The 110,552-nt window shown below is 46.7% G+C and overlaps 2 protein-coding genes across 2 annotated transcripts; one reads left to right on the top strand and one right to left on the bottom strand.

Annotated features, from left to right (window-relative positions):
- Positions 1-5,390: 5,390 nt before the first annotated feature.
- LOC135881099 (WASH complex subunit 2A-like) lies at positions 5,391-73,426 on the bottom strand. Its single transcript, XM_065407609.1, has 30 exons — positions 73,329-73,426; positions 71,634-71,798; positions 62,869-62,934; positions 61,905-62,078; positions 60,792-60,885; positions 60,330-60,376; positions 59,312-59,365; positions 58,453-58,554; positions 57,530-57,617; positions 56,355-56,423; positions 55,602-55,717; positions 52,621-52,693; positions 51,669-51,725; positions 49,977-50,141; positions 49,260-49,384; positions 47,447-47,539; positions 46,332-46,442; positions 36,393-36,509; positions 33,267-33,433; positions 29,556-29,667; positions 28,569-28,742; positions 26,014-26,202; positions 22,796-22,924; positions 22,497-22,592; positions 19,509-19,634; positions 16,134-16,196; positions 15,308-15,520; positions 10,887-11,492; positions 10,092-10,266; positions 5,391-5,882 (listed from the first exon to the last, which is right to left on the bottom strand). Exons 1-30 carry the CDS (start codon positions 73,419-73,421, stop codon positions 5,743-5,745), a joined length of 3,999 nt encoding a protein of 1,332 aa, XP_065263681.1. The 5' UTR covers positions 73,422-73,426; the 3' UTR covers positions 5,391-5,742.
- Positions 73,427-106,319: 32,893 nt separating this feature from the next.
- On the top strand, positions 106,320-110,402 carry MSMB (microseminoprotein beta). Its single transcript, XM_065408764.1, has 4 exons — positions 106,320-106,382; positions 107,550-107,649; positions 108,392-108,491; positions 110,273-110,402. Exons 1-4 carry the CDS (start codon positions 106,320-106,322, stop codon positions 110,400-110,402), a joined length of 393 nt encoding a protein of 130 aa, XP_065264836.1.
- The last annotated feature ends 150 nt before the right edge of the window (positions 110,403-110,552 follow it).

Here is a 110,552-nt window from a genome sequence, read left to right as displayed (position 1 = left end):
ATAAGCTAACTGCTTCACTTTTTAAAAGGTGATTAGTTTAGCATTTAAATTATGCACAAGTCAGAATCACTGTAGCTCTCTGGCTTCACACCCAGTTAATATGCATGCCTGATTTACACATTATTTCTGACCAGCATAGAATGAGAAATATCCTCTTATACCCTATTTGGAAGGCTGTAAACTGAGGATTTAAATATGCCATGGACCCTGGACACTCTCCTTCCCAGGATCGTTTGTGGATCTGTTTTAGCAGGCGCTAACTGACTACCAGTTAATGGTATTACAAATGCAAGGTTAACATTGCGGGGGTTAACCTAGGCTGAGCCCAAGGCAAACCAGAGCTGGGACAAAAGTCTGTAAATGCTACTCTAGCGACTCCACAATCATAGTAACTAAAGTTAAAACAGCACCACACATGCTAGTCAAGACAAACCCTTAGATGGGGGATGTCCAGGGGCAAGGCAGATTGGCAAAGGAGTGGGGTGGAAACTGCCCCTACCCCATGGAGAAAGTGAGGCCTTTCATCTCTAGGGCTACCAATCCTTCACTTGCAATTGAATAAGCTCTTTGGGGCAGGGATGTTTTATTCGGTGCTTGTACAACACCTAGCACAATGGGGCCCTGGCCCATCACTTGTGCTACTGCGATACATAAACACTTTCTCAGCAATACCAAAAGATTATGATATGAATAACTGAGAGGAGGAGGAAAAAAACCATTGTATTTCCTGAAACCCCTTTAAAGCCTTTATAATGCAAGGGAAGGGAATAAAGGTAGATCTCCAACCATTGTCACATCTCTCTTTCGGCAGGTCAGATGTGGGCATTCCCATGAACCCTATGAGGACACGTTCCACCGAGACATTCACACTGTATTATGGCACAGAGATCAGGGAGACAGCGCTAGCTCAGTTTTAAAACCTGTTCAATGAGGACGCCCACGTTCTCCTCTCTACACATTTCAAACTGTCACTATTATTCCTGTTAATGGAGCTGTTGTCAAGGTAACAAGCACAACTCTTCAACGTTTGCACTGTAGCTTCCCCCTCAGCCATACCCCTGCTGTTGCTGGCTCCTGACCTCTAGCCACATTCTGAATGTTAGTACCAGTCATGCAAATTCAAGGGCTGGGCGGGATAGAAAGCAGCTATCCCAAAATTAGTGACAGCCACTGTCCAAGTTACAAGCTACAGGAAAGCTGAGCATCCGTCACAAGAATCACTCTCGCAGGAGTGTTTACTGAGTGACTGCTCAGAGCATTTCTTCCTACGCTGACAGCTAAGGCAGAACAAGAAGTATTTTGATTCTGAAATGGATGCAGATCCGAAAGCACATTTCACTGTTTCAAAATAAGAGAACAAACGCAGGTTTTTACTAATGGGCTGTAGGCAACATTTGACACTCACCCAGCTCACAAATGAAACCTTCCACATTATATAGATATATACACACACACACACACACATACATACACACCCCTACCTTGCTCTTCTAGCACACACTAGTGCTTAGGTTCCATTGTCAAAGCGGAATACACTATATTGCACTGCATCATTGGACATACATAGATCTATTGGCTTCCGTTCTAGGGGCACTATCAACTAGTTTAGGTCCAAAAGCATTGGTTCAGAGAGGAAGGGAATTATTTTACAAACCTAAGGTGATTACAGCTTTTTAACTGTTCAGCCGCAGGCTTGGAAGCCCAGATACACCAGTATTATGTTGGGGCTGGAGAACTGGAAAGTGAAAATGACTCGGCATTTCACTATCTGTCTTAGGTAGTTCTGCGGCACTCACTCCTGTAGTGGGGGAGTGCCCATTAACGGATTCGTGGTCAACACCTCCGTGAGTGGGAACTGAGATGGAGAGAGTAAGGGCCTCACCCACAGTTCACTGACATCAATGGGATCTTTTCATTGAGTTCCAGCTTTTGGATCATAAGTCAAATAAGAAATCCAGGGCAGAGCAAGAATCTGAATGATCCTTCGAAAGCAAAAAATTCACCTATTTCAAGTCACGCCAGTGACCATGGAAAACTTTAGTTACATGTGGATGCACATCCTTGGTGCCTCAGAGATAATGGGATCATTTCACACTTGCTCAGCGTTACAGATTATGAATGTTCCCAGACTAGCCTAGGAAAGCTAGAGCACTGATTTACTATTTTATTCTGGGGACTGTTTTTATGCCAACAGCTCTAGCACAATTCTACTTTCTAGTCAGCTGTAGTGCTCCCTAGGTTCTATTATCCTGCGTGTTGGTAGAAACATGACAGCATTGTGATGCTGTGCCAACTCAGCACGAAGGGCTGCACAGCAATGAAGCATGAACAGCATGCAGCAGAATGCCATTCCATCACTTCCCAATGAACCAAGATAGGCTGAGCCTGTAGCTGCATTCTGCCACAAGGGCTCAGATGCAAAATGACCCAAGGATTATTATTTAGAGTGCCCTGCATAACTATGGACCTGTATATAAGGAACAACAGGTGTCTGCATTCAGAAGCTCTGAAATTTTAAATGGATGTTAGATTGTCATTAAACATCCAAGTTTACCATGAATACTGCTATTTCATTGCTGATCATTTAAGCATAAAACTCCAGCTGGACTGGAATCATGGGCACAGCTGGACCAAAACACCTTTCCCTCCCCCTGCTACCCTGATCTTTAGTGATACTGGAAAGGATAAGTCAGAGAAGTTATCATACCCCTGCTCAAGGGAGTCAGCTGAACTCTGGCACAAGCAAGTTGTGACCATTCAAAGTTTTGAGGTGGCATCTATTTCAGATTTAGAGTGTTCTTCGAGTCCACATGCTGAAACAGGCTGTGCTCTAGACTAGATCATTTACAAATTGACAAAAATTTCAGAAGGCGCTTTAGAACGTCAAGCTTGGTGAGGAGTGCAAAATTCACACAAGTTCAGTATCAATTCTCACAGGATAACAAGAGAGCTAACTAGTGGTTTACCCTTTCCAGATTCAGATCTAAACGAAGCCTTGATCACACTGGATCGGTTTCTCTTAACATCCAGCATGAGGTCATCTCAGATTCAGCAGCATCTTGCTGGCAGAAGTGGATTTTTACACCCCTGTGGCATGCAGCCTGTAGGAGTGTGATGGAGACCAAGTTACTGACTCATTGACATTGCCATGGGTCTGCCTAGCAGATAAGCATTGAGTCACTCAGGATTAGATGGTTACATGCCTGAGCCCTTCTTAAAGCACAGCAGATCCAGAGACATTTAGGGGAGGAATGCTCAGAAAGCAGAGACATCACTTGTTTTCCTCTTTCCTCCCTACTTTTGAAATAAGCCACCCCCATCTCCACCCCCTGATTGCACCAGGTTCTGCTTTCCAATGGCATTACCTCTACTGGAAGGTTTTCAACTGTTGTATAGCTATTGCATCAAAAAGCACTACATTAAAAGAATACTAAGCAAAGTCAAGCACTTGAAATTTAGGAGATAGAGAATGGAATTAACACCTCCTTCTTCTCCACACTGCCCAGGTGCCAGCAGAGGGCGCAAGGAGACGCTCTTCCTGGTCTCAGTTTTGGTGCCCAGCAGCCTGGCAACCCCACCAGCCAGGAGGAACAATTGCAGGGAAAGTCCTACTCATTCTCTGCAGCCTGAAGATGGAGCATGCTCAGTTACTGTGGCGATGGCACAGCCCGTCCAGTCACATATAGAAGATGAGAAGGGGACAGAGCATACTGAATGCAGATGGAATCTAGTTAGCACATGCTCAGCAGATACTTGTTAGAGGCTTATAACTGGGCCAAATTTGGGGAGACTTGCCACAGGGACAGTAAAAAGGACATCCGACACCAGGGCAGCTCCCCTGCCAAAATTTGAGCCCCTGCTCCCAAGCCCAGAGATTAGGGTTGCCAACTTTCTAATGGCACAAAATTGAACATCCTAGCGCCACCTCTTCCCCAAGGCCCCGCCCCCGCTCACTACATTCTACCTCTCTCAGTGGCTTGCTCTCCCCCACCCTCACTCACTTTCACTGGGCTGGGGCAGGGGCTTGGGGTGCAGGAGGGGGTGAGGGCTCTGGCTGGGGATGCAGGCTTTGGGGTTGGGGGTGCAGGAGGGGGCTCCAGGTTTGGGGGTGCTCAGGGCTGGGGGTTGAGGTGCAGGGGGTGAGGGCTCTGGGATGGGGGTGCAGGCTCTAGGCAGGGGCCAGGGATGAGGGCTATGGGGTGCAGGAGGGAGCTCCAGGTGGGTCTCAGGGCTGGGGCAGGGGATTGGGCTTACCTCCGGCGGCTCCTGGTCAGTGCTGCAGCAGGGGAGCTAAGGCAGGCTGCCTGCCTGTCCTGACACCACGTTGCACGCGCCCCGGAAGCGGCCAGCAGGTCTGACGGTAGTAGGCATGGGAGGCAGGATGCTCCCTGCACTGCTCTCGCCCGCCGCAGGCACCACGTCCCAGCTCCCATTGGCTGGGAACCGGCCAATGGGAGTGCGGAGCTTGTGTTCGGGGCGGGGGCAGCGCGTGGAGCCCCATGGCCCCCCCGCGTAGGAGCTGGACCTTCCGGTGTGCAGCGCGGTGCCAGGACAGATAGGGACTAACCTGCCTTAGCACCGCAGCACCACCGACCGGACCTTTAACGGCCCAGTCAGCAGTGCTGACTGGAGCTGTCAGTGTCCCTTTTCAACCTGGTCTTCTGGTCGAAAACCAGACACCAGGTCCCCCCCACCAGAGGTTCTAGAGATTCTCAGTGATTCCAAACATTATGCCCGGCAGGTTGGGACAGTTTATACCATTGATTAGGTGTGCCCAGTGACGTACAATAAAACACAGTTGTTACCAGGTAACACATTTAGGGCCTGACCCCTGAGAGGTGCTCAGAATCCTGACTTCAGTGGGAACAGCAAGTGCTCAACATCTCTCAGGTTCCTGAATAATTTCTGGGCTCTCCAATTACTTTCATTCTTTGCTAACTGTAAATGGGCTTTAACAGAGGGGGGTGGGAGAACAGTCCTGCAAGGTAAGGATACTCTGCACAGTGCCAGAGCACTAAAGGACCTTGTTCCTCCTCCCACCAATACCAATGGAAACTTTGCCTCAATCCAATATTTTTCAGCAACTTGCATAAAGTCATGGGCAAAAATCTGTCCTCCATTCCTCTAGTTCTCACTTGGCACCCTCTCCTCCGGGAGGATTTATCTATTAAGCGCTGACAACACGCTCCAATCTGTAAGAGACAAGAGGTAAAGCTGCTCCCTGATGGGAGGAACTGACATGAACTTACAGAATGCACCCAGCAGACAGACTGCTGACCCAATGAGAGATGTGGCGTTGGTTTTCCCCATTTTGGGATCTGGAGGCAGAGGCTGCTAGCAAACAGCAGAGCAGAAAGCAAGACAAGCACAGCTGGAGCTGGTTTAGCAGACACCATTTACTATTTCACAATATCAGTGATTTTTTCTATAGATCTGTTCAATAAAAGAAATTATACTTTGTATAATAGATTACATTATCGCAGGTATTGCACAAGCTATGTCATCTGGGCAGCACTGAAACAGGACTGCAGAAAGTTACGATTGGAGAGTCTTTTTACAGTGTTAGGCATGATTAGACCCAGTGCAGGGAAGAGATACTAACCATGTAAAGTGGGGAGCCAGTCATTTGACTGTCCATGGTCATCAGATTCTCTACTCAAAGAGAGCTGACATAAGAGTACTAGTACTGGTCAGGATAACCTGGCAGAGAGAGGGCCCTCTCTCTGCAACGCCCACCATGGTCTATTGGCCTCCAAAGGCATTCAGTGGGTCATCAAACGTACTCGATGCCTTGCTTTCAGATTTTGATTCAGAGGCTGTCTGAGAGGATCGGCCTTTGGGGGTGGACGCCTTGGTTTGACTGCTAGAGGAGAAGATATCATCTAGAGAAAGAGAAAAACAGTGATTAAAAAGGAGAGAAGCTGCTGCCAAACGTAAGACGTTACACAGAAATATCCCCAGCATGTAGCAGTTACTGCCAAGGACACTTTGCTGATAAACACTTTCCTGCTGCTTGTGACATGAAAATGTATTTGTGAGGACATATGGGGGAGCTTTTAGCTGTGGGTTTTTACCAGGTATAGTCAATGAGAGGGAACAAAAGAAATCCTGACACTTGGCATTTATGCCAGCCAGAGATCTCAAAGCACTGAACAAGCACTAAGTGAAGCCTCACAATGCTGAGTTAGGCATTATATCCATTTCACAGATAAATAAGTCACTTAACTTCTCTGCAGCTCACCCAGCACCATATAGGAAGCCAGTGGCAGAACTGGGAGCGGACTTAGAGACTCATCCGGCCCTGTGCTTTAGAACCATTAAGTCATACTACAGATGATGTCTACAGATTTGCCCTTTGGAGAATGTATTATTCATGCATGCACACATGAGTTCTACTAATTAACACGTTTCATCTCCTAAGTGCTGTACAAACATTCACATTCCCCTGGCCCACTAAGGCATTCCTGTGGCTGGCAGTCTGGGAATACCCAGGTTCATAGAATTATGAGATTTTTTGCTAAAACAAACTGCAACAGTTGCCAGCATTGTTACCCAAGTGAGCTGGGAAAGACGTACATGTGGGGGGAACTTTTACTACTGTCGCTGGCACCTCTGGCTCTGCAAATCAGGTACCTTAAAGCAGTAGTGTAAAGCGGAGAGCATGGCTCACCTGGGATCAGAACAAGGATGGATTTAGAAATGCATTTAGTGGCATATACAGATCACAGGCACAATGGGAAAGCGTTGGGAAACATTCTCAGAGTTAGAGGAGATGGAGGTTTAACAAGCCCAGATTCTTTCACAGATGCTGTTGTGCTCATTCACATGCGAGGCAGTGAAACTCATGGGGCCATTAATACTTTGGTATGGAATTTATTAGTTTCTTCTGTTGCAGTGACCTTAAACAATAGGCCAGAGCCAGCCCTCTCTCCTCCCCGGAGGATGGGGCGTCCCATCTGGGCAGCGGCAGCAATAGTTAACTTCAAAGCTCAGTAGGGTTCACCACAAGTGGTTGCTGATTGTGGGGCTGTACTGAAGGGGTGGGATGGACTTGGCCCAAATGTGTTTGGGGGGAGGGAAGAGGAGAAGAAATGCTGAGAAGCAGCTGGAAAAAAGAGACCGCTGAATGATGGTGGGCCAGAAAGGTCAATTACGGGTTAATAAAACGTTATACACAGCTAGGGCTTGGGAGGTTTCTATTGTTTGATGGACGTTTGCTGCATCCTCTCCCATGCGTTGGTGTGGTAAGCTAGCATCTGTTTACAAGTCTGGCACTGACTCAGTGAGTACACATTAATCCAGTTGCACACAGAGCACCTGTGGAACCACATTACCAAGCCCCTCATCTGGGATCTGAATGCTGAAGGTTAGGGATACGTGGGCCAGAGATCAGAGGTGGATTCCCACTACGTGCCATTCTGCCTGTGTGAGGAGTCTATTCTCACTGCCCTCCCCCTCCGCTGCACATGGCCACTGCGGTGATCATAGGGATACGCAGCTTTAATCCAGGATAGAATTTCAGCACAAGAGAGCAGTCTAGAAAGGCAGCAGTACGGAGTAAATCTCAATTGGAAGCCCTCCAAAACAAGCCATGCAAGAGATTAGCTTCACAGCCATTTGGGTGCTGAGGGGAATGAAGTTACAGCCCTAGCTTACAACACGGGGACTAAAGGAAGGGGAGAAGGGAGCCTGTTCTCTGTGGCAGGGAAAGCAGTACTACTTGTCGAGGAATGCTCAGTTCCCCAGGAGGCAGCATCCTAAGCACAGGCGGAGACAATGCCCAGAAGTTTTTCAGCAGCGGAATACCAATCAATCAATCAGTGTTGGAAGAGAGGCACTATAAGGATCAGAAGGATGGCTCTGAAACAGTCAGGTTCCAGACACTCACAGGGGAAGACAGGGGTCTGCACCCCAAAGAATAAGCAACTGAATCAACTGGTTGTATATAATTCTATTGTATGTAAATATAGGTCAAGTAAAATGCTGAACTTGGTGGTCATTGGGAAGGGTGTATACAGGTTATGGTTCTGAATGTAAGCGGGTGTATGTGTGTAGAACATGGTCATTGTAACAAAGGTTTAACTCCCCCCTCACCTCGCAGCTGTTGGGAAGCAGGCAGGCAGGGAGGGGCACCTCCCAGGCTAGTGGCTTACACGAAACTAACTCCCAGCATTGTACAACCCAGGGAGAGAAGAGCAGACCATGAAAGTAACGGAAAGCCATTGGAATGGAAAAGACAACCTCAGTCTTGGAAAACTAAGGAAGGAGGGCGTTTCCCTTGCCCTATGTAACCATGAATTGCCAGGCGGAAAGAAAAAGCCCCCTGCAAACCCTGTCAGAAGGGAAGGGGTTTGACGTGAAGGCTCTCCATGTAATGCAGAAGGTAAAGCATGAGGTGGCATCATTATGTTCATTGTCCATGTAACTTGTCTGCATTGCCTTATCTGACTAGTCCACCTTTGAATCTGTATTTTTTCTATTAAATGAGCTTTTTTGTTTATTTTGAACCCCAGGCAGTTCTCTGTTGTGCAAACTGTGCGGCCTCAAGTGGACTGATAACTGGGGGCTAGTTTCACTCCTGTGGGGGGGGAGGGGGTGATAAACAAGAAAGGAAAAGTCTGAGTGACTGGTAGTTAAGAACTTGGGGGGCAGATATGGGGAGCCTTGGGACCAGACAGGCTATTGTGGTCACCCTGCCAAGGAGTATAGGCTGTTGGAAGGCAGGGTGAGACGATTATGCCTGTAGGCTGGCGACTGGTGGCAGGGCTCTGAGCCATAGCAGCCTAGCATGAAAGCAGCCAAAGTTATAAGGCTGGTGGTGACAGAAGCCCTTACTGGTCTGGGTAATCCCTAAAACATCACAGGGTTTATGAGGAGAGATTAAAGGAACTAAATATGTACATCTAGGCTAAGCAATGAATGAAAGTGGTGGTGGGGCGGGATCATAATTAGTTTGCAAATACAATAAACTAGGAATGATTGGGTGCAGTTCAAAAGACAGCATTCCCAGCAGGAAAGGCTCAACAGGCAGTGACAGCCTCTGGTAAAATTCCAAGGTGGGCACTGCTACCAGCCCTTAGCTAAACAGCTAGGGAAGATGCTATGCCAGTCCTGTTCTGGGGCTGCCAGGCTGATCAAAGAAATTCAAGTGTCTTCCCTGGAGTCCTGCTGGTGCATTGAAGGCAGCACTACCTAGTTTGGAGCACTGAGCAGCCGCCCCTGCATGAATCCTTCATCTGGAGGTGCTGTGCCCTTAAACCAACTGAGATTAGGGTGAAGGTACATTCATTTACATGGACATTTCTGACTTGTGCTCCAGGTGCCTCAGTGCCAGAAATGACACTGCAAACAGTGAGGGCTAGTGCTGGAGACTGTAGGATAACTAGAGTTGGGTGCAAATTTTTAGACAAAATGGTTTTTGGTCAGAAATTGTGAATTCATCTGAACTGAGACTGTTCGCTGGAAAACGCTCGGTTCTGACAAAATTTTCTGTTTGGAAACAGTTTTGAAATTGCAAATTGTCCCATAGTTTGGAATGAAAGTAGTTTTCTTTATCACGTGCTTTCAGATTCATTCTGTCCAAATTTCTATTGATACATTTCATGAAAAGCTCTTGGGAAACCATGCTCAATAGCTAAAAATTAAGGCTGGATTTTCAGAAGCACTCAGCACTGAGCTATCTCCACTCTCATTGGAGGCAATGGGAGTTTTACCATTGACATCAATGGGAAGAGATGGACATCAGGGGTGATTGGTTTGAAAGTCCCACTCCAAGTACTTGCAGCCAGTTTATGCTATCCTCGCTCACTGAATAGTACCGTACACAGCAGAACTATTACCCATTAAAATCAATGGGAACTATTTGTCAAGTGAAGTACTCCTCTGTAAGAGTAAGGCCAACACAAACTGGCCTCTAGTGTAAAATATTTAAGACTGCCAAGCAGACACTTATGAAGACAGATATCTCTACTGTGTAAATCCGAGAGAGAGAGAGAGCGCGAGCGTTTTTCTACAATCCATCCTTTGTCACTGGGGTATTTAACACACGGTCGAATCAAGATAAAGACAATCAATACCAAGAAGGCCCTTACCCATATCATCATCAAATATGGATTTGGATTCCACCTTTTTCTTGGTCTTCTTTTCTTTTGGTTTTATGGTGAGATCCGCAAAAATGTCAGTGTTCTCATCAAACAGGTTAGAATCCGTCACTCTCTCTTTTGTTCTGTTCAGAGGTTTAATGGCTTCTGTTGCGAATATATCATCCTTGGAGCAAAGAATAAATTGAACAGCATCAGTACAGGACATAACTGAGCGTTTGGGTTCAGCTACATGCAGCAGTAGATAGAGTTGGAAGTCCTGTAACTACCCTGGGCATTGCAACTCTATCAGGTTAGGATCAGGTCTCCAATTTGGCATGGGCAGAGATCTAGTCATTGCTTATACTGCACAGGCCAGGTGCAGGACATGTGAGAGCAAGGTTGAGGGGGAACAGACAGGCCCAGGCAGGATGGGGGCCTAATTCCTGCATTACCATCAGCGTTGTTGTGTAGCTCAGTTACTCCTGTTGCGTAGCAACAGTCAGGTCAGAGAGGGAGCTAAGCATTCCCTTAGCAGGGAGAGAGCCAGGTCCTCAAACACACCCGCTGTCCGCCCACACGCCATCCCTTTTACCCTCTGCTCTGGTAAGTAAGAGTGAGATTCAGAAGTCAGCATTTTGTACAGCTCAGCAGAGGACCAGGCCTCATGTTTAGCCTTACTTGGCCCACACAGGCCCCATTCCTTCTGTGCTGAAGGCAGAATGATTTTGCCCAAGGCCCTAGTGATACATTTCCTCCCTTTCTATTTAGGAAAACAAACAAACAAAACAATAAATCAGCCATTACCTCAAAGGTATCTTGGGCTTTCGGGTCAAAGTCTTGCTGGGTGGTGGGTTTCAACTCCTTCTTCCTCACAGTTTTCTGACTAGTGAAGAGATCTTCATCCTCCAGGAAAGAGATGGGGCTGCTTTTCTTGGATGCTTTCTGCATTATGGGCTGGAAGAGATCATTGCTGCCCTGATCATCCTGCACTGACAGAGCAGGCTTCTTCTCACCACCTTTAAGGGGCTTGCTGGCCAAGATCTCCGGGGTTTTAGCTTTGGCTGCTGGCTTTGACACTGAATTTTTCACAAAGAGATAGTCGGACCCAAACAAGTCATCCTCTTGGCCTGTGCCTTTCCCAGAAGGGCTTCCGGCCATTCCAGGTGACAGGCTACCGCCATCTGTTGGTGATGGCAGCTTAGCCACCGAAATGTTTTCTGTGCTGCCCTTAGCGTTTGGCTCAGCAGTGCAGAGCTCCTTTGCATCCACTAATGCAGAGCTCTGTTTGGGGAGCGGCAGCTGCGGCTCCTCTGTGCTGTTCAGCTCCTCGTTCTCGCCGGACTCTTGAGCAGCTAGCCGCCGGGCTGTCCTGGAGGGAGGCCTTCGTTTGTTCATCACCTTGATCCTGCTCTGTGAGAAGAGGGAGATCAGGTTGAGTTAAGGGCTTGAAGGGAGGCATGCACTTGACAGGGACCCTGCTCTCATGTTCTATCTTTCCACGTTTTATTCTAGCACATGATGGGGACCCAATGACCTCCCAAAATCTAATCCCAGCTCTGAGAAGGCTTTTATAATTTTTTGTTACATGAACATTTAATTAACACTAAGGAAAATTTAATATTCGAGCCACCACACTCTGCAAACTTTCATATTGCCTCAGCCCCCACTGTGAGGTAGATCGGCAGCACAAGAAACCCGAGGCAGGCAGACAAAGCAGGGTGATCAGGTCACAGAGCGAGTCAATGGCAGAATACAGAATAAAACTCAGGGCTCCTGACCCTCAACCTTGTGCCATAACAGTATTAACAATCGCCAGAAAACACCCTGCATCGAGGTCAATGACCAACTTGAGTCCACTGGCTGCTGTTCAAACTATCAACCCTTTGCGCCAGGTTATTTAGTTCAGTGCAGAGAGCTTTCCTTGACAGTTATTGCTTAATTAGCATTAGTCACATTACACAAGCAAAATTAACACAAGTGAAGTGTTGGTATGAAGGTTCTTTATTGGCTTGGGTCACAATCCTGCAGCAGTCTCGCAGTCGGATTTTGACAGAATACTGTTTTTTTTAAAAGAACATAATGGCCTTACTGGGTCAGACAAAATGCCCATCTAGACCAGTGTCCTGTCTTCCGACAGTGGCCAATGCCAGGTGCCCAGAGGGAATGAACAGATCAGGTAATCATCAAGTGATCCATCCTCTGTCACCCTTTCCCAGCTTCTGGTAAACAGAGGCTAGGGACACCATCCCTGCCCATCCTGGCTAATAACCATTGATGGACCTATCCTCCATGAATTTATCTAGTTCTTTTTGAACTCTGCTATAGTCTTGGCCTTCACAACATCCTCTGACAAGGAGTTCCATAGGTTGACTGTGCGTTGTGTGAAGAAATACTTCCTTTTGTTTTAAACCTGCTGCCTATTAATTTCATTTGGTGACCCCTAGTTCTTGTGTTATGAGAAGGAGTAAATAACATTTCCTTATTTACTTTCTCTACGTCAGTCATGCTTTTGTAGACCTCTATCATATCTCCCCTTAGTTGTCTCTTTTCCAAGCCGAAAAGTCCCAGTGTTATTAAATTTCTCCTTATACGGAAGCTGTTCCAGACTCCTAATAATTTTTGTTGCCCTTTTCTGAACCTTTTCCAATTCCAATACATCTTTTTTGAGATGGGGTGACCACATCTGCATGCAGTATTCAAGATTTATATAGAGGCAATATGATATTTTCTGTCTTTTTATCTATCCTTTTCCTAATGATTCCCAACGTTCTGTTAGCTTTTTTGACTGCTGCCACACACTGAACAGATGTTTTCAGAGAACTAATATATGGAGATATACCTATCTCATAGAACTGGAAAGGACCCTGAAAGGTCATCGAGTCCAGCCCCCTGCCTTCACTAGCAGGACCAAGTACTGATTTTTGCCCCAGATCCCTAAGTGGGCCCCCTTAAGGATTGAACTCACAACCCTGGGTTTAGCAGGCCAATGCTCAAACCACTGAGCTATCCCTCCCCCCATCTATCCACAATGACTCCAAGATCTCTTTCTTGAGTAGTAATAGCTAATTTAGACCCTATCCTTTTCTATGTATAGTTGGAATTATGTTTTCCAATGTGCATTACTTTGCATTTATCAGCACTGAATTTAATCTGCCATTTTGTTGTCCAGTCCCTCCTGCTTATTTCAGATTTTATTAGTCATATGATCTAACACCTGAACACAGATTTTTCTATTTTGATTTTTTGAATTTCATTTATTTGAAGTACAGCCTCCTGTAGTTCACCCTGCTGCTGCAAAAACCTGAAGGCTTTATTCTAGTCCCTGTAGTACCGAGTACAGGCAGGGAGATTTTGCAGAGCCAGCGGGGAGGTAAGGGCGGGCACCGACATTCTCCATGTTACTGAGTGCTACCCTGGAGCGGAAAGCCGAGCCGGACAGGTTTGCTGTGCCTCAGGGTGGGGGGTTCTGTATTTGTGAGAGGAACACAGTAGTTATATGTCTATCATGGGACATGGGTCTATGTATTAACAAGGGCTTGTTTGGAGAGTAGCGATCCCATGTGGATGGGAGACGCACTTTAAGAGAAACAGCAGAACTAAAATTCATTTGCAAATTTAACACCATTAATTTGGGCTTGAATAGGGACTGGGAGTGGCTGGCTCATTACAGAAGCAGCTTTGCCTCTCCTGGAATTGACACCTCCTCTATTATTGGGAGTGGACTACATCCACCCTGATTGAATTGGCCCTGTCAACACTGGTTCTCCACTTGTGAGGTACTCCCTTCTCTTCATGTGTCATTATATAATGCCGGAATCTGTAACTTTCACCCCATGCATCTGAAGAAGTGATGTTTTTTACACACGGAAGCTTATGCCCAAATAAATCTGTTAGTCTTTAAGGTGCCACCGGACTCCTTGTTGACTTTAAGACTGATCCCTGTGGAGGGGGCTAGTTTGAAAGGGGAGGGAGAATGCTGGGACAGTTGGTTTGATTCAGCCTTTGGGGGCAAAGAACGGGGGTGTATTACTTTAGGACTGTTTTGTATCTCAGGGAGTTTAAGATTAACCTAGAATTAAAGGCGCCAAGAAGCAACAATACTAGGTAAAACAGCACAAAGGGATCAATGAAGAACATTTCACAGTGTGCTCTCTCGTACATCTATCTCAGATCGGTGTGGGAAGAAATGAGTGTGGAGGTTCCCCATCCTAAAGAGAAGTCTGAGGTTGTGCAGCCCATCCTCTGTGGCTAGACTCAGGTGCTACAACCTTCCCCCTTTACAGATCATGCTGCTTATAGCATTAGAGAAGGGTTTTCACAGCACAGTGCATGTGGCACTGGAAATAAGGATTCCTGCAAGGCAATGGATTAGTGCTAATGTGTAAGCTCTGCAACCCCGCCAGTACTAAGGGGTTATATCATCCATTATTATTATTATTATTATTATAGCAACATCTGCTGCATCCTTCTAAGTCCTTGTGGCTTCCTCCTGCTTCTTGTCTAGTAATGATCAGTCTAGTTATGATAGAAAAATCAATGTTAAGACCCTCAATTATCTTGTTCAAGTCACTTCTGTTGAAAACAAGAGATTTATGGATCCATAAACCCCCACATTGAAATTCTAGTTGCTCGGTTCAATTCCATTTAAAGATCCATTAAACCCTTAAGTACAATATGGCATTTACAGTCAATAAAATAACGGCATGAATGGAAAACCAACTACTCAGGAGGGAAAGAGCGGTCACTTCAGAGCAGCAACTTCCCCCTCCTACCCCAGAGTGGATTTATTGCTCAAGCAGGAATCAAGAGTGAATGCCCTGGAAAACTATGTTCTTTATCCACAGAACAGGGACAGCACTGAAAGCAGCATCACTGGCTTCTTCTGTAGCCCTTAAGGTGTTTCATGGAGGAATGCCTCTATAAGGATTAGAATGGAGTTGTCTCCCAACTAGATTTGGCAGAGCGTTATGCTAAAGTACAGCTGCTATCCTTCCGTGGCCTAAACAGTGTTGTGTAATTACAGGAGGAAAATCCTCTACTTCTGTAGACCTCGACTGAGCAAACCACCCCTACATGCAGCAAAGTACTTAAGACACGGGCCATAAAACCCACTAACTTTTAAGCTCACATAACCACTGCTCAAACACACAGTTCTCTACTGAACTTTGATATCAATTTGACTCATTCGCTCTGTAAGCACCTTAGTACCTAGGCACAGAGATTACCTTATTAGCACTGCGCAAGGTATCCACTTGGATGGGATGATCAAAGCTCACACCAGCCTCCTCACTGTTTCCTGCAGCAGAAAAGATTTCAGCACTTCTTACACCATCCGGCTCGTGAAAGGGAGTCTCCAAATTTGGCAATGCAGGCTTCACACTGGAGATCTTAGGAACTGCACTGGGTAGTAAGGCTGCTGGGTTAATAGCTAAATTAGCCTAAAAAACCATGAACAAAATTGCATTAGTGTTTCCGTAGAGACAGATAAGCACCGAGGAGACAGCATGGTCTAGTGGGTAGGGCACTGGGCTAAGACTCAGGAGTTCTGGGTTCTACTCTAGCTCCGCCACTGACCTTGTCCAAGTCACTTCACCTTTCTGTGCCTCCCTTTCCCCGCCCTTCATTTATCCTTTACCTGTCTCACTCAGTTTTTACAGAGCTTAACGCAATGGGGCTCTGAGGAGAGGCTACTGTAATACCGAATTACAAGCAATCCGTGGCCGACTGTCCAACAAGTTTCTGTACATGCTTGAGAAAAGCAGTGCTGAAGAAAGTTACAGTAAGTTAGGGAACAGTCTCCCTCAATTCAGATAAAGAAGAATTACAGATACCGCTGCCCAGAATCAGCCTCCATATTGAACACAAGAAAAAAGCATTAAACATGCAGTATATAGAAAGCAACAACTGAAAATCAACTGCGTCTGGAAAGAAGCCTGAGAAGATGAAATAAAAAGGAATTTTTAAAAAATAAAGCGCCATTAGTGATGTAGGGAAGATTTTTTTTTTCTTTGAGAGAGACAGAGAGAGTCAAAATGCCAATAAAATAATTACTTGTAGTTTTCCAATCCGAGACGAGGGCTCTTTGGTTTTAATGAGAGCAGGACCTGTGGATTTCTGCACAAAATTACACTGGATTAAAAATCAGCTGGATAAATGAGATCTAAATCTTCACACTGATTGGAGCCTGCATTTTAACATATCTAGAGGGAAGAAGCTAGTTCTGGTCCCTCCGACTACTCAGCAAGAGCTGGAGAGGTGACCTTGCAACAAACACTTGGTTCTCACCATAACGCTTTTCATTCCCAAAGCCCACACAGTTAACCCTTAACTTCATCTCCCTACAGACCCCGTAGGCAAGCAGCTATTGCCACGTTTTGTCCTGGTCCCCGAGGCCCAACAGCATATAGCTCCTGCCTACATACCTGATCTGATCTCCTTTCACTTCCTCCCACACGGCATCTTGTCACGCCAATGCTGCCAACCATGTTACTGCCTTCATCTTCTCTTTGAGCCAAGGGGACATCTCTTTCCCTGCTGCCCAGTATGCATGGAACACTCTCAAGTCTGACAGTCTAGGCTTCTCTCTCCTCATTCAATTCCCTCCCCAAAACTCACTGCTGCCAAGCAGTGAAGGGAAGGATGGGTACCCAATTAAAAGGAGCCAAGCCATCAGGGTAAGTACATTACCTACACATAACTGCACCAACTTTTTGTCACTACCCTTTCCCTCCTCCCTCCCCACGTCTGTTGATGACCCACTCGTGTACTGTCAAGTCAAGAGGATTGCTCTCTAGGGCAGGGGCTATGTGTTTGATTACAAGGAACCTAGCACCATTCGAGGTGCCTGAAAGACCTCACTGGCTTTCTTCACTGCAATTCCATCGTCACATTGCTGCTGTCAAAGCCTCAAGTCCCTCTTCATCCTCACAACACTCCAGTTTTGCCCAGCAATGCAAAGGCTGCTTTATAATTTTTAGATCCCACTTTACGCTAGCTCATGCTCAAATCCATCCGCCATTTCCTACGCCATCCCCCTTGCAGGCAGTTAGAGCTTTAAACAAGTAAAGTCACAATATATCACAATATATCAGTGTACCCAATTTTGGCATCGCCAGCAAGCTGGGTCACCAGGAGGCACAAGGAAACTCTAGAGCTAAAGGGACACACAAAACACTTCAGTTCAAGCCATTTTCTTGCTCCTTGTTCCACTTACTTCAACTCTAAAAAGTGAGTTGACAGCTTGAGGATATCTTTGGACCAACATGGCTAGAACAACACTGCATACAGCTTGGGGATAGGTCTGTCCATGTCAAATTGTGAATTCCAATCATACACGCCGTTCGTGACTGTAACCTCCATTGCGAATGCGGGGCAGTGGGCTTTGATGCTCCTTGGACAGACTGTGTTGGAGAAGCTGTGACAGAGCAATTAAGGGCCATCAACACAGAATGGCTCTTGCTCACTAGAACAATGGGTTTTCTCCAGTAGGGACAATGACTCAACAACACTCTCCAAAGAAAGCTGACGAGGGACTAGGGCCTGGACCTACACCCAGCTTGCAGCACATTGAGAAACAGGGGACAGATTTTAATAAAGGGATGCTTTCTCTATGTAAGGGAGGCCAGACAGCAGCAGAAGCAAGACCACCGAGAAGAGCTGTCTGGCCCAAGAACTCGGCCGAAACTCACAGCTCACAAGAGGGGTGACATCAGACTGAAGGCAATTCCCCTCAGGAGTGTTGCTTTCTATAGATCCCTAACATTTGTTTGCTTTTGTAAGAGCAAAGAAATCCCTTTGTTAAGCCCACGAGCCTTGCTTTACTGCCACCTGGTCCCTGAAGGGGTAACCCTTGGGAAGGGAGAAGGGGACATGTCTAAGTCACTGGTGGTTCAGGAGGGCCAGGGCACTGGTTTTGGGGTCTAAAGGGAGCCAGACTATGAGGTGCTGCTGCCCAAGAAGGGTGTCAGACACGGGATGTGCCCCTGGAGTGCTCCCAAGAGACCCAGAGCTAGAAAACAGCAACCGGTCCAGCGGGGCTTAGAAGCATCTGGGATCCAGCAGTTCGGTCTCCTCAGGCTGGCATCTGTCCAGAGAGTGGGACTGGGCCAGTTTACAAGGCCAGAAAAATGTGCGTTTCTCAGGGCTTGTCTACGCTACAAAATTAAATCGACTTATGTTAACATACAATCGCCACAGTAATTAAAGTGGTGATTCACATCCACACTTATGCCTTCTGTTGGGAGTGAGCATTCTTACTAGGAGCGCTTCCAGCGATTGAAGTGGGGCACTGACAGCTGCCGCCCAGCTGCCCCAGTGCTGACAGGTTGGGCTGTCAGCGCTGGGGTCGAGGGGGGCCCCGCTGTGAGCCCAGTGCCCGGCTGACAGCTCGGGCAGTCAGCACCGGGGCAGCTGGGATGGGGCTCCAGCTGTCAGCCTCACTCAGGGCTGACAGCCAACAGGCGATGAAAGTAACCCAGTGTCTACATGGACACTGCATCACCCTCACTACACCGACAAAAGCGGTACACCTCTCATGGGAGGTGAAGTTATGATATCGGCATAGCAGGGGACTTACTTCGGCGGAAGCAGCATTGTAATCTAGACACTGACATGATTAGGTTGACATAAGGTGCATTGCATCAGCCTAACCCTGTAGTCTCGACCAGGCCTCAGCATCTCCACATCAGGGGTGCTCAAGTTACAAGTAAAAAGATGGGCTAACTGCCAGCTCTGCAAACTCACCCGAGGCTCCTCCCTCTAGTTATAAGATGCTACGGCTGGAATCTAATTGATAATTCGGTTGAGACACAAGCCAGAACACAAGCCAGCTGCCTCTCCCAGAGCTGCGTTGGCTCTTCAGGGCCAACAGGAGTAGGAGTCTTATTAGCGGACAATAAAATTCAAGACAGGGTGCTGAACACAGGAGGAGGTGTGGGGGAGGGGGAAGGATGCAGGTGTCATTAGGCAAGAAAGTCTCTTCTGATGCTAACCACACTTTAAAGCTCAACTCCATGAGAGAAATTGAGATTTATTTATTTTATATTTTTTAAGAAGATGCAAGCGGGAGGGGAAGGGTCAATAAAACTTCATTTTTCACTAAATCGTTAAGTCAACGGGCCCAATTCTCCATTGCCCTGCACCTGGTGTATTCATACAGCCCAGGGCTAAGTGGGTGTAATACACTACTGTTCTGATTCAACAGCATTTTAAACCCAGTGACAGAGAATGCCTCAACCTTTTAGGAAAGGGAACTGCTGTTCTAGTTTTTCCAAGTACAATATTAAATGTAATCTTATGAGTTACAGCAGGTCATGCTGCTATGCCACGGATGAGGCAAAGAGTCAGTCTCCATGATCAGTTTTCACAACAAAACCAACAAACTCTCTTCTGCTTGCTTTGTTTAAAACATTGAACTTAGATGCTTACCTCAGTGGTTTCTGGTTTAGGTACCTCATCTTGTTTGGCACTCGGTATATTCTCTGGACCCTTACTGCTCTCCGCAGAAGGGCCAGAGCTGTCCTTTTTCACTATTGTTTTCTTTTCTGCTACTTTCTGAAATTAGAAGATTTTTTTAAAACGAGTCTGCAAAAATATTTTACATCATAATTTTCTTTTATGGGCAGGTAAAAAAACTATAGTTTTCTGCACGCTGTCTATCCCTTCCTGCACCTTCTGAATTCCAATCAAGCTTTTCTAGCTTGACGAAAAGCTAACTCCTAACATAACATAAATCCCTCACATAAGGCAGCAGGAGGAAGGGCTGAGGTTTGGGGCTTTAAATACGCACACCCTCGCTGAGGACTGGCTCTTTGCTTGGTTTCAAAAAGAGTTCATTAAGTGCCAAATGCTCATAATTTTGGTAAACACGACCCTAGGTGTGATTATTAGTACAGTGCACCCTTTTCCAAATTAGTTTGCCAACGTTATATCACTTGAAAGTTGGGAATGTTCTTACTGATTTTACAGCTTTGCTTGTTTCATGGACTGAGACGTAAAGTAAGATTAAAGTTAAAGAAAAATGGGTTCAGTATATTTTAAAGCCTAAGAATTCGTAAAGTTAGCAAATGCCTTCGGAACTGCTAAGAGTTTAACAGTGACCATCCAGAACCCTGCTTGTCTGCTGTTGCTCATGCTGTAGACCATACTGTAGTAAGATGAGGCCCGGAAACATAAACCCTTATATCAGAGGCCCAGTATGAGGCCTAAGGCCTGAACTAAAGTAATGGTCAAGACTTTGCTAACATAAAGCAAAGTTAAGCTGTGAGCCAGAGGCAGGCCCTGCTCACAGAAGCTGGCAAGGAAAGGGCTGATGCTGCAAAAAGAGACATACCTAAAAGGTACTGGACACCAGATATCAGAACATTCGCATACTTGTACATTCCACACAGATAACAAAGGAACAGGCTGACCCATCCCAATGACAGGGCCAAAAGGGTAATATGATGGATAGAGTTGTTTTGTTTGAACCAACACGTACAAGGTGAGAGGCGGCACCTTGCTACGTAGAGGGGTTGCACCTCACTACGTCAGGAGTGATGTGTAACTTGTTTGTACCTGTGTATAAGAATGCATCCCTGGGGCGGTGTCTTTGTCTGGCCTAGGGGGCAGTGGGAAGTCCCGCCACTGACTGAGCCAGTCCATTGCCAGGGAGCACATATGTACTAGTTAGCAGCACCTTGGATATCTAATCCAGGGGAGCTAGAGACTGTGTTTCTCTTCAACAATAAACCTGGTCCGGGTGCCTTCGTACCTTACTAGAGTCTGTGGTCATTGGGGGTTCTCTCGGGGTCTGCTGTGTCAGCGATCTGCGCAGAGCCGGGGCAGCACACAGAGGGAACACACGCACACAGCCGACTGATATCAACATTGAATAGAGCAGAGCACCACACCGGGAGCGTCTGATGACACATACCATCCCTGATTGGTCCCTAAATGACATGCCTGGAGTTTGTAATTAAAACTAACCTAAGGCCTTACATTAAGCCAATCTGCAAAAGGTTTCCAAGGACATTATTTGTGGGTGAGGAGGGTTCTTCTGAGTCATGCACAAAGGTAACTACTGGCAAGTTATACTAGCAAGTGAATCTTTAAGGTCCAAGCAGGTAACAAGGATTGGATCTCTGAACTGAGGGAACTAAGGTCTGGGACGGAGAAGTCCGACAGGGAAAAGCCGAGGCACAGTCATGCTTGCGGAGGAAGCTTGAGGAAGATTTATGACTGATGGTTGTTAATGGAGTTGTCGATAAACCAACCAGGTAAATAAGAGCTCTATATAGTGTGAATTCTTCAGAGCAAGGGGGGGAAATGGGAACTCACCCGCTAACACACAACTAATTTGCCAGTTGAATATACAGAAGTCAGAGAGTGCGAAGGGTGATCAGAGAACTGTAGGGCTGGAAGAGCTCATATAGCTCATTCCCTTCCTCCCCCCCAAAATCAACTTAACGTTAAGATTGTTAGCTCAACCGTAACATCTCCTTATGCATGTTTTATATAACTACAGATTCTCTGTGTACACACACACAGACATAATGCTGTAGAAAAATAGTGTTAGTATTTTTAAATACACCATAATTAATTGTGAAGAAGATGGGAAGGGAGGGATTGTTAGACTCCTTGTTCTGCTGAATTTCTAGACCAGTCAAAGAAGTCTAGTCAGTTCCAGATTTTGATTTGTATTAGTTTCCCCAACAAAAGTCAGTTGCTTTAGGGAAAAAAAAATAACCATAGCACAGAAATTGAAAATAGTTCATAGGCTGTTTTATGGCAAGTGCAGTTCTAGGATGAAGAGTGACTAAGTGGCAGCATTGTGGGCGTCCATGTTTATTAACTCTACTTTCCATATCAAGTGGGCTCAGCTTATTAAACCACCTTGTGAACAGTGACCTGTGCAAACTTGCCTGGGAATCAGGGAGCAAGGCTGGAGTTCTTGCCATCTCACACAGCATCACCTTTGTAAAGGTTCTATAGAACAAGTCAGGACCTCAGTGACTCAAGGGCAACCCTACTGCCTCAGTGATTTTGCACAACTCTGACCAGTTGAAACAGCCAGTTTAATTGATGATGCACAAGGAGAAACAGAGTCCAACTCATTCTCCTGTAGCTTTGGTGACTCAGAAATAAAAACCAAAAACAAACAAAACACACACACACACACACACACACACACACACACACAAAAAAACCCCAAGCAATAAAAACATACATTTGTCACTAAAATCAGCTGATGTAAACCTGAATACACACAGGGAACAGGTCTGTTGAGCAAGGTTCCACTAACTGAAGAGAGTCACTTTAACAAGTTTCTACTCTAAACACAACTGATTTCACTTGGAAATCTATGTTACACACACACACACACACACTTTTTTCTACATCTTTTAAAGAAGTCATTTACAATAAAAAGGCAAGTACCGGAGGCTTTGCTTTAGCAATATTGAAGAGATCATCCTCATCATCATCTCCAAAGAGCCCCCCTGCAGATGACAGCTTCACACGAAGTTTTGCAGACTGAAATAAAGACAAAAGGCCACCTAGGTCAAAGCCACATTTCTAGCTGCTGATTACTGCATCCACATTTACTCTGTCCTCTCTGGTGGTCAGCGACATTATCCAGAACACTCGAGTAAGGGACATCAGAGCAATGTTACAATCTGTACATTTCAAAGAATCCATTTTTAAATAGCAGATTCAGAACAGGGCTTTGAACTCACCCCTGATTTCTTGGACCTGGCAAAGAGATCAACATCAGGATCATTGTCTTTCTGCAGCTTGTGACTGAAGAGAAGTTCCTCATCCTGAAACACTCCAGTGCTTTTGGAATGAGAGCTCTTCTCAGCGGGCTGAGGGAAGGGGAGAAAAACCCACACACACACACAGTTACAAAACCCACTAACAGTTTGTTCCCAGTATCACACTCATACACTAATGAAGTGGGTTTGCAATGCAAGCCAGGCTGGTCTTTATACACACAGGCACAGTTGTACAGCTTTAACTAATCAAATCAAATTAACTAAACACTAAGCCCCCTGCAGCACACAATGAAATAAAAAGATTTAACCCTGGCTTATATCTAAGTGTTCACACAGAGGTTTGTATTAGTTTAATTAAACTGATTTAAACACCAGTTTAACAGTACAACTCACCTATTAAGACAAGCCCTCAGCAACGGGAAGTCTAACAGATGTCAATTTCAGCATTCACTTATTGATGTAAAACGGACCTGGAGACTAGGTTCCAGAAGGCAGATTCAGACACCAACATGAACACACCCACTGCAAATTACTGCATCGACACTGAGCACAAACCATGGAGCAATTCATAGTCAGAAAAACTAACTCTAGAGGAAGTTAAGCTCTGGAACAGGCTTCCAAGGAGGCTGTGGAATCCCCATCGCTGGAGGTTGTTAAGAACAGGCTGGACAAACACCTGTCAGGGATGCTCTAGGTTTACTTGGTTCTGGCTCAGCGCAAGGGGCTGGACTTGACTCCACAAGGTTCCTCCAGCCCTACAATTCTACAGTCATTGGGCCAGAGAAACCCAATATAAATTCCTCTGTAGCCCAGTGGTTAGGGCACTCACCTATGATATGGGAGACCCAAGGTTAAGTCCCCGCTCCAGTGACTATTCAGTAATTTATAGTTAGGGTCCTTTGTTTTCTGTTTTTATTTTAATTTATTTTTCCCCAGGAAAATATCGGTGTTTATTGCTACAGCAATAAAAGCAGGTGAAAAAGCAGTGAAAAATTAATTTTTCTAGATAAATATTGGTTTTATTTTAGTAGACGGAAGGATATGGGAAAAAATAGATTAATGCTTTGACTAATGGAATTCAATGTGGTTTGTTGCAGAATTAAAACAGAACTCAAAAGACAATGCCACCTCTGAGTTTAAGAAAACAATATATCCCTAATCCTCAAATAAAACTTTTCATTTGAATAAACAATTTACTGTTGTAGACTTAAAACTATTAGCCTATAAATAGTTACATTTAATAATTGGGCCACACCATGTGCAGCGCGTACATTCAACTTCATTCTTTTCTCCTGTTTTTGTTTTGTTTTTTTTAAACTTTTGAATACCGTGTGTTCTAAAATGTATATAGATTTTCATTTTCTTCCCATTTTAGTGTGTCAGATCTTTAAACCATCATCTGCTAACAGCTTGAAATGTGTATGCGAGATTCATTGGTACATTCAGATGCGCGTGCACTTCAGAGCTTGCATGCATGCCTGTTCGTTTCTTGTGTGTATCTTCTAGATTAATACATAGCCTTACTTCAACAGGCAGCTTCGCGCGCACACACACACACACTAATGTATTATCGTAATACATCTCTCTCATGCAATGTACTGTATTTTCCTAATAAAACAAGTTATTTTTTACATATTTGAATGATACAGAAGTAGGGTGAACATTGGGGAAAAAAACAAATACTTTTTGTAAAACCAGGGATTTTTCAGTAAAAATCAGTTTAAACTGAAAATGAAGGGGCTTATTTACAGTTGAGTTTATTTATTTATACAAGCTTTTCTACAGGAGAGATGTGGAATCCCCACATCAGAATATCCCATAGTTTACAGCATTCTCCTGCCAGGGGAGAGACCCAAACTCAAAATCCCTTCTCCACATCAGACAGAGGAGAATTGAACCTGGGCCTCCCACATGCTAGCTCACTACCCTAACCACTGGGCTATAGCTCATAACCAAGACCCGCCACCACACCTTGTTTCTTGAATCCTTTGCTTGCTTTTCTCAAGCTGCCTGAAAGCCTAAACAACATTTTTAGGATTGAAACAAAAACAGATTTCCATCCAACTTTTCAAAACTGCCAGTGAACTGAAAAAAATCTATTATGTGCCCCGGTCTGCTGGAGAGCACATCAAGTACCTCGCAATATATCCGGTGTACTTGGGATGCTCCATAGCCGGAATCAGCAGAGATGCTCAGGCCACCAGCCACCTGGTTTCAAACAGGTGGGGGCTGGAGGCAGAGTTTTTTCCATTAGGAGCCATCAGCTCCAGAAATTGCTGCCCATCCCATCTGACAGGACTCAGACTTATTAGCATGTAGGGGCCCGCTGCATTCAAATGAATGAAGTTGTTCACAAGTTCTCCTAATTGTAGTTCTGTATTAAAAATCATCATGCACACACACAGTGCACTGGGTCCAGCCTTGCAGACCCTGGCGATGTAACGTGAGGAATGCTGCAGCACCTGCTTGAAAGGGGCAGCGGTGAGATGGGCTGATTCAGGGTGTCAGCAGGCCAGCCTCACCTTGGCAGAAAGGAACTCTGTGCTCTCCTGTCCCTTGGTGCAACACCCGTCAGAGGATAGTGGTGGAGATACCAGGTCAGGCTCACTGGCACAGAGGTGTGAGTTACAGTACTTTGTCCTGGGGAGGCATAACGGGCTCTCAGGATTCACATACCACTTATATACGGGTGGCTCGGAGCTAAGCTCCCCTTTCATAATGGGAAATGGCTCCTGTTAGATCCACCTGCTCAGATGTGAGGAGGGGAGGGAGTGGTGAAGGGAAGTATCAGAAGCACCTCTGCATTCCCAGACCCTCCCGCCTCAGCAATCTCAGAGCTAGCTCAGGATCTGAGGTCTGGTCCTATGACCAACCCCAGGCAGCTTTGTTTAATGCAACAGTTTACATTTCAGGTTATCTATCTATCTCACACACACCACACACACTGCAGAGTTAGAGCTAGTTACAGCGAGCTTGATCAGAGAAGAGAGATCCAGAGGAACAGGCAGCCAAGTAAAGCTGGTTTCAGACAGGATCAGGAAGAGCTGATGAAGCAGAAACACAGAACGGCTGTTCTAGACAGCAGGTGAGACAAAGGAGCAGGAACATTGCAAGGAGAGGGGGTTAGAGGGAGACTAGGTCTGCAGGCAAGCCAGGGAGCCAGTTTGCTCTTTGCTCACCTTTCTTATTTCTTTCTGCTCAATCTTACTGACGTCTTGATCTTCCATTTTCTCCACTTCCTCCTCTTCAAACAAGCTCAGCACATTCTTAGCCCTGGTTTTGGCTTCCCTCTCCAGCGGTGGTGGAGAGGCCATGAACAGATCCAAATTACTGATCGGCCCCAAAGACGATGCCATGAAAGGCTCCAACTGTAAAAACAAAAAACAGGGACTGGAATTTGGTGCTGGTTTGCTGGATTATCTTGGTTTGGATGTTTGATGTGTCCAGAACTCTGGGATCCAGTAACATGGCAAACAGCTAAATGCACCCATCCTTCCCAGGCAGATAAAAAGGAGTGCCATATGCATTACTTGAGGGCCTCACAGATCTGATGGCCCTCCTGCAGAAGAGCACAGGTTTGCGTCAGTACCCTGCACCCTAGTCCTGTTGTTCAGCATGTTGTGCATCAGGGTTTGTTTGCGGTTTTTTTGGCTGCCTGCTTCTGCTCCCCTCCAGAGATGGCTGCTTGTCAATAGTTGTGCTGCTAGTTTGTTAAACCATTTGGGATCCTCTGAAGCGGAAAGCACTATATGATTGTTAGGTGTGCTCAGAGTAGTTTTCTACGAGCACATAACGTTGCTAACAAACTAAGTACCTAGAAAGTCATTTCCCAATAATTCCCACAACATTCATTGAGCAATTTAGTAGCTGGGAGTTGGCCTACATTTGGCTGACCCTTTCCAACATTACACTTGAGACAATCTCAGTTAGCAAATATTGCTGCCAAAAGCAGAAACTCATGGTTTTAGCAGGTCTATAGTCCCATGGCCACACTAGTGTGATGCATGTAAATAGGATGTTTCAATAGCATCACAACAGTTCCTGGGTTTATTGCAAAGTGTGTGTGTGTGTGCGCGCGCGCACATACACGCTAAGGTAGCTCATCCAGTTCACATTTGGAAAGGAATACTGCACCTGTGTGACTGATGTTTTGGATACTGAGGCATCTCTGTTTGACCTAATTGGAAACATTTTTACAAACAGCAATTATTCAGTTTGCCGTTTTGGTCCAAGCATGATTTTGGTGGCCAACAAATTTTGAAAGAGGGCGACTACTGCTAAGCATAGAACATCTATAGGCTGTTTAACATAAGAATGGCCGTACTGGGTCAGACCAAAGGTCCATCCAGGCCAGTATCCTGTCTACCGACAGTGGCCAATGCCAGGTGCCTCAGAGGGAGTGAACCTAACAGATAATGATCAAGTGATCTTTCTCCTGCTATCCATCACCACCCTCTGACAAACAGAGGCTAGGGACACCATTCCTTACCCATCCTGGCTAATAGCCTTAATGGAATTAACCTCCATGAATTTATCCAGTTCTCTTTTCAACCCTGTTATAGTCCTAGCCTTCACAACCTCCTCAGGCAAGGAGTTCCACAAGTTGACTGTGCGCTGTGTGAAGAACTTCTTCCTTTTGTTTTAAACCTGCTGCCCATTAATTTCATTTGGTGGCCCCTAGTTCTTATATTATGGGAACAAGTAAATAACTTTTCCTTATTCACTTTCTCCACACCACTCATGATTTTATATAGCTCTATCATATCCCCCCTTAGTCTCCTCTTTTCCAAGCTGAAAAATCCTAGCCTCTTTAATCTCTCCTCATTTGGGACCCATTCCAAAACCCTAATCATTTTAGTGGATTTATATAAGGACAATAAGATATTCTCCGCCTTATTCTCTATCCCTTTTTTAATGATTCCTAACATCCTGTTTGCTTTTTTGACTGCCGCTGCACACTGCATGGACGTCTTCAGAGAACTATCCACAATACTCCAAGATCTTTTTCCTGATTAGTTGTAGCTAAATTAGCCCCCATTATATTGTATGTATAGTTGGGGTTATTTTTCCCAATGTGCATTACTTTACATTTATCCACATTAAATTGCATTTGCCATTTTGTTGCCCAATCACTTAGTTTTGTGAGATCTTTTTGAAGTTCTTCACAGTCTGCTTTGGTCTTAACTAACTTGAGCAGTTTAGTATCATCTGCAAACTTTGCCACCTCACTGTTTACCCCTTTCTCCAGATCATTTATGAATAAGTTGAATAGGACTGGTCCTAGGACTGACCCTTGGGGAACACCACTAGTTACCCCTCTCCATTCTGAAAATTTACCATTTATTCCTACCCTTTGTTCCCTGTCTTTTAACCAGTTCTCAACCCATGAAAGGATCTTCCCTCTTATCCCATGACAGCTTAATTTACGTAAGGGCCTTTGGTGAGGGACCTTGTCAAAGGCTTTCTGGAAATCTAAGTACACTATATCCACTGGATCCCCCTTGTCCACATGTTTGTTGACCCCTTCAAAGAACTCTAATAGATTAGTAAGACATGATTTCCCTTTACAGAAACCATGTTGACTTTTGCCCAACAATTTACGTTCTTCTATGTGTCTGACAATTTTATTCTTTACAATTGTTTCAACCAACTGGTCAAATAATTCTACGAAATGCACTGTTAAAGAGATTAAAGGAACATTTGCCAAATCTCTAACTAAAAGAGTATCCCTTACCTTTTCCTGCTGCCCTGCAACCTCTGTTCCTCCAGTCACAGGAACTGCTCTATGCTCCTCTAAATGTCCTGACTTATCTTCTACCAGTTTAGTCTTTGATGTGTCCAGCAGACCCTCCTTTTCCTTCTCTTCATCAAATAACGAAGGTGGTGCCTGAGGCGTTTTTGGTTTTTCCTGGGAAATGAAAGGATGTTACTACTCACACACGGAGATCTGGCACATAAGCGCACAGATGGATACATATAAGAGGTCTGTATCTATGAAAGAGTGGGGTCTCTGGCCCACATGGAACAGCAGATAGGTAAACAGGACTTCCCCTGTTCCCAGTGGCTCAACAGATGGGAGAAGCCTGTGGTCCACACATGGCAAGTGGGTTTGTGAAAAGGAGAGGTTTAGGGGCTATTATGTGGCAGGCAACAATAGATTCTATGGTGGCTATTCGGCGCAGTGTTTTGGGGTTGGCACTTCAGATATGAAGGCATTGGGTGGCAGAGTGTTTATTACTACAATCAGCATACCGGGCTGGGATGATAGGAACCTGGGTGATATCAGAAACCCCTATTGAGGGCGGGAGGGGCTGGGGAGAATTATAGCCACAAGTGTAGAATCAGAGTTTGGTGGGTCTGACACAGGGGAAAATCCTGCGCCTACCGAAGTCAATGGAAACTTTGCCATTGATTTCAATAGGACCAGGACTTCATCCCTAGGACCATACTCAAAACCCTTCAGTAATACTCACAGCACAGTCTGAGCAGGCCCAGCCCCAGCAAAGGCAGCATTCAGACTCCATTTCAGAGTATAATTTTAACCTAATGAAGCCAAGTAGTTTTAAGCCCAAAATTCCAATCACCTTAATCCTATTATAAATTTGCTGGAAGTCATCTAACCTAAAGGCCCTACTTAATGTGTTATGGAGAAGCCTGCCTTGCTACAACAGTGCCATTCAGTAAATCATCTGCTTTGGGGTTAAGCAGGAAAAGGAGGTACCGCTGTGGTTTTAGCTGCTGAAGGAACACGTGTCGGCTGGGAGCTGATTAGCGGTCCTCCGTTAACAGCATCTTCTTCAAACAGAAGAGAAGCCTTCTGGTGCTTCCTCTGACTGTAAAGAGAAATCCATGCACAGCAGACATGTTTAACTGGTCAAATGGCATCGTTTAGACTGTCCTCTTTAGGGACATGGTATAGAAGAACACAAAGTCTGAACAAAGTATGATCAGGGCCAGGTTCTCTCTAAGCTACAGAGGCCCAGGACTGCTGCTCCAGTCTGGCAGGAGACCTTGCCTTCAGCCTCAGTCCATACTAGGATATGAGAGTGACAGAGCAGGTTGCTTCCATTGCTTACCTCACTAGCACTGGAGTCTCATCTCTCACCTCTTTACATGAAGGTGACACATACTCCCTTTCCCACTTCCTGAATCCATCTTGCCTATTTAGCCTGTAAGCATTTAGGGGCAGAGGCTGTCTACTATTCAGTGTACAGCGCCAAGCACAACAGGGCCCCAGTCTTGGTTGGCCCTTAGGCACTACTGTAATAAACGCGATTAACAGAACGAGCAAAGCAGCATCACTACCGGAGTGGAACACAGGTAGGATTTTGTGGCCTCCAACATGACATCCTCCCCTCACTTGAGTCGGTGTGCATGTGGCAAGACTATGTGGGGGGAAGAGGCCCAAGATGCTACTCAGTAGAGGGTGAACTCCAGGAATAAATTTCATATACGCTCCTGAAAAACACTGAACAAAAACCTCAATTCAGCACAATCACTAGGACTTTGCTTTTGTATTTGCAGAAAGAAGAGATCACTTTGAAATATTGAAGAGGGTTCAGAGAAGAGCCACAAGAATGATTCAAGGATTAGACAACTTCTTACAGTGTTCGAGTTCTTTGAGTCTATACAGCTTAACAAAAAAAAAAGGTTAAGGGGTGACTTGATTACAGTCTATAAGTACCTATATAGGGATCAAATATTTAATAATGGGCTCTTCAATCTAGCAGAGACGGGTCTAACACGATCCAATGGCTGGAAGTTGAAGCTAGACAAATTCTGACTGGAACTAAGGGGTACATTTTTGACAGTGAGGATAATTAAGCATGGGCACAACTTACCAAGGGTTGTGGTGGATTCTCCATCGCTGACAATTTTTAAAATCAAGGCTGAATGTTTTTCTAAAAAGATCTGCTCTAGGAATTATTTTGGGGAAGTTCCATGACCAGTGCTACACGGCAAGTAAGACTAGATGTTTGCAACAGTCCCTTCTGGCCTTGGAATCTATGAATTGTCTCAAGAACATGGGGTTCTCTCCACTTGGGCATTACAGCTAGTCTAATAACTCAGTAAGACCTTAGTCCTGTCCACATATCCATCCTGGATTCTGCAAATCCATTTGTCACTCCTAAGCATCAGCAGCACAGTTTATAGACTATCAAGGTGTTCACAAGCTGTCACTGACTATGCTATTTCTGGTGTGTAAATTAGTCACCTGTGTGCAAGTCAGTCAGCTAAGTCACTTGATGTCAATTCCGCTTCCTGATTGGATGACTGCAACTTTTTAAACAGGAGGAGAATTACATACTCACCGTGCATTTCGAACAATGCACTTTTCTTAGACCCTTTCAGATGCTTAGACTTTTAGCCTAAAATCTGAAGTTTTCAAAATCCAAACATTTTCATGCGTAAAGTGGTAGCAAGCTGGATATTCCCCAAAATAACCACCCTGACCCCAAGAAGCAACAGCACATCCAAGGCTGCACTTCTGTTCATGAAGATATTTACACAAAATTAATAAATCTGTGCAAAAATTAGCAGCAAAAAGATTGACCTCCATCCACCTAACCAAACCCAGAGAGCCAAATAAAAATGAATTCCCCACCTGTCTTACCAGACCCAACACTCCATAACCTGAGAACCTGAGATTTCAACGATTTCCACCCTACCATCAACCTCAGCCTGGACCGGTCCACACAAGAGGTCCACTTCCTAGACACTACAGTGCTAATAAGCGATGGTCACATAACCACCATCCTGTACCGGAAACCTACTGACTGCTATACCTACATGCCTCCAGCTTTCATCTAGACCACATCATACAATCCATTATCTACAGCCAAGCTCTAAATACCGCATTTGCTCTGATCCCTCAGACAGAGATAAACACCTACAGAATCTCTATCAAGCATTCTTAAAACTGCAATACCCACCTGGTGAAGTGAAGAAACAGACAGAGCCAGAAGGGTACCAAGAAGTCACCTACTACAAGACAGGCCCAACAAAGAAAGTAACAGAATGCCACTAGCCGTCACCTACAGCCCCCAACTAAAACCTCTTCAGCTCATCATCAAGGATCTACAACCTATCCTGAAGGACGATCCCTCACTCTCACAGACCTTGGGAGACAGGCCAGTCCTCGCCTACAGACAGCCGCCCAACTTGAAGCAAATACTCACCAGCAACTACACACCACACAACCCAGGAACTAAACCTTGCTACAAACCGCGGTGCCAACTCTGTCCACATATCTATTCAAGGGACACCATCATAGGACCTAACCACATCAGCCACACCATCCAGGGCTCATTCACTTGCACATCTACCAATGTGATATATGCCATCATGTGCCAGCAATGCCCCTCTGCCATGTACATTGGCCAAACTGGACAGTCTCTACTCAAAAGAATAAATGGACACAAATCTGACATCAGGAATCATAACATTCAAAAAGCAGTAGGAGAACACTTCAGTCTCTCTGGTCACTCAATAACAGACCTAAAAGTGGCAATTCTTCAACCAAAAAAAAAACTTCAAAAACAGACTCCAACGTGAAGCTGCAGAACCGGAATTAATTTGCAAACTGGATACCATCAGATTAGGCCTGAATAAAGACTGGGAGTGGTTGGGTCATTACAAAATCTAAACTTAATTTCCCCAATACTCATTTCTCCCTACTGTTACTCACACCTTCTTGTCAACTGTCTGTAATGGGCCACTCTCTTACCACTTCAAAAGTTATTTTTCCTCCCTTGGTATCCTGCTGTTAATTGATTTATCTCGTTAGACTGACCTCACACTTGGTAAAGCAACCCCCATCCTTTCATGTATTTATACCTGCTCCTGTATTTTTCCCTTCATGCATCCGATGCAGTGGGTTCTAGTCCACAAAAGCTTATGCCCAAATAAATTTGTTAGTCTCTAAGGTGCCACAAGGACTCCTCATTGTTTTAACCTGAGAGCAGGTGAGCTTTGTCGTGTGCCCTGCAGGCAAACCGATCTCAGCTATTTTGGTCCCAGGGGAGGATGGGGAGCTCCAGAGTCAAGAGTAATGTGAATGCCCTGTCAGCAGCCCTCTCCCTTTAAAGAGGTTTCTTCAGCTTAGGTGCCTATGGTGATTCCAGCTGTGGCAGCACCACAGGGTCATGGGAAACCAGGGGCTAAACCAACACCTTAATCTGCACCTGGAAATCAACATTCAGCCAGTGCAGCCTACTGATTCATCAGTGTAACAGCGAAATAGCAGAAATGCACAGCAGAAAACAATGATTTTAAGATTACCTGACAGCATCTCAGCTTCCTGGGAAAATGGAGGCATTGTGCTATTTCAGGAAGGGAATCCCAGAATACCCTTGACAAACTATTGAAATGGGTAAGCCTGCTCCAAGAGATTGGAGAGAAACGTGCTGCTCTGCTGTTTCAGTTTTTTCACCTGTCTTTAGTGATTGCAAATAAATCCTCCTCCTCTTCATCCTCCTCGAAGAGGCTGGTCTTTTTCACAACATTAGACGGATCGATTGCACTGCCAGGCTTTGCAGGTTCCCCCTTTCGGCTGTCTTCGGAAATTGGTTTAGTCGGCTTGCTGACGTTCCAGTGGTCCTAAAAATAATATAGGAATTATTCTCTTACAAGCCTATTTCCTGCACGTCATTTCAGCCATTTCCTCACCTCTTCTACCTTAGTCAGCACACTAGAATCAGCGCTTGTTCCTTTGAAGACATGAGCTGTTCTTGCATCTATGCATTAAATACAAACACCAGTGCAACACAAGGCCAGAAAATGATATTATTAACTTCCCACTGCATAAGCTTTCAGGACATAGGCCTGGCTCCCATTTAGCAGATGCTAAATGAGTTGCAGGTGTAAATGAGTACTAGCATCTCTGAGATCTGCCCCTGAAGCTGGTTTTGTAAGTGGATGTTATGCAGCCACAGAAGGGAGAAGCTTGCTCTTTTTGAGAATTTGACCCATAACATTTTGACGATTAGACAGTTAGAGGAGTGTGGAAACACACACTATGCAGTATCCTGAGATAATATCAGTAACAATGCTGCCTCATTTCCTGACTTCTAACTGAAATATTAAGGCAGTTTTTCCTCTTGGGTTAACAAAATAATTGACCATGCTAAATACAGTGTTAACTCTTAAATGGCCCAACTAGACTTATGTTCATGCCTCAATTGGAGGTGAATGTGCTGAGATGGGAAGAGAACAGTTAAATGTACACCTTTGCTGTTAAAACGGGTTGGCTGAAGACAGTTTTCTGAAACGCTAGGTTAACAGAGCAATAGCATACCGGTCTCTTTCTGCGACAAAGCTATTTACATATCAACATTTTATCTAAGGGAGAAGTCAGAATTTGACTCAATATGGAATACTGCAGATCCCAGAAATATTTTCTCTGTTTTCATGCTTACAGTGCGTCTCTTTATCCCTTTATGTTACAGATGGTCTGCAGATGGAAGATCACTGCATCCCTTTCCTACTTTATGAAGTATTAAAAAAAATGACAAAGGCTTTTTTTAAATTCGGCCTTGCTTTACTTTCATATTAGATATTCATGTCTCATCTACCTTAAACAACAACAACAACAACATTATAGGTTACCTGAAAAGCCAGTAGTTTTATGACAGTCACTAAAGCAGCAGTGAAACACAACAGGGTTCAAAAAAGAACTAGGTACAGTAATTCCTCACTTAAAGTCATCCTAGTTAACATTGTTACGTTGCTGATCAATTAGGGAACATGCTCATTTAAAGTTGTGCAATGCTCCCTTCTAATGTCGTTTGGCAGCCGCCTGCTTTGTCCACTGCTTGCAGGAAGAGCAGCCCGTTGCAGCTAGCTGGTGGGGGCTTGGAACCAGGGTGGACCAGCAGCCCCATCAGCTCCCCCCTCCCCTAAGTTCCCTGTGCTGCAGCCACCCAGCAGGCTATCAATCGGCAGTTCAACTGTCCCTCCCCCCACTGTCCTGTGCTGCTCCTGCCCTCTGCCTTGGAGCTGCTCCCAGAGACTCCTGCTTGCTGTGCGGGGGGGGGGGGGGGGGGAAGATGGGGGCTAATGTCAGGGTGTCCCCCTCTCCCCTGCACCCCGCTTACCCCATCTCCATCTAAAGCAGGGAGGGAACATGGAGGGAGAGAGACAGAGAGAGCTTGGGGCAGCAGCTGCTGTCTCAACTTCCTGATCCACTTAAAAAGACAATGCACTTAAGAGTGGGTCAGCTTACTTGAAGGGGCAGTGTGCACCTCTCTTGCTCCCACACACAAGGGGTGTGTGTCTGTCTGCTATGCTGTCTCCCCTCCCTCCTGTTCGTGCTGCCTTGATGAGAGGCTACATTAACAACAATGTGTTAACCCTTGAGGGCTCAGCCAAGTGCTAGTTCATCATTTAGCAGCAAGGCATTCCCTGGGAAATATCCTTCCCTCTTCCCCCTCTAACTTCACCACCTCAACCAAGCTTCACAATCATCATAGCTGTGAACAGTATTAAATTGTTTGTTTAAAATGTATAGTGTGTGTATATCTATATAATATATCGTTTTTTGTCTGTTGAAAAAAAATTCCCTGGAACCTAACCCCCCCTATTTACATTAATTCTTATGGGGAAATTGGATTCATTTAACATAATTTCGCTTAAAGTCGCATTTTTCAAGAACATAACTACAACGTTAAGCGAGGAGTTACTGTAAGTTCATGGAGAATAGGTCCATCAATGGCTACTAGCCAGGATGGGCAGGGATGGTGTCCCTAGCCTCTGTTTGCCAGAAGCTGGGAATGGGCGACAGGGGATGGATGACTTGATGATTACCTGTTCTGTTCATTCCCTCTGGGGCACCTGGCATTGGTCACTGTTGGAAGACAGGATACTGGGCTAGATGGACCTTTGGTCTGACCCAGTATGACCGTTCTTATGATTAATTAAGCAGGAATGTGAGTTTTATTCACACAGTAAAGTTCCTTTCATCAAGTGGGTCATGCTGACACTTTGTTAACTCAAGTACTTGGCTGCAAATCTTGATTAAGGATTCAACACCCTCCAACTCTTTGATTAGGGGCTGGGAGAGCTCCCAAGCCCTGTACCCGAGTCATCCAACTAGCGCTTCCAACAGAGACAGGTCAAATCTTGTTTTCTAATTCCCCCATATTTCTAAATAAACCCTGATTACCCCAAAACTTTCAGGCCCTTTTTATACACATTAGTAGTAAAGGAGCTCATGCTCTTTTTTTCTCTTTTGTAGGTCAGCTCTAAGTCACCCTTCTTGGCAGGAGGCTGCTGTGCCATTTTCTGTTAGACACTTATAGCCTACCTCCAGCAAATTTTCCCTGCCATGGTAGCTCTGCCAGCCAGTCCCATGGTGCATGCAGCTAAAGAGAACATAGAGCTCTCCCCAGCCCCACAGATATACAACAACAGCTGGAAGGAGCATTGTCTGTAGACACAGCCCAGGCACTTAACAGTCCACACTCAAGTGCATCGGAGTGAATGCTGTATTGAACATTTCACCTTTTGGAGAGCTGTAACCCCAATATCCCCCTTTAAAATGCATCTCGCTCTACAGTACCTCCTCATCACTGCTGAACAACGAGCCAGAGGCTTTTTTGAGGAGCTCCGATTGTTTTGCCTTCTCCTGGGGTGGTTTTGACTGTTGCTTCTTAGCAGGTGCAGTACCAAACAGATCCTAAAAATATTAAAGCCAAGAAAGGTAACTCTGCCTGGTACTTGGTGTGCATCAGCACTCAGGTTCCTATCAACATCTGTTTCTTGGCTGAGCTACATTCAACTGGTTAAGGAAATATAAATACTTCCACCAAAACCTATTCAAAGGACAACAGCTTCAGATACCATGGAGCAAATGGTTCTCAGCCATGGCATCCACAGATGTATAGTAGAGAAGTTACAGACCAAAAGCCTGTAAGTATCAACGCTTTCAACAACTTGACAAGCTAGGATAAGAACCCGGTCCTGCAATGGGATCTGCTAGCCAGGACTCCCACCCCGTCTCCCTAAAGTCAATTTTCCCATTGCAGGCTTTGGCTTTTATTCTGTAACTTCTGGTTCAGCTGGGGACTTTCGATTTGTAACGTGATTAAGAACTACATCTACCAGGCTTTTAAACCTAGGATGTGAAAGGGATATTTTAAAGACTACACCCCCACTTTGAAAGAGGTTCTCTACTGACTGCAGCTTGCATGTACGCTTTCCATCATTGTTTATTTTGCACTGTCATTTATTTTCTGTCCTCATGTTGGACACAGCCCTTGTCTCACATCTACAGTAGCTGGCTTTGTAGCTGTAAATCACCACAAGTGCAAACAGGACTCAGGACTTGTCTACACTACCACTTAAGTCCATGTAAATAATGTCACCCAAGGATGTGGAAAAGCCACCCCCCTGAGCAACATAAGTTACATCGACTTAAAGCGGTGTCTAAACCATGCTATGTCAGGAGGAGACGCTCTCCCACCGACATAGCTTCAGCCTCTCGTTGAGGTGGAGTAATTATGCCGACAGGAGAGCACTCTCTCATGGGCATAGCGCGTCTTCAGCAATGCGCTACAGCTGCACTGATGTAGCATGGTAGTGTAGATTAGCCCTCAGGCACGTTAGACACCATGTCATCTTAGCTTTGTCATGCTAAAAGTGGTGGATCTGGGTGGTGGTGGTGGTCAATTATGGCTATATGAAGTTTGCTCGGGTAGACAAGGTCAGTGAAGAGGACAGCAAGAAGGTGTTGTAAGATGGCAAGCATTACAAATCAATAAGATCACATGGATACTCAGTTTAGGCATGTGCACATCTTCCCTGTTAGGATATTGTAACCGGCTGTCTATGGCAGAGCTTTAGGAGATACACTGTACTTTCATTTCAAAGAGCCTCATGAGATGGGAAGTTTTTCTGACAGTCAAAAGATGTATTCATATTTATTCTTTGAGAAAGAGAGAAACTACCCCCGGATCATTACTAGCTGATCCCCAACACCTCTCTGACCCTGGCCTCAGAGGAAATTTCTCCATCACAGGGGACAGATAATACCACCATATGTTGAACAGCTCATTACTGCAGTTCAAGTCTTCCCAGCCACAACCCACTGCTCAGCAGCTCTGCTGTAGCCTAGCAAACCACTACAAACAGCTGTCATCTCTGCAGACTAGGGATGGAGGAGGGACTCTTTCCAACAGAGCAGGAAAGCAAATACAAAGCACTGTTGCATCTGGGAAAGAGACCAGGATCCTGAACTGCAACAGTCGTGTGGCCTACTGTACATGTAAAAAGACACCTGGTGAACTCGGTACTTGTCCATGTGCAAGACTCTTATGAAGTGGGAGCAACACAGAATCCCTTAAAAGTTTTTCCAGTTGAACTTTGATTCCTGGTTAGAAACTTTGCAAAAAACCCAAAAGCCCAGTAGAATGGCTTGCTAAGCAATGGGGAGCTTCTGCTAGTGGTCCCAGATGGGAAGAGCTGGGAGCTGGAGGCAAGGTGCTCTCAGAGGACGGCTCTGGAATTTGCATAAGTCACAAGCCTGCCACAATCTGCTGACACCTCATCACAGTCAAGGTATGATTGTGGGGCAGGCTAGTTTACTCTGGGGGCTGGGTGTCCAAAGATGGATTGTAAGCTCTTGAAAAGCAGAGGTGATGCTTCCCTGTGTGTTTGTACAGCGCCTAGGATGGGGGCTTTTGGGCAGTACCACAAGACATACTAAATTAAGAATACCGTGAACCTGTCCATAGTTATTACCCACTAGAAAGGCAGCATATCCTGGAGAATAGGGCACCAGCTCCACCACTGACCAAGTAACCCTGAGCAAATCACCTCAGCTCTCAGCTTCCCCATCTCCAAAGTGGAGGATACAGACTCTGCTTTAGCTCCAGGGATGAAGAGGACTAGAAGAGTACAAAGTAATAAATCAAAGATTGCAGTTGTCTGTACCCCTTCTCAAGCAACCATTACGCTCAGTCTGTTACAGGAAGAAGAGAAGAGCGGCTAAGTCCCATAGAAAGAGGGGAGGAGTTGATGGAGACAGCACCAATTCTGGGCCCCGGGAGGATACAGGATGGCATAAGGGGGATTATAAGGGAAAATAGGAATGGACAGGGGTTGCAACTAGAGGGAACAGGGGATAGATTAGTAGATCGCACTGTCACCAGGCAAAGGCAGGTTTACATGATTGGGGACTCCTTACTGAGGAGGTTAGACAGGCCTGTGACCAGGGCGGACCCAGAGAACAGAAGGGTGTGCTGTCTACCGGGCGCGAAGATACGGGATGTGGACCTGCGGTTGAAAAGGATCCTAAAAGGAGCAGGTAAGAAACCCTTGATCATCCTTCACGTAGGAACGAATGACACGGCTAGGTTCTCGCTGGAGAGAATCAAGGGAGATTATGCCAGGCTGGGGAAGACGCTTAAGGAAATCGAGGCTCAGATCATCTTCAGTGGGATTCTGCCTGTTCCTAGAGAAGGGCAGCAAAGGGGTGACAGGATTGTGATGATAAATAGTTGGCTAAGGGAGTGGTGCTATAAAGAGGGCTTTGGGATGTATGGCCACTGGGAGGCTTTCGGGGACAGAAAACTGTTCTCACGGGACGGACTTCATCTAAGTAGGGAAGGAAATAGACTTCTGGGAGGGAGGCTGGCTCATCTCATCAAAAGGGCTTTAAACTAGGAAGCTGGGGGAGACGGTTGGGAGATGTCCAGTTAATCTCCACACCAGATTATAACATTGAGAGGGAGGTCAATGAGATAAGAACAGTTACAGCCGGGGGGAAGAGATTGGACATAAGGAGAAGGGAGGGGATGGATACTAGACTAATAGGTCATACGGGAGGTACGGTGTCCATACCAAATTGGATAACAAATGTGAAAGAGGCCAAACGGCATAAATTAAGATGTTTATACACCAATGCGAGAAGCCTAGGTAACAAAATGGAGGAATTGGAGCTCCTGGTCCGAGAAATGAAACCGGATATCGTAGGAATAACCGAAACGTGGTGGAATGGTAGTCATGACTGGAGTATAGGTATGGAGAGGTATGTGCTGTTTAGGAAAGACCGGAACAAAGGTAAGGGTGGGGGAGTAGCATTGTATGTCAACAATGAGATAAACTGTAAAGAAATAATAAGTGATGAAATGGATAAGACGGAGTCTGTCTGGGCAATACTCACACTGGGTAAAAGAACTACTAGAACCTCCCCTGGGATAGTGCTTGGGGTGTGCTATAGACCGCCGGGATCTAGCCTGGATATGGTCAGAGAACTATTTAATGTTTTTAGGGAAGTAAATACTAATAGGAACTGTGTAATCATGGGAGACTTTAACTTCCCGGATATAGATTGGGGAACAAATGCTAGTAACAATAATAGGGCTCAGATTTTCCTAGACATGATAGCTGATGAATTCCTTCATCAAGTAGTTGCTGAACCGACGAGGGGGGATGCCATTTTAGATTTGGTTTTGGTGAGTAGTGAGAACCTCGTTGAGGAAATGGTTGTAGGGGACAACCTTGGCTCGAGTGATCATGAGCTAATTCGGTTTAAACTAAACGGAAGGATTAACAAAATTAAATCGGAGACTAAGGATTACGATTTCAAAAGGGCTAACTTTAATAAATTAAGGCGACTAGTTAGGGAAGTAGATTGGACTAACATATTTATGGATCTAAAGGCAGAAGGCGCCTGGGATTATTTCAAGTTGAAGTTGCAGGAGCTGTCGGAGGCCTGTATCCCGAGAAAGGGAAAACGGTTCGTAGGCAGGAGATTTAGACCGAGCTGGATGAGCGAGCATCTCAGACGGGTGATTAAGAAAAAACAGAAAGCGTACAAGGAGTGGAAGATGGGAGGGATCAGCAAAGAAACCTACCTTACTGAGGTCAGAGCATGTAGAGATGGAGTGAGAAAGGCCAAAAGCCGTGTAGAGTTGGACCTTGCGAGGGGAATTAAAACCAATAGTAAGAGGTTTTATAGCCATATAAATAGGAAGAAAACAAAGAAAGAAGAAGTGGGACCGCTTAAGACTGTAGATGGAGTGGAGATTAAGGATAATCTAAGCATGGCACAATATCTAAACGAATATTTTGCATCGGTCTTTAATGAGGCTAATGAAGGACTCAGGAATAGTGTCATGGAGGTGAATGCCTGGCTGCGAAGATGGTGTTGCCAGGAGGGCTTTGGCTTCCTAGACCACGGGATGCTATTCGAGGAAGGACTGCTAGGCAGAGATGGCGTTCACCTTTCGAGGAGGGGAAAGACCCTATTTGGACACAGACTAGCTAACCTAGTGAGGAGGGCTTTAAACTAGGTTCGACAGGGACAGGTGAGCAAAGCCCACAGGTAAGTGGGGAACATGGAGACCTGGGAGATGGGTCGGAAACGAGAGGGAGTGTGGGCTATATTGGCAGAGAGAAAGGAGGGTCAGGACAAAACTGGGAGGAAAGATCAAACCAGTATCTTAGATGCCTATATACAAATGCGAGAAGTATGGGTAATAAGCAGGAAGAACTGGAAGTGCTAATAAATAAATACATACAACTATGACATTGTTGGCATCACTGAAACTTGGTGGGATAATACACACGATTGGAATGTTGGTGTGGATGGGTACAGCTTGCTCAGGAAAGATAGACAGGGGAAAAAGGGAGGAGGTGTTGCCTTATATATTAAAAATGTACACACTTGGACTGAGGTAGAGATGGACATAGGAGATGGAAGTGTTGAGAGTCTCTGGGTTAGGCTAAAAGGGGTAAAAAAACAAGGGAGATGTCATGCTAGGAGTCTACTACAGGCCACCTAACCAGGTGGAAGAGGTGGATGAGGCTTTTTTTAAGCAACTAACAAAATCATCCAGAGCCCAAGATTTGGTGGTGATGGGGGACTTCAACTATCCGGATATATGTTGGGAAAATAACACAGCGGGGCACAGACTATCCAACAAATTCTTGGACTGCATTGCAGACAACTTTTTATTTCATAAGGTTGAAAAAGCTACTAGGGGGGAAGCTGTTCTAGACTTGATTTTAACAAATAGGGAGGAACTCGTGGAGAAAGTAGAAGGCAGCCTGGGTGAAAGTGATCATGAAATCATAGAGTTTGCAATTCTAAGGAAGGGTAGAAGGGAGAACAGTAAAATAGAGACAATGGATTTCAGGAAGGCAGATTTTGGTAAGCTCAGAGAGCTGATAGGTAAGGTCCCATGGGAATCAAGACTGAGGGGAAAAACAACTGAGGAGAGTTGGCAGTTTTTCAAAGGGACACTATTAAGGGCCCAAAAGCAAGCTATTCCGCTCGTTAGGAAAGATAAAAAATGTGGCAAAAGACCACCTTGGCTTAACCACGAGATCTTGCATGATCTAAAAAATAAAAAGGAGTCATATAAAAAATGGAAACTAGGACAGATTACAAAGGATGAATATAGGCAAACAACACAGGAATACAGGGGCAAGATTAGAAAGGCAAAGGCACAAAATGAGCTCAAACTAGCTACAGGAATAAAGGGAAACAAGAAGACTTTTTATCAATACATTAGAAGCAAGAGGAAGACCAAAGATAGGGTAGGCCCACTGCTCAGTGAAGAGGGAGAAACAGTAACAGGAAACTTGGAAATGGCAGAGATGCTTAATGACTTCTTTGTTTCGGTCTTCACCGAGAAGTCTGAAGGAATGCCTAACATAGTGAATGCTAATGGGAAGGGGGTAGGTTTAGCAGATAAAATAAAAAAAGAACAAGTTAAAAATCACTTAGAAAAGTTAGATGCCTGCAAGTCACCAGGGCCTGATGAAATGCATCCTAGAATACTCAAGGAGCTAATAGAGGAGGTATCTGAGCCTCTAGCTATTATCTTTGGAAAATCATGGGAGACGGGAGAGATTCCAGAAGACTGGAAAAGGGCAAATATAGTGCCCATCTATAAAAAGGGAAATAAAAACAACCCAGGAAACTACAGACCAGTTAGTTTAACTTCTGTGCCAGGGAAGATAATGGAGCAAGTAATTAAGGAAATCATCTGCAAACACTTGGAAGGTGGTAAGGTGATAGGGAACAGCCAGCATGGATTTGTAAAGAACAAATCATGTCAAACCAATCTGATAGCTTTCTTTGATAGGATAACGAGCCTTGTGGATAAGGGTGAAGCTGTGGATGTGGTATACCTAGACTTTAGTAAGGCATTTGATACGGTCTTGCATGATATTCTTATCGATAAACTAGGCAAATACAATTTAGATGGGGCTACTATAAGGTGAATGCATAACTGGCTGGATAACCGTACTCAGAGAGTTGTTATTAATGGTTCCCAATCCTGCTGGAAAGGCATAACGAGTGGGGTACCGCAGGGGTCTGTTTTGGGACCGGCTCTGTTCAATATCTTCATCAACAACTTAGATATTGGCATAGAAAGTACGCTTATTAAGTTTGCGGATGATACCAAACTGGGAGGGATTGCAACTGCTTTGGAGGACAGGGTCATAATTCAAAATGATCTGGACAAATTGGAGAAATGGTCTGAGTTAAACAGGATGAAGTTTAACAAAGACAAATGCAAAGTGCTCCACTTAGGAAGAAAAAATCCGTTTCACACATACAGAATGGGAAGAGACTGTCTAGGAAGGAGTACGGCTGAAAGGGATCTAGGGGTTATAGTGGACCACAAGCTAAATATGAGTCAACAGTGTGATGCTGTTGCAAAAAAAGCAAACATGATTCTGGGATGTATTAACAGGTGTGTTGTAAGCAAGACACGAGAAGTCATTCTTCCGCTCTACTCTGCTCTGGTTAGGCCTCAGCTGGAGTATTGTGTCCAGTTCTGGGCACCGCATTTCAAAAAAGATGTGGAGAAATTGGAAAGGGTCCAGAGAAGAGCAACAAGAATGATTAAAAAGCAACAGAGGGTCCTGTGGCACCTTTAAGACTAACAGAAGTATTGGGAGCATAAGCTTTCGTGGGTAAGAACCTCACTTCTTCAGATGCAAGAATGATTAAAGGTCTTGAGAACATGACCTATGAAGGAAGGCTGAAAGAATTGGGTTTGTTTAGTTTGGAAAAGAGAAGACTGAGAGGGGACATGATAGCAGTTTTCAGGTATTTAAAAGGGTGTCATAAGGAGGAGGGAGAAAACTTGTTCACCTTAGCCTCTAAGGATAGAACAAGAAGCAATGGGTTTAAACTGCAGCAAGGGAGGTCTAGGTTGGACATTAGGAAAAAGTTCCTAACTGTCAGGGTGGTTAAACACTGGAATAGATTGCCTAGGGAGGTTGTGGAATCTCCATCTCTGGAGATATTTAAGAGTAGGTTAGATAAATGTCTATCAGGGATGGTCTAGACAGTATTTGGTCCTGCCATGCGGGCAGGGGACTGGACTCGATGACCTCTCAAGGTCCCTTCCAGTCCTAGAATCTATGCATCTATGAATAGTGGCAGCGTGACGGATGGGAATAAAGGAGGGAGGGTTGACATTACCGTATCCGAGATAGAAGCCAAACTCGAACAGCTTAACGGGACTAAATCGGGCGGACCGGATGATCTTCATCCGAGAATATTAAAGGAACTGGCGCGAGAAATTGCAAGCCCGTTAGCGATAATTTTTAATGAATCTGTAAACTCGGGGGTGGTACCGTTGGACTGGAGAATAGCTAATGTGGTTCCTATTTTCAAGAAGGGGGAAAAAAGTGACCCAGGTAACTACAGGCCTGTTAGTTTAACATCTGTAATATGCAACGTCTTGGAAAAAATTTTGAAGGAGAAAGTAGTTAAGGACCTTGAGGTCAATGGCAATTGGGACAAATTACAACACGGTTTTACGAAAGGTAGATCGTGCCAAACCAACCTGATCTTCTTTGAGAAAGTAACAGATTTTTTAGATCAAGGAAATGCGGTGGATCTAATATACCTCGATTTCAGTAAAGCGTGAGATACGGTACCGCATGAGGAGTTATTGGTTAAATTGGAAAAGATGGGGATCGATATGAAAATCCAGAGGTGGATAAAGAACTGGTTAAAGGGGAGACTTCAGCGGGTAGTACTGAAAGGTGAACTGTCAGGTTGGAGGGAGGTTACCAGTGGAGTTCCTCAAGGTTCGGTTTTGGGTCCGATTTTATTTAATCTATTTATTACTGACCTCGGAACTGAGTGGGCTGATAAAGTTTGCGGATGATACAAAGTTGGGAGGTATTGCCAATTCGGAGAAGGATCGGGATATCCTGCAGGGAGATTTGGATGACCTTGTAAACTGGAGTAATAGTAATAGGATGAAATTTAATAGTGAGAAGTGTAAGGTGATGCATTTAGGGATGACTAACAAGAATTTTAGTTATAAGCTGGGGACGCATCGGTTGGAAGTAACGGAAGAGGAGAAGGACCTCGGAGTCCTGGTTGATCGTAGGATGACTATGAGTCGGCACTGTGATGTGGCCGTGAAAAAAGCTAATGCGGTCCTGGGATGCATTAGGCGAGGTATTTCTAGTAGGGATAAGGAGGTGCTGGTTCCGTTATACAGGGCACTGGTGAGACCTCATTTGGAGTACTGGGTGCAGTTCTGGTCTCCCATGTTTAAAAGGGATGAATACAAACTGGAACGGGTACAGAGAAGGGCCACTAGGATGATCCGAGGAATGGAAAACCTGTCGTATGAAAGGAGACTCGAGGAGCTCGGTTTGTTTACCCTAACCAAAAGAAGGCTGAGGGGGGATATGATTGCTCTCTTTAAATATATCAGAGGGATAAATACCAGAGAGGGAGAGGAATTATTTCAGCTCAGTACTAATGTGGACACTAGAACAAATGGATATAAACTGGCCGTCGGGAAGTTTAGGCTTGAAATTAGACGAAGGTTTCTAACCGTCAGAGGGGTGAAGTTCTGGAACAGCCTTCCGAGGGAAACAGTGGGGGCGAAAGACCTCTCTGGCTTTAAGATTAAGCTTGATAAGTTTATGGAGGGGATGGTTTGATGGGATAACGTGATTTTAGTCAATAGGTCAATAACGTGCCATCGCTGGTAATTAGTAACAATGGTCAATGATGGGATATTAAAAGTTACTACAGAGAACATTTTCCGGAGGGTCTGGCTGGAGAATCTTGCCCGCATGCTCGGGGTTCAGCTGATCGCCATATTTGGGGTCGGGAAGGAATTTTCCTCCAGGGTAGATTGGCAGAGGCCCTGGAGGTTTTTCGCCTTCCTCCGCAGCATGGGGCAGGGGTCGCTTGCTGGAGGATTCTCTGCGACTTGAAGGCTTTAAATCATGATTTGGGGACTTCAACAGCTGAGTCAAGGGAGAGAATTATTCCAGGAGTGGGTGGGTCAGCTTTTGTGGCCTGCATCATGCGGGAGGTCAGACTAGATGATCATAATGGGGTCCCTTCTGACCTTAAAGTCTATGAGTCTATGCTGCCAAGTTTTACATGGCACTAAAACCTGGCATGTGAACAGTGACCCTTTTAACAGCTTTACCTTACTCACAGAGCCCAGGGAGTGGGCTACAGAGAAAGTGTGGCCAGTGATGGGGAGGCACTTACCTCTTCATCCTCGTCATCAAAGAGGGAGAGTGGGGTTTTTGTGGCTGACTTGCTAGGGGGTAGAGATGTGCTCTTTGACTTCCCCGTTTGACTCGATGAAAACAAGTCCTGCTAGAACCAAACACAGTCACTTAGCAAGACAGGTTGAGATGAGAGAAACAGGGTTTAAGAACTTGGAAATACAATATGCACTTTGCATTTATTCAAAGAGAGACTGTTTGGTGTGCTACTGAAGAGGAGTAAGATGGCTGATTCTCACCATGCCTAAACCAGAGGCCCACACTTTCACAGAAAAGATTTTGGGGCCCTACTGAATACACCTTCAGCCCGATTCAGAAATATTGAGTGCATGCAACTTCTCCTGGGAGCTCTCTGAAGCAGTTACCAACTTTTACGCAGTAAATAAGCACCCCGACTTTCACAATAAGCCAAAAATCAAGCTAATCCCATTTCAAAACAAGGCCAAAAACAAGCCAATCCCTAAGAACCCCAACACTCAATGTGATTAGATCCCTCCGGCGCGCAGTTTGGGACTGTGGTGGGCCTGCTGTGCACCCCTGACTCTCTCTCTCGCCTCTGCTTGCCAGGAGCCAATCAAAAACAAACAAAAAAAGAAGCAACAAGCTACAAGCCAAAAACTAGCCAGCAAGCAGCTCACAAGCCAATTAACCCCAAAACAAGCCCAATTTCTGCATTTTTTTCACGGGTTTGGCATGTCTGCTCTGAAGGCTCCAGGTCAGGTCCAAGCTGGGAAGCAAGAAGACAGGGACTGAAGAGCTCGCATGACCCCTGTACATACTGAAGCAAATCCAAGGGTCGGATGCTCTTTCCTGCCTTTTTACTTCATTTAACCTTCCATCTCACGCCTCTGTGTGCGTGCAAAATAGAATTTTTAAAATTGGTGGAAAATGCTGGGAGAGAGAAACTGCTCCTGCTGGAGAGAGTGTTTTTGGGGGGAACCACATACCAGAGATCCCATTCCTTGGAGGTAAGCAACGATTTGAGACATCTCTCAACAGGAATGGGTTTTAGGTAACGTGGCACTAGAAATGCAGTCATGTTGCGGTCCAGGCCCCTTAGAATTCCATTTAGATCCAAGAGCATTTAGCACTTACTTCAGAATCTTCTTCATCAGAGAATAGGCCTCTTTCGTTTTTGGGAAGTATGTCAGATAAAGACTTGGAGTCCTCAGTGGAAGATGGTTGACTCTTCAAAACAAGAACACATCAGCACCTATTTAAATCAATGCAACCACACACTTTACATTCCTCTTTGGTAGCTCTGCTGGTAGCTGGCCTGCTAAGTGTCCCAACTGTTGAAAAGGGATGGCTAAAACCTAGGAAATTCTGATCCAGACACTAGAGAATCCAACACCCACATAGTTTTGAAAACAGATCTTTCTGCAGAGCCTCAGCTGCATGAGGACGATTTTAAGTGCTGGTCATAGATTTTTTTGCATACAACTCCCATTCACTTCAACAGGAGGCACTTATAGGGATTCCATGGCACTGCTTGGCTATATTTTCCTGGATAAGCCCCTGTAGAGACAACAGAGATGAACTAGCCAATGGGAGAGTACTATAACCCTAAGTTAATAAGTACACCTCTACCCTGATATAATGCGGTCCAATATAACGCGAATTCGGATATAACGCGGTAAAGCAGCGCTCCGGGAGACGGGGCTGCTCTACCTCGCTATAGCCGAATTCGTGTTACCACAAGCAGTTCCTCTGCGCCCCCCCCCCCCCCCGTTACTTGCTGCGGCCCTCCCCAGGGCCCCCCCGCCGCAGCTCACTTCTCCCCCCCCCCTCCCAGGCTTGCCACGCCAATCAGCTGGCAAGCCTGGGAGGGAGGAGAAGCGCTCGTGGGAGGAGGCGGCGGCGGCGGCGTGGAGGTGAGCTGGGGTGGGGAGCGGTTCCTCTGCGCCCCCCTGTTACTTGCTGTGGCCCCCCCTCTGCCCCAGCTCACCTCCGCTCCATCTCTTCCCACGAGCGCGCCACAGCTCCACTTCCCCCCCCCCCCCCCCATCAGCTATTTTGCACGGCAAGCCTGGGAGGAAGGAGAAGCAGAGCTGAGCGGCGCGCTCGTGGGAGGAGGCTCATCTCCGCCTCCTCCCCTGAGCACGCCGCTGCCGCGCCGCTCTACCTCCCCCCGCTTCCAGGCTTGCCGGGCCAAACAGCTGAGAGGGGAGGGGATAGAAGCTGGGGCGGGGAGCAGTAAAAGCAGTTCCTCTCCCTACCCTGATGTAATGTGGTCTCACCTATAACACGGTGAGATTTTTTGGCTCCCGAGGACCGCGTTATATCGGGGTAGAGGTGTACCAAGTATGAAACATTTCACCAGAAGTTTACCCTTTTAAACACATATTTAAGTCAATCTTGCTAAATTTCTAAACAAAACATTGTTTAGAAACAAAAGTGTCGAAATGATCCATTTTGACTTTTGAAAATTTATTTTCCCCATTTTTAGTCAGCCAAAACTATTAGCCAAGCTTGACCTGAATTCATGAATTGCTTCGGTCGACTTGAAACTGCATTTTTCAGCAAATAAACTAGTCAGCCAGGAAATTCCTCCCAGCTCTACTTCACAGCCAGTTTCTGCCAGCTGCTACAGAACAAGAAGAGGAACAAGAGAGGCACATGACAGACGACCAACTCCAGCCTTGGTAAGACTCCCCGAGACCAACCCTGCAGCACAGGAAACCTCTGGCAGGAATCCCAGAAAGACAAAGAGCTGCAGAAGGCATACAGGCAACCCCCAGAACTAGCTGGGGAGGAATCTGGAAACTAAGCATCACGTTCATAGAGACAAACAACATTCCTGTTATTCTGTGGGATAGACTCCAGCAGCGTTAGAGCCAGAGTGGCCTAACTATTCCTCTAAGATCAGTTCTTTGCGCGCAATGGAAAAATCCACTTCTAACATTACCTTTTTTCCTCCCATGGATTCTTTACGCCCTTCAGCTGCCTTAACGACAGCTGCAGGAACAACTTCAGGCTTTTTCTTGAATAAGTCGCCATCATCATTGTCAAAGAAATCAGCAGTGGATTTGACTTTGTTAAAAAAAAAAAAAGAGAGAAGAAATAAAATACACATTTATATTGGGGAATGTTTTCTGTTGGTAGAGACCAGCTATCACTGATCACAAGAGAGGTTGACACATTCTAGAAGGAGTACAGTCTCTTCTGTAGAGAGCAGAATGACAGCAATGAGCAACAGAAGTCTTTTTTTTTTAAATGGGGGTGGGTGGGTTGGTTGGGCTAGCTCACAAGGTGAAGCGTCAGTTGGGTACAAAGGTCATTAGCCAAAACGTCAATGGGTGCTGCAGTTCTCCATCCTCCCCACACACCCTGAGTGTGCACGCCCATCTAGACGCATACAGCTCTTCTGAACTAAAATTAAATATCGCCTAACACTAAAAAGCCTCCGAGAAAAAAAAAAAAACCCTTAAGAGTGAATGGCCAACAGCTGCCAAGAAAGATCAGAGGCATCACTGATGGTAACGTTCAGAGGGATCGGATACAGATGAGACAGTGGAACAGCTGAGGCAGAAATAACACCAGGTGCAGGGGGGATTTCAGGACCCACAGGTCCCCACTGGCCCTAGTTTCTATGACCTTTTATAGTTTTCCAAACACACTTTACCCGATTTCAAATGTTTGTTAGTTGGTTCCACAAAAAAGTCATCATCGTCATCAAACAGACTGACTTTCTCAGGCTGTTTGGGGCCTTTGTCTGCGCTCTGCTCCACGGGCTTCTTGTTTTCTTTCTCCACGAGAACAGAGGCTGAACTAAACACGTCATTCCCACCTGCGAGTCAGAATATGGAAAAACTTTGTAGTCAGTGTTCAGTCAAATTAAAGAGCTATTTAGCCAGTGATTTTTGAACAGTGATTAAATTAATAGAATTCACAATCTACTTGCACAATTCCTGAATAGGAAGAGAGGACTAAATTCATCACCTCATTTGCTTGCAAGACAGTCTAGCCAGCTCCAATACTGATAAAGTGTGCACTTGCCCCAGAGGAGCAAGATGGCATCTGACCTAACCCTGTGCCAAAGCCATCCCTGGTGCATTAGTGAAAAGGTCTGAGGGAATTCTGAGCTCATCTAGCCAGTCTTAGAACCAGCCAGTATGGCATGATATAGGAAGGAATATATCCAATATATAAAAATAAGACTTTGGTGCAAACATGTTACCTCAGTTTGCTTTTGTTACTACACTTAAAATGTGCAACATGCTGTGCAGTTCAAAACTAAAGATACTTCCAGAAGCTCTTCCCCACACAGAGCAGCTTCCTAAGAGAAACTAAGGGGGGCAGGTAGTTCTGTAACTATTTCTTCTCTTTTTGATCATGAGGGAAAGAACAAGTTTAACCGCCTCCTTCAAAACAAACTTAACATGCTAGCATGAAGAAATGACACAATACTGTAAAGATCTAGCCAACTTTTTAAATGCAGCTCAGACTACCGCTTGAAAGAGGAATAGGACTGAACTGTATCCATGCAATATCCGCCTTTATACATTCAGTATATGAATCACTGATACAAACAGACTCTTAAAAATAAAGCTATCCAAGATTATGCTAGTTTAGAAATGATACTTCCAATTTCACTGATATTCACGCTTTCTCCAATGCCCCCTACAGAAGCTTTATAATTGCACAGAACACAGTGAAATTCAGGCCTAGCATGTTCACAATTCATATGTTTGAGGCTGAACATCCAATACAGCAGTGCTGCATTTTGATAATTTTTTTCTTTAAAACCATTGTACAGTAAAAGCTGGGTTATCCGGCATATTGGGGAAATTGGGGGTGCGGGTAAGTGAAAAAAATTCCAGTCAATTAAGAGGGAGGGAGTTGGGGGGGGCAGGGCTGGGGCACAGGAGGTGGTGCAGGGTTTTGGATCCAGGCGGCGCTCACCTCAGGTGCCTCCCTGCAAACGGCAACATGTCCCTGCTGCTCCTAGGCAGAGGTGCGGCTAGGCAGCTCTGCGCGCTGCACCGCCTGCACAGCTCCCATTGGCCACGGTTCCCAGCCAATGGGAGCTGCGGAGCCAGCGCTTGGGGCAGCATGCAGAGCCACCTAGCCGTGCCTCCACCTAGGAGCAGCAGGGACATGTTGCCGCTTCCGGGGAGCCACGTGGAGCCAGGTAGGGAGCCTGCCGGCCCCGCACCAACCCGACTATAAACTGGACTTTCAATGAAAATAAGAAATGCCAGCTTTATAGAGCTTTCCAGTTGGTAAAGTGCTGGATAACACAGCTTTTGTAGTGTGTTTTAAAGCAATTGCTCTGTTCCCTGTATGAAGCAGGTCACTGTCAATTGAACCATACCTGGGAAAAGAGAGACTGCACCCGCAGGAACTTTCCGTAAAGCCTTTGTTGATGGCTCTGAAATTATGGGAAATACAAGACAAGACAATAACTTAGAGATGCAAACATTTTGTACAATTAATGCCCCAAATACTGCAGTGTAAGAAAAATGACGATTGTACTGAGCTTTCTCGTTTTTGTTCAGGAGCCCAAATGTCTTCAAATCAATGTGCTTTAGACACATTCTCTGAATTTCTGTGGTTGTTTTTCCTCGACAAACAAAAAGTGAGTGTAGATGTTCCTTCCATGTTGCAAAACATGCCCATGAAACTAAAAAGCCATGAATAAAAAGAATTCCTGTGTGGTTATTTACAAGAGCTTGTATCCACAAGTTATACATCATCATTTAAAACTCCCCTCTGTGCCCCCAAAACAATGGCTAATCACTTAGGAGCCTAAGGTGCATTTGAAATTTAGTCTTTGGAGTTAGATGACTTCAGTAGGAGCAGCTGGGCATGCAGCACTTTTCAGAGTCAGGCTGCTCATATATGAATTTAGAAGCCTAAATTTAGGTATAAACATTTTCGAAAGACATTTGGCCATATTACCCCTCCCCGCTGCAAATTACTCCATACTGAAAAGCATTTGACTCTGCATCAAGCCCCTAATGGGAACGCCTTTCACCCAGCAACCTGATGGGGGCCATAAACTATAAAAAAAAGTTACAGTGGAGAAACATTTAGCTTTTCAAAAACAAAGAAAAATGTAAATATTTCCGCACTGAGAACAGAAAACCTTGCGTTCTGTTGAGAATCTAGCAGAGTTAACTACTAGCTTCTTTTCTAGCTTATTAGTTTGCTATTTATCTAGTTTGGTTCAGATTACCCTTTGAGAGAGAATTACCAGCCACAGAGAATCTAGACACCTATAGTGCAACCGGAGACATGTGCTCCTTGTACAAATCAGTTCTTACCATCATTTATTGGGGCTAGCAGCTCTTTTTCTTTCGAGTCATCCCCTCTTGGTGCTTCAGCAAAAAGATCGTTCTGATTGAAGACAAAGACATACAACAGAAGAGAGTGTGAGAACTTGATCAACTGACTGCAAAGATACAGACTTGGGGCAACAGCCAATGGAAAAGTTGAAATGTGTGCATTTCTGCAGGTTTCCATTTTTGTTCTGGGTCAGGAAAAATTCTTCCCCTTTGCTTCACTTCCTCCTCTAAGGGCTTGGCCACCCAAACTTGCATCAATTTAGTTAAGCCAGTGTAAAACTTTTATGGACACTTATTTTCGTATAAGAGTAGCTTTATTCCGTTTAAATTAAACCTGGTCCCAACCAATTTACACTAAACCAAAAAGCCACTCCTATACCAATGTAAGCATCCACATGGGCTTGCAATGGTTTTAACAGTAGAACTTGAGAGTTACGAACACCTTGAGAATGAAGGTTGTTTGTAAATCTGAAATGTTCGTAATTTTGAACAAAATGTTGTGGTTCTTTCAAAACTTTACAACCGAACTTTGACTTAATACAGCTTTGAAACTTTACTCTGCAGAAGAAAAATGCTGCATGTAACCATCTTAATTTAAATGAAACAAGCACAGAAAGTTTCTTGACAAGGTAAAGTCGTTTTTTTTTATAAACTTTCCCTTTTTAGTAGTTTACATTTAACAGTACTCTACTGTATTTGCTTTTTTGGGGGGTCTCTGCTGCTGCCTGACTGCGTACTTGTGGTTCCAAATGAGTTCTAAGCTACTCACAATTCTTTTCAGCCTGACTTGTGATTTGTTTGTTTGGGTTGGCAGTACTGGACTTTCCTCAGTCAGAGCTGTCTGTTAGGTTATCCCAATGCAACTTTTTCACGTAGACAGGGCATAAGAGGGACCGGTGCGAGATAGGATCATAGCATGAATCTCTCAAGTTTCAGACCAGGACAAACTAAAGTGTTAACGTCACTGGTCGTAATATGCAGTGTGACAGATTTAGATTATTGGCATTTAAAGACGACATGAAACCCCCTGCTCCCCAAAAGTACATGTTACAATTCAAAAGAACAGCTGACTACTACGGAATCCCTTCCACATCTACACATAGTTCCCTTGGCTAGAGACATGCCAAACCCACATAGCTCCAGCTAGATTACCAGAAGCTGGGACAGTGACTGCATGGAACTAGGTTCTTTCTTACACATGTTCAGCTGAAGAGAACTTGAAATTGTGCTCCTCAAACAGTAAACACAGGTTCCAATTGCCCTGTGCTGATCACTCAAAGGAGAACTTTGAAAATCTCACCCTAGGTACCCAAGGATCCTAAGAACTGGGCATCACTGAACACTGAAACTCAGAGAGTGTTGAGAATCCAACTCTCCCAGGCACCCCAAAAAATATCCCAGCCCTAGTGTACAAGAGGGATTTGGGCACAGTGGTTTGAAAACAGGCTCAAAGGAGAATCCTGCTGCAGATTCATTCTTCTACTAAGCTTTATGGAGGATGTGTCTATATTGAAAAAGGAAACCATTTAATAAAAATTAAGATGAAGGTAATTTGTACAATAATAAATGAGAGCCTAGTTATTTTACCCAAATCTGTATTGATAAAACCCAAATCTACAATCCTGTAATTAAAAGAAAAATCTATTACTGCTGCTTAGAGTGGAAATATATTTTTAGTGCTTTAAAACAGATGAAGGCAGAGTTGGGATGGGAGGACAGGTATCTATAATAAAGAGGCTCCCTGTTCTGTTGGAAAATATCCAATAAGTGTCAGAATCTTTCTGTGAACTCTTTGACACCCACTCCAGGGTAAGTCTGCTCTACAAGTTGCTAGATAGCAAAGTTTTGTCCTCCGGAAACATCTGAATCAGTGGGTGCACTGTTAATATCATGCTTCTATCTTATGTCTCATTGGTCATGACTAGTAACTCAATAGCCTGTTTGAGGAGCTGTGCAGATATAGCCACAAAAGCCAACAGTTGCTGCTCTAAGTAAGTCAGCTGACTCTAGCTCATAACACACAAAGCAGTTATTTTTCTTATTTACCTCCTGATTCTTAAATCTTATTAGAAATACAAGCGTTTCTTTTCACAATACCAACATTTTTCTGCATAGAACTGAGGCATGTATAAATGAGGGGGGTGGGGGGGGGAGAGAAAAGAGACAGTTTAGGTGCATCTCTCTGTAAATCAATTTTACACACACACACAAATGTACACTTTAAGTTTTCTGGGCAGTGCAGGTACCCAGGAGTTGTACAATCAAAGGTTAACAGGACCAGGGGTGAACCAAGAGTCTAAGATAGGTCAGGGAGGCTATTAAACATTAGTTTTAGGTCTATACAGCTGGCCTTCCATTCCAAAAAAATCACACAGCACTTCACAAGCTATCTATATACTGCATTGTTGCAATATGGTATCTCTGGGGTAGGGGTGGCAGAGCAGTTATTGACAGCATTCCTGCATGCTAATGGTGCAGAGCAAGTGGGAGGGATATTTAGCCCAAAGACCCCAGGGTCAAATCTGCTATCCTCTGAAGAGAGGCACATGATTTTCAGCATCAATGTGGAGGTGCCTTTAAAGGTCTTTACTACGCACAGGTTTTTTCAGTTAACTGCACTTTCCTTGATTTATCTACCTCAAAAAGAAGAAGGGCTGAGTCAACCCAGCTGGGAGCTGAACTTGTGAATCCAAGGAATCTATTTCCAATATGATTTTCGGAATGCCAAGCCATCCCCTCATTGCTTTTTATACTAGCTCCACTACTGGAGAAAGGGCATTGTGCAGAGAGAAACAAAATGCAGAACCTCACTTGAGCATTATGTTTGTGGATCAAGCCGGAAAGATGTTGTGGTAAGTTAGAGAGTTCCTCTCTCCTCACCTTCCAACAGCATCAATCCCTTTTTTAGCGGGACATCTGTGCAGGAATCCACATGCCCCTCTACCCCACCAGTAACTAACCTCCTCGTCATCATCAAAGAGTCCCATCCCGCCACTGAAAAGGCCACCCTTCGAACCAAATGGCGAGAAGTCCTCATCAGTCAGCTTGGGAGGTTTGAAGATGTCATCCTCATCATCTAGAAACACAGCACACACATACTGCAAGAGAGCTGTTAACTGGGCCTATTCCTCTGCATTCTCAGGAAGGGCAACATGGAGAAGGGGCCAAATAACTACACGTGCTCCATGGTAACAACCCTGTTTTGATTTTACAGATGCACAGGGAACAATCAGCTTTGTCTACTCTATAGAAGTTCTGACATTGCGCGCGTATCACTGTTGCAACTAAGCATGAGATCTGTAGCAACTGGACCACGCCAAGTAAGATCATGTGTGAGCAAGGAACTTCCTCTACACCCATTTCTACTCTTGCTTGGTGCAGACATGAACACAGGCTACTTTACTGGGGGGAGGAGGGATCTCTCAGTGGTTTGAGCATTGGCCTGCTAAAAAACCCACAAAAAACCAACCTGTCAGGGACAGTACTTGGTCCTGCTAGTGAAGGCAGGGGACTGGACTCGATGACCTTTCAAGGTCCCTTCCAGTTCTTTGAGATATAGGTGTATCTACACACACACACACACACCCCATCATATAAAATGAAGGATGCTAACTGATAAAGTGATATATTCCAGACCTTCTGCACTGGAAGATCTGACCCCCCTTCCCCCAAATTTGGAAGCAGAAGTTACAGAGCAGAGGAGGAAGCCCTACCGTCTGATGGAACTCTGACTTCCTTCTTTTCTTTCAGAGTCTTCTTCGTTTTGATTTCTGCTGACAGGGCTTGGAGAAGAAAAGATGAAGAGGTCATTAAAAAGAGTCTCTTTACTCTTGTGATTTATTACCTGAGGCCAGTTTGCTATAAATGCATTTTAAAACACAATATAGAGTCAGAACAAGAGCCTATTTGTATATTTTTCTACATTGCACAGCTTCCTGAAGCAACCCTGCAAACTAGTTTTATGCCCATTGTTCAACTGAGTGAACATTTTCAGAGGTTGAGGTGAATAGAAATGTGTCTTTTTTTTTATTACAGTAGCACTTAAACTTCATATATCAGGGCCCCGTCATGTCAGGCACTTTACAGATTAAAGATTTTAATTTAAAAGTATTGGATGGTGGTATATGTGGAAGATTCCTCTATTTTCATAAACAAGAACATTTTGCAAATTAAGCATGAAACTGACCAATCTAGTTTGACTGTTCAAGCTGAGCAAAGTAGGGGGGCGGGGGGGAAACCAACAACAGGTGGTCTAAATGTTCAAGAGTAAATAAGAGGCAAAAATCTTTTACAATCAGTCTCTATGGTGGGACTAACACCAGCAGCAAGAAATGTTTCTCAGAGTACAAGTGATATTGACAGGTTAGCTTTTATTTAAAAGCCTGAACATACTAAACCAGTAAGATATTTTGTTTCTCTCACTCTTAGAACAGCCACAAAGGGAAGAGGCTAGTGGCCAGCGTCTCCCCCTAAGTCAGATGAAACAGCCAAACAATGTGCATTCACCAATGCGCAATTTTACACCATGCGGGGAGCAGACTAGGCGAGAATCCCCTTCCTGACCTAAACTGCAGGAAAGTGGAGAAGTGATTAGCCTGTTCCTGAATGGAGGATTCTACTGGTTCTCCCTACAAATTCCAACCTAACATTCATACCTACCCCAGGCCAGAACCCCTTTAGGATCCCATTGTCAAATGTGGTGTTATTAGAACATCATTGTCTGTATCATTTACTTGTCTTGATTGCAAGAGGACAGATGCATGCTATTTGCTTTCATGCAAAACGCACTCACACATCTGAGAATACTATTGCACTATTACAAAGAACTCCTCAAACAGCCTCAAGACCCTAGCGCTGCCCCACAGACATGTACTAAAGAGTAGCTTACAGGACTTCTCTTCATCTTGTTTGCTAGGCACATCCCCTTTGATCCGGGCCGCCAGCTCATCTGCAAACGACGTTGGTCTTTTCTTTTTCTGAGGGTACAACAAGGAGAAAGGAGAGAATACTGTATTCCTTTCAGTGAAGTCCTATTTTATGTCTCAACGAGTGTTTGGCTCACCCCTTACTGGCAGAGATAAAAACATTACCCAAGGGGACAGCTCAGCAGCGCAAGCAACAGGTTCGATACCTGTAAACACAGGTACAGATTCCAGCAGAATCAATCAGCCCTTCATTCATCTGAGGCTAATCCACAGAGTTTCAACCCCATAATTGCAAGGGATAGGAAGGGGGTTCAGATCAGACCCTTAGGGAAGGGAGCTCACGTCCTAGGACTGTGTGTAAGAGGAAGGGTTTTGTCCCAACATTCTGGGCTAAATCACTTCCCTTCCCCTATTGGCTGCCATGCTCCACACCAGAGGTAGCACTGCTTCAATAGGGCTATATGCTAACGGTTTGCGAAGCACTTTGGAATCCTGCAGGACAGAAAGTGTTATGCAAGTTTAAATTATCAGGTAATTTAATGGATCACAACAGGCAACACAAGCTATTTCCAACTTGTCTTCAAGATTCTTAAAGCCGCCACCTTGTTTCTGGGCAGTCCCCGGAGTGAGAGACAGACAACATTTGCATGTAGGAGCGCAGTAATCTACTTTGCACAGCTTCAGAGGCTACTCGGCATCCCAAGAGGTACCATGAACAGGCAATAATGCTAGAAAGGAGCCTCAACAGTCTCTGCAACACCCCATGCCAGAGAACTCTTAGCCATCACTGTGCTTGCTCATTTCCTCACACTGATAGCATTGCAGTTCCTTCACACCCGCAAGAGGGAATCATGCCCCATTCCCACTGGCAGCAGTAATCCCTTACCGGCCTTGTGTTTTCTTCTAAGTCCTCTTCCTCTTTTTCAGAGTCACCAAAGAGGTCACACCCATTCTCCTCTTCCTCCTCATCACTCACCAATGTCCTTCGCTGAGAAGCAAGAACACAAGTCATTGTTGTCTGTTACAGCTAAAAAGAGAAAGGCCAGCAGACTGAACTGAATTTGCTTACAGGAACATTCAACTAGTTTTAGGGGTATGATTTTTTGGGAGTGGGGATGACAGGGAAGAAAGTGTCCTAAGCCCCAAGTTATGTTGCATATTCTCCCTGGCCCAGCACTAACAGACAGTTCCTCCAATTGACTAAAGGGAAGAGAGATAACAAAGAATCTGATCATTAGGACAGTATCCTCACCATTACACATACACCCCTCCCACCTCTATTTCTACCTTCCCTCCTGCTTCATCCCCTATCTACTTTGCCTTTTCTGTTTTATCTGAGACATTGTGCATTTCTGAAGGTTTGGACTTGAACTGCAAGTGGGTTTTACTTCATTTTTAAAGCATTCACCCACACCCCATACCACCCCCAAACCAAGGACCATTGGTCCAAACATGCTGAGCACACAAACAAGATATTTGAAAGATGATGTGATTCGCGTTTTAACTTAGACTTTGAACAACTGTCCCTATAAAATCTTATCTCCCCTCCCTTGCATCTCCATTGCGTACAGCACATAGATACATTGATTCCCAGGCCAGAAGGGACTACTATGATCATCTAGTCTGGCCTGTAAAACGCAGCCAAAGAACTTCCCCAAAGTAATTCCGAGAGCAGGAATTTCAGAAAACCACCCAATCTTGATTTAAAAATCAAACAGCCTTTTGTTCCATTCCACAGTACTTGCCCTTATTGGCTTTTGGTCATCCTCGCTTGGGTTTTCAAATTCATCATCTGATTCCTAGAATGCAAAAGTGATTTGATAGCATGACTGTGTGCATTGTCTGTTTATGTGCCTAAGGTAGAATGCTTTAAAATTCCATGCCTGCAGCAGTTCTGACCGCCAAAACAGCCTACTGCACCTATTCAGCTTGCTTTCGGTCACTGAACCCAGCAGTCTAGTAACTAGTCACTACAGACCAGGACTGATGCGCAAGAGTTTTTAAGGCTATTTTAACAGGAGTTTTAGTCTGGCTCAAAAGGAAAGCTCAAGTCTTACAAAATGCAGAAAGCAAAACTTTTCAGGAGCAGAGGAGAGCATGCTTCCACTAATTAGCATACAGCTGGTCCATGTAATGTACACATTACAGACACAGCTTGTCAGATGCAAAAGATTGATACAGTAAAGGTATAAAACCACAAGTTATGGTTCACCATAATCAGTGGAGCTAAGCAGGTTTACAGAGTAAGCAGTGAATGGGGTTTCTGTTCATCTTCTGTCATCATACTGGATCATTGCATATACCTGCAGCGCGTGGGTAGCCACAGGAAGATCTAATTTTCTGTCATTTCAACAATAAGTGATTAGACTGAAAATATGTCAGCCAAATATGCCTTGCTCCATACAGGCAGCAAAATTAGAACTAGTGTCTCTTTATTGCTCTATTGAAAAGATTTTGTTTCAGGAAAAATTACTGCACAAGAACAGCAATGTGAAATATTTGTATCACAGTTAAAATATACAATTTAAAAGAGAGATTTAACCCTTTAGTGATGTTGGAGTGGAAAATGTCATTCTAAATAACGAGGCCATCATATTATCAAGAAGCCCAAGTGTTTATGCAAAAAATTATTTGGATCATCATCATAGCACCTACGAGCTCCAGTCATGGGCCAGAACCCCACTATGCCAGGCATTGTACAAACAGAACAAAAACAGCCCCTGCCCCAACAAGCGTAAACAGCCAGTTATCGTCCCCTCTTACCTCTTCACTGTCAATTACACTCCCACGATCACTGTCTACTGACCCTTCTGTTCAAAAATGACAAACAGAAAAGAGAGCTCAGTTCAGATCACAGTGACACATGCAGCTATCCAGCCTTCAGAACACAGACATCTAGCCTACAGCATCGTAAATGGAGAATTAAACACTGTGTAAAGGAGATTGGTTTGAAAAGCACAGGTTACGATAATCCCTCCATTCTATGCCCACAAGCGTCAGATCTTGTAAGCACTGAGCACTCAGTCACATTAAGCTCGGTCAGTTCACTATAACATTTAGCTCTTAGCAGGTACCTGATAGGGTGCATGCACGCCCCCCCTTAGTGCATCAGTCACCAAAATCACCAACACATGACATAATCAGAGCCATTCACTTCAACATGAGCCATAAGCAATAAGCTAGGAACTAGTTACCAACATAAATAAGGCCATCGCCCGCACAAACCTTCACTAGAGAAATCCCCCAGCCCAACATCATCGCGTTCCATGAACAGCTGGGAGCCAATTAAATAAGGTAAAGGCCTATCAATATAGAGATCCTGTAAAGAGACAGAGAGGGTTGGGTTTTTGTTTATATCTCTATGCCATGGAGAAGACACTTTACAGTTCCTATTTCAAAACAATACCGCACTCTTTTTTTAAAAGAGCCCAACACTATGCAGACCATTAGTCACCATGTTTTAATCCCAAAACAGTTTTAGGTTCCAAATCAGGTGCTGAATAATGCTCATGAAGACTGGATGAATAGAAGTATTAGGCTGGAGTCCTGGGTCTAGGATTGACGGTTAAAATTTGTTGGTCCAATGGAAATTGTGGTCTGTATCAATTAAACTGTCTCCGAACCCCATAAAAGAACAAAGAGTTCACATTCATTAAGACCCCCTCCCCACACAGAAATTGAATGTGCCCCCTCCCAAACCCATCAATATGAACTACCCCCTTGTACCTCAACATGCACCAGAAAACCCAGAGAAAAGGGCACAGGGCCTTTTTCTATGTACTCTTCGCAAGTACATAAAACTACTATCTGGTTGGCTCTAAGACACAGGAGCTAGCTACACAAATCCAGAGATAGCTCAGCAAGGGGCGCTGCTGCCCACCACTTCAGCCCCAATCAATGGGCCCAATTCTGATGCAACTTGTATCAGTTTTACACCAGCATAACCAACTTGGCTGGTATTGCTCCCCACTTGCACTGGTGTACACGAGATAAGATTCAAGCCCAATGCTCCCCACAAAGGGTACGTCTTCACTACCCGCCGGATCCGCAGGTAGTAATCGATCTATCGGGGATCGATTTATCGTGTCTCATCTAGATGCGATAAATCGATCCCCGAACGCACTCCCCGTCAACTCCGGAACTCCACCAGGGCGCGAGGCAGAAGCGGAGTCAACAGGGGAGCCGCGGCAGTCAATCCCGCGCCGTGAGGATGTGAGGTAAGTCAATCTAAGATACGTCGACTTCAGCTACACTATTCTTGTAGCTGAAGTTGCGTATCTTCGATCAATTCCACCCCCCTCCCCCAGTGTAGACCAGCCCAAAGGCAGGTTTCTTTACCTTTGGCTCCAGTATTAGTTCTACCCTTTCATTAGTTTCTTCCTCTTCAGAGTCTGAATTGCCTGCTTTGATGTCCAGCTGCTCAAATGCACTGTCCAGCACTTGCAACCCATAATTCACCGCTTCCTGGATTTTAGGAATCAAATCTGCTTCTTTTTGTTCCCGGGTCTTCTCCTTTAAATAACAGAAACACCGTATTAGTATTTAGTTTTAGTCAAAGTCATTTTCACTGTCAAACGTAACTGCAGGAGGTTAGCTCCAAATCAGCATGATTCCACTCTCAATACAGCTACCTTCAGATCTCTTGGTGGCATAGAGGTATGGTTTCCACCTCTGATGGTAGAGGTCATGGGTTCAACTATGCCATAGCAGTGAGACTGAAAATTGCTGTCTCTCAGAGCTGTTTCACTATAGTTAAAACGACAAAAAACCCCTAAGTAAGCTTAAAATGGATAGAATTGAATACATCTTTTCATCAGATTAAATTCCATTTTACCAACCCCAAAATACAACAGATCTTTTAGCTTCCAAGTGCATTTAATTACCAAATGAAGAAAAGACTTCCTGGCTTTGCACCATTACAGGATTCCAGACATAATCCTGTGTCTAGTCACAACTTCAGGATTTGGGAAGAGTGCTTAGTCTCCTACCCCTTTTGCTAGAAGTACGTGTTGCTCTTAGAAAACTAGAATTTAAGCTTGGCTAGTGGACACAAGACACTGGGCTAGAAGTTACAATACACCAGTCATCCTCAAAAATGCTCCTGAGTTCTTAGGGTTGTGAGACTCAAGTCACCCAACAAGTGGACTTGCAAGAGTAAACAAAACTCAGCCTCTAAGTTGCAAGTGCCTGATAGTAAAAAAACAAAACGAAAAAACAAAAACAAAGAACAACTTGTGTCTACTTCTGTTTTCCACAGCTCCAACCACACTGTCATCACTCATAAGAATATAAGGCATCTAACCTGTTCTGCTTTGTCTCCTATTTCAGTTTTGGGAATAGATTCTTCCACTTCTTCATCATATACTCTCTATGGATTCAAGAGAATTGATTCAAATTAATATAACATTCTGCTGCAGATGGTGAAAAAACATACTGTCCACAAAGTATAGAAAAATTAACATATTGACTCTCTATTTCCACTACATTTCCAGGAAACAGAAACAATATGATCATTTATATCGGAGAGATTCAGCATGATGTTATTTTAGAACTGTCTAATGCATTTACACCTCTACCCCGATAGAATGCTGTCCTCGGGAGTCAAAAATCTTACCGCGTTATAGGTGAAACCGCATTATATCGAACTTGCTTTGATCCGCCGGAGTGCGCAGCCCCGCCCCCCCAGAGCACAGCTTTACCGCGTTATATCTGAATTTGTGTTATATCGGGTGGCGTTATATTGGGGTAGAGGTGTATTTAAAAACACGTATTAATTTAGCATTAGAAGATTGGGTATTTTTTCTACAGTTTAGTAGAAAATATTTTGTACTTCTATAGCACCTTTCATAGGAGAATCGCAAAACAATTTTATGAATAGGGTTGGGTGTTTGTTCTAAAAATAACTGGTCAATTGACAGGGGCAGGGGTCGCAGGCTGGAGGATTCTGTTGTGGGTGGGTCAGCTTTTGTGGCCTGCATCATGCGGGAGGTCAGACTAGATGACCATATTGGTCCCTTCTGACCTTAAAGTCTATGAGTCTATGAGACAGATCAAATATCACAAATGGTCAAATTTTAAAGCACTAATTTATTAGAACAGTAACAAAAGAAAAGACAGTAACCTTTTCCATAACTGGTGTTCTTCGAGAGGTGTTGCTCATGTCTATTCCACAGTAGGTATGCGTGCTCGCCACGCGCACCGGTGTCAGAAGTTTTTCCCCTAGCAGTACCCGTAGGGGAGCGCCCCAGTGACCCCTGGAGTGGTGCCTCCATGGCACGATATAAGGGACGCTGCACGCGCCCCCTACCCTCAGTTCCTTCTTGCCAGACAGCTCCGACAGAGGGGAAGAAGGGCGGGATGTGGAATAGGCATGAGCAACACATCTCGAAGAACACCAGTTACGGAAAAGATAACTGTCTTTTCTTCTTCAAGCGATTACTCATGTGTATTCTACAATAGGTGATTCCAAGCTATATCTGTTGGAGGTGAGTAGGAGTTCACAAATTCTCAGGACAGAGCACAGCCCTGCCAAACCCGGCATCCTCCCTGGTTTGGGAGACGATCGCATAATGCGAGGTGAAAGTGTGAACTGAAGACCACGTAGCAGCCCTACAAATGTCCTGGATGGGGACATGGGCCAAAAAGGCAGCCGATGAGGCCTGCGCCCGAGTCAAGTGCACCTTCGCAATTGGTGGTGGACAGATTCCCACCAGGTCATAACAGCTACGGATGCACGAGGTGATCCAGTTGGAGAGCTACTGAGTGGAGATCGGCCGAACTTTCATGCGCTCGGCCGAGGCGATGAACAGTTGCGAGGACTTTCTGAACAGCTTAGTCCGCTCCAGGTAGAAAGCCAGAACCCGTCTCACATCCAGCATGTGGAGGCGGTGCTCCTCACTGGACGCTTGGGGCAGAGGACCGGCAGAAAAATGTCCTGACCCATGTGATAGGCGGAGACCACCTTCAGGAGGAATGAAGGGTGTGGGTGGAGCTGGACCATATCTTTATGAAACACCGTGTATGGGGGCTCGGAGGTCAGGGCCCTGAGTTCTGAGACCCGCCTAGCCAACATGATTGCAACCAGGAAGGCCACCTTCCATGAGAGGTGTGACCAGGAGCATGTGGCTAGCAGCTCAAACGGGGGCCCCCCGTGAGACAGGCCAACACCAGGTTTAGGTCCCATTGCAGGACCGGGGGCCTAACATACGGGGCCCCTTAAGGAATTGGCCAGTCATAGCATGGGAGAATACCGTATGGCCCTGCACCGGCGGATGGAAGGCTGATATGGCCACCAGGTGCAACTTGACTGACGAGGCCACCAGGCCCTGGGCTCTAAGGTGAAGGAGGTAGTCCAGAATAAGGTGGATCGGGGCAGCCACCAGGGAAATGCCCCAACTCATCCGCCCATCTGGAAAACCGAGATCACTTTGCCAAGTAGGATTGGCGTGTGGAGGGCCGCCTGCTTTCTAGGAAGATGTGCTGAACCTCTTCCGAGCAAGTCCTTTCCTCCCTACCTAGCCATTGAGCAGCCATGCTGTGAGGTGGAGTGCCCCTAGGTTGGGTCCTGGGAGAGCAGGTCCAGGCAGGATGGCAACAGCCATGGCAGGGCGACCGCCAGGCCCGTGAGGGTCCCGTACCAATGCTGCCTGGGCCATGCTGGGGAAATCAGAAGGACCCAGGCCTTGTCCAACTTTATCTTTTCCAGGACCTTGCCGATCAGCAGGAACAGGGGAAAGGCATAGAGAAACTTGCTTGATCAGGACAGGAGGAAGGCATCGGAGATAGCGCCCCGTCCCAGCTCCCCCCCCCCCGGAGCAGAACCGGGGACAGTGATGGTTCTGCCGAGTCGCGAACAGGTTCACCTGGAGAGTTCCCCACACTTGGAAAAGTCTGTGCACCACCGCTTGGTTGGAGAGACCACTCGTGCTGAGAGGAGAAGTCCCTGCTCAAGCGATCCACCTGCGCATTCCGGGCACCCTGTAGATGGAAGGCCTGTAGGCAGATGTCATGGGCTATAGAAAAATCCCACAGCCTGAGGGCTTCGCAGCAGAGGGCAGAGGATCAGGCCCCGCCTTGCCTGTTGATATAGAAGATCAAGGCCGTGTTGTCAGTGAGGACCCTGACCACCCAGCCCTCCAGGTGCGAGCGGAAGGCCATGCACACCAATCTTACCGCCCTGAGCTCCTTGATGTTTATGTGGAGGGTCAGATCCTGAGCTGACCACAGACCTTGGGTCTGAACGTTCCCCACATGGCCCCCCCATCCCAGGTCTGACACGTTGGACACCAGCTCCAGCGACGGGGCCCTGCCCCTGAACGGGATCCCATGGAGCATGTTTCTTGGGGAGGACCACCACCGTAGGGAGGTGATCACTGGTTTGGGCACCGTGAGGATTTTGTCCATCCTGCCCCTGGCCTGGGAGAACTCCAAGGCCAACCAGAGCTAGAGGGGCTTCATCCTGAGTCTGGCGTGACAGACCACATGTGACCCAAGAGCTGGAGGCACACTCTTGCTGTTGTCACCAGAAACCTTGTGATCGTGTCGATGAGCCCCTTCATGGTCTCGAACCTGTCCGGTGGGAGGGAGGCTTTGGCCGACGAGGCGTCCAGGTCCGCCCCGATAAACTCTATGCGGTGTACCAGGACTAACGTGGACTTGGTGTTGTTTACCAACAGGCCCAAAGTGGTGCACGTGGACAGAAGGAGCGCCACGTGATCCCGCACCTGCGACCAGGAGCTGCCCTTGACCAACCAGTTGTCCAGATAGGGGAAGATCTGGACCCCCCGGCGCCTGAGGTAGGTCGCCACCACCGACATACATTTCATGAATGCCCTGGGGGCAGTGGACAGGCCAAATGGGAGGACCGTAAATTGGTAGTGTTCCTGCCTCACCATGAAACAGAGGAAGCGTCTGTGCCCCTCAAATATATGAATGTGGAAGTACGCATCCTGCAGATCAAGGGTGGCGTACCAGTTCCCGGGATCCAGGGAAGAGGATGATGGAGGCCCGGAAGACCATGCGGAACTTGAGTTTCACCATGTACTCGTTCAGGCCTCGCAGGTCCAAGATGGGCCTGAGCCCCTCTTTGGCCTTCAGAATAAGGAAATAACGCGAGTAGTACCCCTTGCCTTTGAACTCCCCCTGTACCGCTTCCACCGCTCCTAGGCCCAGGAGCCACCCCACCTCCTGCTCGAGCAGAGCCTCGTGCGAGGAGTCCCCCAGAAGGGATGGGGCAGGGGGTGGTTGGGCGGGGAGGAAGTAAACTGGAGAGTGTAGCCCCGGGAGATGGTGTTGAGGACCCATCGGTCTGAGGTCAGCCACGACCACTCAGGGAGGAAAGCACACAACTGATTGGAGAAGGGAAGCTTTATTGAGGGTGGATCCCTGAGAACTGGCAGGGCGCCCCCGGGCGTCCCGTCAAAACCGCATTTTCCCTGATTGCTTGCCCTTGGAGTACCCAGGCTGGGGGGCAGGCCGAGACTGCTTCTGTGGACACCTCTTATAAGCCCGCAACTTCTTATAAGCAGTCTCGTATTTTGACTGGGTGGCCTGAGCGGGAGTCTGCTGCGGCTTGAACTTAAGTTTAGCTGGAGCCAGAACATAGAGACCCAGAGTCTGGAGAGTCGTGCGGGAGTCTTTCAGGCCATGCAGCTTTGTATCAATTTGTTCTGCAAACAGAGCTTTGCTGTCAAACAGGCGGTCCTGCAGGGAGGTCTGCGCCTCACTGGACAGCCCAGAGAGGGAGAGCCATGACGCCCTTCTCATGGACACTGTGGAGGCCATGGACTGTGCGGCCATGTCCACTGCATCCGAAGCTGCCTGCAGGGTTGCCCTGGCGGCCGCTGTGCCCTCCTCCACCAGTGCTTTGAACCCCTTCCTGTCGCACTCCTGGGGGGAGTCCTCGAACTTGGGCAGGGAGACCCACAGATTGAACTCCTACTGGCCCAGGAGAGACTGGTGGTTCGCCACCCGTAACTGGAAGCTCGAGGACGAATACATTTTTCTTCCAAATGAGTCCAGCCTCCTTGAATCTTTATTTTTCGGGGTAGGGGCTGGTTGGCCCTGCCGTTCCCTGTGGTTGATCGACTCAACCACCAGGGAGTTAGGAGCAGGGTGGGTGTATAAGCGTTCATGCCCCTTGGCGGGTACAAAATACTTGCATTCCACTCTCTTTAGAGATTGGGGCCAATGAGGCCAGGGTTTGCCACAGGGCATTTGAAATTTTCGCCACCCCTTCGTGGAGAGGCAAGGCCACCCTGCCCGGTGCAGAGGAGGACAGCATGTTAAACAGGGAGTCCGAGGGCTCCTCCATCTCCTCTGCTTGGAGGTGGAGGCTTGATGCCACCCTTTTTAAGAGTTCTTAGTGGGCCCTAAAGTCCTCCTGCGGGACAGAGGGAGGAGGGGCCATAATCGCCTCATCCGGGGAGGGTGAGGAGGCCGGCGCAGTACTTTGGGTGTCCACCGGCACTGGAGGATTCACCACCTGATCGGTCTCTGGGCATGGTGCCGAGGATGTACGTCCCACTGACTCCTTCCTCGGAGGTCTGGAGAGGGAGGCCGAAGGTCCTTCTGAGGCCATGGAGCGAGCCTCCACTGGGGGCTGCGTCGGGGGCCACGGTGCCCACTGGTACCATTGGCCCAGCCACGGGGCCCGATGCCACTGCACCTGCTGTGGCACCGGCAGGGCCAGATGTTCGGCCTGGCTGGCCTGGCCCATCAATGGACGACTACGAAGGGAGGCTAGGCTGACATACGACCTGCCGCTGTCCCTGGACCGGGAGGAGCAGCAGCACCGGGAGCGATGCCGACCACAGGACCACAATCCTGACATGGAGAACTGGTACAGTCGGTAACAGCTGCTTTGCGATCAGCTCCGCCGGGCGGGCCTGCGACAGCAAAACGCCAGCGATTGACGCCCAGGGCTGCGGAGGCGGTGCCGTGGCGGGGTCCTGGAGTGCGACGCCGAACGGGAACGACGTCGACATTCGTGCCATGACCAGCTGCGATAGCCCCTCCGAGATGAGGAACTTTGGCATCGTCTGCCTCGGTCCCATCGGTGTTCGCTCCGAGGCGGAGCAGTGCAGAGAGTCTTGGTCAGAAGGAACTCAACTAGACAGCCTGGTGGGCATTGAGGGCGATCCACATGGACTTTGCCCTGAACGGCTGCTGGACGGTGAACGGTGTCGGGAACGTTCCCTCGACCGAGACTGGTACTGTGCCGGGGGTGACTGTGGAGATCCCAGCGGCGGCTTGCCTCTAGAGTGCGGGGCCGACTTTGGCGGTGCTCCTGATACCAGCATGGACATAACATCCCGGGCCGCCTGCAGGGCCTCCGGTGTGCAAAGACTGTCTTAATTTATTGAATGTGCACTGATGGCCAGTATACAAGTAAAGATATATCCTACATACAGTGTTTGTTCTAGAAGATTCCAGCCAATCAAGATGCTCAACTTCAATTTGTTCACCTTCTTCCCCCAACAGGTGGCATTAGCATGTAGTAAAGTGAATAATCAAGACATCTAAATAGGCTTGCCATCCATTGGCACTATGATGCAATCAAAAAGGTAGGCTGATGCCTACATCAGGACACTTGCTGGAATACATGACCATGGTCAAATAAGGGATGGTCAATTGACCAGTTTGCCAAACCTAGCTATGAACATCTGGTAAGACATTAAAGTGGTTCACAGATTAGTAACTGAAGCACAGGAAAGTTTAGGCCAAAGGTATTAGAAGCGGCACCCGATTCCGAGTACTTCAATTTTTGGGCAACCAACTTGAGACAATTTGGACCAGTTTTTCAAAGACATTGAGCACCCACAAAATCATCTTTTAAATGTCTTACACAGCAACATTGTGATGCAGCACAACACAGCTAGGTATCACAGTATCTAAAGATACCAAGGGCCTGATTCTCCACTGCCTTGTCCTTGTACGAAGGCCCTTACAGGAATAAAGTATCTCTACTTTATGAAAGCCAAGCACAGAGTACAATGTTGATCGAGGCAAAATATCTGCCAGTGTGCAGAGCACTTCAGAATGCCTAAAGAAATTAAAGCCTTTCATTGCTATAGCATTACTCGCTAAGTAGTTAAGTAGTAGTTAAGTTTAGTGTGCAACGCCAACATTTTTCACATCCAACTTCTTACTGTACTGAAACACTGATGTTCACATATACGAGCACCAATACAGTCATTCTGTCACAGCAAATACTTTCTTCTAATAAACAGCAATAGCTACAGACAATTGTCTTCAAACCATCAGCTCTGATATTTTACGGCACCTGCTTTTACTATACCATAATGAAGACATTACAATTGTGCAGAGCTTCCAACATGACCTGTGAAGTCACCCAAGGTGTGATTACTACAGCTGCAGTACTTGCAAAGGTGCTGCAGGCCTATCATACACAATTCACTGAGCAACTCCACAGCCTGTTCTCCGCAAGGTGGATAACACTGTTTTATTTACATTCATTTTGAAGGTTAGAGCCTTTCCCTCTTCCCCTCTCAGATGCCCCCTTCTAACCTGCCCCTCATGGCCCATAAGCCCCTACAAACACAGACCCAGAGCCTCCCTGAGCCTTTAAGGGGGGGAGCCCCTGAGATCATAGACAAGAGCCTCTGCCCTCCCTCTCACCATGAGCCCCTATACACACAACCCATCCCCTGCTTCCCACACTCTTACCCCTCACTGTCGGTGAGCCTTGGGTCCCTGATGCCAAGAGAATCATAAGCCTCAGCCACATTGAGGACCTGGCACCCCAAGGCCCAGCATGCCTGAGCAGTACCTGGGTGCCATGCTGGCAGCACTCCTACCATGTGACCTGCGAGCCCATTGTTACGTGGCTACCGGTGCTGGTACTGTCATGCATTCATGCAAGCTGACAATCGCAGTGTGCCAGGGCTTTGATTCTCCCTTTCCACCCCTCGCCCCCCAACACTTTAGCAACACTTACTTACATTTTCTACCCCCCCCCCTTTTTTCCCCCCAAAGGTCTCATACACACCCCCCCCCAGTTCAGTACTCTGTCATGATCCCCCTGGGATTCATGACACACAGTTTGGGAAACGCAGGTTTAGCAGAACCAAATGCTTGTATGAACACTGTCCCTATTAACAGTATATCAAGAGATACATTCAGATAGGTCAGTGATTCTTAACCTTTACTGCATCCCGCACCCTTTTGGTTCTCAAAAATATGTTCTTGCACCCCTTATCAAAAATCGTTGAAGTAGGTCAGTTCTTTAAACCTAGATATATCATAACTATAGAATGAAAGAGATTGAAATTAAAATAAATATGTAATTCTCAGTTAAAATTTAACAGCGTAATCGTTAAAAATGTATAATGTTAATAAATACATAGGTTTGATGAAACAAAGTAGTTGTACTTACGTGCCTGTGCTTAATTTGTGTTTTCGATGATTTACCTTCTAAAAAAATCTGGCATGTCTCGCACCCCCAGAAAGGGCATCTCGCACCCCCAGGGGGTGCATGCACCCCAGGTTAAGAACCACTGAGATAGGTGATCATCTCAAAAAACTCTACATTGCTTTTCAGATCAGCCTGTGGAAGTCTCCAAGATTAACGAAGTCTCCTTATACGACATTTACAACTGGACTGAACAAGACACTAAAAATATACTGTGGAGAACAATCAGATATGGGCTCTCTCAGCCACTCTCAACGGACAGGGGCTGTGACCCAGAAGTGGATCACAAGGAGATGCCCCTTATGTCAGACTTCAGGCAGCTGAGACTGAAAAACCAAAAGAAATCCCCTGGTTGCTAGGACCCAGCAGGCACCAGGATAAGGGAGAGAAGGTGCTATTCATAATAGTGTAAAGAAGCCAGAACTACAAACTTGCCTAATATTTCTGGCATAATTTAGAGAAGTGACTTCTGAACAGACAAAATCATCAGAAACAATACATCATTCTACCAATAGTTATAGGATTGCCAAACAAAAATGAACAAACAATAGAGATCCAGGAGAAATGCTCTCTATTTTAACATACTCCAAATTATATCACTTGCTTCTAAGCCTGTTAGATCCTGGTGCACTCACATTTTCAATGAACTGTGTGTTGGACAACATAAGAAAGTCATTGAAGACATTACGTAGGCGACAGTCTGTGGCTTTTGTTTCATGAATCAGTCCGTCTACTTGCTTTTTAATTTCATGCGTCCTGGAGATGGTCTGCTGGGAAAACTCTTGCAGAAAATGCAGAAGCTATTTACAAAACACATAAGAGAGTGGTGTTTAATTTCAGATAACTTTAGACACAATAAAAAGGCCAGGGCTATTCATTCAAGTGAATTAAAAACAGGAAAGTGACAAAATAAAGATCTTTTAGACTGGAGAACTCCTGACTCAAGTTACTAATACTCTAAATGTTCTTGGGATTCCCTCCCACCCTTCATTATTTTTGTAGTTTATTTTTTTGCAGTTCACACTGGGCCAGCTCATAAAATAAGAGAGTATTAAAATAGCAGAAACCACCACTGATTTGCTGAGGGGTTGGATTTAAAGTGGCATCACATCCCTCTCCTTTCACCATGGCCCCCCCACCTGGCACTAGTTGCACTATGATTCCATGAGGACTTGATGTGACACAGGGAAGTGAGGGGAAAGCCCAGGACGGCAGCTGTCTGCAACACTATTCTGGGTGTGCTGCCAACCTGAGAAATTTCTGAAGGTAATTAACGCTGAACCTGTCACTACTGGTACATGCGCTGAACAGGTGGGAGGGGAAGAAAGTCCCAGAGGGGACTAGGAGGAGTAGGGTGAATGGGGAGATGGGAAATTCTAGAGCTCTCAGGACATCCGTGGGTTGCCCCCTCCCCAATCCACAGGAAAGGTGGCCCTCAGTTTGGAGAGCGAGACCAGTTTCATTTTCTGTTTGTATTTCCAGAGGGGGGGGGGGAAGAGAGATTTCCCAGCCCTTGGCCACTAGCACCCTAGTGCCATGTTTGGGTTTCCAGTCTGCAGGGAGAGGTCCATATATTCAAGAATCCACACAGCATAGGAGAAATACACCCCCTATTAGAGCCAGCTGCCCAAAGAGCCCCACTGCCAGCTTGTATATGACCCCCCCCCCAGACCTATGAGCCCACCCCTACTTTTGCAGCTAGCTTTGGGGAACACAGCTGGCTCAGCCTTTGGGCGCTCCCCTCACCACAAGCACCCCACTACTCCCAGCTGCCAAGACCCTCCAGACTGCACCCACTAAAGTGGGGTATAGGCTGCCTGAGGACAGCCCCCTTCGCAGGGGGCCAGCAAGTAACAGGCCAGGCCCCCACTGTAGGGCAATGAGAAACACCTGGGGAACAGCCCCCTGGTGCTGCCACAGCATGGGGAGAGGCTAAGGAGGGCCCAGAGGCTGAGAGCAAGTCCAACTGTAGAATCACTTCTCCCACAACCCCTCACCAGCCCCCCCATAGCTCTCTTCACCACCTCCTGCCAGACCTCCACCGGTCCCCATAGCTCCCTTCACCTCCCCCCACCACTCTCCCCTTCACCCCCATATCTCCCTTCACCTCCCCCTTCACCCCTATAGCTCCCTACACCTCCCCGCACAAGCCCCTCATCACCCACACCTGCCCATTAGCCCCCTCCTCAGCCGCCCACCAGCTACCCCAGCCCTTCACAGCTCCCTTCACCTCCCCCATCAACCCCCCTTCACCCCCGCCCCCAGTCCCCCTTCACCCCCGCCCCCCCGGGAGCCGCGCCCATGGCCCCGAGCCGCCACCCAACGCTCACGCCGGCGTCAGCTGCCAGCGACCAGCTCTGGCTGCCCTTGCGGATCTCGTCCAGGGCCCAGGCCCGCTCCCAGACCGGCTCAGCGCGCTCCATGGCAGAGGCCTGCCAGCGCCTGCGCCCCGCCCCTGCCAGCCCGGCCGGCCGTCAGCTGAGCCCGATCATGTGACCTGCCCCACCACGTGGTCCAGCCGCAGCCTTCGCTTCTGGTTACTAGATAGACGCCCTTCAGCCCAGCCCCGGCCCCGGCCCCGGGGTCACTGACCCCGCCCCTTCCCCCGCCGAGCTCACTGCACCCACCCTGCCCTCCTCTCCCATAGGGGCTTATCCACCCCAGGCCCTGCAGGGCTGATTCTCCCCCGCCAAGGGATCACAACCCCTCTCCCACACTCACTCACCCTCCCCGCCCTGCCACCGGGGATTACTGACACCCTGCAGACTACCGGGGTTCATCCACCCCCTGCATTCACCTTCCAGCAGGACTCTTTCACCTGGCACATCCCAGTGCCCCTTATGGTTGACAACTTTCCAGTCACACAAAATGGAACACCCTAGCCCCGCCCCTTCCCTGAGGCCCGCCCCCCTCACTACATTCCCTCTCACTCCTTGGCTCGCTCTCCCCCACCCTTACTGGGCTAGGGCAGGGGGTTGGGGTGTGGGAGAGGGTGAGGGCTCTAACTGGGGGTGCAGGCTCTGGGGTGCGGCCAGAAATGAGGGGTTTGGGGTGGAGGAGGGGGCTCCAGGCTGGGGCCAAGGGATTCGGAGTGTGGAAGGGGGTTGAGATGTGGGAGGCAGGGCCGGCTCTAGGCACCAGCAAAACAAGCAGGTGCTTGGGGTGGCACATTTGCAGGGGGCAGCATTCGGGCCATCCTATTTTTTTTTTTTTTTAAACTCACTTCCTTCCCTCTCACAATCCTGCAGAAGGGGAGCCACAGAGCAGCTGGGGATCCCAGCATGGGAGCTGAGAACCCACGGGACCCTGGGAGCTGTAGTTCCTTGCCTAGCTCCCTGCCTATAGAGCCAGCCCTGGAGCAGGGAAAGAACTACATTTCCCAGCAATCTCTTGGCAGCTATCAACAGGAAAGGGAGAGGTAGGGAGTGAGGTAGCTGAGCCATGCTGCAGCTTGCTGTGAGTCAAAAGGGGTGGCACTGTGAACGGGGAACAAGTGTGCCCAAGGAGTAGAAGGTTTTGCCCCAGATATCCCCTTCAGAAGACTTTCCCAGACTGGATTAGGGATACTGGTGTGACCTCACCTTGCAGCCCCCAAAGAAGGAATTGGGTGGACTAAATGGACAGTGTCCCTCTCTATCTGAAGCCCAGCAAGGGAGGTACGTGGATCCCACTAGAATTTAAAATGAAAAGTAAGGGAGGGGAGGCTCTGGACCTGGGCAGCTTTAGATACAGTACCAGGCACTTAGGAGGATTTCCACTTCTGAGCCATGGAAGCAGAAATTGACTTTTCCTTTCCAGATTTAGCTAATATTCAGAAAGGGAATCTAGCACCTGCCTTCCAGATTTGAACACCCTCAAAATTCAGGAGTGCTCAAGCTCAATTCAGGCAGCTGTTACTTCATTTCTCCCAAATCAAATATACTGATCCACTGTAACTTGCTGTAGAAAAAGTAGGATAAAATTGAGCAAGAAATGCTTCCCAGTAGTTTTTAGGACTGGAATTGCTATTTTCAACAGCCATTGGCTTTTTTTTTTTTTTTTTTTTAGTTTTATTTGTTTAAAAGGAAGACAGTGATATTGCATTGGCAAATTCCCCATAGAAAGAAAGAGTAGAACAAAAGAATAATAAAGGCACCTCAACTTTTCCTCATTTATGGAGGATAGTCTTATAATATGCATCCAGATATCCTCCAATCACACAAGCTGAAAATTGTTCCACTTTACTGCAGTTCTGTAACCATATGGGAACCAATCCTGTCTGTGTTCTGTGCACATCCAAAATTCCTGCTGAATGACCCGCCCTGGGAGCTAGTTACCAGTGACCCAGGGCTGGGACAGCAGGAGGGTGCAGGTTGGGGGGAGAGCCCAGGGCTGGAGCGGCAGGGGGGTGGGGGGAGGGTACTGGTGAGGGGGGAAAGCGGGGAGCCCAGCGCTGGGGCGGCAGGGGGTGTGGGTGGGAGAACCCAGGGCTGGGGCAGCAGGGGACTGCGGGGGGGGGGGAGCCCAGGGCTGGGGGCAGCAAAAAACCTAGAGCCGGCCCTGGTGGGAGGCAGAGATGAAAGTAAGCCAGTACGGTCCAGTACGGCATACCGCACTGCCAGAGCCGCAGGCACTTTAAATCACCGTGGGAGACCTGCCGCTACTCCGCAGCAGCCGGAGCCCCAGGCCCTTTAAAGCGTTGCCCGAGCCCAGCTGCTGGAGCCCCGGGTTAGCGTAGGGTTACCATATTTCAGCAAGCAAAAAAGAGGACGGGAGGAGCCCCGCCCTAGCCCCGCCCCCGTCCTGCCCTAGCCCCGCCCCTGCCCCTCCCACTTCCCGCCCCCCTCAGAACTCCCAACCCCCCCCCCACCCCCGTCGCTCCTTGTCCCCTGACTGCCCCCTCCTGGGACCCCTGCTCCTAACTGCCTCTCCAGAACCCCACCCCCTACCTAAGCCTCCCTGTTCCTTATCCCCTAACTGCCCCCTCCTAAGACCCCCCCCAACTGTCCCCCAGGACCCTACCCCCTACCTGTACCCTGACTGCCCAAAACCTTATCCACACCCTCCCCCAGAAAGCCCCCCCCAAACTCCCGACCCCCCCCCCCCGTCTCTTGACTGCCCCATCCAAAACCTCCCTGCTCCTTCTCCGACCCCCTGGCCCCCTTGTTGTTGGCCTTCGCCTAATGTCTCTGTGAACTTGCTCAGGAACGGCCTGAGCCGTTCGTCCCGGCACGCTGGTCCCGGCAGGCTGGCTGGCAGGGGAGGAGGGGCAGGGGAGGAGGAGCGGGGGAGGAGCTCCAGACTGCCGGAGGCGATCTGCGAATGCAGGGAGGGAGGAAGCGATCTCTGCTGCAGGGGAGAGGAGGAGGGGCTCTCTCTGGCTATCGGAGCCTCATGTAAGTGGCACCATCCGGCCGGCTGCCCTGTTAGCCGCGCGCGCTCTGCATGGGGGGGGGAGAAGTCCGGACATTTACAAATTCCCCCCGGACGCTATTTTTAGCTCAAAAATCCGGACATGTCCGGGGGAATCCGGACGAATGGTAACCCTATCCCAGACCGGCTCCGCCCCGCCCTTGTCAGCCCGGCCGGCCGTTGCCCGATCATGTGACCGCCCCACCAGGTGGCCCAGCTTCAGCCGCTGTGTCTGGATACTGGATGGACGCCCTTCAGCTCAGCCCCTCCCCCGGGGTCACTGACCCCACCCCTTCCCCGCCTTGCTCACTGCACCCACCCTGCCCTCCCCTCCCATAGGGGCTTATCCACCCCAGACCCTGCAGGGCTGATTCTCCCCCTCCCACGCGAAGGGATCACAACCCCTCCCCCCAAACACTCACTCCCCCTCCCCCCCATCCGGGCTTCATCACCTCCTACATTCACCTCCCACCGGCAGGGCTGACCAGAGGATTCAGGGGGCCTGGGGCAAAGCGGGGGAGCTTGTACTCACTGGGAGAGCTATGAGTCTGCGGCGGCAACGGCATTTCGGCGGCGGGGGGCCCTTCAGTCTCTCTGCATCTTCGGCAGCACTTAAGGGCCCCCGCCACCGAAATGCCGCCGAAGACTCAGACTGCTGCTGGGTGAGCAAAGGGATTCTCAGCCAGGGCTCACGGGGCCCCTGCGGGGCCCAGGGCAAATTGCCCCACTTGCCCCCCCCCTGGGCGGCCCTGCCCACTGGGGATCACTCACCAGGGCTCTTTCACCTGCACATCCCAGCCCCTTAGGGTTACCAACTTTCTAGTCACACAAAACCGAATACCCTAGCCCCGCCCCTTCCCCGAGCCCCCCCCCCCCCGCTCACTATATTCCCCCTCCCTCAGTGACTCGCTTTCCCCCACCCTCACTCACTTTCACTGGACTGGGGCAGGGGCTTGGGCTGCAGGAGAGGGTGAGGGCTCTAACTGGGGGTGCAGGCTCTGGGGTGGGGCCAGAAATGACGAGTTCAGGGTGCAGGAGGGGGCTCCGGGCTGGGGCAGGCATTTGGGCTGTGGGAGGGGGTGAGGGCTCCAGCTGGGGGTGTGCGCTCTGGGGTGGGGCTGCGAATGAGGGATTTGGAGTGCAGGACGATGCTGTGGGTTGGGGGGGCTCAGGGCTGGGGCAGGGCATTGGGCCAAGGGCTCACCTCAAGTGGCTCCCGGACAGTGGCGCAGCGAGGGGCCTAAGGCAGGCTGCCTGCCTGTCCTATCACTGCGCTGCGTGTGCCCTAGAACCAGTGATGAGCTGCCAAAATCTTAACAACGGGTTCCCTCCTCCTCACCCCATGGGGGGTCATGGTCCGCCCCCGCCCCCTGGGACTCCTGCCCCATCCAACCCCCTGCGTTCCTTGATGCCCCCCCCAGGACACCTGCCCCATCCACCCCCCTTCCCTGTCCCCTGACTGCCCCCCGCCACCCCATCAAACCCCTCCTCTCATTCCTGATAGCCCCCCGGGACCCCTGCCCCATCCAACCACCCCTTCTCTCTGTCCCCTGACTGCCCCTGGAACCCCTGCCCCTGACTGCCTCCCAACACCCCATCCAACCCCTGCTCCTTCCTGACTGCCCCCCCAGGACCCTTGCCCCCATTCAATCCCCCTGTTCCCTGACCTCTAACCACCCCGACCCCTATCCACCCCCCCCCACCACCCCGAACTCCCCTGCCCTCTATCCAACACTCCCTCCCTGCTCCCTTACCGCGCTGCCTGGAGGTGGCTGGCAGTGCTACAGCTGCGCCGCTCGGCCAGGGCCGGGGCCGGGGCCGGAGCCAGAGCCGGGCCGGAGCAGGTTGGCCAGGGCCGCTGGGCCGGAGCCGGGCCGGAGCCGCTTGGCCGTGCCGCCGCATAGCACCTCCCTGGAACCCGCCCTCCCCCCGCCCCAGCTCACCTGCTTGAAGCTGCCGCTTGCTTCTCAGCCCTCCCAGGCTTCCCACGCGAACAGCTGATTCGTGGGAAGCAGGGGATGGGGAGGAGAAGAGGGGTGGAGCGTTCAGGCGAGGAGGCGGAGGTGAGCTGGGGCCGGGGGCGGGGCAGAGAGCTGCCGGAGCTTTACTGGTTGTTAAATTTAAAAGCCCTTTTAGAACTGGTTGTCCCAGTTCTAAAAGGGCTTTTAAATTTAACAACCGGATCCCGCAAACCAGCTCCAGCTCACCACTGCCCAGAACCAGCCAGCAGGTCCGGGTCCTAGGCAGGGGGCCCAGGAGGCTCCATGTGTCATTGTTGCCTGCAGGCCCCTCCCCCTAGCTCCCATTGGCTGGTGCTCAGGGTGGGGGCAGCACACGGAGTCCTGTGCCTCCCCGCCTAGGAGCCGGCCTGCTGGCTGCTTCTGAGGCGCAGCGCGGTGCCAGCCAGGACAGGTAGGGACTAGCCTGCTTTAGCACCACAGCACTGTAGACTGGACTTTTAATGGTGCTCACTGGAGCCGCCAGGGTCCCTTTTCGACCAGATGTTCCGGTCGAAAACCGGACACCTGGTCACCCTACAGCCCCTCCAGGGCTCTCTCATCCTACTAGAGGGGCAGCAGGCAGGCCAGGCACCAGGTAGGTGTTTCAGGCGGATTCAGCAGCTAGCGGTTTTGTTAATGGCAGGGGGAACCAGAGCCCTGTTTAGCAGGGAAATGCACAAAATCCTAGAGGACAGGCCTGTTTGGTGTCCGGCAGTCTGTCGTCCGCACCTTACCCGCAGGCCAGGATGGTCCTCTGCAGCATACAGAATGTATGGCCTACCCCAAAACCCCCTGAAGTAACAGGAAAGAAAGACTCCCATTGATCCTCATGGCCTTTGCATCAGTCAATAGCTGGCAGCTGCACTAGACTCATGTCCTGTGTGATCCAGCCACTGGGTGGGGATGTTAAACACACATTGAACAAGGTGATCCCATTTCATTCCAAGACTCCAAGCCTGGCAACACTTCTATATTAGCCAACAGCGAACCCATGTCCCGCCACTTAGTGATCTGCTGGGCTTCCTTACAGCTTTGAGCTCTGAGAGACTGAGGAGACTCAGCATGGAGATTCTTGGCTGCTTTGCCTGCCACAGAACTGCAACTATTTAGAAAACAGCCAGTAGAAGTGCTCAGTACCTAGACTAGAATTAGGGCCAGAGGTTCCTAAACACTCAGCTCCCATTTAGGGACCAAAATTAATGGCCAGATCTGTAAAGTAGCTCAGCATTGATACCAGTCAGCTCTGTGTTCTTGGGGAACCAGGGTATCCAGCCTGTGCCTGTCTGACTCATGAAAGACACCCCCCCCACACCGCACCAAAACCAATCAGAGAAAAGGCTTGCAGAGAGCAGTGAAGGGTGTTGGGACACACACCTAGACGCCTCCTGACAAGGGTGACAAGATTAAGATATCTCCATTAGCATACAGAATGGAGAACAGAGAACTGCACTGAACTCTGGGACCAGAAAAGCAGGGAAGCACTGCATCATGGGGGATCTCTGCTCCAGATGTTAATGAACCTATGCCTGCACACACCCAGCTCAGCAGTTATCAGACCAATTCTAGTAATGAATCCTCAGTTGATATCCAAAATACTGAAGCAGCCTAATTGCATTGTGAGCGCCCTGGAAGAAAACACCACCCATAGGCAAGAGTGATCAGCTCCTATCGTCTAGCCTAAAGAAAACCCTTGAGTCATCAGTTTACCCATAAACAAATCTAGTGTTCTCCCTTGAACCATTGTTGTTTCTCTACAAAAACCCCTACCTATGACCAAGTAAGTGTTCTGATGCATGGACCAAACTCTGATTCCGTTCCACTAGGACTCCATCTCCTGACTGATCGTGCTGGGGGCTCTGCCTGTCTCTAGCACTCAGGACCCTCCGCTACCACCATCACCTGGGAACCCTGAGCAGTTCAAGCCTCATGGATAGCTCAGTGGTTTGAGCATTAGCCTGCTAAATCCAGAATTGTGAGTTCAATTCTTAAGGGGGCCATTTAGGGAACTGGGATAAAAATCTGTCTGGGGATTGGTCCTTGTTTGAGGAGGGGGTTTGAACTAGATGACCTCCGGAGGTCCTTTCCAACCCTGATATTCTATGATTCAGAGTGGGTGAGATATCTCTCTCTCTGTTTTCTTTTCTACTTCAGGTATTAACTTTTAATAATGTAACTGTTATGTTTGTTTAGCCCTCCTTGTGTAGTTATCATTATTATTCAATAAATAACTTTTATGGTTAAGCTGGTTGCTTCTCTCTTTCTCAACTTTACTCTTTTGTGTTTCTAGCTTCCCCATTTACTCTGCAGCAACGCTTCTTTTACCTAAGTTAAAGATCCCTGTGGCGCGCAAAAATACTGTGGGGTTTGCTCATCAAGTGGGTTACTACCAGTACAATTGTAATGTGAAAGTGGGGATAGGGACGTGCTGAACCTGTGGCATATAAGGGTGACAGCTTGAAAGTGCTGTTTGGCCCAGCCTATTGAGCCCAGGGGCACATAAGGGGGGGGGCAGCTTGAAAGTGCTGCTTGACGCAGCCCACTGAGTCCAGGGACATATAAGGGGTCAGCTTGAAAGTGCTGATTGACCCGGTCCACTCAGACTTGCTCTGTTAGTGTGTGTGTGTGTGTCTGGAGGAACCCAGCCTTAGGGAACATAGGTCCTGCAGGATAGCTCCATTGGGAGGGGATTTGCAGAAGGGAAAAGTAGAGCTCCATATGAAAACACATGTGACACAAACAGTACATTGATAGAATTACAGAATACCCCCCCACCCCTCCCCAGAAGAGTAACCCTAATAAATGAGCATACCCCAAAGTAACGGGCAAATCTGATAACAGCATACTGATTTCTTTTGAAAGCGTCAAAGGTCTTAACATGACCCAAAACTGTCCAACATTAAATAGTGTTAAACAAGTTTCAGGGCTTGGTATACATGGCAAATGCACCTTGAAAAATCTTTTTAACTTTTTCTTACAGATACAGAAAAGAAGGATAAATAGTTAAAGCATTTGGAATGTAAAGAGTTACATAAAGGGTTTCATTTTAACAAAAACCCTTGTTCCCTTTCCATTTAGCTGGAGAAAGATTTTAGTTGAGATGGACTGGACCTGCTGTTGTCAAAGTCTGATCCTGCTTCCTTTAAGATGAACCCACACAAAAGGGGAGAGGAAAGAACAGGAAAGACAGAAATTGCAGCTTCTGAATCTGGTGTTGACTCTCACTGCTGGAGAAACATGGGACGCAGCACACGGTCTTATCACCCCTCCGAGACCTGGCAAATTTGTACCGGTACCCGACTGTTTAGGACATAGCTTTTAGTTGCCTCTTTCTGGTCACAGGCTCACAGCAGTGTTGCAATGTGTACAGTCTTGGCCAGCTAAGCCAGACTCTTACTAGACAGAAGGAAAAGGGACCCACTGGGGGAAGCATAGGTTTACAGATATTGTCTCACATCCCTGCTGGTGTTCAGGATTTAGCTGGAGCAGGGATTTAGCCAGAATTGAGTGGAGGTGATGGTGTCACCTGGGTCCCTCTCTCTCTCCCAGTCTGGTCAGGACATCTCTCACAATCAGGATGAAGATGGTCCGGGGTCTCAAGAGACAGTGGGGGTGGCAACCATAAAGTGATGGTCACTTCCTCCCCTTGTGTGTTTCAGTCAGCCAGGCTCATGGTAGCCAGCCTGCCCCCCAGAGCCTCTCTTGTAGGACCCCAAAGGGAGTGATGGTTAGAATAGCCCATCCCCTCATTATTTTGTCCATTGGTTAGGCCTAATTTTGGTTCATTTGCTACGCATGATCTTAACACAGTCCTCAAATTATACCAGTAAAACCCTTTCTGTTTAACTTAATTCATCCTTTCTGACTCCTTCATACTGCTTTTCTTAAACAATTTTATATAACCGGTCAGTGTGACAACTTATGAACTTTCACTCACTTTTTACAGCTGAGCTTACAAGAAGATAAATTTGTAGGCCCAATTACCACAGCACGGCCCTCACCACCCAGAACATACCTTCCCCAGGACTAAGCACTCAGAGCACTATATGCAACTGAAGAAGTGAGGTTTTTACCCATGAAAGCTTATGCCCAAATAAATCTGTTAGTCTTTAAGGTGCCACCAGACTCCTTGTTGTTTTTAGAGAGAGAAAACACACTCGGCTGAATGGCAGAGAGGTGCAATTCCACAGTAGCAGTGTCCACACTCTCCCTTGCAAGGTGCATGTCTGTTTAGGGTTGCCAAGTTTCTACTTGCAGAAAACTGAATGCCCTCTGCCCCGCCCTTCCTCCGCCACCCTGCCCCTTCCCGGAGGCCCCGCCCCTTCTCCAAAGCCCCCCCCATTCACTCCACGCCCCCCCCCCATCGCTCACTCTCCCCACCCTCATTCACTCGCTCATTTTCACTGAGCTGGCTCAGGGGGTTGGGGTGCAGAAGGGGGTGAGGGCTCTGGCTGGGGGGTGCAGGCTCCGGGGTGGGCCAGAAATGAGGAGTTCAGGGTGCGGGAGGAGGATTCAGATTGAGGCAGTGGGTTGGGATGCAAGAGGGGGTGAGGGCTCCAGCTGGGGGTGCAGGCTCTAGGGGGGCTGGAGTTGAGGGATTTGGGGTGCAGGAGGGGGCTCCAGGTTGGGACTGAGGGGTTCGGAGTGTGAGAGGGGGATCAGGGCTGGGGCGGGGGTCAGGAGTGCAGGCTCCGGGTGGCACTTACCTCAGGCGGCTCCCAGAAGCAGTGGCTTGTCCCCCCTCCAGTTCCTATGTGGAGGTGCGGCCAGGCGGCTCTGTGCACTGCCCTGTCAGTATGTGCCGCCCCTGCAGCTCCCACTGGCAGGGAGCCTGTCTTAGCCCCGCTGCGCCGTTGACCGGACTTTTAATTACCCGGTCAGCAGTGCTGACCGGAGCCGCCAGGGTCCCTTTTCAAAAGGGTGTTCAGGTCGAAAACCGGACACCTGGCAACCCTACGTCTGTTTCCAGAGATGTTGACTCTTTTTCTTTACATTCCTTGCTGGTCAGCCTGTGTGCTGCACCTCTATTTGATGAACCCAATCTTGCAGTTGCTGGAGAGCAAGCATATGAATAACTAGGGAGAATGATCAAGAAAACACTCAGGATTTCAAACATGCATTTCAAGGGCCCTATGCCACACAAGGGACAAGATTCCAGTGCAGCAGGAGAAGGTCCATGAGCTAGTTATGGTGGTGGGTATGCTGCACAACATTGTGCATCAATGGAACATGGTGCCTAGATATGAAGACATTCAGTGCCATATAAATATTATTACTAATACCTTAAGTGGCCCAAATCCTCATGTCCTTGCTCAGCTTTTACACAGTCCTTTAATCAGGGAAAACTCCCATTGATTTCTATAGGGATTAGACCTGAATGAGGATTTGATGCAGTAAGACAGGGGTCGGCAACCTTTCAGAAGTGTTGCGCCGAGTCTTCATTTATTCACTCTAATTTAAGGTTTTGCATGCTAGTAATACATTTTAACATTTTTAGAAGGTCTCTTTCTATAAGTCTATAATATATAACTAAACTATTGTTGTATGTAAAGTAAATAAGATTTTTAAAATGTTTAAGAAGCTTCATTTAAAATTAAATTAAAAAGCAGAGCCCCCTGGACAGGTGGCCAGGACCCGGGCAGTGTGAGTGCCACTGAAAATCAGCTCGCTTGCCGCCTTTGGCATGCGTGCCATAGGTTGCCTACCCCTGCAGTAAGATAATACATAATAGCAACAATAACAACCTTTACCACCTGGACTCTAGCACTGACTCCAGGGTTTTTGAGACCAGTTTAGCATATGGTGACTTTTTTTCTTTGTTTCTATTTCTTGTGCCTTCAGAAATAATTCATTCCAAGTGGTCATTGAAAACAAAACAAACACACCACCACTCCTCCTTGACGCTAATGTAGCACACGTGACTTTGATTATGGATGAACTGACAGGAAAGGAAATGACAGTCACATCTTCTATTCTTTCAGTTATTACCTGAGGTACTTAAAACTAAGAAGGTCAATTTATAGTAGCTGGAATTCTATCTAGGAGGTTGTCTACAGCAGTGCTACTGAAGGTCTTGTGAGAAACCAAAGGCCCTTAGAGATGTCTTTCATCCGTCATCTAAGTGCCAGTCATTTCTGGGATTCTGAATGTATTTAAACAATATAAAATACCTCACAGAAACTTCCAGGTGCCCCAGTGTTGCTTTAACTGGGATTACTCACATGCTTGAAGTCCTTTGCTGGACTGGGGCCATAGGAACTTCGAAGGGCAAAGTGATGCCTAATGTACCAATGTCACATTGGCTCTCAACTTGACCCTTAATAGAACAAAGAATTTTTATAGACTGTTAATAGAGCAGAGAATCAACAAACTACTGAGAGAAAACTATCAGCCCAAGTTAATTTGTATAGTGGGGTGGCAAATTGTTTCACAATAATGCTTTGTGCAAACAAGAATGTAAAGCCAGACAGATGTGTTTGATTTAAGATAATTCTCATGGGCTTTCAGTGCTCTCCATCATGAAGTAATGGAGCAGGCTGTCTCTGGTAAGTTCAGTTAATCTTCATGCTCATTCAGTATGGCCTCGAGCCAATAAGCTCTATGTCCGTAAACCTCTGCACCTGCAGGGAGCCTCACTGACTTCAGTATAGGATTGGGGCCTATATTTGTTATGTACTTTGTTCCTGAACAATAGCGTCATCCCTTTGCCATGTAGCTGCAGATTTGGGAGCCTTGCTGGTTGTTTTCCAGTGGAGAAGAAATCAGCCCTGTCCTCCCCTGGATATGCTTTTTAAAATACCTGACGCTTGGTGCAATCTGGTTCACTCTGAAGGCACAAAGTGTAAAAATTTGCTAATACAGTAGGCCAACTTCATGCTCACTGAAGGGAAAAGTAGAGCCTTTGAAACATTTCCACTACCTGCCATTGCCCTATTTGTGGACAGAACTTTCAGAAGGTCAGAACAAAGGCCTCTTTCTGTTTGATTTAAGACTGTATTTTCTTTTACGTCTGTCCGTTGCATCATGCAAAAAGAAGCGATGACACAGACTATCACCTGTTGGTCTAATATCATGCTCATCAGAGAGGAATTCAAAATTATGTACACTGTTCCTTATATGCCCAGATGATTGCAGGAAAAATAGCTTTCAGTGGCAACTGACAGACCTGTCTATTTCCTTTTCCGTATGTATAACACACATTCCAGGCTATTAAGGACCCTCAAGGAATCTAAATCCTATAGTACATATTCCGCTTGCCCTGCTTTCCAGTGGAAGATTTTAAAATGATCATCACCACCAAGACTCTTACCCAGCTGATGTCCACTTCATTGAATCACCATTGCCTCCTGAACTATAAAACTGTGTTGGCTCTGTCTGCTCTAGATCACAAGTACCCACATCAGTGTAAAACCATAGCCTTATGGAACAAAACCTGGCCTGGAATCTCTTGAATCTAGAGTAAAATAAGAGTTATACATTTTAAAAGAATCTGTAAAGGTGAATATCAGATTAATACTCTGTCGCAGAAGCTAACACTGCATGTACGGGAAATAATAAACTGCTTTTCTACCGAAGCTCAATCTTTAATTAAACCTCACAACACCCCTGAAAGGTATGTAAGTAATTGTAAGTGAGGGACTGGCCCAGGGTCACACAGAAAGTCAATGTCAAAGCCAGGAAAGGTCCCATGTACTCTCCCTTAATTCATTAGCAAACTCCTGGCAATGATACCTCCTCTGAAATCTCTAGGACCCTTGACACATAGCTGTAGAGCATTGCCATTCTTCTGAGCATGACGTCTGCTCCCCCTTTTGTAAGCAATCGTGTCTAGAAGACTATCCAAAAAGGCTTGATTGCTTTGGCATGTCCTGTTAGCTTGGGTTGGTGGTGCAGACCCAGAGAGTGTATGAGACTGACACAACTTTTACAAACCGGCTGGCCAGGGCTGACATTCTTGGTTTGCAATTGGAGCTTTCCTTCTCCTGCATGGATGTCCTGCCATGTCTGGAGAGTCCCACCTGCTTGACAGAGATACCAAGAGATGAAAACAACAAGGAGTCTGGTGGCACCTTAAAGACTAACAGATTTATTTGGGCATAAGCTTTCGTGGGTAAAAACCTCACTTCTTCAGATGCATCTAAAGCTTATGCCCAAATAAATCTGTTAGTCTTTAAGGTGCCACCAGACTCCTTGTTGTTTTTGTAGATACAGACTAACACGGCTACCCCCGATACAAGAGATGAAGTGACTTGCCCAAGCAAGGTCCACGGCACAGTCAGAGACAGATCCCAGGTCTTCTGAGTCCCAGTTCTGCACCCTTGCCCCTGGACTATGCTGCTTCCCCACCACCCCAAAAAGCATGTGATATATACTTATCATGGGAAGATACTGGGCCAAGATGGCTGCCAGTTCATGTTTTAAACTTATTTACGCCTTAATCCAGCAAAGCACTCAAGTATGTGCTTCACTTTAAGCACATGGTGTAGTTTCCATGGAGACAACGGAACTACTCATATGCTTAAAGCTAAGTTTGTACTTCAGGGCTTTACTGGATCAGGGCCCTAGGGCAGGGGTGGGCAAACTACGGCCCACGGGCCGGATCCGGCCCGTCAGGGATTTGGATCTGGCCCACGGGATTGTCACCCCCGGAGCTAAGGCTAAGGGAAGGCTAAGGCTAAGGGAACCCCTCTGTTCCCCCCCCCCCACCCCTAGGGACGTGCTGTCGGCCGATTCCGGGAGAGGCGTGGGGCCAGGGAAGGCAGGGAGCCTGCTTTAATCTCGCTGCGTGCTGCTGCCACCCCGGAGCTGCTCAAGATAAGCATCGCCGGGCTGGAGCCTGCACTCCTCCTGCATGCCGCACCCGAAACCCCTGTCCTGAGCCCCCTGCCACACCCCTCCTGCACCCTAACCCCCTGCCCTGAGCCCCCTGCCACACCCCACACCCCTCCTGCACCCCAACCCCCTGCCCTGAGCCCCCTCCTGCACTCCGCACCCCCTCCTGTACCCCAACCCCTTACCCCGAGTCCCCTCATATACCCCGCACCCCTCCTGTGCCCCAACCCCTTGGCCTGAGGCCCTTCCTGCACACTGCACCCCCTCCTGCACCCCACACTCCTTCCCACACCCCAATCCCCTGCCCCAGCCCTACATTCATGGTCCTGCATGCAATTTCCCCACCCATCTGTGACCCATGGGCCAAAAAGTTTGCCCACCCCTGCCCTAGGGGCTGATCCAAAAACTGCTGAAGTCATTGGGAATCTTTCCATTGATTTCAGTGGATTTTGGATCGGCTCACTTATATACCAGAGTCAACATTTCCCCTGCCAACTGACCTAGACTTCAGTCATATCCACTGATGTGATTTCTGAGCAAATATTTGAGTTATTTATGACATTCAAATTTCTCAGCATTAGGCATTGCCAAAAACTTGTTCTTATCTGGTTTATAAATCTGCCAAAAACACAAGTGCCCACAGACTGTGTGATCTCCGGCAGGGAAAGCTTTCACAATGTTAAGTCAGAGTCTCCACCCATATGGAAGCCTTTCCCTGTTTTTATCCATCTTCCTTTCCCTGAGCTTTTTCTATCTTTGCTGTACTATTTTGGAGACAGCGTGACCAGAACTGCACAGTATTAAAGGTGAGGAGGTATATTAATTTATATAATAGCATTAATATTGTCAGAATTATTTTCTATCTATTATTTTATGAAACCTAATATCTAGCTTTGCTTTATTTAAAGTCACCAAGCTTTGAGTGGATGTCTTTAATGAGATATCTAGAATAGAGCTGGGCAAAATTTTTCACCCAAAACTTTTGTTTTTTTTTGTAAATAAACAAATAAAGCAGATTTGGCAACATCAAAATATCTGGTGACTTCATGTCTGCTTTGTCAGATTGTTTCAGTTTAAAAAAAAATTAAAAATTCCAAAACAATTTAGAATATTTTGAATATTTTGTTCAACACCAAACAATTTTTTTCAACTATTAGATTAGCTGAAATTAAAAAAAAAAAAATTTTTAGTTTGACCGGAAACAATTTTTTTAAATTTATTTTTTTGAATTGCCAATAAGCCAAAAAATCAGTTATTCACCCAGCTCTAGTCTAGAACAATGCCTAGATCTCATCCCCAAGTAGTTAATTTAGTATGTATGATTAGTTCAAATTCTTGTATTTACATACATTGAATTTCATCTGCTGTAGAGTTGTCCACTCACTAAGCTTAGGTTAGTGAGTGGACAACTAGGTTCTTCTGTAATTCCTCTCAGTTTTCTCTCAACTAATTATTGTGTAAGCAGAGTCAGGATGAGCTCTACCCTGACATCTGGTGGTGAATTATGGCGAGTGTGGAAAAGAACTCCAGGGGCTGATCTTGTTTGCATAGGCACACCCACTCGCCTGGCATGAAACACAGCAACTGAAAGTGGTTACTTTGGCTGGTGTGGGATCCCCAGTTTCTCTATTATTGGGGTAGGAAGAATAAAGTTTTGTTACCCTGATTCTGTGAATCAAGGCCAGTGGAACTGTTGTATGACAGAAGGACTGAGTGAGTCCTTCACCATTACCTAAGTAGCACTTGCTTGACAAGGGGCATGGGTTACAAAACCCACCCCAGCAAATTGGGCTGTGTCCTTTCCCAATTGATTCAGGCTCGAAGAGGTCTGCTATCTTTTGTCCTTGCTTCACAACAACATCTTGACTTGTTTCATTAGCAATCAGTATAGTCACCTTTTCCTGGGCTTCAGCAGGTAGGGTTATGACTCCACTGGGGACCAGCACTCCTTCCGGGAGCTCTCCTTCAACTGGCTGCTCTACCATTGCTAATGCCCCTTTACTGCCTTTCAGCCGGGTACTCATGACAAGCACTTCCTGCTCTGTCCTTGCAGGCACTACTAAGGGGGTTGTGCCCATGTACTTCAGCGCCCCAATCGGTAGCTCAGATGTCTCCTTTTTAGCACCCTCAATCTTCCTATAGGCTTCAGCACAAAGCGTATGGATCATCAGGGTATTCAGGTACTGGTCCCCAGCCCGTCGTCTGCAGTAATCCGCTAGCACCTTGAAGAGACTGGAGTTGGTCCCTATCAGCACAGACACATCAGAGGTCCCTTTAGGGTCAGGGCATATTAATGCAGCTGTGTCCACCTCTTCTCTTACCCCAGCAACCTCCTCTGGGAATTCCAGGTGCACTATGACATACCCTTGGTAGGGGTATTCATCCATGCTGAGGCCACACAGACCAACGCCAGTCAGTGGCTGTATAGGCAGGTGCCTAAGCATCTGTTGGTAGAATGACTGAAATATAATAGTCACTTGAGATCCAGTGTCAAGCACGGCTTTACACTCCGCCCCTTCAATCTTCACCATGACCTCTGCTCGAGGCCCTATCAGTCCTGCGGGGATCCCAGCTGGACGGTCGTTTCTGGGGGAATCTTCAACTCCTGCAGGCCTGGGTGGTCCCCGTCCCCGGACTCTCTGGCAGCTACCGGATCTCTCCCAACTGATCCTCAGCTTTCCATACACTAAGGAGGGGTTTTCTTCATTATGGCACTTGCCAGCACTGTGTCCGTCCTGACCACATCGGTAGCAGAAGAATTGTCCTTTCCCCCTTCGTCCAGGTGGGATGGTGGCTCTAAATGCTGACTTCTCCATCGCCACAGTCAGAGGCGCCTTATTCCTGGAAGTCTTAGCTCGGTCAATGGTGCTTTGCAGTTCAGCTATCCGTTCTGTCAGGACCTGCATTTGTTGGGCAAGTTCCTCTGTGGTGCTCACCATCAGTACACTGGCCGCTTGCAGTGGTGCTGTGCCGGCTGGCTCCAATGTTTGTGCTTCCCAAAACTCGCTGGCAGCCTGCCTTTCTTCCTCTTCTCTGACCTCCTTTATCAGCTGGGAATAACTTGGGGGATGTTCCCGTCGTTCTCTTAGCTGGAGATGGAGTAGAATCGGGTTCTGATACTGAGCTCCTCTTACAATTTGAGCCACGGTGGGATGGGAGATGTGAAAGGGCTTTTCGAGAAATCATTACTTGCCTAACTCATGCTCCAGTCCTAGTCTTTGCTGACCCAAGCAAACCATTTATCCTGCATACTGATGCCAGTTTGGAGGGTCTGGGAGCAGTACTGTACCAGGAACTGGAAGGAAAACGTAAACCTGTAGCCTTTGCCAGCCGAGGACTGTCTGATAGTGAAACTCGCTATCCCACCCACAAGCTGGAGTTCTTGGCCTTGAAATGGGCCATCACTGAGAAATTTTGAGACTACTTGTATGGTGCTCAGTTCCAGGTGTGGACAGACAACAACCCACTGACCTATGTATTAACAAGTGCTAAGCTGGATGCTACAGGGCAAAGATGGGTGGCCGCTTTGGCTAGCTATGACTTCAGCATTCAATACCGATCAGGGAGAAGCAATGTAGATGCAGATGCATTGTCCAGGCATCCACAGGCACCAGGAGTTGCTGTGATACCCACAGATGGAGTGAGGGCTATTTGCAGTGTGAGTCGCCGGGAGCCAGAGGCCCATGAGAGTCTTCATGGATGTGCTGCAGAAGCTTTGGGCCTGCCCCCTGAATGCGTGCCTTCTGCTTCAGTGAACTATATTGCATTGGACCAATCTCCTTTGCCCATGCTCAATGCAGATGACTGGCAGGAAGCCCAGCTGCAAGATATTGACATTCGTGATACACTACTTGCCAAAAGGGAGGGGCGAAGCCCAGCTGTGGTTGTCCCACCTAACCCGGAGGGTAAACTACTATTGAGAGAATGGACCAAACTAAAACTGATTCAGGGAGTGCTACACCGAGTGACCACAGACCCTTTACAAAAGCAACGAGCACAGCTAGTGCTGCCAAAAGAGTACAGAGCCCTGGCCATGAGGGCCCTGCATGATGACTTTGGACATTTAGGGATGGAGAGGACCCTGGAACTTATTCGTAGTAGGTTCTATTGGCCTCGGATGGCTGAAGATGTTCGCAGGAAATGTGAGATCTGCGCTCGATGTGTTCAAAGGAAAACTCTGCCCACGAGGGCTGCATATCTGAAGAACATCACCAGCAACAAACCTCTGGAGCTGGTATGCATTGATTTCTTGTCTTTAGAAGTAGACAAGAGAAATATTGGGAACATTCTAGTAGTGACTGACCATTATACGCGATATGCGCAGGCATATCCCACACGTGATCAGAGGGCCACCACTGTTGCTCGAGTACTGTGGGAGAAATATTTCTCAGTTTATGGATTTCCAGCCCGGATACACTCAGATCAGGGGCGGGACTTTGAGAGTCACCTTCTGAAGGAGGTGCTGAGGATAGCGGGAATTAAAAAGTCTAGGACAACGCCTTATCACCCTCAAGGTGATCCACAGCCAGAGAGGTTCAACCGAACCCTATTAGATATGTTGGGGACTTTGCGGCCAGAGCAGAAGGCAACCTGGAGCCAACATGTCGCATTTCTGGTGCATGCCTACAATGCCACAAAGAATGATGCTACAGGAGTCACCCCATATCTCTTAATGTTTGGGCGAGAACCAAGATTACCCATAGACCTGTGCTTTGGTGTATCAGAGGATGGAGATAGCTATGAAACTCATCAGCAATATGTATCCCGACTAAGAGAAAAGCTGCGGGATGCTTATCACTTAGCTACATCTGCGGCTCGGAAGAACGCAGACCGGAACAAACATCGATATGATGCTAGGGTACGTCTGCAAGAACTGCAGCCGGGGGACAGAGTCCTGCTGCGAAATTTGGGTATTGCTGGCAAACACAAGATAGCTGACAGATGGAAGGCAATACCTTACTTGGTGATGGAAAAGCTAGGAGACCTGCCGGTCTACAAGATCAAACCTGAAGATGGTCCAGGGCAGACAAAGACAGTGCATAGAAACCTTTTGCTCCCTGTGGGGGAATTGGTAGACACCCCATATGAGATGGGCCACAACAGGGCAACCGGGCGGAACGAAGGTGCTGGACCAAAGCTGCCCTCCAACGTGGACAGCCAGCCCCCTGCAGCTAACCTACCCCTATGCAGCACATGCGAGAGTGAGTCTGAGGAGGAAGACACAACCATGGTGTATCCTGGAATGGAGACAAGATTTCAGTCTCGATCAGCATCAAAAGAGAGCTCCTCCTCTTCCGCCCTAAACCCCATGGCAGAAGTATTTAGGCCCATTCCTGACACCCCTGGGCCACAGGTGGGACCCCCGTGTGATGACACACACAGGTTATTGGACAGTGGAGACATACAGGTGGAGGATGTCCTGGGCACCTTGGACCCTCCACTGTTAGAACTAGAACTGCAGGGGCCTATGCCAGTAGCCGAGGGGCCCTCAAAGGAAACCTCCCCATCTGTCGTTCAAGAGGCTGTCCACTCTACCACGGTAACAGAGAGTCTCAATAGACGAGACAGGGTAATAAGACCAGTAAAACGGTTGACTTATGATGCACCTGGGGTGACTAGTGAGGAACCAATATGTTTAGCACACAGGCTTGTGGAAGCTAAAGTGGGCTATCTGAGGCCCTTTGGAGGGAACCAGTGAGTTGGTATAATAGGGAGTGTGATTTGTCGGGACGACAAATTCTCGGCTGGGGGGAGGATGTAAGCAGAGTCAGGATGAGCTCTACCCTGACATCTGGTGGTGAATTATGGCGAGTGTGGAAAAGAACTCCAGGGGCTGATCTTGTTTGCATAGGCACACCCACTCGCCTGGCATGAAACACAGCAACTGAAAGTGGTTACTTTGGCTGGTGTGGGATCCCCAGTTTCTCTATTATTGGGGTAGGAAGAATAAAGTTTTGTTACCCTGATTCTGTGAATCAAGGCCAGTGGAACTGTTGTATGACAGAAGGACTGAGTGAGTCCTTCACCATTACCTAAGTAGCACTTGCTTTCTCTATTATTGGGGTAGGAAGAATAAAGTTTTGTTACCCTGATTCTGTGAATCAAGGCCAGTGGAACTGTTGTATGACAGAAGGACTGAGTGAGTCCTTCACCATTACCTAAGTAGCACTTGCTTGACAAGGGGCATGGGTTACAAAACCCAGCAAATTGAGAGAGGATGGGGACAGGTATTTGTACCTGATGGTATGGGCCCCCTCTGAGGGTTTGAAACACCAATTGCACCGCCTCCTCTCTCCACTGTTGAATGTCAGAGCTAACTTTGATTCCCTTAGGAGTCTAGTTACAGGCTGCTGAGCTGAATTCACTTTGGGCTTTCCTGCCCTGGCAGCTTAGGACTCCAGCACCCTGTCTTGCAGAGCCAGACACGCCCATCTGCTCCAACACAGACCCAGGGTCTGAATTACGTGCCCCAAACCTGCAGACTTAACTGAAAGCAGCTTACAGATGTGTTCTATAATGCTAATAGAGAGATATGCACAGCTGTTTACCCCCCCCCCCCAGGTATTAATACATACTCTGGGTTAATTAATAAGTAAAAAGTGATTTTATTACATACAGAAAGTAGGATTTAAGTGGTTCCAAGTAGTAACAGACAGAACAAAGTGAATTACCAAGTAAAATAGAATAGAACACACAAGTCTATGTTTAAGAAACTGAATACAAATAAAACCTCACCAGTTCCAGTAAGCTTCCTTTTACAGACTAGTCTCCTGCTAGCCTGGGTCCAGCAATCACTCACACCCCCTGTAGTTACTGTCCTTTGTTCCAGTTTCTTTCAGGTATCCTTGGGGGTGGAGAGGCCTGCTGAAGACAAAATGGAGGCGTCTCCCAGGGGTTTTAGTAGACTTTCTCTTATGGGTGGAGACCCCCTCCTCTCTCCTATGCAAAATCCAGCTCCAAGATGGAGTTTTGGAGTCACATGGGCCAGTCACATATCCATGCATGACTGAGTTTCTTACCAGCCAAGCCACATTCCTGGGAAAGCCCTGATGTGGATTGGCATCTTCAAATTAATTGTTGGCTTAAGTGGTTCTTGATTGGGCATTTCATTTGCACATTCCTTTCTCAATAGAAATCAAGCAAGTATACAGCCAATATTCCTAACTTCAAGTACAAAAATGATACATGCATACAAATAGGAGGAATGTATTCAGTAGATCATAACCTTTACATAGATGTGTTACATGGCATATGTAGCATAAAACATATTCTAGTTATGTCATATATACATTCATAAGCATATTTCATACAGCCTTATGGGGTACACCGTCACATACTTTGTTCGTGAACAATAGCGTGATCCCTTTGCCATGTAGCTGCAGATTTGGGGGCCTTGCTGGTTGTTTTCCAGTGGAGAAGAAATCAGCCCTGTCCTCCCGTGGATATGCTTTTTAAAATACCTGATGCTTGGTGCAAACTGGTTCACTCTGAAGGCACAAAGTGTAAAAATTTGCTAACACAGTAGGCCAACTTCATGCTCACTGAAGGGAAAAGTAGAGCCTTTGAAACTTTTCCACTACTCGCCATTGCCCTATTTGGGGACAGAACTTTCAGAAGGTCAGCACAAAGGCCTCTTTCTGTTTGATTTAAGACTGTGTTTTCTTTTATGTCTGTCTGTTGCATCATGCAAAAAGAAGCAATAACACGAACTATCACCTGTTGGTCTAATATCATGCTCATCAGAAAGGAATTCAAAATTACGTACATTGGGTTTTTTTATTTGACCTAGGTGTCATGGATAGGCAGATTTTGATTAGACAATATCAATTAAAAATGCCCCCATGCATCAGGACTCATTAAACACATCACTGTTCCTTATATGCCCAGATGATTGCAGGAAAAATAGCTTTCAGTGGCAACTGACAGACCAGTCTATTTCCTTTTCCGTATGTATAACACACATTCCAGGCTATTAAGGACCCTCAAGGAATCTAAATCCTATAGTACATATTCCGCTTGCTCTGCTTTCCAGTGGAAGATTTTAAAATGATCACCACCACCAAGACTCTTACCCAGCTGATGCCCACTTTGTTGAATCACCATTGCCTCCTGAACTATGAAACTGTGTTGGCTCTGTCTGCTCTAGATCACAAGTACCCACATCAGTGTAAAACCATAGCCTTATGGAACAAAACCTGGCCTGGAATCTGTTGAATCTAGAGTAAAATAAGAGTTATACATTTTAAAAGAATCTGTAAAGGTGAATATCAGATTAATACTTTGACGCAGAAGCTAACACTGCATGTATGGGAAATAATACACTGCACTTCTACCGCAGCTCAATCTTTAATTAAACCTCACAACACCCCTGAAAGGTATGTAAGTAATTGTAAGTGAGGGACTGGCCCAAGGTCACACAGAAAGTCAATGTCAGAGCCAGGAAAGGTCCCAGGTACTCTCCCTTAATTCATTAACAAACTTTGGAACAAGAAACTCCTGCCAATGATTCATAGATTCTAGGACTAGAAGGGACCTCGAGAGGTCATCAAGTCCAGTCCCCTGCCCTCATGGCAGGACCAAATACTGTCTAGACCATCCCTGATAGACATTTATCTAACCTACTCTTAAATATCTCCAGTGATGGAGATTCCACAACCTCCCTAGGCAATTTATTCCAGTGTTTAAGCACCCTGACAGTTAGGAACTTTTTCCTAATGTCCAACCTAAACCTCCCTTGCTGCAATTTAAGCCCATTGCTTCTTGTTCTATCCTTAGAGGCTAAGGTGAACAAGTTTTCTCCCTCCTCCTTATGACACCCTTTTAGATACCTGAAAACTGCTATCATGTCCCCTCTCAGTCTTCTCTTTTCCAAACTAAACAAACCCAATTCTTTCAGCCTTCCTTCATAGGTTATGTTCTCAAGACCTTTAATCATTCTTGTTGCTCTTCTCTGGACCCTCTCCAATTTCTCCACATCTTTCTTGAAATGCGGTGCCCAGAACTGGATGCAATACTCCAGCTGAGGCCTAACCAGAGCAGAGTAGAGCGGAAGAATGACTTCTCGTGTCTTACTCACAACACACCTGTTAATACATCCCAGAATCATGTTTGCTTTTTTTGCAACAGCATCACACTGTTGACTCATATTTAGCTTGTGGTCCACTATAACCCCTAGATCCCTTTCTGCTGTACTCCTTCCTAGACAGTCTCTTCCCATTCTGTATGTGTGGAACTGAGTTTTCCTTCCTAAGTGGAGCACTTTGCATTTGTCTTTGTTAAACTTCATCCTGTTTACCTCAGACCATTTCTCCAATTTGTCCAGATCATTTTGAATTATGACCCTGTCCTCCAAAGCAGTTGCAATCCCTCCCAGTTTGGTATCATCTGCAAACTTAATAAGTGTACTTTCTATGCCAATATCTAAGTCGTTAATGAAGATATTGAACAGAGCCGGTCCCAAAACAGACCCCTGCAGAACCCCACTTGTTATGCCTTTCCAGCAGGATTGGGAACCATTAATAACAACTCTCTGAGTACGGTTATCCAGCCAGTTATGCACCCACCTTATAGTAGCCCCATCTAAATTGTATTTGCCTAGTTTATCGATAAGAATATCATGCGAGACCGTATCAAATGCCTTACTAAAGTCTAGGTATACCACATCCACAGCTTCTCCCTTATCCACAAGACTCGTTATCCTATCAAAGAAAGCTATCAGAGTGGTTTGACATGATTTGTTCTTTACAAATCCATGCTGGCTATTCCCTATCACCTTACCACCTTCCAAGTATTTGCAGATGATTTCCTTAATTACTTGCTCCATTATCTTCCCTGGCACAGAAGTTAAACTAACTGGTCTGTAGTTTCCTGGGTTGTTTTTATTTCCCTTTTTATAGATGGGCACTATATTTGCCCTTTTCCAGTCTTCTGGAATCTCTCCCATCTCCCATGATTTTCCAAAAATAATAGCTAAAGGCTCAGATACCTCCTCTATTAGCTCCTTGAGTATTCTAGGATACATTTCATCAGGCCCTGGTGACTTGCAGGCATCTAACTTTTCTAAGTGATTTTTAACTTGTTCTTTTTTTATTTTATCTGCTAAACCTACCCCCTTCCCATTAGCATTCACTATGTTAGGCATTCCTTCAGACTTCTCGGTGAAGACCGAAACAAAGAAGTCATTAAGCATCTCTGCCATTTCCAAGTTTCCTGTTACTGTTTCTCCCTCTTCACTAAGCAGTGGGCCTACCCTGTCTTTGGTCTTCCTCTTGCTTCTAATGTATTGATAAAAAGTCTTCTTGTTTCCCTTTATTCCTGTAGCTAGTTTGAGCTCATTTTGTGCCTTTGCCTTTCTAATCTTGCCCCTGCATTCCTGTGTTGTTTGCCTATATTCATTTATTCCCTATAAATCTCTAGGGCCCTTTGCACATAGCTGTGGGACTGTAGAGCATTGCCATTCTTCTGAGCATGACGTCTGCTCCCCCTTTTGTAAGCAATTGTGTCTAGAAGACTATCCAAAAAGGCTTGATTGCTTTGGTGTGTCCTGTTAGCTGGGGTTGGTGGTGCAGACCCAGAGAGTGTGTGTGACTGACACAACTTTTACAGACCAGCTGGCCAGGGCTGACATTCTTGGTTTGCAATTGGAGCTTTCCTTCTCCTGCATGGATGTCCTGCCATGGCTGGGGAATCTCACCTGCTTGACAGAGATACCAAGACATGAAGTGACTTGTCCAAGCAAGGTCCACGGCACAGTCAGGGACAGATCCCAGGTCTTCCGAGTCCCAGTTCTGCACCCTTGCCCCTGGACCATGCTGCTTCCCCACCACCCCAAAAAGCATATGATATATACTTATCATGGGAAGATACTGGGCCAAGATGGCTGCCAGTTCATGTTTTAAACTTATTTACGCCTTAATCCAGCAAAGCCCTCAAGTATGTGCTTCACCTTAAGCACATGGTGTAGTTTCCATGGAGACAACGGAACTACTCATATGCTTAAAGCTAAGTTTGTACTTCAGGGCTTTACTGGATCAGGGCCCTAGGGCAGGGGTGGGCAAACTACAGCCCGCGGGCCGGATCCAGCCCATTAGGGCTTTGGATCCGGCCCACGGGATTGCCACCCCTGGGGCTAATGCTAAGGGAACTGCGGCCAATGGGAGATGTGGGGGGCGGTGCCCATAGGTGAGGGCAGCATACGGAGCCCTCTGTCCACCCTCCCCCAGGGGTCACAGGGACGTGGTGCCAGACACTTCTGGGAGCGGCATGGGCCAGGGCAAGCGGGGAGCCTGCGTTAGCCTCGCTGCAAGCTGCTGCCACCCCAGAGCCGCTCAAGGTAAGCGGTGCCGGGCCCGGAGCCTGAACTCCTCCTGCACGCCGCACCCCAACTCCCTGTCCTGAGCCCCCTCCCGCACTCCGCACCCCCTCCTGCATCCCAACCCCTTACCCTGAGTCCGCTCATATACCCTACACCCCTCCTGCGCCCCAACCCCTTGGCCTGAGGCCCTTCCTGCACACTGCACCCCCTCCCACACCCTGCACTCCCTCCCAAACCCCAATCTTGTGCCCCAGACCTACACTCATGGTCCTGCATGCAGTTTCCCCACCCATATGTGGCCCTTGGGCCAAAAAGTTTGCCCACCCCTGCCCTAGGGGCTGATCCAAAAACTGCTGAAGTCATTAGGAATCTTTCCATTGATTTTAATGGACTTTGGATCGGCTCACTTATCTACCAGAGTCAATGTTTCCCCTGCCAACTGACCTAGACTTCAATCATACCCACTGATGTGATTTCTGAGCAAATATTTGAGTTATTTACGTACATTCAAATTTCTCAGCATTAGGCATTGCAAAAAACTTGTTTTTATCTGGTTTATAAATCTGCCAAAAACACAAGTGCCCACAGGCTGTGTGATCTCCGGCAGGGAAAGCTTCCACAATGGTAAGTCAGAGTGTGCATCTCATGCTTTAAAAGGATGCAGTCTATATTCCTATTTACTTTATTTTAGTTACTCTTTGGGCTAGTGACAGCTGCCCAACTATGCACGTATCTGATTTACATACATTTTAAAGAATACCTGGAGGGGTCCATAAAGGGAATGAAAGGTTGAGGGTAATTCTATGAGAATACCAATGAACATTTGCTAGATGGTGCTTGTCTATGTTATTCACAGGGCTGAACGTCTTCTTTCGGTGGTGGGAGAAATGGTCATTGTAAAAGCACCACTGACTCTAAAGCCATTGAGAATTGCACTGTTCTAATTGACATAAAGGGGCTGATTTCAAGTTACCTCCTGGGAGTTTAGTCCATTTCAAAATAGAGCATATTTTACTCTGGCACATAGGAATAGCCAGACTGGATCAAATCAATGGACCATCTACTTCAACATCCTGTCTCTGACAGTGACCAGTACTAGCTGCTTCAGAGGAAGGTGCAAGAAACACAGATATGGACAATTATGGAATAACCTGCCCATAGGGGAAGCATCTTCTCAACCTCATTAATTAGTGGCTGACTCATGCCCTACATCGTGATGGCTTATATCCCATATACATGTCTAACTTTGTTAGTGTAACTCCAAATATTTTTATTATTCGTGTCAGCGTCTAATCCTTCATAGAATCTGACTACATGTTTTGCCTCAAGGTCTTGTGGCAGTGAGGTCTATTGTAATTATTCATTGCGTAAACATATTCTCTTTAATCAGTTTTAAATTTGTTGCTTTTCTAATTAATTGTGTGATCCCTAGCTCTTGCATTATGAAAGGGCAAAGAGGAGCACTTGCTTTCAGTTCCCTACATCATTTCTCATTTTACATAACTATCACATCCCATTTTCTCTCCTCTAAACTAAATAGTCCTTATCTTTTCTCTCCACCCATATGGAAGCCTTTCCCTGTTTTTATCCATCTTCCTTTCCCAGAGCTTTTTCTATCTTTGCTATACTATTTTGGAGACAGCATGACCAGAACTGTACAGTGTTAAAGGTGAGGAGGTATATTAATTTATATAACAGTATTAATATTGTCAGAATTATTTTCTAGCTATTACTTTATGAAACCTAATATCTAGTTTTGCTTTATTTAAAGTCACCAAACTTTGAGTGGATGTTTTTAATGAGATATCTAGAATAGAGCTGGGCAAAATGTTTCACCCAAAACTTTTGGGTTTTTTTGCAAATAAATAAATAAACAAACAAATAAATAAATAATGCAGATTTGGCAACATCAAAATATCTGGTGACTTCATGTCTGCTTTGCCAGATTGTTTCAGTTTAAAAAAAATAAAAATTCCAAAAAAATTCACAATATTTTGAGTATTTTGTTCAACCCCAAACAATTTGTTTCAACAATTAGATTAGCTGAAATTAAAAAAAAACCATTTTTAGTTTGACCCGAAACAATTTTTTTAAAATTTATTTTTTTGAATTGCAATAAGCCACAAAATCAGTTATTCACAGAGCTCTAGTCTAGAACAATCCCTAGATCTTTTCCCCAAGTAGTTAATTTAGTATGTATGATTAGTTCAAATTCTTGTATTTACATACATTGAATTTCATCTGCTGTAGAGTTGTCCAATCACTAAGCTTAGCTAGGTTCTTCTGTAATACCTCACAGTCTTCTCTCCTCTTAACTAATTATTGCAGAGCCTTTCACATTCAGGTTATTGGTTTAAGTTTAGCTTAGGTCTGCGGTCTCAAACTGTGGATCGGGACCCCAAAGTGGGTCGCAACCTCATTTTAATGGGGTTACCAGGGCTTGCATTAGACTTGCTGACATCTGGGGCTGAAGCCGAAGCCTGAGAGCTTTAGCTCTGGTGGGGCTCAGGTTACAGGGCCCCGCCTGGGGCTGAAGCCCTTGAGCTTCTGCTTTGGCCCCTGTGGCCCAGGTGGTGGTGGCTCAGGCTTTGGCCCCCCCATGCGGGGTGGTGGGGCTTAGGCAGGCTCCGACTTCAGCCACCCCTCCTGAAGTGGTGTAGTAATTTCTCTTGTCAGAAGGGGGCTGTGAAGCAATGAAGTTTGAGAACCCCTGGCTTAGGTATTGGTGACAGAAATGTATCATCTCATGGTTGTTCAGTCTGTGTGAAATGAGGTATTTGTCTTGGCCTATTTGGTATCCTTCTCCATCTACCTCTTGAGAAAGGACTGCCGCTAGTCCAATGTCCAATGCATCTGTTTGTTGCACAAATTCCTTTTCAAAATGTGGGCTATACAGCAGTGGGTGTTTGCAGAGTATAGCCTTGAGTTTTTGAATAGCATTTTTTGCACCCGTCTTGGGGCAGCGTTCTATTTAAGTCAGTTAGTGGGGCCGTTATGGTGTTGAAATGGCGTATGAACTGGCAGTAGTAGCCAGCTAAGCCTAGCGAGGCATGCACTTGCCTTTTGGTCATGGATGTCTTATATGCCTGTAAGGCATGAACTTTATCCACCAAAGGATGGACTTGCCCTCCACTGACTCTGTGTCCCAGATAACGGCCTTCTTCCTTCGCTATTGCTCATTTAGCAGGGTGTACTGTTAACCCAGCTTCTCTCAGTGATCAGAGAATGGCGGCTACTTTGTTCAGACTGGGAGTCCCAATCCCTGCTAGAGATGACTACATCGTCCAAATATGCTGCTGCATGCTGACTGCCCTGCTGGAGTAATCGGTCCATTAAATGTTGGAAAGTGGCTCCTGTCCTGTGTAACCCGAAGGGTATGGTCTTAAAATGAAATAGCACCAAGCGGTGTAGAAAAAGCCGTCTTCTGGGAATCTGGCATTAAAAGGACCTGCCAATATCCCTTTTTCAAATCCAAAGTGGTGATGTATTGAGCTTCTCCCAGTAGGACTAGGAGTTCATCCGCTCGTGGCATGGAGTCGGCATCAAATTTATAAATTGCTTCACTTTTCTGAAATCTATGCAAAATGTAGTGAGCCACCTGGCTTTGAGACCACCATGATAGGACTCCTCCAGTCACTCCGGGACTCTGTCACTTCAAGTTGTAACATGGTCCTGATCCATTTCTCGATGGCTCCCCTCAACTTGTTGGGGATTGGTTGGAGCCCTTCTGTATTACCTTACCTGGTTTTGTATTAATGCGATGTTGTGCCAGAAACATTTTCCTGGGGACAGCTGAGAATATGTGGGAAAGTGGCCATCAGTTGGAGTGCCCTTGCTTTTGCTTATGGTTTAGGTTCTTTCTGAGGGGTACTGAGCTTTCTTTTAGGCAGTCATCAACTTCAGGTCCTAGTTCTCATCCCTCCAGATAAGGTTTTCCTTGGCTTTCCAGGGCTTCAGTTAACTTAGTGTTCCTTTCCCCCCCCCTTGTTGTTTGACCACGTAGCCCACGGTGCCCACTTTCTTTATCACATTTATCACCTTGAAAGGGCCTTGCCACTTGGCCATTAACTTTGATTCCGAGCTTGGAAGAAGTAACAGCACTCTGGTGCCCGGCTGAAAGATGCACACCCTGGCTCCTTTATCATTGTTGCTGTTCCTGTGTTTCCTTGAGATTTTCTGTAGTGTATGTGCCCATAGCCTCCAGTCTCTCATGTAACTTTAAAACATAATGCACTAGGTTTTCAGCTCTTGGAGCTTGGCTTTCCCAGATTTCGCATACCAGGTTGAGTATACCCCTTGGTTGTGATCCATATAACCATTCAAAGTGTGAAAACCCTGGTGCGGCTTGGGGAAAAGAGTAAGGCTGGGAGAAGTTGGTCCCAGTGTCAGAGATCCTGAGCAATGAATTTTCTTGAGCATGTTGGAGTGTCTGATTGAATCTTTTTGTTAGACCGTCTGTCTGCAGGTGACACACAGATGTGCCTAATGCTTTGATTTTTAATAGTTCTCATATTTCTTTCATCAGCCAGGATGTGAAATTTGTCCCCTGGTTGGTCAGGATTTCTTCAGGCAACCCTACCCGCGCGAAGACCTTCATCAGTTCATTAGTGATAGTCTTAGCCGTTATAGACTGGAGTGGTATTGCTTCTGGGTATAGTCCACGATGACAAATATATGCTGATGTTCAGTTTCACTCTTCTCTAGAGGGTCTATAAGGTCAATTCCTATTCTTTCAAAGGCAGGGGTGCTAGGGGAGCCTACAGGATTCCCTTAGGGGCTGTCAATTGGCATTCGGGACATGAGGCGCAGAAATTCTCGACTTCCTTAAAGACTCCTGACCAAAAGTATCAGGCCAGGATCCTAACTGCATCTTGTCTTCCCCAAGATGTCCTGCACATGGGGTAGCGTGTGCCAGCTGCAGTAATTCACAGCAATTTACCCACGTTATTAGCAGTTTTGTCTATATCTCTTGTGTCTGCTTGTCTTGATCTGCACAATATAGCAAGCCCATTTTAGGGCAAAGTAGGGGTATTGCCTTTAGGGAATCCACTTCGCTGTCCTCTATCGTGGCTACTCGTTCTAAGGCTCAGCACAGGACTCCTCACTTCTTTGCCCCTGGTATGTTGCCTGGGCCTCCCCGATGAGGAGTGGGGGGAGCCGGATTGCCCACTGGAAAGCTGTGGCTACCTGTCAAAGGTTACAAGGAACGATGCAGGCTCATTGTCTGTGGTCATCTTGGGGAGCGTCCGGGTCAGATTGTTGCCCTGAATCATGGGGGACGCATTCTCTATAGGGGCGGGACTCTGAGGGGTAGCGGCAGGTACTAGTTCTGCTACCCATTGCAACGACTGTTGCTGACGGGCTGCCAGCTATTTGAACAGCTGTTGTTGTTGTGCTTGTGAGTCGGCCAGCCACTGCAGGAGTGGATGCACTTCCAGAGTTCCCTTCTCCATACCGGAAAAAAAAAGGAGGGAAGGTTGTTTTGTTGGTTTGTTTTCCTTTTCTGCAGGGATGGTTAACTGCAAGCCCACTTGTGGTACTACGTTGTCACCATCTCTCGGTGTGGTCTCTCAAGGGACCTCAGCTTCTCCAGACTGACCCTCCTTAGTTTGCTTTCAGTCAGGTTGGTTCCTGGACCCTCACCTCCAATTAAGCCCGCCAACCCTTCACTCTTTGGGCTTGTAGTTTCTTTGAGTCTCCTGGCTGTTTTCTTTGAGGCAGCTTGATGTGGGCTGTCACCACTGTGCTGGCCCAGGCTTTTCTGCCTCCCTTTCCTTCTCTGTGCTCTCCCCTTTATTGCAGGCCTTGTTTCTTCTCTTGGCTGCAGCTGTGGATGCCTGCCTCCATGACTGGCAGCTGCCTGGGGGTGTGGTCAAGCTGCTTGCTTATAAACAGGGGAGGCTCTCCTCTCCCCACTGTCTATGCTCAGGATGGGGTTTGTAGAGCCCGTTACAGCAAGTCAGTAGCTCTCTTGATACCTCAGTTCCCCATCTGTAAAATGGGAATCATAATGATTTTTTTGCCTGTCTTGTCTAATTACGTTGTAACCTTTTCAGGGCAGGGACTGTCTCTACTGTGTATTTCTACTGTGTTTAGCACAATGGAGATGCCGTTTGTTACAGCAGCTGAAGGATGGATTTGACAGTAACTTGTTGGGTGGGATTTGTCACGGTTGGCAGCTGAGTATGGTTACCAGTGTTAGCCAGTGAATATATGGTAGGTTAGCATATATCACATTATATGAATGCCTGGCAATTATAAGAGATGAATTGGCCTATGTTTTCCCCAGAGTTCTGTTCACTCATGCTAAACTACGTCCCGCAATACCCTGCAATAGTACAACTCAGCACTTGGCATAAGCAGATAGGAAACATGTCAATGTCAAAATATAATTGTTCTATGCCTTAATACAAGCTAGGGAGGTAGCTTTACGGACCAGAACCGGGAATGCTAGTACTCAAAACAAAAATAAGGAAGGCAAAAGTGCAAAACGATAAGTTAAGGAACTGGGACGAAATGAAGGGTTGTATTTTAGTGATGTGTAAAGAGTTTTGTAAAATCATCTGAGAAATCATCCTATAAATACTCCTAGCTGAAATGTTTACATCTTCTTTGTAAGGTGAATTTAACAACACTGCACAAGACAGCTTCCTGGGAACTGGTATCATATGGAGCCTTATTTCCTGTACTACATTATTATTGGCTTTTAGCAATAAACCTGACTGATCTTGGTTATTTGGTTTCTGGATAAACTTCCTAATGAACCAAAATGTGGTCAGGTAACGGACAGTACAATTAATCAACACCAGGCATGTTCACCACTTAAAAAGACTCTTTAATCACCATCCTGCTTCATTCTTTGTGAATCTGTAGTTAAGACTCATTTGATGTAGATGCTCCAGACCTACTTTGGTAGCTTTACTTGAACACTTTCATTTGAAGTCTCCCCTGGTTTGCATTTGCACTGAATTCAATTGCAGAAGACTGGATTCCAATCAATAGCCCAGAGTTTCTGTAAAATTAGACACTCCCTTCCTGCAGGACTAGAGGAACTCCAGAACTGGCAGAATCAGGGTGGAAATGTTGCTTCTGCTGGGTTTCCAGGTAGTTTGAGGAAAGGAAGAGAATTTGGAAAAGACGTTTATAGAGTTTTCCAGCTTTGACGGAGACCTGAAAGTTGAGCTCTTTCCTCCAGGCTCCTAGATGTAAGGGATTTTTGCCCTCAACATCCACTAAGTCGAACTATATTAGGTTTTTCTATAACACTCGTCACTGTAGCATCTAAGCACTGACATGGATCAGTTAAAGAGCTGGCAATAGAACTCAGAACGCCTCGCTCCCAGTTTCATGCTCTATCCAGCTGGCCACAATCCATCCCTTAATTCTACATTAACCCTTTGAAAGAGGCAATGCCTAGCACCGATGCCTCATGAGAAGTCTCTAGGCTCTGCTTTGAGACAGCAGAGCAGTATGAGCAGTGGAATGCTGCCACTCTTCTTAGCATTACACCGTGTCTGTCTTTGTTTCTCTTATGCAAGCTCTTCTTGAAGGCCTGTCACTGCTGGTCTATCACAAGAAAAGGCTTTTGTTATGAGTGTGGATGTGAAACATTGAACAGAGAGCTCCAATACAGCCTTTCGCTTCATTTTGTGCCTCGCCGAGACAAAACCTCCTGTTGCCAACTGGTCAAATTTCAGTAACTTCTGCAGAAACGTTCAGCATGACTTCTCTGGAATGGGAATACATTCAAATTGCTCAATACAAGGCCTTGCAGAATACTTGTTTTCATGCAGTGTATAATTTCACTGCAGAAAACTTCCCACAGACTGGGAGCAACCAATTTTACAATGGTAAGTCAGTTTCAGATTTTAAAAGCTGATAGTGCCTGATAAAGCTATTTGTTTTGAATGTGCTATTAGAGAGAAATCCCTGACTAGAGAGTTATTTGATTTGCCTCTATTTGACTGAATACCTGCAGGAGTCTCTAAGGAAATTAAGATCATGGCCATAATTTTATGAAAACAATGGATTTTGTTTAACTGTTTGCTAGGAGCTGCACATGTAATTCTGTGGCTCTTTTGCCTATTGATATTTTAATCCTGGGAAAAGTCAGCCCCTTTGTAAAAAGCCTTTTCTGATTCTGGAGCTGTTTAGAACCATGCAATCCGAAGTTCTAGATGGAAAATACAAATTTTATAAAATTTATATAGTCCCTTTATTCTGAGATACCAGGAGGTGTCCTCTCCAGCACACTGTTAGCTTCATGAAGAGATTGCAAAAGCCGACCACTTAGGCATCCTTCAAAAGACGGGAAGAGAACAGAAGCCAAACTCTGCTCTGGTTTACACCCATGCAACCCCATGATAATTACAGGTGTAACCAAAGGCAGAATTTGACAGTCTCTTGATGAGTGCAGGATTTGCAGAATAGGTGGCAGTTTCCCTGGTGTATATAGATTTGTAAATGAAGAGGAGATTATATGAATCAGTTTTCTGCATATTGCGCCTTTCAACATCATGAGTCTTGCTGCGTATCTGCTGGGAAGTAGAGGTCACAGCTGCAGTCTATTCATAGTAACACTCTATGCACTTTCTCACTCAGGTCTATACTGGTTGTTTCTTTTTTTGTTTGGGTTTTCCTACTCAGAAATAAGTCACGTAGATTAAGGCCTGGTCTACACTGGGGGGAGATCGATCTAAGTTACGCAACTTCAGCTATGTGAATATCGTAGCAGAAGTCGACGTACTTAGCTCTACTTACCACGGTGTCTTCACTATGGTGAGACTAGACTAGACACGATAAATCGATCCCCGCTGGATCGATCACTGCCCGCCAATCCGGCCGGTAGTGAAGACATACCCTAAGGAAAATTTGTGTTGTTCTTTGGAATTATTTCTTCTTGATTTTTGTTTTTATGCATATCAAGATTTCTTCTGTCTGACTCCATACAAATGAATTGTTTTTAGCTCGTAAGCATTGAAAAGACACCTAATTCTTGCCATGTCTCCCACTTACAGAAGTGCTTTCTGGGTATCCTTTTTGCCTTTGGCATCTTGGTGACACTATGCGATGCATTCTGTTTTTATCAACGAAATGACCCATTGAAATCTACCGAAGGTAAGAACCACAGACACTCTCTCTGAATTGGTCTATGTTAGCTGATCGCCATTGAGAATAGCCAGGAAAGGTATGAAAGAGGGATCAAGAGGGGAATATAGGAGACCTCCCAAATTATATATTTAGAGTGGGAGGCAGTGGGCAAGAGGCGTGCACAGAAAGCATCACAGACGGCAGACATCCAATGGATTTGATTCAAGCAACAGCTTTTGTGTGTTCTGATGCTGTGTAGCGACAGTGTCCATTCTAGCTGGATCCCTTTCCCTTTCTGTTCTATTCCAAAGAATCAAAGAATAACATGAATCCAAACTCTAAATAAGGGACACAAAACTTTCTCTATGTAAGCGACTGACAGTGAAGCCCCAGTACAGCGATTCCACACGTGTAGGTTTTCTAGTGGGTTTGCAGGCCATCATTTTGTTCAAGCAGACTCCCACTGGAGTTGATGGCAGTTTTAAATGCGTTATTCTGGCAGGATACGGCCCCAGTTATTTACTGCTCAGTGTCACAAAAGATTTGTCCCACGAGTGCAGAAAACGAAGAGAAAATCAGCTCGTGCTCTCAAAGTAGTAAACGAGGCTGAAATGTAACTCAGGTGAACACAAGAGTGGAGGGAACTACATTTCAACTGAACCCTACTAACACATGCCCATCAATCATTTACAAGATGCATAGAGATATTTAAGTTGTTGGTCATCTGTCAGCGTTTAAGGGAAGGGTTTGGGTTTTTGTTCTATTGTAGGTTGTATTCAAGATGGAAAGCTGCATGGATTTGGTACCTCTTGGACTGCAAATTGCAACAGATGTCACTGCAGCCAGAATGGAATACGCTGTTGCTCCACGTAAGTTCAACAGAACCTGTAGCGTCGTTCCAGTGTGAAAGCCACATGATGCTCTCGCCAACCACACTTTGAATAAACACACTCCCAAAGTCACAGCTCCACCAAGAGATCTTTTCCACCCACTGGGTCAATGGCTGCATTCTCCTTAGTTTACATCCTACCCACTGGTAGTAGAGGCAGCCCTGCTGGAAACATATCAAGTTGCCTGGCTGTACAGCTTTCTTTAGAGCTGCTTGTGACACTGACAAATCCCTTGTTTAGTGCTGATACTGAACTTGGCCCTGTACAACAAAGGTTAATACAGTCCCTTTCCACGTTAGTTAGAAGATCTTCAAGTGTTTTAGAAAGTGTGCATACATCCTAGCGTAGAATATGGTCACAGGTGTCTAAAACCACACAGAACTGGACAGGAAGTGATGGGGAATACTTTATCCAGTTGTAATTGTATGGGGAAAGTAGTTCACTGAAATTTGATCTGGTCACTGCAACTAACACCCCTAGCTTTATGAAAAATGCCATAGAATTTCTGATGATCAGAGAGGAAGGATAGTCCAGTGGTTAAGGTTTTAGCCAGGACATGGAGAACTGAGTTAAATTCACTGCTCTGCCACAGATTTCATGTGTGATCTCAGGCAAGTCACTTCGTTTCTCTCTACCTCAGTCTCCTATCTGTAAAATGGGGATAATGGCACTGCTCTACCTCACAGAAGCATGAGGAGGATAAATACCCTAAGTCCTGCACCTTGTTGCTTACATACTCCAAGCTGTTTCCCCCATGAGAGAGAAAGCAGCATATGAAGCTTCTATCTGAGACATTACCAGGAATAGGAAAATTTCCTTTGCAAATTTAGCTCATGTTAAAAAATGTTAACGGCCTCCAGGTTTAGCAGAGGAGCTCAGATTTCTGGAGTTCGATTTTCATTTTTCTAGCAGTGATGTCAGGCCTGACTCAACTGGCTAGAAAGGAGAAGATGTAATCAGTGGTGGATTAGCCACTGGGCCAATTGGGGGATTCTGGAAAAATGGGCACCCCTGTGCCCTGACCGGCTACGCCCGCCCACCTAGTGCTTCTGCCGGGGAGTGGGGTCATGGTGTGAGGACTTGTCCCACTCTGCCCGTCTGGCACTCCTGCTGGGGAGCGGGAGAAGACCCTGTGCCCCGACTCTGCTCCCTGGCAGGAGCGTGGGGGGAGGCGCAGGGGGACTGCAGGTGCAAGGTGTGGGGAGAGGCCCCCACTTGCTCTGGCCCAGGGCCTCACAAATGCGTAATCTGCCTCTGGATGTAATGTCTTAAAAACTCCCTAAGGCTGCTGGTCTAAGTTCTCCTAACTCCCCAGACTGCTCTCCCCTTCTCTCCAAGAGGGAAACAAGGGCCCAGTGCCTTGACTGTAGTTTTCCCATCTTCTCCCATTACACTCATCGAATCAGAGAACAGAAAGAATGCCATGTGACTAAAGTGACCAATCAGACAATGGAATAATGAAAACTGAAAAATAAACAAACAAAACGTGCACGTTTTGAGACTAAGCCATCGGGTGAAATTAGTTTGCAGACCCTTTGTCGAATGACAAAGAATGAAACAACCTGCAAAAGTCAGACTTTGTTCATGAGCAGCAAAAGGGGCTCAGCTAATCAAACTATTAGCTAGAAAACAGCTCAGCCAGCTCTAACGCCTCCCAACACAGTCTCTTCCTGCTGGAAGTGCGGATGCTGTCATCACTGGAGATTGTTTGCTTCCCATTCTCACAGCCTGATATTTGCTCTTTTCTCTCCCAATGACAGCTATCATTCGCCTGCGGATTATGACAGAGAAAAATGTGAAAGCATTTTCAACAAGGACACCTGCAGCTACAGCGTGGTGGAGAAGGCCGACCCCTCGAAAGCCTGCGCAGTCCGTGGTTGGGTGGGTTAATTACGAATCCACTTAGAATTTCTCTGCATAGTGCCTCTCCTTCCCCTTCTACCAATGATCAACAATGGAATGAGTCTGTTCTTCAGAGATTCATGATGGTCTTTGAAGCATCACTACTAACAGCTGGTTTTTCTTCTCCTTGTTGAGTAG

This window comes from Emys orbicularis, chromosome 7 (assembly GCF_028017835.1).
Source record: "Emys orbicularis isolate rEmyOrb1 chromosome 7, rEmyOrb1.hap1, whole genome shotgun sequence".
NCBI classification, from domain to species: Eukaryota; Metazoa; Chordata; order Testudines; family Emydidae; genus Emys; species Emys orbicularis.
Note: the sequence above shows the minus strand (reverse complement) of the source record. Positions and strands in the feature narration are given on the sequence as shown.

What these genes read in the sequence shown, in the direction of transcription:
- LOC135881099 (XM_065407609.1), bottom strand. Translation starts at nt 73,421, where the DNA reads ATGGAGCGCGCTGAGCCGGTCTGGGAGCGGGCCTGGGCCCTGGACGAG. An exon ending in CCAGGTCCAAGAAATCAGGG is followed by an intron (nt 22,593 to 22,795) that starts GTGAGTTCAAAG and finishes TCTTTATTTCAG; the next exon opens with TCTGCAAAACTTCGTGTGAA. An exon ending in CTAAACCAGAAACCACTGAG is followed by an intron (nt 16,197 to 19,508) that starts GTAAGCATCTAA and finishes AATTTTGTGCAG; the next exon opens with AAATCCACAGGTCCTGCTCT.
- MSMB (XM_065408764.1), top strand. Translation starts at nt 106,320, where the DNA reads ATGCAGTGTATAATTTCACTGCAGAAAACTTCCCACAGACTGGGAGCA. An exon ending in GAGCAACCAATTTTACAATG is followed by an intron (nt 106,383 to 107,549) that starts GTAAGTCAGTTT and finishes TCCCACTTACAG; the next exon opens with AAGTGCTTTCTGGGTATCCT. An exon ending in GGAATACGCTGTTGCTCCAC is followed by an intron (nt 108,492 to 110,272) that starts GTAAGTTCAACA and finishes TCCCAATGACAG; the next exon opens with CTATCATTCGCCTGCGGATT.